Source organism: Hyperoodon ampullatus (genome assembly GCF_949752795.1).
Source record: "Hyperoodon ampullatus genome assembly, chromosome: X".
Lineage (NCBI taxonomy): Eukaryota > Metazoa > Chordata > Mammalia > Artiodactyla > Ziphiidae > Hyperoodon > Hyperoodon ampullatus.
Window position 1 is genome coordinate 18,145,740 of NC_136913.1, and position 144,179 is coordinate 18,289,918.

General features: G+C 37.9%; 1 protein-coding gene across 3 annotated transcripts; it reads right to left on the reverse strand.

Moving 5' to 3' along the window:
• Window positions 1-3,282: 3,282 nt before the first annotated feature.
• Window positions 3,283-111,847, reverse strand: RPS6KA3 (ribosomal protein S6 kinase A3; the record flags this gene model as incomplete). 3 transcript variants are annotated; one of them, XM_079728256.1, is made up of 23 exons in its annotated part: window positions 3,283-3,314; window positions 7,199-7,289; window positions 7,940-8,080; window positions 10,899-11,016; window positions 11,560-11,636; window positions 15,439-15,600; window positions 17,875-18,033; window positions 19,983-20,072; window positions 24,073-24,198; window positions 25,810-25,934; window positions 27,851-27,953; window positions 28,029-28,093; window positions 28,290-28,378; window positions 37,327-37,397; window positions 37,604-37,746; window positions 37,982-38,019; window positions 42,246-42,352; window positions 42,937-43,016; window positions 43,774-43,854; window positions 51,187-51,268; window positions 56,883-56,999; window positions 82,683-82,739; window positions 111,779-111,847. In XM_079728256.1, the coding sequence occupies 23 exons, from the start codon at window positions 111,845-111,847 to the stop codon at window positions 3,283-3,285; spliced, it is 2,223 nt and encodes a 740-aa protein (XP_079584382.1). The 3 variants fall into 3 exon arrangements, with proteins under 3 accessions (XP_079584382.1, XP_079584380.1, XP_079584381.1); XM_079728254.1 differs by lacking the exon at window positions 3,283-3,314 and adding an exon at window positions 107,975-108,016 and having other exon boundaries at window positions 6,591-7,289; XM_079728255.1 differs by lacking the exon at window positions 3,283-3,314 and having other exon boundaries at window positions 6,591-7,289.
• Window positions 111,848-144,179: the final 32,332 nt, after the last annotated feature.

Genomic DNA, 144,179 nt, shown 5'->3' on the forward strand with positions numbered 1-144,179 from the left:
TATTTATTTATTTATTTATTTTGCGGTACGTGGGCCTCTCACTGCTGTGGCCTCTCCCGTTGCGGAGCACAGGCTCCGGACGCACAGGCTCAGCGGCCATGACTCACGGGCCCAGCTGCTCTGCGGCATGTGGGATCTTCCTGGACCGGGGCACGAACCCATGTCCCCTGCATCGGCAGGCGGACTCTCAACCACTGCGCCACCAGGGAAGCCTGATAGCTTTATTTTTAAGTAAGCTTATTTTTATCTTTAAGTAAGCTTATTTTAAATAAATCACCTTTCTGAAAACATTAGCATTTCAACATTTTCTCTCTAAGGAGGTGGACATACCTAAGTGACAGAGAAATAAAGTACAATTGTCAAACAAAGTGGTTCTCTACCACGGACATTTGACAGTGTCTGGAGACACTTCTGGTTGTCACATCTGGGGAAGGAAGGCCGTGTTGCTGGCATCTCGTGGGCAGAGGCCAGGGGTGCTGCTAAACATCCTACAGTGCACAGTACAGGCCCGTCACCCCTAAACAAAGCATTATACAGCCCAAAACATTATTAAGAGTTGAGGATGACAGACCCATGACAGATGCACTTCTTAGAGGAAATGGAAAGATCCGGGTTTCTCTTTTCATTTGCAGTATTTTGCAGTTTACACGATTGAGGATGAAAGGATATCTATAAAATTTATTTAAATTTTACTTCCAGGCCAAATAATTGTGAACTTGGGCTTTGGAGTTAGAGAGACCCGGTTCAAATTCAGCTCTGCAGCAACTTATTACTGTATGATCTTGGACAAGTTACTCTTTTTTTTTTTTTTTTTGCGGTACGCGGGCCTCTCACTGTTGTGGCCTCTCCCGTTGCGGAGCACAGGCTCCGGACGCGCAGGCTCAGCGGCCATGGCTCACGGGCCCAGCCGCTCCGCGGCACAGGCGATCTTCCCGGACCGGGGCACGAACCCACGTCCCCTGCATCAGCAGGCGGACTCCTAGCCACTGTGCCACCAGGGAAGCCCTGGACAAGTTACTCTTTACCTATTTATAATGCTCAGTTTTTTTCAGGAATCAAGACTTCAATCAAATTTTCATTTTATTTATTTTGGCTGTGCCACGCAGCTTACAGGGATCTTAGTTCCCTGACCAGGGATCAAAAACGGGTCCCCTGCAGTGGAAGCTTGGAGTCCTAACCACTGGACCTCCAGGGAATTCCCCAAATTTCCATTTTAAAAGTGCTAATAATATTTACTAGCGGAAAGAAAACGAAAAATTCTTCTCTCTCAAAAGCTTGTAGCAAGACGCACTTGGTCTATAGAGATGGCTTATTGTAAAACCTGGAATTTATGAATTTATGAGGCATGGTTGGCTGGAGAATGGGGCTCATCATTTAAATTGTGTAATTAATGAGGTATAAAAAGAGGATGTTGCAAAACCAAATGACTCCCTTTGTTTATACAATGTCTCTGAAAACACTGCCCAGAAGGAAACTGTCCTTTAATTTTGAATTCAAAATGCACCGTAATGAGGGAGAAAAAGGGCATTGTGGAGCTAAGCCTGGTAATGTTGGACTTCTCCAAGAAAAGACTGTTTCACCTGTGCCTAGTGATCGCCCTGTATCCTTTAAATCATTAATCAAATTTGGTATTGGCTAAGATCTATGACTGATATGAGTCTGATTTGACAAACTCTTTGGGTTAACCAAGACTTTGCATAGAAAAATTATTTTGCACTTCTTATTAACTCAGAAACATTCCTGTTTTAAGTTCTATCAATCCAATTTGATAAATGTATACTTTAGATAGAATAATTTGATAATATGAAGGATTAACAGTCATAATTGAAATAATCTCATAAAGGGACATACATGAATTTATTTGAAACTTTATTATATAAATTTTCATTTCTTTTAAAGATTACAAAACCTGTTCTGTGACAGGAATACAAGTAGTATTGTTCCAGGATTATTCATGGATACATCTGAAAGAGCTTTGATTACACATTAATAGTATGATTTGAAAACTTCCCAGATTAGACTCTTAAGTAAAACAATTTAAAGTATTCAGTGATATTTAATCCTTTACAAGCATTTCATAATTATGGCAGCAGGGCCAAGCATCTGATGCGATTTAACCACCAATAAAAGGTACAATACATATGAACTCATGATATGGTGCCTTGGGCTTCTGGCATGCCTTACTAGAGAAACTAGTATAAAGTAAAATCATATATAATAGTAGAAAAATATTTGTGATTTTTTTCTTTTTTAAAAACTGTTTAAGTAGATACCCATCCCTTTCCCACCCATGGCCAAAAATGCAAAATAATTACATCCCTTAGGTGTATACCTTCCCTTTTGCTTAGGGTAAGAGTTAAGATAAACATAATACAGGTATATAATTTTAAGAGTTAAAAACTCATCACCCATAATCATTAAGGATGCTAAGGAATGGCAATACCTTGAAGCTTTTTTTAAAAATTAAAAAACAAAGCCTTAGATGGTAAACTACACTTAGAGAAACGCAAACCAAAACCTTTATCCTTAAGCCCTTGCTTTGTATTTAAGTTCTATTTTAAGTACTTGTTTGAAAAACTCAGTATACAGTTCACTCAGTACTATAGTGATAATAGGAGTAAAGATTTTCACTTCCATTAGATATTGAACTAATCTACTTAGAGAGGACTATTATAGCAACTCTCTTCTCACATACGTTTACATACATTGTACTCAAATGGTATGTGCTCTAAAGAGGTTTTCTTGAGGTTTGCACCTCTGAACTTAGTCTCTAAATTTTCCTTTCCACTAATCTCTATTCAATGTCATATACTTTGCTAGTTGCTCTGGGAGAAGTCATGGACATTTAAACAGCTTATCATGCACTTCAAGGTTATATGGCAAAATAATGAGGAAAGTGCCTTAAGAGGTAGGAAGTAGGCTCTCATCCCAACCCTTGGTATGCCCTGGTATGAACAGTTAAAAGACTGGAATCAAAGTGGTAAATGTGAGACTGATAGTAATACAAGGCTTAAGAAAATTAAGTCGACTTAGTTACTAGAATTCTTTGAAAACATTCAGTCACATTGGAACCAGTTACAAGTCACTCGATCACACAGAATACAGCAGTGTCAAAAATACATAAAGCGCACTGTAGATACAAATTCTTCTTGGCCATCCATATTTAGTTATTATCATTCTGTAGATTCTTCACTAGAAAAAGTGGTTAAGCGTGGCTCTGCAGAATGCCACACTCCCAAGAAAGCGAGTTTCATTCCTTCATTAACTGGTCTCCACCAATGGTCACTTGGGGAGACCAGCAAAATGTAAGCAATCTGGAGGTGAAAAGAGGACTATTTTCATTAATTGAAATAAAAATGCTGAGTTAAGTCAACTTATCTGTGAATTAAATAAGGCTCAAAGTATACATCCAGTTTGTTAGTCACATGGAGTTGGACCTTTCGGAGGGACAGAACTCTAGGACTAGAGTGAAACCTCCTGGTTTAAGCACCAAGGTCAGCTATGGAACCCATCATATTTGTTAGTCACGGAAAGCAGGCCTTTTCTGACCATTTACATTCCTGAGATATCTGTCCTAATGCCTTCATAAATCTCAAATGCTGGATACCACCATAAGAGAGAATTCTCAATAGTAAAGAAGTCTGAAAATTTTTAGCTCATTTATAAAGGTCAGGAAGTAGAGAAAATCAAAGCCATGTTGAAATGTGTATTGCTGACTTTCATGGTGATGCACATCTATACCAAGCCCCCAAATCTTGAACACTTTTCTGCTCTCACCTGAGGCTGGACGTAACCCAGCCTCTTTCTTACCGAACCCATGCTGCCCATTCATGAAACCTTTCCTGGGCTGAGGGTACAGGGCACAGCTAACAGGCTAGCCCCACCTCCCATGATGTCCCCTGGTCCCAACAGCAACCACTTCTTAAAAATAGATGGGAAATGGTTGGCCCAAACCTGCTCTTTGCAGCCCACTGTGTGTGAAATGTAGAATCTCTACTGCATACACACCACACCCTCTCCAGATACTCACTAAGTGACTTTTCCCACATGTCAGTCTCCAGCCTCACAGCATCTTGATTCTGTGCCCTGTCAAAATTATTATATTTTTGGACTTTTGGGGTTGCTTATGAATAAATGAATCCATATCAAATCTGTTAAAGTGAAGGGTCTATTGTACTTAGAAAGAAGACATATCTATAAATTAGGAGCTGAAATGACTTACTTATACGACAGGTTAAAAGGACAAAAAACTTACCTTAATTTAGCATCATCACTTGAAAGGGAAGATACAAAACACATGGTAGTGTAATCCATATTTTCCAGTATGTGCTTGGTAATGTTAAGTCTACCATTCTGGATATTATTTTGGATTATAAGCTAACAGGAGGTTTGTAAAAGTGGCCTGATAGTTTAGTTCCTTCTTTCATATTGAAATATCTTTCAGATTGAAATGAAACCTCTTGGGAGAAGCCCAGGTAACCAGTGGCACTAACTGGGAAAGGGCCTCACTACCACAACTATAGGGGCCAGGAGGAACTGGACTTGGAGAAATTAATGGAAAGGTTATCCCAGCACAAGCATTACATTTAGAGCACATTGTTGGCCAAGTTTGTCTGCTCTGTCAAAGGCAATAGGAACACCAGAATCACAGATGAAATAAATTATACTCATGAACTGCTTTTTAGGCAGAAAGCCTTCAGTTTTGTGAACATATAACTTGCTTTTCTCCAATAAAACTGGCAGCTGTACTAGGCAAAGAAGGCATTCATATACCAGTAGAGGACTGCCCCAAGAAATATATAGTTTTTGAACAGCTCAGTTTGTGGTCGAGTGATAATATGAGGGGAAGGCAGCACGGTGTCATGAGGGAAAAAAACTGAAAGGGAAGTTAAGGATTCTAGTCTTTGCTTTGGGTCTCAGGTTCTTTACCTGCAATATGAGAAAGTTGGACTAGATAATTTAAAAGCATTTACACATTTACTTCTGGTTCTAAAAGACGATGATGGGCAATACACCTAAGCACTTATGGAATAGTGTTAGTGTCAAAAATCTGAAAATGTTATCTTTTTTCTGCCTAGAGTTACATTAACATTTAAAAAGTGACAAGAATTTGGGATGACCATGGTTGGGAACACTTAATAGAGGAGAAAGAAAAACAAAGCTTTCTTTCCAGCCATTGGAAAGCAGCTGTTAATAGTTAGCATCCATATACTCAAGAATATTTAAAAACTTTCTCCATCTAGATCTTCTGAAATCCCTCCTCCTATACATTTTTTATTTAGAAGATAAACTTATATTTGCTTTCTATGCAATAATCATTTTGTGTCACTTGGGCAAAAGGCATGATAGATTTTCTCTTTCCCTTTAATTGCACAGAGGAGAAATTAAGGAATAACAAGTGGCTTCCAAGATATTTAGATAAATCATGCTTTCCTGGCTTTGTACTCTCAGGGGAAGATTTAAAGTTCTGGCAGGAAAAAAGATTTCTGATGTAAATGGCTTAGTACATGACTAGGAAATATATGTTCAGGCACATTCTTGATGAGATAAGTTAAATCACCTTTTCCTTGCTCATATGTTTTTCATATTACATATTGATGTATGCTAGGTAGCTTGGCAAAGATACAGGTAATAATGGATGCAGAAGTTTCTTTAATGATATTGTGGAAACTAACAAATTAGATGTAGATAATGAATACTCTAATCTAAGCAGATCCAGTGACCATTATGAAAACTGATCATTTCTGAAGTTAAAGAAAGCATTATATGAAACTAACACAACACTGCAAATCAACTATACTCCAATAAAAATTTTTTTAAAAAAGAAAAGAAAGCATTATATGGCTATAAATCATCAGGAGGAATTCAGAAAACACTCAATGCTGAACATTCACTTAGCCTACCTCGGCTATGATTGTTTGATCAAGAATGTTTTATTCCCTAGAATAAGAAAGTTTAAGTCCAATTTCATAGAGAGGCCTGTGGCCTTTATTACATTCAAATTAGTGTTTAATATAGAGCATCTTAATGGGACAGAATTCATTATGATTTACCTTTTTTCCCCAAAAAAGCATACTTTTCCTGCAGGTATACAAGAACAGGTATCCTGTTATTCATATGCTAAATTCTGCAATTTGATCTATTTATACATGAAATATTCAATGGGACTTCAATGACCTGTTGCTAAATTTTCCTTCGCCAGTCTCTTCACCATGCCTCTTAAAGGCCTTTGATGTATATTGGGAAAAATCCCAAATTTATGTCAACTACTAAGAATGGATACTATTTAAGATTAAAAGTGCAAGGACTACTTCCTTAATTAAGGAAAAAAGACCCTAAGGAGTTGCAAAGTATATGGACTAACTTCACAGGTGTACTCTTGATGTCATACCACACACATATGATAACTTTCTTTACCATAACAGCTCTCTAGGTTAGCCTGACAGAGCACCTGACTTTAAGAAACAAATGAACGAACCAGTGAAACAGACATGGGGAAAGATATGTACATTTTGGAAGTATTACATTCAACAGCTGTTCTACAATCTGGCCATTTTTAGGGCTGTCCAACAATACCATTAATCCAGGTGAACTATTTAACCAGATTTAATAGTCAATTGATTAATAATAGATTCCAAGTTAAACAAGGCATGTATACATTAAAGAAAGCAGTACAGAAATGTACTGTATATGAACTGTTTACAAAAACATACAAAATGTTGGATGGCACAAGGGATACAGTGCTAATATAAACGGATTGTTTAAGCTAAGTGCTTAACATAAACTGTCCATCCCTATAACTAACAAAGAATATTTAAGGGACATGAAATATCTCCTATAAAAATAATGCTATGTGGTGTAGAGTACTTTATTCAGTGTATTTTTAGGTGGTATTCATATGTTCATTATTATTCTTGTTGATTCAGTGAATATATCTTCATCATGTTTCCATTTTCAATTCATCCGAAGCTCCAGGAAAATCTAACCTGCTAACAATCATTTAAAGCAAGAAGAGACGAAAGCGGGAGAGCAGCAGGAGCAGCAGCATTATGGGTACCAGCTGGGACAGTGTGTGCCTGCAGGTGTCTCTCAGATATGTGCTACCTGTCGCCAGAACTTGTGCTATCAGCTTACACCATGGTACCAAATATCTCACTGAGGTCACTTCACAGGGCTGTAGAGGTGATTTTTTTAATACCTCTCCGCTGAGCAAGAGTAGAGCGGCCTACTGGTTCCAAAACTGGTGACTGATTACGGTTTAAAGCAGAGTATGTAGCTGCCATGGCACCCTGAAAACAGGAAAGAAAGGTCACAAATAATGACAATGGGTAGTCAGTCACCTGTACACAGAATATGAAATGATTTTTTCCCAGATATTTTCTTCATATGCAAATTTATATAGATTTTATTAGGCTCATAATGAAAATAACCACACAGGTCAAATCCTCTGATTTAACTAAAACTGAAGAGGCCAATGTGGGAGGTTGAAATTATCGATGAGAGAGGACAGGGGTGGGCTCATAACAAGCAGTCCTTACTTTTCTCAGGACTATTAAATTTGTTTTTCCTTTGCAACCCTTTACCATGAGAGTCAGCAAGGCATGCTGTTTTAGAATTTGTATTTTGCCACTGCTGACAACCCCCAAGAGTCTGCTTTGGGTTGTGCGTAAGAAAGACAAGTACAAAGAAAAGTTAGGAAATCCATAAAGTTTATCTGATTGATAAATTCAGAAATCATTCCTAAACTGGTTTTATTATGCTATTTTGGCATGCCTTGACTTTTTCTTTTCTAAATCACCCACTGTAAGAGAATCCCACGCAAGAACTGGATGCAGGTTGAGAGACAAAGTGAAAGGGCAAGGTGCTGTGGTACGGAGAGGGCGTCTCATAGTCTCTCCTGGAGGACACGTGGCATGCAGTGCCCAAATGGGCCGCTCACCTTGACTAGATGCGGTGCGTCCTGTCTGTTTAGTTGGTATTGCGGCAGTTGGTCCCAGTGGACGATCCAAGGATGTCTGAGCACAAGGGCAGCAGTCAGTCTCTGATGAGGGTCCACATGAAGCATCTTTGACACCAGGTCCTATAATGGGAAAAAGAATAATAAAATAAACTTAAACCTTTGTTTTTCTCTAGCGCCTGATACTGTTGAGTATTCTTCCTTGGCTTCTATGACACTATTTTTTCCCACTAGCAGACCTTTGGGTGCAAAGCAATTTGGTCAATATGACAATTTGTTTAAAAAAAAGCTAAAACTTAGATCTTTGTTTTCTCCTCCCTGAGTAACAGTAATTTTGGTGTATTACAAAGGGTAAATTTACCACATTTTATGTATCTTTAAGGACTTTGGCTCTTTCTTCCCTCAGATATTCTGAGTTTTCTACATTTTTGTGGGTTTATTTCTAAGTAATTTTCAGCTACTTAAGACTTTTTTGTGCTATTGGTAATGCTGAAAAGCAGTACATAACTGTCCAATAACAGGAATTAACTGGAGGGCTCTAAATGCTCCCCTCAAAGATTACAGAGTTATTTTAATTTTTTTTCTACTTCCCAATTTTGTGGGTATTCACCGTATTACATTATACTTGTAATCACAGGTCTTAACTGGACAAATTAGCAAAAGTTATTAGTAATCACATGGCATTCATAAGATAGACTATGAGTTGGATGCAATTTTTTGTGCTCTATTTGTATCTCATCCTCACCTGCCTTGCACTCAAAAAAGCATAATAAAATGCAAGTGAATGAGAACCAAATCACAAAAATTATAGAGATAACCTTGACTTGCTTTAACTTATTAAAAAAAGCAGGCAGTATGTAAACTCTGATACTTTCTACGGTAACATTACTTGATATGCTTAACAACCGATCGTGACAAAGTTTGTGGTGGACTCCAATGGATAAGAACTACTACTTCACAGAGTGACCTTGAAAAAGGAAAATCTGATCACGACAATGCTTAGTATTTTTCAACAGTTCCCCAATACTTAGAGTAAACCCCAAATCTTGAGCATGATCGACAAAGTCTTCCATAATTGGGGTTCATCAGCTACCCTCTCACGTGTACCTGGTACTAGTCATACCAAACTCCTTGCACTGCCCTGGAGGCATTCTGCCATTCCCATTCCATCAGGACCACGCATGGGCTGATCCCTCAGCCTGGGATGGACTACATCCTTCTGCTTCCCAAAGCTGCCTGGCGAATCCCTTCATTGCTTCTGGAAAGCTTTCCCTGAAATCTTCCTGATCAAGCATCATCTGTGAACTTCTTTAGCATACAAAACACAGCATTGTAACAGGACATGTGACACTGTACTGTATATTTTTGGCTATCTCCCAACTAGACTGTGAGCTCTCTGAGATCAGGAATTCCATCTGAGTCACATCTTTTATCCCTGGAGCCTTCACTTATTAAGCACATTGTAGGTGCTCAATACATGAATTAAAAAGTAAACAAGGGGCTTCCCTGGTGGCGCAGTGGTTAAGAGTCCACCTGCCGATGCAGGGGACACGGGTTCGTGCCCCAGTCCGGGAAGATCCCACATGCTGCGGAGCAGCTGGGCTCGTGAGCCATGGCCGCTGAGCCTGCGCGTCCAGAGCCTGTGCTCCGCAACGGGAGAGGCCACAACAGTGAGAGGCCCGCGTACCGCAAAAAAAAAAAAAAAAAAAAAAGTAGTAAACAAGTACCCAGAAAAATGAATTATCTGGTTTAAAAAATTTTACTGTTGGGCTTCCCTGGTGGTGCAGTGGTTGAGAGTCCACCTGCAGATGAAGGGGACACAGGTTCGTGCCCCGGTCTGGGAGGATCCCACATGCCGCGGAGCAGCTGGGCCCGTGAGCCATGGCCGCTGAGCCTGCGCGTCCGGAGCCTGTGCTCCGCAAGGGGAGAGGCCACAACAGTGAGAGGCCCGCGTACCGCAAAAAAAAAAAAAAAAATTTTACTGTTAAACAAGGGGAAAGGCTAACATATCATTTTAAATATAGTTACAAAACTAAATATTATCTACACAGACATTAAGCTGGTCAACTGAGGCTTCATCTCTATGCCAAAAGTATCTATAAAAATTTCTGACATACCTTATTTACTAATGCAATCACATCAACTCAAGCATCCACCTCTAAGAAAAATAAGCACTTTTTACCAATATGTATCTTCCTCATCTCCTCTATGTTTTCCTTATTTTGAAATGAAAAACTTTGCTCTTCTTTTTAAAAAAGAATTTTCTCTAAATAAAGTGAAACTAAAAAAAAAAAGTGAAACTAGAGCAGGGTTAGAAAGCAAATCAGCATTATTCAGGGGATGGCAGGTCTTCCAGCGAGAAAGGCTTTCCAAATAGATTTCAAGCAGACATATAAAACTAAATTACTGTCTACTGTGAAAAAGATTGACCCCTTTCTTCATAATATGGACCAAAAATAGAAAATGGTGTAGTTATTCTAGGGAACAAGGGCTTTGGAATCAGCTATTTATTTTGGAGCATCCACATGTGCCTGGTGTATAACTGAGGATAAGTTCACACTAAAATTCTGGGCCTTGGTTTCCTACTGTGAAATGGTGATACTACCACCTATTTTACAGGGTTGTTAAGAGGATTAAATGGGATAATTTATGTAAAGTGCAGTGTGAGGCACAGAGGAGACACACAAATCATGAAGACCACCACCATTATTATTCATCATGTTCATCAGTAAGAAGTAGCTTGAGATATATAGATAATAGAGCCAAACCAATATATTCTGGGAAAGAAACAAAATTAGTGGTCAATTTTTGAGTTCGAGTTATTTGGTAACATCATTTCAATACAACTTTATAAACAAGTTTCTAACTGATATTATTTTTTCTCACTAGGGATTATGAAAAATTATTTTCTCAAAAGCTTTTAATAGGAAGCCATACTTACCTTTGCTGTGTCTGAAACAGAATTCCAGTAGCCACCACTGAGTGAGAATTTTCCACTTCCTATCCGTGCCAGTATTTCCTCCGGTGTATCATCAGGGCCATTTGCAAATGGAGTGTAACTAATTTATAATAGAATTAAAATGCTAATGAATAAAACTTCTTTTTTAGTTGGTAATTTTATATTTATTTGCAGTATCCAAAAGTACTCCAAGTAGTTCATTTAATGTAATACTTTATTAAAACCTACTAAAGTAAAAAAATAACAACATGAAGCTTCATAAAGTACCAGGTCAAGATATAAGTTATGAAATATTAATTTAAATTTAATATACAATAATATAAATAAGATATGACACATTATAGAATAAAATATTTAAAACAGTATATGTTATGGCATAACTAGACTACAAAAAAGATATGGAAAAAAATCAACTTATGACCTCAAGACATTAATAACAGTACACCATAGAAAACAGTAATGATACAGCTATAAATGTGAGAGAGAGACAGAGAGACAGAGAGAGAGAGAGGATTGTATTATTAAACAAGATGAGAAAATATGGAAGGAAAGATATTACAACATAGAGATTAAAAAAATAAACCTAGATAATTTAAACAAATTATTGATAAATAAATGCTTACAACATATGGTACATACTCACCCAGTGAGCATTGTATAGAGGAGGACACCAAGACTCCATATATCACAAGCCGCATCATAGCCTTGTCGTTTTAAAACCTAGAAAAAGTAAAAATTAGTATTAACACACTGCTGTTTATTATATAGATTTGGATAGGCTGTGAACTGAATTATATCTCCTAAATCAATGCATACAAGAAAAACATAACATGATTAACAAGGCAATATAGTAATCCTATTCTAGAACCTTCTACTACTAATAATTCATATATACATAAATTTAAAATTTTTTTGGCATTTTAAATCTTTTTATAATATTTATTTTATTTTATTTTATTTATTTTATTTTTGGCTGCATTGGGTCTTCGTTGCTGCAAGCGGGCTTTTCTCTGGTTGCGGCGAGTGGGGGCTACTCTTTGTTGTGGTGTGCAGGCTTCTCATTGTGGTGGTTTCTCTTGTTGGGAGCACAGGCTCTAGGCACACGGGCTTCAGTAGTTGTGGCACACAGGCTCTAGAGTGCAGGCTCAGTAGTTGTGGCGCACAAGCTTAGTTGCTCCACGGCATGTGGGATCTTCCCGGACCAGGGCTTGAACCCGTGTCCCCTGCATTGGCAGGCGAATTCCTAACCACTGTACCACCAGGGAAGCCCCCAGCATTTTAAAGCTTATAACTTTATTTCTTTCTTGGTGAACTAACAACTGCTTGGTACTCTGGCCATGGACCTATGTCAGACACGTTCATAGGTGAGAATTGTATAAATTTAAATTTTGATATTCAAATTAATTTACTGAATGCTGCTGTGGGACACAGTGGACTATAAAAATAAACTGAAGGTAAATTTCTTATTTAAATGTATTTATATTTTGTATGGGGCTGCAGAAACGATTAACATATAAGAAAACATATAACTAAGTATAAATGGTATAGGGCAAAACTGTTCTTTTATATATATATAATTTGACTTACTCAAGCATTTAATAATCACCAACTATTATCAGGCATAAACTGTGACAAATACATTGTGACCACCTAGAGGGGGGGACAGGGAGGGTGAGAGGGAGACGCAAGAGGGAGGAGATATGGGGATATATGTACACGTATAGCTGATTCACTTTGTTATAAAGCAGAAACTAACATACCATGGTAAAGCAATTATACTCCAATAAGGAAAAAAAAAACTGTGACAAATACAAAACAACTGTTTTCCTTAAGAAAATCAGAATCTGGCAAAGGAAATAAACATATACATAGTTAACAATTCAACATGATAAGTATTCTAACAAAACTATATGTCTAAAGGATATGAGTACAAAGATGAGGAAGCAATTCATTCTTGATATGGGGAGAGAGGGAAAGCTAGGAGCAGCCTACTTGTATTGGGCCTATAAGTAAGAATTCAGGAGGCAAAGTGAAGAGGTGGAGGAGGGCAGAGGACACTCAAAGGGCAGAGGCAAGAGAGCAGAGCCTGCTTAGTGCCAGGCAAGTTCAGTGTGGCCAGATTTCCAGACAGGAGATACTAGAGAGACTGAAGGGCTTTTAAAAAGGCTTTTAAAATTATTTATTTATTTGGCCATGCCACACAGCTTGCGGGATCTTAGTTCCTCGAATAGGGATCAAACCTGGGCCCCAGTAGTGAAAGTGCTGAGTCCTAACCACTGGACCGCTAGGGAGTTCACTGAAGAGCTTTTTATAAAAAACTTGTTAAGTAATCTAGATTTTTTTCCCTGCAGGCAATCAGATGTTATTGAAGCATTAAAGAGGAAAATAAAATAAGTGGATGTGTATACCAGAAAGATAACTCAAGGCATAGCAGAAATGCTGGCAAGAAGAGAGAATGGAGACAGGCCACCTCATAGGAGGCAATTTGTAAGGCAGGACATGAAGGGGAAAAGACATAAAGATAAAATGGGAAGGACTTAGTAAAGATTGGATGTATAGGGCTTCCCTGGTGGCGCAGTGGTTAAGAATCCGCCTGCCAATGCAGGGGACACGGGTTCGAGCCCTGGTCCAGGAAGATCCCACATGCCACGGAGCAACTAAGCCCATGTGCCACAACTACCGAGCCTGTGTTCTAGAGCCCATGAGCCACAACTACTGAGCCCACGTGCCACAACTACTAAGCCTGCACTCTAGAGCCCATGCTCCGCAACAAGAGGAGCCACTGCAATGAGAAGCTCGAGCACCGCAATGAAGAGTAGCCCCCACTCTCCGCAACTAGAGAAAGCCCGCGCACAGCAACAAAGGCCCAATGCAGCCAAAAATAAGTAAATAAAATAAATTTTTTAAAAAAGAAAAGCATTAAAAAATATATATTAGTGTATGTTATATGGCAAAATAAAATTTTAAAAAAAAGATTGGATGTATGGGGTAAGGGAAAAGGGGTCTACAATATTTAGGAATCAGAACGGAAAGGATTTGGCAAGAGACTAAATGTGGAGAAATAACAGAGAAGGAAGATTTCAGGAGGACTTTAAAGTTTTAACCCAGATGACTAAACAGTAAAGAGGAGACAAAGAGTTGAGGTCAGTCTAAGGACAGTTTGATCACTGAAGATTTCCTGAAGGAGAATTTAGAGGCAGGGTCTAAAGCAAAAAACATTCCAAAAAAAAAAAACATTCCAGTGTGCCAAGGCATAAAAACTACATGGTGATTTCAAGAAGCAGACTGCTTATATGAAGCAGGAAACAATCATGAGAAAAAATTAGATGGCTGGATTAGGGGGCCATGCTTGGACACCAATGTGTCAGAGGCTGTGGATATGTGGACAAAGAAGAAAAAATCTGTCCCTCATCAGTTCTAGTATCTCTGGGAGAACAGACTCAAATAATCTTTAAAAAATATTTTTCTACCTAAAAAGTAACAAAATTACAAAAAGTTTGGAAAACAGAGGGGGGAATCCAACTATCTTAACATTATCAACTATTACAATTTTTGTGAAATATCTAGCACATGGTAAAAGCATAGACTTTGCAGCCAGGTTGCTTGGGCTCAGATCTAGATCTGACCGCAGGCAAATGACATCACCCCCTCACTGCGCACCTGGTTTCCTATAAAATGCAAATAAAAGTACTCACCTAAGTTATAATGAGAATGAATTATTATATATAAATTATATCTCTGAGGATGAAATCCGTTAATATATGTGCCTGGCACATAAGCCCTATATTAGGATTAACTATTATAGTTACAATTTTTTACACAGTGATAATCAAAAGGCAAGATATTTTGAGGGCAAAGCAGTGGATTTTAGAGTTGCTACAGTGGGGAACTGCAATTTCTTAGGAAAAGAAGCAACCTGATCAAAGCAGTGCTTGAAGAAGACTTCAGCAGCTTTGTAGCTTCTTTGTGGACTGATCACAGAATGACAAAAGGAAGCAACACGCACCTAGGCTGCGGCAGTCATCTGGGGGTGTGGTGAGGGAAGCAGGGGCTAGGATGGCAGTTCTGTGAACAGAAGAGCCCTGAACCGGTTGCAGGGGATAAAAGAGATGGTAACTGGTTATACAGCTAAAGACAAGAAGAGCCCATGATGTTTTAGCCTTAGAAATACAAGGAAAATGATGACAAAACCAGGAAGTTTGAAGGGTGTTAGGAAAGGGGAAGAATAAGCTAGTTTCCATTTAACTCCATGCACTGACAAGCACGAAAGTGTCAGTGATAGTAGTTAGCTACAGATGTGTGATTATGCAGAAAGACAGAAGTCAGAGCAGGAAAAGCGTTACAGGTAGTACTGGATTGATGACAGGATGAACTACCAACAGAAGAAAAAGGGCTGATATTTTATTCTAATTATTTGCTCAGTAACTCTTCAATTAAACAACTATTAACTATTCTATATTAAACACAGTAAATGAGTTTTTAAATATACTGAAATATTGCAAGCAAACCCTTTCGCAATTACCTCTGGTGCAACAAAATTTGCAGTATAACAAGGAGTCATGAGAAGACCATTTTCTGCTCTTAGCTGTTTGGCAAAGCCAAAATCACAAATTCGAATAGATTCTGGATTGCCAGATTCATCCACATAAAGAATGTTGCTAGGTTTCAAGTCTCTGTGAACCACCTAATTGAAATACAAATTAAAGAGGTGCATTAACAATACATTTCCATTATGGAAAATTATTTATGCACAAACTGTCAAGCAATGCACTTAACAAGATGATGGGTACCAACCTTTACATTATCCCAACATTATAAAATGCTGACAGTGTAATATAACTGCAACACAGAACTGGGGCAAGGAGAGGAGGAAGAAAGAACAGTACTTACCTTCCCCCTCTTTGTCCAATTAAGTAAGCGGATTAAGGAAAAATGCAAATAGCAGTAATATCTGTCTCCAGGTTATTCATCGTTCAACAAATATTTATGGAATGTGTATCATGTACCAGGGTATTATACAAGGAGCTGCAGATACTTTGGTGAACAAGACCTGTAAGATCCTTGCCTTTATATGCTAGGAACTTAGTAGTAAGGGAGGCAGAGAATAAATAGGTGAGAGATGGGGCATAACTCGGGCGGGTCAGGAAGGGTCTCTAGAGGAGGTAACAACTGATCCAACATCTGAAGAACAGAATGAACAAGCCAGAAGAGTGGGGGTAGTCATTCTAAGTAGAGGGAATGGCGTGTACAATGGATGAACACAACAAACATGTACAGACAGGCTCAATGGAACAGGCATGGGTTTTAGGAGTAAAAAGGAAAAAAAACTCCCAGATTTACATAAGTACTGCCTACTTGCTATCCAAGTAACAATGTCACAAACACAAAAAGATACCATTCCTTTAAAGTTTGTATTACTTTCCCCCTTTAATCACCTACTTGAATACTTCTTTTATCCTAAGCCTCTCTGACACTCCTTATCAGACTTATGTGTTTCCTCCATCACCAAATTCTGAGTCTATGTTCTAATCAATAACCTCAGTTTTAGGTCCTAACATCCGGAACACTACTTCTCCAGACCATTTTAATAACTAATTACTGCTGAGGCACTGAGAAAAGAACATAACAGAGTTAGATGACTGCAAACTCACAAATTCTTCAGTGAAAACTGAGTTCTACCAATTTCCAGTCCCAGTACTAGGCAAATCTTGAGCAGCTACAAGTCAAGAAGCTCTAGAATTAAATTAACACATTTCATTTGTTAGCTTCTAGGGGCAAAGAAAACGAGAATAACGTATTGAAAATAAACTCCTTAAGAAGAGATCTCTTATTCTTTTCTTGCTTCCCATTCCTCTTCACTCCTCTGCTGTTCTCCTTTCCTTCCTCCCCTCATCTCTCCTTTCTTCCCCTTCCCTCCCAGACTTCTCTTCTTTTAAAAATATGATTTTTTTTTGCCACTTACTAAAAATCTATATGCAGGAAAAAGGATGAGAGCATCCACCATCCAGAAACCAGGTGGTTATTTGGCCTCATCTGTTTGAAGGATTTCCTTTTATAAGTGAATACAACCCATGACTCTCTGGTTCACTTCTAAACTTGAAATGGGCCCAGTTCTCAAAAGTACACAGTGGCCTAGCAAAAACGGTGCTACGGGGCTTCCCTGGTGGCGCAGTGGTTGAGAGTCCGCCTGCCGATGCAGGGGACACGGGTTCGTGCCCCGGACCGGGAGGATCCCACATGCCGCGGAGCGGCTGGGCCCGTGAGCCATGGCAGCTGAGCCTGCGCGTCCGGAGCCTGTGCTCCGCAGCGGGAGAGGCCACAACAGTGAGAGGCCCACGTACCGCAAAAAAAAAAAAAAAAAAAAAAACGGTGCTACGTCTTCCAGGTCACAAAATCTCACTCACTTCTTGGGAAGCATAAAAATTTAATGTTTATAAACAAGCTAAAATTTCAAAGTAGAACTTCAAGCTCATAACATGTACACACTGCTATATTTAAAATGGATAACCAACAAGGACCTACTATATAACACAGGGAACTCTGCTCAATATTATGTAACAACCTAAATGGGAAAAAAATTTGAAAAAGAACAGATACATTTATATGTATAACTGAATCACTTTGCTGTACACCTGAAACTCTCACAACATTGTTAATCAACTATACTCCAATATAAAATAAAAGTTAAAAAATTAAATTAAATTAAATTAAAAAAAGAAAGAAACAAAAAAGAATTTCAAGCTCAATGGGAGAAGTCTACATAGAGGAAGAACAGGATAATTAAGCTAATATATTTTTCATTACAGGCATAAACTAACTTCTACCTTTGTAATTTCAGCTCAAACATTAAGAAAGAAAAGGTAAGAAAAAGGGTATTTGGTATTTTATACCAAATTTTATAAGATATTATATATATATGTGTGTGTGTGTGTATATGTAAAACGTTAAAAAGACTTACCCCTTGTGCGTGAAGATATTCAACAGTTTTGGTTATAGTAAACAGGACAGCACTGGCCTCTCGTTCAGAGAAAAATTTCTGTCTAAGAATTTTATCCAGCAATTCACCTCCTTTCATAAGTTCTGTCACTACATACACATATTTTCCATCATCATATACCTGTAACATTTAACAGCAAAATGTAAAAAATTATGTGAAGCTTTACATGTGCTCAGCACACAGTTTGGCATAGTAAAGAGAAATTAAAACTCACTTTATATACAAGGAAAATTTTACTTATCACAACCAACGAAGGATATAAAATTTGCAAACAATTTTATACACATAAAGATATTAAAATAGGAACTGATGAGACTGAATGTCAGAAAAATAACCTTTAATTTCCTTCCGTGAACCTTAACTCATGGCAATCAAAATAAGTATGGGTATGGTATCCAAAGGGGCACTGAACTTCTGTTCTTAGGGTGTGTTCCTCTTGATCTTTCTACCTACTAATGATGAGAGGGACTGGTAGAAAGACATGCTGCTGTGATTTTCCTGGCACTTCTGCAACTGCAGAACTTCTGTATTTATACATACAGTACAAAGAATTATTCTGGTTTTGATTAAATTGAAAGACAAGCTGTGGCAAGAATTAAGTAGGAAGATTAAGTAGCAAAGAGAAATTCCATTCAACCACACAGAAGCATACCAATTTACTCCTCATGTAGAAAAAGAAAGCTCACTGTAATTTTGGATATGTACTCTAAGCAATCCCGAACTGAAATAACCCCCTCCTTAAACTTCAGGCCCTTTTATTCCCCTCTTCTCATAGAGTTACTGCACACCTCTGCGTAGCTCCCTAACAGGTACCATGTATTAGGGCCCCAAATATGGAGAAAACAAGGTACCTGCCCTCAAAGTTTTTATTCTAGTAGGGAGAAACAACATAGAAATAAGAGTTTAAAAAAATGTTGGAGATGCTGTAACAAAAGTGGGGATAATTTTAGAGACTTTGGAATTTGAAATGAAGGAAGGAGCAAAGATGTAAAAAATAGCAACAGCTTAGGGAGTTCCCCACGCAAGGCTGAGAGAAAGTGTTTTCTACATTTCCTTTTTAATTTACTTGGTTGGATTCTTGGAGGTTATATTAATTAAAGAGTCACTTAAGTGAAACATTTAATGGGACTAAGTTAACATTCTCCTCTAACAATGAACAGTGATAAATTATTCTGAGGAAATTAGAGTTTCGGTTAGGAAGGAGAAGGGAGGATAAACGTTGGAATTCATAGAACCTCAGAGGTGAAAGGTATCTTAGGAGTCCTCTGGCTTAGCTGGCTACATGACACTTCTGGTCTACAATACCCAGACACGGCCTTTGAGCCTAAGTGAGCACCATGAGCAAGAGAGGGCTTAATGCTGCCTGAGGAGTTCGCACCCTTTGCCAACACCTCTGTTATGATGAAAGCTATAAGTAGCAGGGAAAGGAAACTTCACTTGTCTGGGGGGTGGTGATGGGCAGGGCAGGATTCCTGAAGGAAGTAATGCCTTAGCTAAGTCTTAGATGTGTGGTAGTTAGCCAGGCAAAAAAGGGAAATGGCATTCTCAATTGAGTGAATCATAAATTCAAAGACAGAGCAGCAGAAGAAAACGAGGCATGTTAAGAAAAATTTGTACATACTTGAGCATGGCTGGAGCATAGGGTGTGTGAGGAAGTGTCAAAACTACTACAGACAGAGGAATGCAGGGACCAGAGGTGTTGGGGAACATGAACTGTAGGCAGGGAAGTAATATGGTTAGATACAAGGGACAGCTCCCTCTGGCAGTACTGTGGAAGACAGTTTGGGGAGGCTATGGAGCCTGAGACTTGTCAATCCTGAACATAATTAATACCCAAGTGTTCCAGTAAATACTGATATTAAAAGCAATAATGTAATACTTTTCTTCTTAAAGGCAGAAAAATTAACTAAACATTTTTCTCTATAACTGGAATTATGCTATATATGTTGGCCTCTTATTTTTTTTTACTCACTATATCGAATTCTTTGTCTACCACATGATATTTGAAAACATTCCAAATATGAGTTAGACAACTGAGTCAAATGATCTACGTTAAAGAACCTACTTACATCCTTTAGAGTAATAATGTTTGGATGTTGTCCATAACGAAGAAGAATTTCAATTTCTTCTGTAGGGTCTCTCTTGCTTTTATCAATAATCTAAAAGGCAAATATTTATCATAAAATCTCATGAACTATACAGTATAAACGTTAAGTATTTACAGCTACAGGCTTAGGTGTTATTTTGTGTAAACACTGTATTTATAAGCCATTTATCAACCATTTTTATTCAAGTACCTGGCCAGACTGTCTAATCAAAATTTGAAAGCCAGTCTTGATATAGATGGCAAGACTGTAAAGTAAACTCTATGCCATGAGTCACATTCAAACCAGGTCTGTCTAGTTTAAATTTTTAGCAAGTTTAGGATTTAATAAAAACTCAAAAGCCTCAAGAAAAGGTACCAAGAACACAGTTAACTCATCTTTCTTCCAGCCTTCAATGTCTTACACCTTTGGGAACTCAGTTAACTTAAAAACAAAAAAAAAACAAAAAAAATTTATTTATTTTTGGCTGCGTTGGGTCTTCGTTGCTGTGCGTGGGCTTTCTCTAGGTGCGGCGAGCGGGGGCTACTCTTCGTTGTGGTGCGCAGGCTTCTCATTGCGGTGGCCTCTCTTGTTGCGGAGCACGGGCTTCAGTAGTTGTGGCACGTGGGCTTCAGTAGTTGTGGCTAACAGGATCTAGAGCGCAAGCTCAGTAGTTGTGGTGCACGGGCTTAGTTGCTCTGCAGCACGTGGGATCTTCCTGGACCAGGGCTCAAACCTGTGTCCCCTGCATTGGCAGGCGGATTCTTTTTTGTGTGTGTGTGTGTGTTACGCGGCCTCTCACTGTTGTGGCCTCTCCCGTTGTGGAGCACGGGCTCCGGACGCGCAGGCTCAGCGGCCATGGCCCACGGGCCCAGCCGCTTCGCGGCACGTGGGATCCTCCCGGACCGGGGCACGAACCCGTGTCCCCTGCATCGGCAGGCGGACTCTCAACCACCGCGCAACCAGGGAAGCCCCGGCAGGCGGATTCTTAACCACTGCACCACCAGGGAAGCCCTCAGTTAACTTCTAACCCCTATCAATACAGATAATTAAGGGCAAGATGTATTTATAATACCACCATTAGCATTTGTTTACTGAATTTACTTTCTTAATAAAATGCTTCAATGGAATATCCCATCAGTTGTAAGCTACTTATAAACAATTAATAGTTAAGTGGAACAAACTTTATTTTTGAAGCTAGGTAGAAAGCTAAGCAGAATACCATACCTAGAATTCTACTTGGTTAGAATGAAGTTTAATTATTACCATAAAGCCCTTTAAAATACTAATTTAGCTTTCCAACTGTTTTATGTCACCTGCTTCTTAAAAATACTTCTCTTTGGCTTCCCTGGTGGCGCAGTGGTTGAGAGTCCGCCTGCCGATGCAGGGGACACGGGTTCGTGCCCCGGTCCGGGAAGATCCCACATGCCACGGAATGGCTGGACCCGTGAGCTATGGCCGCTGAGCCTTCGCGTCCGGAGCCTGTGCTCCGCAACGGGAGAGGCCGCAACGGTGAGAGGCCCGCGTATGGCAAAAAAAAAAAAAAAAAAAAAAAATACTTCTCTTAACGTTTTAATCTGTTAAAGTAACATTATATTTTTATTTTTATTTATTTATTTATTTATTTTGCGGTACGCGGGCCTCTCACTGTTGTGGCCTCTCCCGTTGCGGAGCACAGGCTCTGGATGCGCAGGCTCAGCGGCCAAGGCTCACGGGCCCAGCTGCTCCGCGGCATATGGGATCCTCCCAGACCGGGGCACGAACCCGTATCCCCTGCATCGGCAGGCGGACTCTCAACCACTGCGCCACCAGGGAGGCCCGTAACATTATATTTTTAAAAAGGCAACAAGGACTTCCCTGGTGGCACAGTGGTTAAGAATCCGCCTGCCAGTGCAGGGGACACGGGTTCGATCCCTGGTCCGGGAAGATCCCACAAGCCGCAGAGCAACTAAGCCCGTGTGCTACAACTACTGAGACTGCACTCTAGAGCCTGCAAGCCACAACTACTGAAGCCCGCGTGCTCTAGGGCCCATGTGCCGCAACTGCTGAAGCCCGCACGCCTAGAGTCCATGCTCCACAACAAGAGAAGCCACCGCACTGAGAAGCCCACACACCGCAATGAAGAGTAGCCCCCGCTCGCTGCAACTAGAGAAAGCCTGTGCAGCAACGAAGACCCAATGCAGCCCAAAAAAAGCTGGAAAAAAAAAAAAAGAAAGAAAAGGCAACAAGTTTTGCTTTCATTTCATCCAAAAGGTAGTCTGAAATAAATTTTGTGACCTTCATACTTTCAGTTTTAAAACAGCTTAGTAATTATGTATGCAACAAATACCCAAACGCTTCAGCATCCTAGGAAAGAGCTTGCAACTCTCAATATGAGCCAAATCTGTTATCTGAAATGGATTTAGTTGTGAAAACAGTTCTTTATTTGGAGAACAGGGAAGTCAAACATACAGGCGTCCGCTGTGATCAACTGCAAATGATAGTGTAGAATCAGGTAAGTGGATGATTAAGAGGAAAGGTACATGGAATAGACATGCTGACTCAAGGGAGATGATTTGGGGTTAGTCTTTTGAAAACCAGAACACATTGGGAGGTTTTATTTTATTTTTTAAATTTATTATTTACTTATTTTTTGGCCGCACCACATGGCTTGTGGGATCTTAGTTCCTGGACCAGGGATTGAACCCGTGCTCCCTGCAGTGGAAGCGTGGAGTCCTAACCACTGGACCACCAGAGAATTGGGGAGGTTTTATTTTTGGCAACATTCTCTCTGATCGGCTAATCGTGAGCCCAGCTTACATTATATCCATAACTCTGCTTGTGAATCTTAGATATGTAGTAATTTCAGTAGAATCAAGTGCTGGGATTGGTTTTAGGGATCTAATTTAAGTCACAAGAATCCACATATAGCTGGAAGATGTTCTCAAGGTTTTGGTATACTGCTCCTGGTTTCTATAATTTGAAGGGGGCCTCAGGACATTTCTGCTTTTTTCTGATGTGTTTATGGAGGCAAGATACATTCTTAAATTGCCTACCAAGTACATTATTCACATTCTCTCCTTTCATGTGTGCAATTTGGAAATTTCTATGTACCCCACATTTCACTGAGTAGAAGAGCAAATTAAAATGTATTTCTATGGTTCATCCTTATAACTGACAGAATGCCTTACAGACACTGATGGCTTTTTAAAACAACTACATCCAAGTTTAAAATAGCAGCAACAATTTTTGGGTGTGTCCTCCCAGATATTTGCTATGCATAAATAAAGCACATTTATTTTTATTTTTACACAGTAAAATCATACTAGATCTAGATAAATGGATAGATTGGTGGAAGGATAGAAGTAATAATAATTAATGCCACTTTCCCCACTAACTAAACACAAGCTACCCATAGTTATAGACTAGTTCTAAGGCTCAAGTTAAGTTGAAAGCTTTAGACATTACTTGAATTGTTTGTGATGGGAGAGCAGAGGCATCCAACTCAAGAAGTGAAAAGGCAGAAACTTGAATATAGTATTTGTTCACTTATAACTAAAGGTTTGGACTCGAACTTTATCATAGAGGTATGTGCCTTGGTTTTTGGTTTAGAAAATCCTTACTGTCTTAGGATGCTTGACGAACTTAAAACAGCTAATGATAATATATTTTATGACAGTGGTTCTTATTCTTTTATTGGTTCACAGATCCTTCTAAATGTGAAAGATGGTATGAACATTTCTGCCATAAAAATGTAAACATACAAAATTTGGCATATAATTCCGAGGAACTCCCTGACATCTTGACCATAAACGGGGGACTTCTGAGAGTACACGGGGTGCTACTAAAAACCAGGTCAGGTGTAAAGTGGTACTGCCCTCCGCAAACTGGATGTATGCTGCCTTACCTTTTGAGCTCATAGGAGGATCTATGGTTCCAGATTAAGATCCCCGAAGATCACTAGCCAGACATTTAAATTACCTTATCTTTTTATAACAAAAGGCACACTTACCAAAGAAGAGTGTAATTTTTAACTGATACTAGCATGCATGAATAAGAACTGTTAGAGGTGCATTTGAAATCTAAAAACACTTACCTTCACTGCAAACTCCATGTTTGTGGCTTTATGTATACATCTCTTGCAAACGGAGTAGGAGCCAACCCCAATATCTTCTTTTACTTCATATCCATCAGTAAACTGAATACTGTTCCTGTGTAACTGCTACAAACACAATTATAAATTGATGAAGAGCCCTGTAATGACTTTGGTACATTACATAATAGGGAAACATGTTACTCAGCATGCACTGTTGGCCTTAACTATAAATATAAATGAATTTAGTAAAAATAAAAATGAATCTTTCTGCATATATTCTTCTATAACTGTGCATTTCTGAAGTGTGTACAATACAATGCACAGCAAGAAATATGCCTTTAAAAAAAGCTTATGTTGAAAAGAAAAAACTGAATATGTACAATAAGAAACACAGAGCTACGTGATAAGGGGCTGACAGCCTTGCCAGTGGTTATGTCCCAATCTACTCCCCAAACGGCTACAGGTCTTTGAAATACCTTTGCAAATGGGGAGACATTTGAAACCTCTGGCATAGGAGAAAAGATTTAGGAGGATTCAGAATTAGAACATCTGGATTCTTCTCTCCGATGCACCACATAGAAATCATAAACATACATTCTACAGAATTCATCACATGCTTGTCATAGTAAAAGGGACAGACTATTTCAACATGAACTTTGTTCAAAAAACAGTGCTTAAATTGGTTTTCTAGAAAGTGGAAAGCAAGATAACTGACTTGTGAAAAAAACTTTAGCGCAAAAGCAACTTAATCATCAAGCAAATTCAAGCACTAAGTATACCCTAAAAACAATTCAATGCTTCAAAAGATATATCTAGTTCCCTCTATGATAAAGAAGATGAATTAAATTTATCTTTCCATGATACTACGATGGGAAGAAATAAATCTAATGGTTTGTACTATTTGTGTTCCTCTAATAACATTTAATTTAGCAGTGCAGTCGCCTGCTACAAACACACACACTCAGAAACCTGCTTCTGTAGCTCCTTTTTCTCCCACTGATCAACAGATGGGATAAGGAGGGAGTTACCCTAAGGCAGTACCCATAACCATTTCTTCCTAATGACAATGGGGCTCCAAAAGAACAAGGACACAAAACTTGGAAAACTTAAAATTTAAGTTTATTTTTATTTCTTATATATTTCTATGACAGAGGTTGGCAAACTATGGCCTGTGGGCCAAATCTGGTTCACTACCGGTTTTTTCTAAATAAAGTTTTATTGGCACACAGCCATGTTCATTCATTTACATACAATCTATGACTGCTTTTGTGCTACAACGGCAGAGTTGAGTAGTTGCAACAGAGATCCATACACCCTAAGAAGCCTCAAATATTTATTATCTGGTCCTTAAAGAAAAAGTCTGCTGACCCCTGTTCTAAAGTATCAGTGAACTAGGAGACCTCAGCTCACCATAGCTGATCTAACAGAGACAGAGGATGAAACAAATTAGGCCCAATAAACATTCTGAGGCACAGGAGACAAGAGACAACAAGATGGTGATACTTATCTCAACTCTCTTAGAATTCTACTTTCAAGTCAGATAGGTATCCAGGATTCTGGCGCATGCAACCTTTTCAAAGGTATATGAAAGGAGTTTCTAAGAGTAATGTCAATGATATAAAATGTATTTTAAGCTGCTCACTTAAGGTCAGCAGATATAATCTAACATAATTATCCACACAATGAACTGTATCTTACAATATTTCAAATTTAAAATTACTTAAGACATTCACTCACCTGAACAATTGAATGCACACCAACTGTCTGCATAGCTTGGCTTTCATCATCTGAGGTAATAGCAACAAAACTAAACCCCCGAAAAAGCTGATGTGCATTAGCACTAGGTGGAATGCCAGGTGAATCTGAAAAGAATAATAAATTACTAAGAAAGTAATTGCTTTGAAAGGTAATTAAGGGAAGAATTGTCAACATTATGACCGTTCTCACTTATTCTGCAATTCTACTCTCAGGTATCCAGTGTTTCCAGGATAACTAAGTAAGGCACTGTAGCAGATCTGTCCTAATGGCTTATTGCCATGAAAACTCTAACATCCTAGTCCCTCAGAGCACAGAAAATTGCTAATTCATTTGCAGAATATACTAAATTAATGAATTACTGGGTTAATATTATTCTAAATTAGCACTGTCCCAAAGAATTTCCTGCAGTGATGGAAATTTTCTTTATCTGTGCTGCCCAATACAGTAGCCCCTAGCCACATGTAGCTACTGAGAATTCGAGATGTGGTTAGTGTGACTAAGAAACAAAATTTTTAATTTTAATTAATTTAAATTTAAATAGCCACATATGGCTATTGGCTACCACACTGGACAGTGCAGCCCTAAATAATAACCTAACAATGCTATGGCTCCTGGTTAGGGGGAGATACAAGGTTGATCTGCAGATAATTTAGGAGAAAGGAATTTAGTCCAGTGGTCTCAATATATAATGTCAGAATCTAGAAATCTAAACTGAAGATAAAATTATTATACACATAAAAGATCAAATATATATATATATAAATTATTATATATATATATACTAGGACAATCACAGTACATAGTCCTTAAAATGTTTTATGACATGACATGTATTGTTATTCAAATTATTTATGTGGAATCTACTGGCATTAACAAAAACAGAAAAATACTTTCACAATATAGTTAATGCTCACTATAAAAAGAAATAATAAAAGTATAATAAATGTGTTATTCATAAATATAAACACACAATTAGGCATACTAATATTTATAAACATACTATAAAGGCTAAAGGCAAGCAAAAAACAGGTAAATCTACTTAAACATCAACTCCACATAAAGTTCTCTCTTAATATCATACTGAAGACTTCTGCTAAGAGAACCTATCTGGGCAGAATATAATACAGAACTGCTCTATTCTAAGATTTTTTTCCTCTATCAGGACAAATTGTATTGAGAAAGCAAAGTAAAACATTACCATATATCATCAGTTCTATGCATATCACTGTCTATACATATGATAAAATTCTGTTCATGTGTTAATCCAAATTTCTAAGGCTGCCTTATAAAAATAAACACCCATCAATGCTTAATATACATTGTTAGACTTTTGGCTGTAAAGCTTTATAGCAAGGTTTGAATGATACACTCTATGGGAGATACACGCAAGTCCATTTTCTATTTATTTGCTTGTCAATGATAAACCTGGGATCTGATACACCTAAATGAGAGAATATTAGAGTGCAAAACACCATTATGTATAATACACACACTTATGAATGAAATACAACTTACCATTTCAAAGATCACTTCTCTATAATAGTCACTGTGCAATTTTAGGATAAAGTTTGTACAATTTTGGGATAAAGCCTGATACAGGATATGAATCATTTTGAAGTTATCACACCTCACATAAAGTTTAAGTTATGTTTGGGATTTGAACTTTGTTAAGTACTTCCAGAATACCATATAATATTAGAATTTTAAAGGGCACTATTTATGCTGTAGTATTTCATGTGAACATAGCTACAGGTAAATAAACGCACAACCAAATAATTTTTTCACACAAATTGTATCAAAGTTTAAGGTACAACATAATTTGCTAAAAGATTTAACAAGGACCTTAACTTCTATAAAATGCTATAAAGGATTTACTAATGATCTAGTTATTGCAGCAGGGGTAGTGTATGAAGGGAAGAAATGAGGACAGTATATAGAGTTATACTAGATAAGATTTTCTGATTGAACAAGAAAAATATATATATTGTCTTATATTTGGGTTTTCACGTTTTCTCCTTACCTTTGGGAGTTTTCGCAGTAAACTCAGGATCAAAATAGAAAGTATCTTCAGGCCTGCCAGTTGCAGGTTTAAAAGGTGGATGAATTTCTCTTCTATACAGTTTCTGGAGGAAAAAAAGAGACTTAGACATGTGTTAATTATAAAAAAAATTTCAAGCAAGTTTTCATTCTATACTTACATTCCAGTCTATTGTTGAGAAAAATGAATGTCTTTTAATTTCTTCAACTCCATCTGGTCCTGCGCCTATCAAAAATTGACTAGTTTTGATTAAATGGTAATTTTATTTCAAGGATAAATATATATATTGTTTATTCAGTCTTCACTTTTAACATTTGTCCTACTATTTCATAATCCCACAACAAACACAAATATCCATCTCCCCCCTAGAAAACAAACACCAACAAACACACAAAAGAAACAAATTAATTAAAAATTTTACCTAATCTGTTTGCAGGATTTCGTTTGAAAAGCATTCGTAAAAGACTCTGGGCTTCAGGACTCAAAAACTGTGGCATCCCAAGTTTGGCTCTAAATAATAAATCCATATAATATTTTATGTTTTGGAGGTATCTGTATTTTATTTTTAAAATAAACTTAATTTTAAGATAATTATGGATTCAAAATCAGAAATAATACAAAGAGAGCCTACGTACCCTTTACCCAGTTTCCCCCAGTGGTAACATCTTACAAAACTATAGTGTGATATCACAACCAGGATACTGACATTGACACAATCCACTGATCTCATTCAGATATCTCCAATTTTCATTGCACTTATTTGTGTGTGTGTTTAGTTCTATGCCATCTTTTAAATTGAAGTATAGTTGATTTACAGTATTACATTAGTTTCAGGTATACAGCATAGTGAGTGATTCAGTATTTTTGCAGATTATATTCCATTTTAGGTTATTATAAGATAACGGCCATAATTCCCTGTGTTATATTGTATATCCTGTTGCTTATTGATTTTATACAGTGGTTTGTATCTGTTAATCCCACGCCCCTAATTTGTCCCTACCCGCCTTCCATCTCCCCTTCAGTAACCATACGTTTGTCCTCTATATCTGTGAATGTTTCTGTTTTGCATATACATTCATTTGTATTATTTTTTGACTCCACATGTAAATGATATCATACAGTATTTGTCTCTCTCTGTCTTAGTTATCTCACTTAGCATAATGCCCTCAAGGTCCATCCACATTGCTGAAAATGGAAGAATTTCATTCTGTTTTATGGCTGAGTAACATTCCATTGTGTGTGTGTGTGTGTATGTGTGTGTGTGTATGCCAAATCTCCTTAATCCAATCATCTGTTAATGGGCACCTGGGGTGCTTCCATGTCTTGGCTATTGTAAATTGTGCTGCTATGAACACTGGGGTGCATGTATCTTTCTGAATTAGTGTTTTCCCACCAACAGTATACAAGGGTTCCCCTTTCTCCACATACTCTCCAACGTGTGCTTTTTTTTTTTGGCCACACCACGCACCTTGCGGGATCTTAGTTCCCCTACCAGGGATTGAACCCAGGCCCTCGCAGTGAAAGCACGGAGCCCTAACCACTGGACCGCCAGGGAATTCCCATCCAACATGTGTTATTTGTAGACTTTTTTTTTTAAACATCTTTATTGGAGCATAATTGCCTTACAATGTTGTGTTAGTTTCTGCTGTATAACAAAGTAAAAATATGGAATGCTTCACGAATTTGCATGTCATCCTTGCCCAGGAGCCATGCTAATCTTCTCTGTATCATTCCAATTTTAGTATATGCACTGCCAAAGCGACCACTATTTGTAGACTTTTTGATGACAGCCATCCTGACAGCTGTGAGGTGAAGTTCTATGCCTTTTTATTACATTTCTAAGTTCCTGTATCCACCACCACAGTAAAGGTACTGAACAGTTCAACACCACCAGAATCCCTCAAGTGGCTCCTTTATAACCACACCCACCTCCCTCCCTCCCCAATTCCTAACCTCTGGAGACCACTAATCTATTCTCCATTTCTATAATTTTGTCATTTTAAGAATGCCATGTAAATGGAACCATACAGTATGTAACTTTTTTCATGCAGCATAATTCCCTTGAGATTCATCCAAGTTGTTGTATTAATAGTTCATTCCATTTATTTATTTATCTATCTATCTATTATATTATTTATTTGGTTGCACCGGGTCTTAATTGCAGCACGTGGGCTCTTTAGTTGCTGCTCCAGGGCTCCTTAGTTGCGGCTCACAGGCTCCTTAGTTGTGGCTCGCCGGCTGCTTAGTTGCAGCACACGAACTCTTAGTTGCGGCATGCTTGTGAGACCTAGTTCCCTGACCAGGGACTGAACCCAGGCCCCCTGCATTGGGAGCGTGGAGTCCTATCCACTGCACCACCAGGGAAGTCCCAATAGTTCATTCATGTTTATTGCTAAGTAGTATTCCATGACAAGGATATTCCACAGATTATCCATTTATCTGTTGAGGGACATTTGGATTGTGTCCAGTTTGGGGCTATTACGAAAAACTGCTATGAACATTTGGGTCTAGGTTTTTGTGTGAACACAGAATGTTAGCCCCAAATCTTCTAATGAACTTTTTCATCTTTCAGAATTTTGTAAAAAGCACTACTGTAAAAGTAAGATCATCTGAGTCTTAGTTCTGGGTCTGTTACTAAGAACTTTGTGACCTTGGGAAAGCCAATCCCCCTGAGCCTGTTACCAGTTCTTCATGAGCAAGGGGATTGGATGTTAGATTAATGGCTGCCAAACTGTAGACTTGGAACCCTTTCTCAACAGGAATTTAAGAAATCCAACATTTAAAACATTTAAAAGAACATGTGCTTCATACACCTATTTTTTCCCTCCCATTCCCTTTAATAGCCCTCCCGGGAAGAGGAGCTGGTGGGAAAGGGGTCTGTGGAACATCTAAGATGTCTGTGGCACACAGTCTGAAAACCACTGGCCTGGATGAGCTTGAAGGTCTGTTTCAGTTCTAATATATAATTTTACTCTTTTTCTCAACCTACAAATTAAGGAAACCAATGATCCTGTAAGTATGAAAATAATAACAGAGCTGGAGAAAATGGCTAGCAGAGAAAATTCTATTTCAGAAATAGATCCATTTATTATTCAGTGAGTTGTTATTGAAGCTACTATGTGCTAGACACTGCTTAGGATACGGAGATAAAGACAGCCCCCCCAAAATCAGTGGGGAAGACAGATATAGATAACACTAGTACATTAAGAGACAAATTCAGAAGGACACATGTAAAGAGTGCTAAGGGAACAGTAGGGGATATCTATTTTAACATGGGAGATTGTAAAAGGCCTTAAATGCAATTTAAAGGTTGAGAATCTATTCGTTTGGCCAGTGTCCCCCAATATTTTATTAAATACTATTAATTTCTCTAGACACTTAGCAACAACAAAAAAATATTTCATGATCCAGTGAGTTTGTGGAATGCTATCTATTATACCCCTTGTTAGAGACATAAAATAAAATACGTTGCATATAAAAGGCCGATAAATTTAGAGTAATGAAATCAGTATTTTTCTAAACATTTGTTTTTAGCACCTCTTCTTCAGAGAATACCTATTAACATCTTGTAGAATTAGCGTTCTGTTAAACAACAGAAACGAGGGGAAACACTGCCGTATTTGGTAACAGGAATATAGCAGAGGTCTTTAAACAGTGGACTAACGGACTAGATTTATTTTCAAGAAGGGAACTCCAAGGGAAGTATAGAATGATCTGGAGTGGGAAGCGGTGGTAGGCAGTGGGCAATCTACTTAGAAGCTTGGCCCTATAGGGTGGGTAGGAGATCACCATGGGTAGGAGATCTGAGAACTGTAAGCAGTGCAATGCAGAGGAAAGGTTGGGACAGTGAAATATTTTTGAGAGTGAATTTGGTGAATACCTTTGTATGCAAGAGAGGAAGAAATCAAGAATGATTTCTAGGTTTCTGGCTTAGGAGATAGGGTACATGGAAATGCTGCTAATTGGGAATACAAGAAGAGGAACAGAACAGCGAACAAAGATAAATTTCGTTTAAAAATGTTAAGTCATGCATGTCATATGTTTTGTGAGAAACATGCAGGTGAGTAAATGGAAACAAAGGTCTGGTGCCTGGTAAATTAAGGTAAGAAAGAGTGATTTGGGAGTAATTAAAATGTTCAATAGTTATTGGAAAGACTGATGTCAATCAGGAAAGTGAGTCCAGGCGGGGAGAAAAGCATATCAGAGATGGAACACTGGGTAATGCGAACATTTAAAAGGTGGTCAGAAAAAGAACAATTTGGGCATTAAAAATAATGAGTGCAATTGGTTGAATCACACTGATTATTAAATCCCATGACTTCGTTATAGTGAAAAAGGAAAAGGAAATGTCAAAACTAACATAAAAACCCAACTCATTGGACATCACCCCCACTGGGGCTCATCTTGTTTGAGCCTTATTTCAAGGTAACTAAATAGCCCTAGTTGATGAGGAAAAGCTCATTGTTTTGGAAAATACCAGCTAATAAGTGAAGGAATAACAGTAATAGAAAATACACAATTTAAAATCCCTAATAAAATAACTGTTTCAAGTAGTGATTATCAGTGGATGAAACTATTAGATGAAAGCCTGACAGGGAACTTTACAATGGAGGGATCAGCTGTAACCATGGGAATTCATCACTTAAAGTGGGGCAACATGGTGCTGTAGCCTCCTGATGTGATGCAATACAGTGCAAAAGCACGAGCTATGAAATAATGTTGCCAAAAAAGTTTAACCAAAAACAGGATAAAGTAACAAGTGAAAAAATATCACAAGGAGAATAAAAAAACTTCACACTCCTGGGAAAAGACTAATTATTATGTAACCATGGTAACAAGAGAGGCGCCAGAACCATTCAGTTGATCAAAGACAACTTGCCTAGGTGAACAGAGTTTTTGTTTTTTTGTTTTTGCAAACCAACGAATCAGTAACTGCTCTTCATCTGTGAAAATTAGCCAAATAAGAATGAACTGACGCCAATAACCACACCTGAGTGCCAAGAGTCCCACCCAAGTAACCACACTTACAGATAATGTCAATTCATTTTAGGCCCTGAAAAGCTGCCAATTCTTGAACTCCACCCTTCCCCAAAACCCTATATAAGAACAGTGGTCTACTCTGCTTGGAGAGATTCTACTGGACCAGCACCGCTTTCCCTACTATAGTAAGCAATACAATCACCTTTATGCTTTTTGTTTCAGATATTAAGAAGTGGTCTCATCTTTTAACAAGATAAATTCAGAAAGTGAAATTCTCTAAAAGTGACATGGTTTCTACAAGTAAATGGCAGGGGAACAACAGGGGTACACTGTTCTAGATGAACAGAAGCTGAAGAAATACAACCAAAAGATATGTGCAGACTTGATTTGGGATACAGTTTTGGAGAAAACCTGAAAAATCTGGTTAAGGATTGGGATTAGATGACTATTACCAGTTTACATAAGAAAATATCCATACATTTTAGCAATGCAAACTGCAGTAGGTGAGAAATGACATGTCTGGAATGCTTAAACTATTTCAGTAAAGAAGAAAAAAAGAAAGGAGGAATAGACAAAGCAAATGTGGCAAAATCTTTATGACTGTTGAATGTGGGTGATTGGTATACGTATGTTCACTGTATTACTCTATTTTTGCGAATTTACCCTTGACATTTTTCATAATTAAAAAGAGAAAAGCAGGCAGAGAAGGAATGGTCGAGCAAAAGAGACCAAAAGAGGAATGGTTAGAGAGGTGGGAGAAGCAGATGAAAGTAGGAAAAATGAAGGGGGGAGGGGGTGGCCAGCAGTGTCAAATACTCCTCAGAGACCTTCCTTAAATGTCTCATCTAACATGATTCCTGCCCCGGCCCCTTCCCTCACACTTCAAGAGTACCCTGGTTTATTATCCCCACTGCTCCTATTACTATGGGAAATTATTATATTTATTTGTTTAAATATTAATTCCTTGTCTCCCCCACTAGAATGCAAGCTCAGTGAGACCACAGAAGATCTTGTCAGTCTTGTTCACATTGCATCCTAAGTACATATAGAAAGACCTCAATCATCTGTTGAATGAACTGCGTGAACAAATCATACAAAGAGTCACCTTTCTGACAATCTGCCACTAGTTTAAGCAACCAGGAAATTACTGATGACCATAGTGAGAGAAGTTTCAATGGAGCGGTAGAAATGAACGACAAACAGGCTATGGGATAAAAGCAGCCAAAAAAAAGTAACAGAAAGCACAGACCACTCTTTAAAGAGGCTTTGTGTTGAAAGAATGCAGGAAGATGCTGCAGAAACTTGAAAGATAGGCCAAGTCAAAGAAATGGTTTGTTTTTCTCAACACTAAAGTGTGTGTATTAGCTGAAAGGAAGGGGCCAGAGTAGATGGAGTGATGAAGGTTCACTGAGCATTCATTTGTATAGCAAATATTTTTCAATGTTTTTTATTGTGAAGAATAACATAAAGTGCAAAAAACAAAACCAAACCTCCCAAACCCAAAACCAAAGTACACAGCTCCATGATTGACCACAAAGTGAACAGTCATCTGGCCAAGAAATATAACATTGCCAGAACCCCTCATCCAATATAACTACTTTCCTTAATTTGCCGCAGGCTTCTGCCATCTAAATAGGGACCCTAAAAACTATGCTTTAGTTTGTCTGCTTTTAAAACTTTATAAATAGGATCACCTATGTAGTATTCATTCTTTTGTGTCTGAATTACTTTTGCTCAACATTCTTGTGAGATTTACCCAAGTCATTGTATATAACTGTGGTTTGTTCATTTTCTTTGCTGTATAGCACACTACACCCATGGGCAAAAGGCTTCAGCCTATTTTTCTATGGCTTTTGAGCTACAAATGGTTTTTACATTTTAAAAGTGTTAGAAGCAAATAATAAACAATACAAATATGTGACAGAGACTGTGTGTGGCTTACAAAATCTAAAATATTTATAGTCAACCCCTGCTATATTCCATTGTATGAATATACCACAATTTATTAGTCCATTCTTCTGTTAACAATCTAGTTTCTACCTTTTGGCTATTATAAATAATGCTGCTATAAATATCTGGGTACTTGTTTCTTGATATGCAAGTACCTTGATGCATAAAAACTGGGTGCATGCCTAGGAACAGGATTACTGGATGAGGTTATACATGTATTTGACTTTAGAAGAAATGCCAAAAACTGCTTTCCAAAGAGGTTATATGAGTATTTACATTCCTTCCAGCTATGTATGAAAGCTGCCACTGCTCCACAGCCCGTTAGCACTTGGTATTGTCAGTCTTTGTACCCTTAGCTACTCTGGTGGGTATGTAGTTGTAGCTTGCTGTGGGTTTTTTTTTTTTTTTTTTTTTTTTTTGCGGTATGCGGGCCTCTCACCATTGTGGCCTCTCCCGTTGCGGAGCACACGCTCCGGACGCGCAGGCTCAGCGACCATGGCCCACGGGCCCAGCTGCTCCGCAGCATGTGGGATCCTCCCGGACTGGGGCACGAACCCATGTCCCCTGCATTGGCAGGCAGATTCCCAACCACTGCACCACCAGGGAAGCCCTCGCTGTGGTTTTAATTTGCATTTTCTGATTAATGAGGGCAAGCATCTTTTAATAAGCTTATTGGCCATAGGATATCCTCTTTTGTGAAGTCCCTACGTCTCCTCATGTTTCTACTGGGCTGTCTTTTTCTTATTGATTGACTGGAGTCCTTGACATTCTGGAAACAAGTCCTTTGTTGGTTATATGTTATAAATTTCTTCTATTTTTTTCAATGGAATATTTTGATGAGAAGTTATTAATTTTAATGTAGTAATAATTTATCAATCTTTTCCTTTATGGCTCATGCTTTTTGTGTTGAAAGGCTACTTTTTCTACACCAAGGTCATGAAGATTCCTCCTATATTCTCTTCTAGAATCTTTCTCCCCTTTTCCCATATATATGTAAAAAAAATACATATATATATATTTGTAATATACTTGGAAATGATTTGTGTATGGTGTGAGGTAGTTGTTTTATTTTTTTCTGTATGAATACCATTTTTTTCCAGCATGATTTACTAAAAAAGAGTGCTATTTCCCTACTGCTCTGCAATTTCCAATGGTTGTAAATTAAGTGTCCATATATGTATAGGTCTGCTACTGGCCTCTCTAGTCCATTGCACAAGTCTATTTTCTATACTTGTTTTAATGCCATACTGTCCTAATTATAGTTATAGCAAGGCTTGATACTTGGTAAAGCAAGTCCTCCTATCTTGATATTCTTCAGGAGTGTTTTAGCTATTCTTGGTCCTTTGTATTATCATATAAGAATCAATTTATTAAGTTCCACACAAAAAAATTGTTAGGATTTAAATATGATTTGCATTGAAACTACAGTTATGCTGTCCAATATGGTAGCCACTAGTCACATACAGCCACTGAGCACTTGAAATGTGGATAGCTCAAACTGTAAGTGTAAAACCTGCAGTGAGTTTCAAATAAAAAAAAATAATGTATCATATCTCGATCATTTTTTAATGCTGATCACATGTTGAAATGATAATATCTTGGATATACTGGGTTAAATAAAATATATTACAATTAATTTTAGTTGTTTCTTTTTACTTTTTTAATGTTGCTACTAGAAAATTTTAAATTATGTATGGGGTTCACATTACATTTTTTTATTGGATAACACACATCCTTTATAACACTTGGGTCTGTCATAATGTGAATATGGTACAACCTTCCAAGTTACTTTGGTCTTTTAAAATTTCCTAACATTTTCTAAGTTCTCTGCATAGAGTTCTTGATTAACTTCTGCTAGATTTATCCCTAGGTTTGATTTTTGTTTTACTATTGTAAACAGTATCTTTTTTAAAAAAAATTCCATTTTCTGTTGCTAGTATACAGACATGAAATAGATTTTATTTACTGACCCTTTATCCAGCAACTTTGCCAAGCTCTCATTAATTCCAAGGATTTATATGAAGATTTGGATCTTCTACGGACACAATCATGTTAACTAAATAATGACAATTTTTTTTGGCCGCACCATGGGGCTTGCGGGATCTTAGTTCCCTGACCAAGGATCAAACCCAGGCCCCTGGCAGTGGAAGCGTGGAGTCCTAACCACTGGACCACCAGGGAATTCCCAATAATGACAATTTTATTTCTTCTTTTTAAGCCTTAAACTGCACTTCTTTTGGATGTCTTACTGTACTTGCTAGTACCTCCAGGACAATGTAAACAGAAGTAGAATAATGGGCATCTTTTTCATATTCCAAATCTCAAAGGTAAAGCTTTCAATAGTAACATGAAGATAATTATGAGTATTCTAGATCTATGGGGTTTGCTCATATTTAAACCACATAATATTGATGTCATAATATCAATGAATTTCTTAGTTATTTCTTATACTATAGCTAACACTCTAAAAATCTCTGAAGCATTTATTTTTAAATCTCATCAAAACACATCCACTAGGGAGTACTTACTTAAGAATCATAGTCATTGTTTCTTTTCGATCTTTTCCTTGGAAAGGTAGTGTACCAGTGAGCATCTCAAACTATAAAAAGGCAAAATAATCAGAGGTATTAGTCAGTAGGTATAAAATCTCAAGGTTAGAAGATAAAAAAGCATCATCTTAATTACAACATCTTCTAAAATTGCTACATAATAAAACAAGTGATTTATATTTCTATTATATTCACTAGTGAACTTCAAAAAAACAAAAAAACAAAAAAAGAAAAAGAAAAACACCCCAAACCTTACCATTAACACACCGAAAGACCACCAGTCCGCACTCTGAGTATGACCTCGACGATTAACTACTTCTGGAGCCATGTATTCCACAGTTCCACAAAAAGAATATGCTTTCTTTTCATGGTCAATAGACTCTTTACTTAGGCCAAAATCTGTCAAAATAAATATCAAGTTCATAAATATCCTACAATAATTTGCACACGTAAAGTTTAAACTTTGAGTTCCAAAGTTTACATTAATAGTTCCAATATTTACATTAATTATTTAAAAATTCTAATTCAAGTTTTTAACACAATGTGTTACTTAATATTTATACCATGATCAACCTTAAAGGAAATTAATTATATAGAGTAGGAGAGACTATTTTAACAAAATGAGGATTTTTACCTGTTAACTTGATGTGACCTTCTTCATCAAGAAGTATGCTGAAAGAAAACAAAGTTAGAAAATCTTTTCAAACCATTAAAGAGAGATTTTTTCAAAGGTAAAACTGAAATTACTTTGTTAAGTATCAGATCATCACATTCATTCCAAAATATTGCTTTAGACTCTGAATAAAAAGGCGAAGGTAAAGGCGGAGAAAAATTATTTTTTTGGACACACATATATAACGAATCCCAAAGGCAAAGCCTTATAACTTGTATTAATGAGCCAGGGACACTTGAGAACTATGAGGAAAGGAACCAAAACCTATATTCTAAGTTGCTCTTAGTGCCTTTCTGCAGAGGTGGCCTAACTAAACTCCCTAGTGCTTGCACAATAGACGGAGGTCTGGATAGTTAAGTCAGAAGTGTCAGAGCTGTCATTTTAAAGGCATCTGACTCAATCATTCTTTACTAGCTTCTTTTCTTTTTCTTTTTTTTTTTGGCTGTGCTGCACAGTTTGCGGGATCTTAGTTCCCCAACCAGGGACTGAACCCAGGCCCCAGCAGTGAAAGCGACGAGTTCTAACCACTGGACCGCCAGGGAATTCCCTCCTAGCTTTTTTTCTGACACAACTTATACAATCCTCTTCTCAACACACCTTCCTCATACTCCTTGTTCTTCTTTGACCCATCACTACATTGTATATATTATCCAGTGTTTTCTCTCTTTTTCAGTAAACTGAGAGCTCCTTGAGACTTTGACCTTATTCATCTTGTAGCTCACTGTTTGGCAGAGCACAGATAAATAAGAAATGTATATTGCATGAATGGGGCCAGTCTACAAAGGGCTGATAGAGCATTCCAAAGAGTCTGGATTTCTTCTTAAGGGCAATGAAGATCATAAAAGGTTTACATGCATGGAAGGTAAAGATAATCAGATCTGCAATTTTAGAAAACAATTTAGAAGGAAAAATAAAGAATATTTAGTGTGCTCTTAGGTATGACTTATGATAAAGAACAACAACTGTAGAAGACACTCAAGTTTCTGGCTTTAGCAGATACTTGAGTGGAGAGTAAGGTCGTTAATTAAGGAGCTATAGAAAGGAGTAAGTACTAAGCTGTTAAGCCAGTTACTGCATTTCTGGATGGGTATTTTAGTATACTGACTTGAAAGGTCAAGTAATAAGGTCAACTATTTCACTCATATTCAAAACTATTCCATAATATAGGCATTTCCTTACTTTTAATACATTTAATTACTTTTAATTCCTTACTTTATTTCCTTACTTTTAATTCTTTTAATTAACTAAAAAAATGTGCAAGCCAAATTTTGTTATAATAAAATTTTACTATGTCAAAAATACTACCAACCTTCCTATATCATCGGTTCAACTATGATTACAATAATGTTTACCAGTGAGGGTAATTCAGTAGGGACACAGTGTTCAAGTCTCTTTCACTACAAGGGACTTGTTATGAAAAAAATACTGATCTTGATTATGCTTGACTAGAAAGCAGACCAACACATTTAGGGAATATAAAGGGACTTATTAGGTATGGTGGGAATCATCCTCCCTTCTGTCTAATCAATACCTGGAAGACAGTTCTAAAAACAAAACAAAACAAACCTCAAATCATTCTTGGCAATTTTGAAAAAATTAAAAAAGAAAATATGGCTCAAAGGGCATTACTTATACTTCCTATAGCGAGTGCATTCTAAGATAACCATGCCCGTCCTTTATCTTTGAAAGAAAAAGTCAACTGTATTACTCTCAATAAGCAAAGTTCCCTTTCAATTATTAATAATTATTTTTAGCCATATTTATTGTAACAGAGTTCTAGTTTAAAAGGATCTGGAAAACCCCTTATAGTGCATAAAACAATTGGTCTAAAACTTTAAATTTCTCCTAAGCTCTACATGATGATATCACTTAGATCATTTAATAATTAAATGTTATTTCAGTTTAATAGTGTAGTCTAGACATTTAAGAAAAATCTCACTATAAGCAATCTTGCCCACATTAGATCTTATTTGATCTTTGAGACAGGATCCATGCTTTATATATAATTTTATAACCAACATTAATACAATGGTCTACAATAAATACATTCAATTAAATGATATAAAACACGAACACATTTTTATTATGAATGTTTAATCTTATGTTCACAGTAATTTTTTTCTTCTAAGGACTATATGCTTGAATATTCATTCTCACTAGGAATTATATTTTATGTTGTGATAGTTAGAAATTGGGAAAATGATGAGAAAAACTCAGTCATTATCTGGGGAATAAAATCAGAACCATATGAAACTTATCCGAAAACAAAATACCTGAAAAACAAACGTAAAATATGAAAGTATAACAATTTCTAAATGATCACTTAACAGGATTCCAAAGGAGTATTTCCTTTGTTTCCTACTGTAATATATAATTTAAATTTTGCATATAACATTTAAATGTAAGTAATATCCAAATTCTTGATAAAGATGATAGTTACACAACTCTGTGAATATACTAAAACCCATCAACTTGTATACTTTATTTTTAATAGCTGGATATTTAATATATCATATAGGTCCAAAGATCAGGACACAAAGATTTATGTACAGTATTTATTTAATAAAGTTTAAAACAAATGAAACCTATATTGTTTAAGAATGCATACTTAGGTGGTAGAACTATTTTTTTTAATTAAAAAAAAATTTTTAGTATAATTAAAGGTTACTTTCCATTTATAGTTCTTCCCAAATATTGGCTATATTCCCTGTGTTGTACAATACATCCTTGAGCTTATCTTATACCCAATACTTTGTACCTTACCGCTTCCCCACCTCTATATTCCTGCCCCACCCCCCAGCAGCTACTAATTTTGTTTTTTTATGGCTGAGAAATATTCCATTGTATATTTATAACACATCTTTATCCATTCATCTGTTGGTGGACAGCTGGGTTGCTTCCATATCTTGGCAATTGTAAATAATGCTGCTATGAACATTGGGGTATGTGGACTATATCTCAAAAAAGCTATTTTAAAAAATTCTTGACAGAACAAGGCTCTTGTTTATATCCTTAAAAAAAAGAAAAGAAAACCTTTCTTTCTCAAAGTGGTAGATAGTAAACACCAACAAATTAAAACACAGAAGTGTGTACAATTTAAATAATATTAGTTTTTTGATAACCACTACTATAAAAGTAAAGGGAAATTTGCTTAACTCTCGTTAAAAATTTGAAATCATGTGGAGAAGAAAATTTTCAATAAATGGTATTTGGAGGAAACAATTAGCTCCATGCCATCCCTCACACCAAAAAGTTTCTAGATGGAGTTACAAGTAAAAAAAAAGAAACCATAAAATTAGAAGAAAAAAATCTTATCATGAGAATTGGAAAAGCCCTTTGAAGAATAAAAGTCACAGAAAAAATCACAAAAGAAAAGACTGGTAGATCTGAGAGAAAAATAATTGTGTAGGTTAAAATAACACAGAATTAAAAGATAGGGACTTCCCTGGTGGCGCAGTGGTTAAGAATCCGCCTGCCAATGCAGGGGACATGGGTTCGATCCCTGGTACAGGAAGATCCCACATGCCGCGAAGCAACTAAGTCCATGTGCCACAACTACTGAGCCTGCACTGTAGAGCCTGTGAGCCACAACTACTGAGCCTGAGTGCCACAACTACTGAAGCCCACACACCTAGAGCCTGTGCTCCACAACAAAGACAAGCCACTGCGATGAGAAGCCCGCACACCGCAACGAAGAGTAGCTCCCATTTGCCACAACTAGGGAAAGCCTGCGTGCAGCAACAAAGACCCAACACGGCCTATTACATACACACATACATACATAAATAATAAAATAAAAAGATAAAAGATAAAGTTAAAAGATAAACTAGAAAAGTGTATTTGCAACATATGTCAAACGGTTAAATTCTTAATTTGTATAGAAAGGTCTCTTACAAATCAATGGGAAAAAAACAACACTCCAAAAGAAAAATGAGCAAAGGCCATGAACAGAAAAATCACACAAAAATACAACTGCCAATAAACCTATGAACATAGATTTCCACTTCATTAAAAATCAAAGAATGCAAATAAAAACAAGGTAATGTTAACAGATACTTTGATTAACAGATATTTCAAAGTATGAGAACATAAAGGGTTAGCAGAAATATGAAGCATAGGCATTCTAATCCAATGTTTGTGGTAGTTCTATGAAATAATATTATTTTGTATTACCCCCTAAATAATTATATTACATTGTATTCAACTTAGCAGCATGATTCCTTACTTTTCTGGTTTTAAGTCTCTATAGATTATTCCCAGGCTATGTAGATGGTCTAAAGCAAGCGCAAGTTCAGCCAAGTAGAATTTGACATCTTCTTCTGTGAACATGACCTAAAATAAAATAATAATTTTTCTGTCTTTATTTTCTTTTTGCATTTACTATTTTTTTAAAGTTCCATCCTATAGTTTAAATATCAAAAAATTATAAATATGCTAATTACACAATTCACTTATGAAAGAAATTTGCAAAAATGACTGAATCAGTCAACTAATGACTTACTAAATGCTAAATATGCACTGTGGGGAAAATAATTTTACATTTTGTTAAGTAACAACTATATTCAGATTGTGCCATTGTTGCTCCATCACAGTAACGTCTTAGAAATGAAAAATGATCTTTACAATGCAGGATGAATTTCCACTACTGATTGTTTAAGGATATCTTGCTGTTATATTATTGCTTCTGAAAAAACTATAACTAAAAGAAGCAGGGCAAAAGACAGTTTATCAATTTAAAATCTACTTTCTGAATAAATTCAGAAGTTAGGAAAATAACTCTTTTTGGCTCTGATTCGTCAATGTAAGAATCTTGTGCCGCTTGACAAAATACGACAAGCATAATATTGAAATATAACAAAGCTTTAGTTGAAAAAGGATGCGTATAAACAGATTTAAAACAGAGATTAATTATATACCTCTTTGGATAAGCGTGTAAACAAATCTCCTCCCCTGAGAAAGTCCAATATAAGATACAACTTCCCTTCAGTTTGAAAAGCTGAATGAAGAAACGAAAATTTCCATTTAATTCATAGTTTAATTTGGGGGGGCTTACATTAGGTCAACTCATTCGCAAATGAATTCTATTTTAGCAAATTAATGACTACATCATAGATCTAAACTGATTTTTATTTAGAAGTTAACCAATGATTCCTCTTAGTTTCCACGTAGAAATATTAAATGCAGTGTTTCTTATTATGGAACCATTAAAACATTTGTTAGATTTTATTCAGGCAACAGTCTCTCAGGAATACAATAGTTCTAGAACATGCGGTCAATAAGAAAAACTCCCAACAGAAAAGACTTACTTAACCATGAAACAAAATACAAAATACCATGTCACTTAACTACAAAAAAAGGTGGATTGGTTAGCTTTAATTACACAGAATAAGAACATCAGGATGTCGATATTAGGGATCTTTCTTGCTTGTAAGTTAGGCTAACACATATAGACTATAAAATACTGGTACGTTATTATTAATTATTATAATTTAAAAATGATTATTATTACCTGTTCCTATGGCTATCACTCAGAAACTATAATGTTTAAAAGAAACACGAAGCTAAATGCAATAAAAGCTTCTAAAATTTATCTAAGAAGTAATGGTTTAATTTCCATGACTTTACTATATATATCTACTAGACACATACAAATATACACAAATAAATATTTATATACATTAGTATATCTGAATGCACTCAGGGAGTAGGAGAATGAGGTAAAGGGATGAGATGGGAGGTTGTTTATAACTTACCATAATGCAACTTGACAATAAAAGGATGGTTAACTTCTACCAAGATATCACGCTCCATTTTTGTCCGAACACGGTCTCGAACTATAAAATATTACACATATGGCTATATTGTAATAGCTTCCAGAGACAATTTTTAAAAGAAAATCTCTTTGGTGACTATTTTAAATAAAATTTTGCTTATATGTATAAAAGTGTGAATTCACATATAAATAAAATTACTTATATGTATAAATAAAACTATTCATTACTCTTGAATTTTCAAAATTAATAACTATTTTTTACTAAATTATGTTACCAGAAGAAATTGTATATATTTATAAAATCTGTGCTTTACATTAAAAAAATACAGAGAACATATTAGATGTTGGCTTTAACATCAGATTTCCAAGTATTTTGATCAAAGTTATGAAAAATAGCCAAAAAGGAGCAACTTTTTAAAAACAAGGCATTCCAATGAAATGTTAAAACACACACAAAAAATGAAATAGATTTTAACACTTCTCCCTACCAACCTTATCAACTCAATTCAACAAACATTCATTAAGCATCTAAAATATGGGGCAGACATGGCGAAGGACCGATATACCCCAAAAGGTGTATTTTGAGGGAGGCAGGAGAGGAGAGATACTGAGAGGAAGTACTGTGGTGCAGCTGAAAGAGCAAAGGCTTTTTGGAGTTAGAAAAATCTGGATTCGGATCTGTGTCATCTTGAGCAAGTTACTTATTTAAACTCTCTGTGCCTCTATTACACCTCTCATCTATAAAATGGGGATAACACCACTGTATCTTTGGGGGCTATGTGACCATTTGAGATAAGGTTTGTACATCGAGAGCCTCACATATAAGAGGTATTCAATTAAATAGTAGTTATAGCACCATGAATATGATAAAGGGATAAAATGATGTATTACCACCAATAAGCAGTACAAGAATTCAGAAAAGGGAAAGATCAGTTTTACTTGTATAGGAAGGCTAGAGCAAGGAGGTGAGGTTAGGGACTTTTAGAGTGGAATTTATATGGGCAAGAAGGATTGGATGGAGAGAAGAAAAGTCCAGGTATCGAGTACCAGTGCAAGCAAGGACATGAAGGCATGCATGATGAGCAAGAAGGAACCTAATCAGTGTGGAAACTGGGGGGGTGGGGGTGGGACTGGGGGGTGGGAGGGGTGGTGAAGTAGGGAGGATCCAGATTCATGACAATTTGGAATGCTAGGATGAATTTACATTTGACCCAGTAGGCAAAGATCTCTTTTACCAACCAAATATTTCCTGAGCAAACTCTACATGCCAGGCACTGTGAGATACAAATAAAATAATCTTTAAGAAGCTAATAATCTGGTGGGAATGACAGACAAGTAAACTGATGATTAATCATCTGATAAGTACTCTGTTGGTAGCTCAATGGATTTAAGAGGTGAGAATGATCATTCATTAAAGTTTTTTTTTCTGTTGCATAATAAGGATAAATCACACATAACTTCTATTTTTCAGGCCAGAAAGACTGAATGGTTCTGCCAAAGATTAAACAGAAAGAATGGAAAGAGCGTCTTTTTTGGAGGGGTGGGGGGGGCGGGAGCAGACAGAATGATGAGTTTTCTTGTCAATTTAAGGTGACCACTGATATCTAAAACTCAGAACTAAGCCCTCTGGGAAAAATAAACAAATAAACTTAAAAAAATCCTACGTTTCCCATTCTACCAGTTTTCCACTCCAACTGGGAGATTTTGGTGCCAGTGACTGAAAATAGGCAAAACAGGAAAAGGAATCAATTGCTCTTGATATCAACGCAGCTCTATCTTTTTATTCACTTGTTTTGTGGATGTATCAAATTCAGGATCAATCTCTGATTTTGTGATCTTGTCCTATCACTACAACTCTGGTGCCTTATGTCCAACAGGCCCTTTCTATTATTTGTGTGAATGAGGTTGATCACCTAGGCCTGCTGACAATTTTAGTCTAGTCTAGCCCAAAACTGCCCTTTTTTCCATCGCTACCCATACAATCTTGGATTATGTTCCTATTACCTTAAAGCTAGATTCCAAATTTCTACCTCTTTAAATACTTATACAAAGCTTATTTAATAAGCAGCAAAAATATCCATCAGTATATTTACTGTATATCCCTCTTCTATTATTGTACCACTATGAAAAGAACAATTACTTGGGAGTCAAGAGCTATAGTTTAGTGGCCATGCTAATAACTAGATGAGTTACCTTGGTCAAATCCTTTCATTGCTCAGGGGCTTCCTGCTTCCTTCTCTATAAAATGAGAGGCTAGAACCAGATGCTTTTCTTTCTATTATGGTTACCTTGTGAGATAGTTTCCTTATATGCAACACTGATGAGACCTTGTTTAGTTCAAAACGAACAGTAAGATTCACTCACTAAAGAATTCGTTCCTTCTGTCTGAGATAGAACTGTGTAATAGTTCTAATCTGGTTTCTTTTGTTTGTTTGTTTGTTTGTTGCGGTACGCGGGCCTCTCACTGTTGTGGCCTCTCCCGTTGCGGAGCACAGGCTCCGGATGCACAGGCTCAGCGGCCATGGCTCACGGGTCCAGCTGCTCCGCAGCGTGTGGGATCTTCCCGGACCGGGGCATGAACCCATGTCCCCTGCATCGGCAGGCAGGCTCTCAACCACGGTGCCACCAGGGAAGCCCTAATCTGGTTTCTTTTATGTATATAAAGACCTAGTGACAAATATAAATCATCCTACAATCAGGAATTTTGATTAGGATATTAGTGGTTCAGAAGAAGGCATGTTTTACATTGGTTAAACTCTAAACCCCTGAAATAGAATTTGTTAATACTGACTCATGTTGGCAAAGCAACTACATTCCGCTGAAATAATTTTTATTACATACTAGTTATTACATTTTAAATTCTACTTGACTTGAACATGAGAGTGAATAAGAAGAAATGCTGTTTATGTTTCTAGAATTATGTATTAAGAAAATGCTTTAAGCAATAGTTTACAAAACCTTTTAGGCCCACAGACTACTTTATTAGGACAAAAGTCCCCAAAAACTCAACCTAACACTTTTGACTTCTTTTTGACCCCATTTGTTATATTAATAGAAACTTTAAAATGGAAAGAGACTTCTGGTTAAACATGGATGTTTTACTTTCTACTTTCTTCTAAAACCCTATTGAAATTACAATAATGGAAAAATTATGCATAAACTCACAAGGACAAAAAAGAGAAGCAGTAGCAGAAGGTGACTAAGTGGTAACTCACACAGCAGATCAGAGAAAGCTAAAATCTAAGCTGAAAGAAAGGAGGTCAATGAGAAATAAGCAAATTCTTGCCATAGAACCCCTTCTAATCAGCTTTTTGGTACCTCACTTTTTTTTTCTTTAAAAAAAAATTTATTTTATTGAAGTATAGTTGATTTACAATGTTGTGTTAATTTCTGATGTACAGCAAAGTGATTCACTTATATATATACATATACATATATATATATATGGATATAGGTACCTCACTCTTAAATGAGGAAAAGATAGCAAAGAATTCCCAGGAATTTAAGGAAAGACTCTAAACATGAAAAATAGCTATCAAAATAAGTAGAAAAATATAGACCTTATATAGATCCTGATTCAAACAAATTACAAAAAGAAAAATGAATTATAACAATAGGGACAACTGGAAACTTGAGCACTGATCAGATATCTGTATATTAATTTTTCAGGTATAATCATAGAATTATATTATTTCAAGAGTCTTTATCTTTTAGAGATACATACTAAACTATGTATGGAAGAAATTATACAATGTCTGGGATTTGCTTCAAAATATCAAAAGGGGAAGGGAGAGAACACAGATAAAAAAAAGATTGATTACGAGTTGATAAATGTTGAAGGAAAAAGAGGAGTATATAGGGCTTCTCTATATTTTCTGTTTCTTTCTGTAGATGTTTGACACTTTCTATAATAAAAAGTTTTAAAAAATGGAATATTCCGAGAACAAGGAGAATCTTGGAAATTAAAAATAATGGTAGAAACAAGAATAGAAGGGTTGGAAGGCAGATGATAAAATTTCCTAGGAAACGGGAAAAAAAGGACAAAAATGGAAAATAGGATGGAAAAAAAATAAAAATTAAGCAACGACCCAGGAGGTTCAAAATATCCAAAGAGTAGCAGTTATAAAATGGAGAAGAAATGACAAAATACTTTCCCAGAACTGAAGAAATGAGTTTCTAGATTGAAAGAGACCACCCCATATCTGGTATGATGAATTTAAAAAATCCACACTAAAGAAATACCATTATACAAATTTCAGAACACCAGGGATAAAGAGTAGCTTGATTCTAAAGACTTCTAAGGAGGAAAAGCAGCTTATACACAAAGGACTGGGAACCATAACGGTAATAAATTTCATAATTGCAACACAGGAAACTGGAAGACAATGGAAACAATGCCTTCAAATATCTGAGGGAAAATTATTTCTGATCTAGAATTTTACATCCAGTCAAATTATAAATTAAGTGAGGGGAAGAATAAAGGCATTTTCAGACATGTAGTTACAAAAAATTTACCATCCATTCAGCCCTTCTAAAGTAGCTACTAGAAGATGTGTTTCACCAAAACTAGAAACTAAACTGAGAAAAAGGTAGGTACAGAATTTAGGAAAAGAGATTTAATACAGCAAAGATGTGAAGGATATGTGACTTCAGTACAGGAACAATTTGTATAAAGCATTATGAAAACATTACTAGGAAGACATGAAAAGGGAAACTGTGTGTAAGAGAACTAAATCCTAATCTTCCATGGTAGGAAGTCAAAAGATTATGTCTCCAAATGAAACCAATCAAAGAATTACAATATAAGAATATTGAATGTGGAGGTAAAAGGCAGAAGCAGCAGCTAAAGAGATGGAAGTCATTGTCTCTGGGGGTCAAGAACTGGGATAGGGAGAAGGGTAGGAAAAGCACTGCTATTTTATAAGGCTCTATACACATTATTACTTTGATAAAAATAAAAATAAAATTTAAGAACACACCAGCAGTCTATAATTCCAATACGTCAAGTAGCTTCACTCTTCTATGGTCTCTTATATCGCTAACATCTATATAATTTTACATACTTGTGGTAGCCAAATTCGTTATAATGTCCACTTACAAATTTTTATTACATTCATTTTTGTGATTATATTTGAAATATTTCATTTAAATAATATTCTATTAAGTGGTATACCATACTTTTCTAAACATTCAATATTTATAAGATTTCTAAATTCTCGATATTGTAAATAATGTTGCAATGAAAATTTTCAAGTACACAAAATCCTTTTTTGAGATTATTTGCTTAGGTTACTTTAGCAGCAATAATGGCTCGTTGTACTTATTGCAAAACCCCTTTCTAACTTATGTTGCCATTATATGAAATAACTCATTATTTTATATGCAGTTATCAGAAAACTGGGACATTTCCCCAAATGTTATTTATTTTATCCCCTTGCATAAAATGTATTCTAAAACCCTTTAGGTGGAGGTTGTAAAGTTATTTTTTAGGAACTCCTAACTCAATCATTCCTTTTACATTTATTAGTTGGAATTCCATTGTAAGAAAGAGGTTTCCCTTGTTCTCCATTAATTTATGGATTAACTCATGGATTCTTTATTCAGTGGGTTGTAATCGATCACTGTCATTAATTATTGCAATGTTTAAACTGTCCTAGATTTGGCCAGTAGGAGCCTTTTAATAAATTCCTTATATATTAATATTTTGTAATATTTGAGGCAAATAATTTCCAGATTTCCTATTTATACTATTTTTCATTGTATAAAAGGTCAAAATTTTTTGTACTGTCAATTTGTTTGTAATTTGTGCTTTGCTCAATATCTCTTCACAAGTTTCCTAGGATGTGTTAAGTTGTAAAATTCAGTTAGATTGTTTATTATGGTATATGGTTTAAGAGAAGACTCTAGTTTTTTTGCAACTTGTTCATGAGTATTTCAAACAAAATTTAAAAAATCAGTATTCAATTTCCCATTGTTCTGGACACCTGCTTTGTCATACAGCACAGCACTTAATATTTTTGTAATAAATACATGAAACTTTAATATATAATACTTTTGTACTGTTTTGTTCCACTGGTTTATATGCCTGTATTATTTTCCCCCAAAACACAATGAATTATTACTGCTTTTAATAAGCCTTAAACCTAATAAAACTTCTTCCTTTCGCATTCTTCTTTTTTAGAATACTCTTTGAGGCGTATGTTTTCAAGTGAAATTTTCAATATTTCCAGGAAAATGCAACAGGAATCTTGAGGATATGGAGCTAACTGGATGACTAGAGGAATACGAAGAGTCTTAACAGCCTTCTCTAAAAGGAACTGGGCATGTATTTCCTTTCCCAGTATCTTTTAGGTTTCTCAGAGTTCATAGTTTCCTTTACATATACTATGCACAATACAAATCCTGTTATATACATGAAAAAAACTACTTTTGTTGCTTTTGTAAATGAACTCTCTTAAATAAGTTCCATCTATGCAGCTTTATAACATGGAATTCATGAGTATAAACTTATAAAAGTAGTGATGTAGAGTAGGGCACTGAGGATATAATTTAATTTCCTGGCCCTAGCAAGAATCAAGTAAGTAGTATGCCAGGGGGTGGAGACTGGATAGGAAAGAAAATACATTCAGGAAGGGAGCAAGAGAACAGAAGCAAAGGATGGTGTTTATAGAGGAAGGTGAAATTTCTTGAAACGATGATAATATCCAGTGCGAGTTACTAATTGGGAAAAATAACATCAGAAATAATAAGTGATCATCACAGATATTCCTTCCATAATATTTTAAAACCTTTAGAAAATACAGGTACGTTGAAGAGGAAAAAAAAGACATGTCAGGAATCAACACACAAAATAATTAGAGGTTATGTGGTAAAATAACTGATACTACTTTAAAAAAGGAAGATCTAAGTATTTAAAAATCTATGTACAATTTTTTCTAAGTGACTGTTTACCTATAAGAGCCAAATCTGACATTAGATTTTTCAAAATCAGAGGCTTAGAATAAAAACTTATTTGGAGACCAGAAGTCAATATGATAAAGTCCTTAGAATAAAAGCTATTTTGCATCATAAATCAGTAAGTTTTCAAAACATTAAAATAATAATATGAACTGGAAGATGCATCAAACCTAGTTTTAAAATTCTAAACTTCTACTTGCCTAAAGCCCAAGAAGAATTTATAATACTTCTTTTAAAGCATGGCAACTCCCATTCTCACTAGTCATATGATTCCTAGCCTCGTAGGAAAAATCCACTAAAAGAAAGTCTAAATTTAAAGACAGTAACGGGAACAGATTCTGAATTTAAGTAACTGGCCTAGGAGTCACATGAGACCTATTCAGATTTTTCAGTTTGTTCATACTACGCGAACACTACAAATAGCAGTAGCACTCACCTTTCAATGTGGCCTTCTTCAATACTTTCATGGCATAAAGCTGTCTAGCATCAGAGCCTGAGATTTTTTTGACTAAGAAAACCTGTATTTAAGTAAGAGAAAATAAGTCTTACAAAGTATCATAAACTATACTGTTGCTAAAATAAGACCCCCTACTGTAATACAGCTTGTTATTAGAAAGATTCTGATACATTAACTATTTTCCTTAAAATATTACCAATTATAAATACAGTGAGTTGTAAACACTGGTTATAACTTTGTGTGTCAATTTAAGTAAATACATTTTTTGTTGCTGTTTACCAATTCCCAAAGACCATGTAACATGTAAGACAGAAACAAAAATCTTTAAACCATGAAGCAATTAGAGAAAAGTCTAACATGTTTAAAGTATAACACAGGTGGTGATTGCTCTGCTTCTAACAAAACAAAAATTCTGATTCCATAAAAATTGTTATACAGAAGTTCCCCTTGACCACAATTTTCTGTTGATTCAATTCTGTTGACGAATAGTCTTCTTTATGTATGAAAACTCCACAATTTCCCATTGCTGGGCAGAACAATTTATTTTTATTTTTTAATTGAAGTATATAGATGATTTACAATGCTGTGTTAGTTTCTGGTGTACAGCAAAGTGGTTCAGTTATATATATAAATATATATATATTCTTTTTCATTATGGTTTATTACAGGATACTGAATATAGTTCCCTATACAGTAGGACCTTGTTGTTTATCTATTTTATATACAGCAGTTTGTATCTGCTAATCCCAAACTCCTAATCTATCCCTCCTTCATCCTCTTTCCCCTTTCGTAACCACAAGTCTGTTCTCCATATCTGAGTCTGTTTCTGTTTCGTAGATATGTTGATTTGTGTCATATTTTAGATTCCACATACAAGTGATATCATAAGGTATTTGTCTTTCTGACTTCACTCAGTGTGACAATCTCTAGGTCCATCCATGTTGCTGCAAATGGCATTATTTTATTCTTTTTTATGGCTGAGTAGTATTCCATTGTATATATGCACCATACCTTCTTTATCCATTCATCTCTTAATGGACATTTCGGTTGCTTCCATGTCTTGGCTATTGTAAATAGTGTTATGAACACTGGGGTGCATGCATCTTTTTGAATTAGAGTTTTCTCCAGATATATGCCCAGGAGTGAGATTGCTGGATCATATGGCAACTCTATTTTTAGTTTTTTAAGGAACCTCCATACTGTTTTCCATAGTGGCTACACCAAATTACATTCCCACCAATAGTGTAGGAGGGTTCCCTTTTCTCCACACCCTCTCCAGCATCTGTTATTTGTAGGCTATTTAATGATGGTCATTCTGACTGGTGAGAGGTGATACCTCATTGTAGTTTTGATTTGGGCAAAGCAATTTAAAACACTTATACTGAAGAAATTTACTCACAACTATTTAATGTAAATTAAGTCAGAACCCTGCCTCCTCATCTTTTAAAAATCAAATATACACATATACCTAAATATTAAGAATACAATTCCCAGGGGAATTCCCTGGCGGTCCAGTGGTGGGACGCTACTGCACTTCCACTGCAGGAGGGGTGCGGGTTCGATCCCTGGTTGGGGAACTAAGACCCTGCAGGCAGTGCGGTGTGGCAAAACAAACAAACAAACAAACAAAAAACCAAGCAATCCCCAGGTATGTTACTGAGTATCTTGATTTTCCAAATATTTTTGGCTATTTTCAAAATATAGTGTGGGATTTATGCAAAATGAATAAAGTCTGCTCTAAATAACTCACGGTCATGCTATAACTTGTCTAATACAATACAAAACTATCAATAAATCCCCTCTACTCATTTTGACCATTAGTTTCATGATCTCTTCCAGCAAACCTTTACACAGACTTGCTAAATGGACCTGAATTTCAACTTTTTTTCTCCTACCCATTCTTTCCTAGCAGTGCTACTGAGCTGCCACAGATGGTAAGAAGAGACTCAATTACAATCAAGAATTAACTCTAGGGTCAGCTCTCTATTACCTGCATTAGCACACTAGGCTATTCGCACAAAATAAAAAAATGATTCATTCAACTGATTCTAGGGCAAGGCAGAGTTCCTCACTTCGAGAAACTGTGCCAAAGACAATGGTCAGTGACCTCAAGTCCAGTGAAAACTGCCACAATGTGCACAGAAACCCTGATGCAGGGTGTGTTTCTCTCCCCAAATTACACCCATTGTCCCCCTTCACCGTGGCCCATAGTGAAACTTCCTTTTAGCCAGTTAGCAGTGAGCCAACCTAGGGAGCGAAAAGTGTATTCTCAATCAGGGTTGTTCCTAAGATGGAATGATGTTTAAAAATTAAAGGCAATCAGAGATTATGAATATTTTTGAACTGAAATAAATTCTAACTAGGTGGGGATAATTAGGATTTATCTGATATTTATTATTCATTCTTAAGATTCCCTAATCAAGCTTCTTCGTACTATTCTACAAGAAAAATTCTCCTCATGGGTTCAAACTTTCTTCGCCCTACTTTGAAAGTACCCTCTTGATACTTTTCAGCACATCTTAGTTTTTGCAAAGGACCTTCACAAGCATTTATAATGCACCATCATGATAATTTTGGGAGGCAGTCCTACTAAGCAATGCCTATTTTATAGCTAGGGCTTTGAGGTGTCACAGTGGAGGTACTGGGATAAGAATCGGGCCAGCCACCCAGTTCTGTGCTTCTGCTCAGGGCACTCAATCTGTTGCCTCTGGCTGGTCACCAGTCAAGCGCAGCAGGAGCAGCAGCAGTCCCAGATGCCATCAGATCTTCCCCCACCAGCATTTCTGACTTTTTGAATCCCTCATGAAGCTATTCTAGGCTGTGACAGGTCATCCCTGTTTCCTTGGCTGAGACTGGCTTTTGAGGATGAGTAAGAAAGGAGACGCCCTATTTTTAATGTTTGCTATTTATAGTAAGGTATTTAAGTTACTTTTAAAGAAATAAAGGGAGAAGCATGCTAACTCCTGGAAACTTCAATATTATGTTCCCTGAAAATATAATGTGTAGAAATAAATCCAACTATTTTGGTTTATCCATAATAAATTGCATGATAATACAATCTCATAGCAGATATTATGTGCTTGGCCTTATATCATTTAATTCTTACTACTACCCTATGAGGGCAGGACTATTATTTACTCATTACTTCTTTCCAGAACATATATTAGGTACCATGCTACTGGTTCCATACTGAGACATGGTTCAAGGCATTCATGGCCCCTGCACTCATGGAACATATAGTCTAGTGGGGGAGACAGCCAATAAACAAATAATTACACAAACAAAAAACTGCAGTTGTGGTTAGTGCTGTGAAGATGAGGTATGTAATGTTCTGAGAGGGTAAAAATAGACGAATACGACCTAGGTCAGGATGGCTGGGAAGACTTCTTTGAGATCCTAAGCTTGAGAGGAGCCAACCAGAGGAGGAAGGGATGGGGGTGGAGCAGTGTTTTTCAGGCAGAGGGAACAGCATGTGCAAAAGGCTTCTGCTTATGGATTAAAAAAGAAGGCCAATGTGGCCAGAACACAGGCAGTGAAAAGTATATAAAGTGATGTTGATGAAGTAGCTAGGGGGCAGACTGAGGGGCTCCTCAGCCATCTTAAGAATTTGTCTTTCTCCTAAAAGCAAAGGGAGGCCTCTAAAGGGTTAAGTGGATGGAGTATAAGACTAGCTCTTGTTGGCTGTCATGTATTGATAAACAATGGCTTGAGGCAAAAATAAATTTGGGAAGCCCAAGGTAGGAGCCTCCTTCAATAGGCCAGGGAGAAATGGTGGTGGCACAGACTGGAGAAGTGGCAGGGAGAAGGAGAGAACAGGCATGATTTGAGAAATCTTCACTAAATCAGCAGAACTTGTGAACGGATCAGATTGGTGGGGGTCGGGGGAGAGGGAAGGGCGGGGACTAGGAGGATATGTCAAGAATGCCTCTCAAGTTTCTGGCTTGCTTAACCAGAAGTCATTCATAGTGATAGAGAAAAATGAAATAGAGGTTTGGGGGTTAGGGGAAAATCATGAGTTTGGTCTTAGATATGTTGAGTTTAAACTGACTTTGGGGCATGCAAAGAGAAAAAAATAAGTAGCTGTGCATACAGTTCAGAGCTTAGAGTCACAATCTAGATTGGAGATATAAATCTGTTACATCAGCTGTATGTGGGTTTTATTAAGATAGTGGGCATAAAGAAATTAATTAGTAGGGAGTATAGAGTGAGAAGGGAGCCTAGAATGGAACCTTGAGAACTTCAGTACCTAATGACTGCCTAGAAGAGGAAAATGGGGCTCCAAGAGGTTAAGTAACTTGCTCAAGTGCACACAGCAAGTAAGTAGAAAAAACAAAACAAAACTAGAATCCACGTCTGGCTGACCTAGAGCTCAAACTTGCAACCATTATCTTCTTTTGGCTACTTAATCTATATCTGGATTAAAAATATCACTTTGGGCTTGAAAGAGGTTAACAGCTGTAACAGATTACCTATATTAGCCAAGAATTGCTAAATAGTCCCGTTAAAATACACAAGAGAGCAAAACGGGTGTTGTTTTGAAGCTTGCAAAGCATATCTTCAAATGCTTCCTCACAGAGAGGTGGCAAGGAAGCACTGCACTGTGAAAGCTGAATGCAATCTCAGAACGTTCCTCTTGCTGAGAAATGGACTAGATAGATCAAGTAGTAGTGATTATAATGCTGTACTTCTCAAAATGGAGTACAGGAAGCGCTCCTGAGGTATGCAGCAGGGGGACAAGGAATACTTGAAAAATGATAAAGATGTTGCAATTTTAGTTGGTGGATTTGGGAAATAGTTGAGAAATATTTTTGGATATTAAAAACAGACACAGAGGGGCTTCCCTGGTGGCGCAGTAGTTGAGAATCTGTCTGCCAATGCAGGGGACATGGGTTCGAGCCCTGGTCTGGGAGGATCCCACATGCTAGGGAGCAACTGGGCCCGTGAGCCACAACTACTGAGCCTGTGCGTCTGGAGCCTGTGCTCCGCAACAAGAGAGGCTGCGACAGTGAGAGGCCCGCGCACCATGATGAAGAGTGGCCCCTGCTCGCCACAACTAGAGAAAGTCCTCGCACAGAAACGAAGACCCAACACAGCCATAAATAAATTAATTAATTAATTAAAAAACAAAAACAAAAACCAGACACAGATATCATTGAATAGAATGCAGCCTGTGAGTTCATTTTAAAGACAAGCTATAAGTCCCCCAAATTTCGTATGTGTAGTGGTAACCCCCCACCCTATTTCCTTGGGAGTACCTATTTGCTTTCTGTTGGTATTAGGGGTACTCTGGAGGAAAGATTGAGATGCACTGTTATAATGTATTGTAAGATCACTTTCCGATTCTACATGAAGACTCAAAAAGAGGCCAGTGTGTCATGGGAACATTTTGTGATTTTTTTAATCATTCAAGAAGTGCAATTAGAAAGGTCATATAGTCTTGAAGATAAAATGAATATGAAGTGAACACTGCCAAGTTATGAAAGTTCCCATTGTACTTCTGAATGACTTTATTCACTTTGTCACACTTATTGATAATGAGAATTGTAAAAACACAGAAAATACTGCATTGTAGGGAGATCAGTAGTATTTCATAAAATATTTCTGTTCCCCATTTGTATGAAATATACATGAATTCCAAAAAGCAACTTTTTAAAAAGCACATATTCATGACTTACCTTTCCAAATGATCCCTGCCCTAGTACTTTTAAAAGTTCAAATTGGGAAGGATCTGCCTTTTCATGTCCTTCCTTTACATGATGTGTGATTGCAATTTCTTTGATACTGCCTTCTTCCTGTTGATGCAAATATAAGGGGATAAAACAGAGTTAGAGCTACTTCCTCTGGCTATAAATCAAGCAATGTAAATTTATTGTATCATATTAGAAATCCTCAAATTAACATACACAAACCACCTTTACTGACTCACCAAGTAAAAAGAGAACACATGCCAAGCAAATATACTTTCAAGTTAAATGTCAGAGGAAGAATAATACCAGCCAACCACATAGGCCAGTTTAACCTCTACATAACATTAGTTCTGAATATTTTCAAGTCTTCACTCTTCCTATTGGAGATAATCAGAAGGATTAGTTTCATGGGGTGAGGGCAGAGTGTGTAAAGAAGGCTGAAAACAGATCAGAGTAATCTGCTGTGCTCTGATATGTGATTGTATTACGTAAAACCAACACTATACACAACAAAACCTGATTATTGGGGAGAGGGGTTGAAAAATATTCCGGGGTCAACGTGGAGATTTCTACCCTCAGCAAGGCTGTTTGAATTAGCCTGCTGAAGTTTACTGTGTTTGAAATACCTAAGTTACTTTCTGTTTCTAGGACTACCTGAGATCTGAGATGGGAGAAAGGGATAACTCTAAAACACAAAATCAAGAAAGATTTAACATTTGGATGGAGGATTAGACAGAAAAAAAATGTTCAGCATAATGGAACAGTAGAAGGTCTTAGAGTTAAGAGAAGGATACTTAAAGAAGGTGGATGCTTTACTATACCTGAGAGAAGGTGTCAGAAGAGAAAGGTTGAAAATACATGTAAGTATACATAGAATTTCAATTACTTAATTACCCTGAGATCAGCAGATTAAGTACACCTTATTTATTCAATAATCAAGACATGTACTTTATCAGGCCAAAACTACAATAAAACAAAACCCAACAAAACAAGAAACATAAGCCTGTCAAAGACTATCTTTTCTTTTTTTTGCCTATAATGTTTTTTCTAGTGCATACGTACTATTAGTAGAATCTAAATGTGTTATACAAACATAAATAATTCATTATTTTTATTACCATTTATTCCATATAAATGCTCGAACTCTAGTAACATTCTCTGAGACACTCACAGAAGGCTGGCGATATAAGGAATTACAAAGATTTCTCAAAAAGATATACCAAGGATATCCTAATGTGGTAGCTTTTGAAAATGAGTAGTAAAAGGAAAAAAAGCTCCTATAAGAGGACAAAAAAGAAATCCAGGCCCACCAATTTACTCTGTAAGACAGAAGCTGTAGTTTGTAGAATGTTCTACTACTAAGGCAGCTTAATCATTTTGGACTTTCTTGGAACTTTGGCAACAATAATAATACAATCCCCTAATATGGTTTAGTCTTTTATTTTGTAATTCCATATGTATTATCTCATTTAATTCTCACAACGATCCTGTGCAATAGGCATTAGGGTAGAATCAAACATTAGCTGACTCCTTCCTAGGCACCCCTTCTCTCCAAATGAGACCAATGTGTACAAGGGCTTGAGAGTGACAGCTGTTCCTAGGCGCATTAGGAAAGAAAGGAAGCAAATTACCAAATTCTTTAAAAAAAAAAAAACTTTCAAAGAACAATGTATATGTGGGATTGATTAAGTAAGAAAGATTTAGATTAAAATCCAGGAAATATTTATTAAACACCTAACATGTATCAAGCCCGGGTTGGGTGTTTTTTCACCTTTTCTATTTATGCTTCATGCAAATCTTTGACTACATATCAGCATTAGAGAGGGCTGATGATAACACAGAGTATACCCCAAAGCAAGCAAAAACATTTCAGAACTCTCTACAGACTCCCCCATTCACCATTAGAAATTTTAAAGGTAAAATGGTCTGAATATTCTACAGTCTGAAGTTTAAAGAGATCAAGTAAAGATCACAAGCTAGTAACTGGCAGACTTAGGGCCCAATTCCAGGCTTTCTGACTTCTAACAACTTCTAAAACAAGGATCTTAGCATTACACCACATTGAGACTGTCAGAGGCTCTTGGTGGTTCCCCATCCAAGATCAATGTCAGGAACATACAGACTTATTCCCCTGGTCTTTGTAACTGGTCTGTATCTCTTAGGTCAGTTAGCTAAACTGATTAGTGAAGTGGTCTCTGAACTTTTGGTAGTGCACCATTATTAATTTAAAAAAATAGCATATACCCAATATTTGTATACTTATTGGCTTATATATACTTTTTGTATTACTAAATTATATATATACTTATAAATTATATACTTTTTGTATTACTAAATTATATACATTATACATGGAAATGAAACTATAAAGAAGTTCTCCTCTTTCTTTTTTGTACTCTAAAGTGCTGTCACATCAAACTTTGAAGACTAATGGATAACAGATTTGAACTCATGAGGCTAAGTTCATGGGTCGGATTCCAGCATGTGCCAGTGTGCCTCCTGTGGGAAAAACGAACTGTTCCAAGAGCCTAACTGAAATCTAACGGCTATTTATGCCCTTGTATCATGATGCTGTGAAGAACTATACCCTGTAATGTTCTATATATTTTACGACTTTTCTTTCTTGGGTTAAGTGGGATGTAATTTATTAGGCTGCAACATTATTTCATCTTATATTTCATAGCAGATACCTACTACAATTGTCTGTCACAAATAAAGATGCAACACAGGCAAGGAAGGACTACTGAACTATAACCGTTTTGCATTTTGTCACAGGCATACAGCATCAAGCCTTACTCTCACAGTGTGAGCTACCATCAGGCCATGGATCTCAAAATAAACAGCAGTTACTATTCAAGAAAGATTTCATCTTTGATGACTATCCTTCCTTTCATGTCAAAAAATTACTAAAAAGGGGGCTTCCCTGGTGGCGTAGTGGTTGAGAGTCCGCCTGTCGATGCAGGGGACGCGGGTTCGTGACCCGGTCTGGGAAGATCCCACATGCCGCGGAGCGGCTGGGCCTGTGAGCCATGGCCGCTGGGCCTGCGCGTCCGGAGCCTGTGCTCCGCAGTGCGAGAGGCCACAGCAGTGAGAGGCCCGCGTACCGCAAAAAAAAAAAAAATTACTAAAAAATGTAGTCTCCCTTTGATCCCTTCATTCAATAAACACACTTAAGCACCTATTCTGTATCAAGCATGGTTCTGGGAATAGCTTTCATTCTATTTCCAGTAACATCGTCCTGCTGTAATCCTTCATTACCTTTCCTGTAGGAAACTGAAACTAGCTTGGTCACTCCTAATGCCCCTTTCTGCCACTGCCACTCCAATCCATCCTCCTGACAAATTCATTTTCTGAAAGTAGACAGCTCCAGTTACATGACCAGACTGCTCAAAAACTCCTCCAAGTTTTTCTAAATTAAATGCACTGCTTTACGTTGGCATTGGAGGCCTTCTACAATATGGTCTCAACCTGCTTTTCTGGTATTATTTCCCAACATTCCCTTACACATAGCCTTCTGTCAACTTGGGTTATTTCCTGTTCCCTAAATTTTTTGTTTTTAAAATCAAAGTAATACATGCACATGGGTAACAAATCAAACAGTGGTAGAATAGCTTATAGTGAAAAGCAAGTCTCTTCTCACCCCCATACCTAAGCTTTAAAAAAATTTTAATTCTTTCTGCACTTACTTTGATCATTTCTTAGTTTATTAACTTTAAGACAATACCTATTGATTTAAAAATAAGAAAGATGAGGGACTTACTTATATTATGCCCCTTCCATCCATCACCTTCCTCCCCACTGTTTGATAATTATATTAATTTCACACAAACCTCTTGTTTTTTCTGTAAGTTTTAGACAGAATCCTAACTCTTCACTTTGTAAAAGGAGGGTAATAGTGCCCATACATTCGTTCCCTCAAACTTCCCCCCACCTGCTAATAGCTTATTTTTATTAATATTTAAGGATATTAAGAAAACTAACATTCTCTCCTGTAACCACAACCAAATCCTTCATGCTCTCCCTACAGCTTGATTCTAAAAGCTGAAAGCCTATATAAGCAGCAGCATTTTCATGACAATATATTGCTCAAACGCAGGCTAGGAAGTATATTAAATTTCCTTTCATATGGGCCCCTAACAGTGACTTCTGGGATAATCCAAGGGGACTTTAAATCTTAGATTTTTACCATACTTTCCATTCTTCTGAGAGCCCTCTCTTACCCTCCCATCAGGATGGGTTGTTCTCTAGGCCTTGCTGCGTAGATACTATCTCGGGATATATCTTCAGTGCTTTCCTGGTTGAATCCACTATTTTCAGTTTCCCACGTCTCTCTCTTTCTTAGACTACTCCCTTGTAACTTCCTAAGAAAGGTGATGTGGAAGAAAACTTTCTGGATCTTCCACATCTGAAAATGTCTCTATTTTGTCTTCACATTTGTATAATTTGGCTTGCTACCAAATTCTAGAATAAAAATAATCTTGCTCAAGAATGTTGGCGCCATTCGTCCACTGTCTTCTAGCAGTCAGCACTGCTGATTAGCTGGATGATGCTAGCCTGATATACACTTTTTGGTACGTGACCTGGTTTTTCTTTCTGGAAGCTTCAAGAATTTTCTGTCCTTGTATTTCTGAAATTCCACACTAAGTGAGATAAATATGGTCTCCTTTCCTTCAAAATGCTAGAGGTTTGGTGAACCTTTATAATCTAAAGACGTGAATTCTTTACCTCTGGGGAAATTCTGACATTTCTTTGATAATTTCCTTCCATCCACTCTTCAGGGTTTCTCTTTTTGCAACAACTCTATTAGCTGGATACTGTACGTCTGGAATTTAATTTTCATCCTTTTTTCTCCTATTTTCTGTTTCTTCTCTGAGAGACGTCCTTGACTTTATTTTCCCACCCCCATACTGAATTTTTTATCCTGGCAAACCTTATTTTAAAATAAATCTTCAAGTGTTTCTTTTCTCAATATTTCGTTCTTTTTTTAAATAGCACCTTCCTCCACTCCCTACCTCTTCCTCCCCAAAATGGATGCAATCATTCCAAACCTCCTTGAGGATAGTAACTAGACTTTTAAAAATCTTTTTTCTAAATTGGGATGCAGAGGATACAAAAAATGTTCTTGGGGGTGGAGAGAAAAGATCAATGCTTATGGCCCAAGTTGCAAAAACTATCCCCAACACATTTTTCTGCTCCTTCCCAGTTGAAATTTTTACTAATCATATCAGCAAACCATTTTCTATCTACTTTTATGTATATGTGAAGTCACAGTAGCACAATAGGCACAATATCCTTGGTTGCTATCTTGATCCCCAAATTGTGCTTTATGTCACCAGTCTTTCCAAGTTATGGGACCATGAATATTTTAGAAATGAATTTGAGGTTCAATTAGGACATAATACTAATGCTTGGGCAATCTTGGACAACAGATAGGAAAGCAACAATGTGCTCTTCTAGCTCATACCTGGAATCCAATGAGATGGATGCAGAGAGGGATATCGAATTTCTGAAGACATTGATAACCAAGGACAGATTGATATTTGCATGCGACAAACCTACCTTAGGTCACTAAATCACCTGTTACTGAAATAAATCTGTCACATGACAACACAGAACTACAGTTTGATAGTTTGTAAAGTTGTGTTTTTGCCTGTAAGTATACAGTGAAGCAACTGTAATTTTATGGAAAAAGAATTTTATCAATGAAGTAGAGCAGAGATGTAAGTTATATCCATTATAATTACTCTGTGAGGCTCACATTTTTACATTTTCTGGCACAACTGTACTTTAACTGATACATGGATACCTGCCCAGTCATTACCACAAAAACTTACTTTGTGTATTTTTAAAAGTTATAAAAAATTCCATATTTTTATTTTTACAAAGTCTACGTTTATTTGCTAGATAAAGGTCTACCTGTAGGCAAAATTGTGAGGCTGCCAGCTGGTCTACATCACAACTCTGTATCCTTCATCTACACTCCTAGCACTTTCAGACATTTGGTACTCACAGTTGCCAAACTCAGAGGTGTTCAATACTCTCAAGCTATGAATGGGAATTCATTCGTTCATCTATTTAAACATTTATTTATTGAACACCTAATACATGCCAGGCACTCTTCTAGCTGTCTGAGATATACAATAAATGAAACAGACCAAAATCTTTGCTGTTTTGGGGAGAGACCTAATAATAATAATAATAATAATAATAATAATAATAATAAGGCTCTTGTACTTTTGCTTCTTCCTGACTACCTGGTCCTGATGGAAGTGTTTCTGATCTATGACATATTCTCTTAGGCTCTTTCCTTTTTGTTAGAAGGCAATTCAGATTCTGGGCCAGGTACTGCACTAGGTATTAGCAAAACTACGATACAGAAGAGTATCTGCTCTCTAGGAATTTACCTAGGGCTTCAAAGATGTACTATTGGGCAAATACTTGTTGAGATATGACCCTGATAGATAAAGCAAAGTCAGTTCAGTTAAAAAAATATCTATGGGACTTCCCTGGTGGTGCAGTGATTAAGAATCCGCCTGCCAATGCAGGGGACACGGGTTCGATCCCTGCTCTGGGAAGATCCCACATGCCGCGGAGCAACTAAGCCCATGCACCACAACTACTGAGCCTGCGCTCTAGAGCCCGCGAGCCACAACTACTGAGCCCATGTGCCACAACTACTGAAGCCCGCGCACCTAGAGCCCATGCTCCGCAACAAAAGAAGCCACCGCAATGAGAAGCCTGTGCACCGCAACGAAGAGTAGCCCCTGCTCGTCGCAACTACAGAAAGCCCGCGTGCAGCAACGAAGACCCAACATAGCCAAAAATTAAGAAACAAAAAAACAACTATAATTTAAGGAATTTGTAAAGAGTATCATTTTAGACATCACAGAAAAATGGCAGAAGAAAATTCATGGACAGGTGGATCTTTCGTTGTTCCTCCAGTCACAAAGAAAGCCACCTCATTTGTTTCCCAGGACCAACAAAAGGTCGATAGGTTCCATCTTAAATGGTCTTTGAGGTTCACCCCTTACTGGGAAAAAATTAACTCAATGTTTCCTTTTCAAGTTGAAAGGGAAAAAAAAAATTTTGTTCTTAAAATGTTTGTAAAAAGGATTAAAGAAAAGGAACTGAAACAGATACTGCTTACCTGAGTTATATAAAACCTAATACTATAACATGCAAATATCAAGAAAACAAACTGGGTGACATTAATTGATTTTAAAGAATGATTCAACATTTGGCATTATGCCCTGCCTTGTATACATAATTTCCTTTTTCCTCCCCTCCCTTGAGTCAGGAAGTGTGTTCTTAAGGCATTTGTATTTTTTAAATTGTTTTTAATGTCAGAAAATATTGTTGAAGCTCGAAATAAAATATTTAAATATTCCTTAGTAAAAGCCAATAAATAAGTATTTTCTACTCATGGATATGTAACCATTTTTTGGCCTATCATAAAAAAAAAAGACCTGACAAATGAAATTATAAGATTTATTTACCTCTTAAATATAATCCAAAAGTAAAGTAAATAAAGCATCGCTTTCTATATAGATAATTATAGTTCAATAATATACTTTTTTTTAATTTGAAAAAGATATGTTAATTTTTTTGATGATCAAGATACATAAAAATTATTTGGCTGTGACACATAATTAGTCTTGTTATTCAAGCTGCGGTGAGAAACCACATTTTAATTTATTCTAGATTACAATTGGACCAAATCCAATTTACTTGATTTGCTAATGAATAACATGTTCAGAATTTTTCATTTAGCCAAATTCTTTAAGAGAGTATTCTAGGCCAGCTTCTTGAATCTATGTTTGAGAAAACAGCATTGCTGGTTCTCCAGACTAATATTTTCAATAACTGCTGGAAAGAGCACTGAGTTTTCTCCCAATTGGGAATCCCGATCAACAAATTTAATTCTCTTTAAAGAGCAGCAGGATAGCACGATTCTCATGGCAAAATATCAAGTTGATTTCGGCAGGATTTTAGATTAAATACAATGCAAATTATCATTCACTAAACACATTTTAACAAAGTTACGCTTTGAAAACTGTGCCTACTGTAAGATAAAATTACTTGCTTAAAGCTAAATATAATTGATTAAAAACTTCAAATTTTTAAAAGAACCAATTTCAACAAAAATCTGTTTTTAAGTTCTTGACTGTTTAAAATAACACATTCCCCTACTCATCAAAATGTTGCTTACATTATTATTACACAGTAATCTCCTAAATATTAGTAGGTTCACAATTTTGTTCATGCCTAGTTCAATACTGAGAGTTACAGTCATCTGTTTTATTATATAAAATTACAAACACTAACAAGATTAAAAATTACTTTAGCACTAAAAAGGCAATGTAAAATAAGTTTACAAAATTCACAGAGTTGAAATATATAATATAAATAGCTGGCTTACTTTTAGTAAATAGAAATATTATTCTTTAAATGTTCTATAAGAACTGGTTTTGAATTTTGAAAAGCTTCTTAAAAGAACATACAAAGTGAAATAATTGTTTAATTAGTATAATTATACTTAGCTCTAACCGAAACATTTTAGTCTTTAAAGAAGCTGAACAAAGCTTACCTGTATAGAGCGAACACGAAAAGACAGAAATTTAAACATGGCTATGAAACCATGATGGTGATAAAGAATTTCTAACGGTAAAACTTAAGTTAGAAAGGGAAGGCCAAGCCCCTGCAAAGTTTTCCCCTACCAGCTGTTCCGGCAATTAGAAAATTTCCTGTCAGGCGGGTCCTGAAATGCTAGAGAAAGAGGCCTGACAATTTTCCTGTGGTAAAAGAAAGGAGAAACGTAATGGCGAGGGCACTAATGTAGCTGATAGGTAGAGAGGCCAGAACAGGAAACCAAAACAGATTTGCTGATAGCAAAATCCTGCTGAAATGTTCGTACTCCTGGTTCCCAGAAATCCAGACAATTTTCACAACCCATGAAACGAACATTATTTTATTTCAGAATCCTGAGATATGCTGGTATTTCTTAACTATATGACACTTTAAAAGCAACTGAAACTAGTCAGCACAATTAAAATAACAAGTCATCAATTCTCATGTGAAATTTTACCCTTCGTAATGTTTATACACACACTCCAAAGGACAGTTTCAAGACTATTTTAAGGTTATATATAGACATGTCATGGGTGTTCCCTGTCAATGAGGAAGAGTTTCCGAACTATGGGAAGAAAATGACCACATGCAAGAAGCTTTTTGATTGTGATGTAAGGACAAACTCTTCCTGTCTTCAATGAAAGTGAATTACATTTAAATTCACATTGGTTATAAACATCAATTATCAACCAGGTTAAAGACGTCAAGGCCCACAGTTAAAACTCACATTCCTAGCTGATAAAATCTAAATTAAAAAAAAAGTCCACTCCCTGGGCTATTAGTGAGCAAAAGGAACATTTACTGAAGAAGTCAACCTGGAAAAGAAGGAGGGGTCAAGCTACCAGACAATCCCTTACTCCATTTCATCCTCTAATAGCTTCCAGAAGTTATTCTAAGGTATTTTTGCTTTGGGAAATGTTTTTGAAAGTATGCCAGTATTCAGAACATGATCACTGAGATAGCGGCATTTAAACAAAACCAAAGGACTGAAGCATCGAGAGCTGTGGGAAAATACTTTATTTAATGTACACAATCTATGTGGAACCAATAAAAACCTCAAATGTTAATCTACATAACCTATACGAATTTAATAAAATCACTGAATTTTCAAAACCTGAAGAGCCTCTAAAAATCACCAAGCTTGCTCCAAGCTTGAAGGAACTATGATCAAGGCAGGCACATATTTGATGACAGAGCTATCTATCATGGGAGCTCAGTGCTGCTGTCCTGTATTGAGCAAACATTAGAGGGTCCATTAGGTGCTACAGGTACCATTTGAAAGGCCAGGGCTCTTCCTGCTAGATCAAATTTTTATGGCAATGTTCTATAAATGACCTAATGCAAGTTGAAGAATAAAAAAAAAACCTGCTTGGGACTTCCCTGGTGGTGCAGTGGTTAAGAATCCGCCTGCCAATGCAGGGGACACGGGTTCGAGCCCTGGGCCGGGAAGATCCCACATGCCGTGGAGCAACTAAGCCCGTGCGCCACAACTACTGAGCCTGCACTCTAGAGCCCGTGAGCCACAAATGCTGAGCCGACGTGCCACAACTACGGAAGCCCGTGCGCCTACAGCCCGTGCTCCGCAACAAGAGAAGCCACCGTAATGAGAAGCCCACACACCGCAAGGAAGAGTAGCCCCGGCTCGCCGCAACTAGTGAAAGCCTGCACACAGCTATGAAGACCCAATGCAGCCAATAAATAAATAAATAAACAAACAAACAAATTTATTAAAAAAAAAGACTGTCAAGAAGAGGCAAACATCATGGTTACTATAGAACCAATTAAGGGGTACAAAATAAAACAGGTGTGTCTCTGTACAGAGAAGTCATCAATTTTACTCAAGTAATACTTAAGAACAGAAGCAACCAAATAACCTTTTCTGAATTTGAAGGATTAGCCTAAATTGGCTTTAATGACTAGTGATGCTTAGGTTAACAATTCACATTTTACTGTGAGTTATGCTTTTTAATACTACCCCTAAAAAATGAAGCAATGTTTCAGATATCAAAATCTGAACTAAGTCTCCCTCAGTTGAAATGATACCTTAATTAAAACAGCATGGTACTGCTGTATAAAAGCAGAGTGACAGAAAAGAATGTGCCACTTTACATCTGAGGAAGATGTTAGGATATTTGGCTACCTGTTTAGAAAATGCAAGCCATAAAGGAAAACATTGATACAGATTTGATTATAAAATTCAGAAACTCCTCTACGTCAAAAAGCACCATAAAGTTAAAAGACTAGCTCACACGATTAGAATCCCTTATATACAAGATATCACTGAGCAACTGCTTTACTTGGGTATTAGCTATCTCCGAACCAGAACGAACCCATATCTCATTATAAGCAGTTGAAACACTGAAAAATGCCTCAGTGTTCCTTTTGTGTGTGCTCAAATATCCATACCATGTCTAAGTATCAGAGGTATCCCAGGAGTCTTGTCAGGCTTAGAAATATTTTGGCAGTAAACCCGTGTCTATGAGAAATGTTTGGATATTTTGTCAATTTTGTATGAGTACAGAAGGGACACTGCTTATGGCATTTATTAGTATTTAAGCACAACCCATTGTCCCTATCAGATTAAGCTTCAGAACAGGCAAACAGCACATAGGAGGAACTCAAATAATGGCTGCCCAATTAAGTATCATATACTGAAATCTGAAATGGACACTACTTGTGTGGTTGTGCACATGAAACCAGATATTATTGTTGATATTTTCCTGCCTCTAACCTTTTTCCTGCCTCTAACTTTTAACTATCTTTAAATTTCTCTTATTAAATTTTCAGCTAGTTTTTCATTTTTGTGTCTTATTGGTTTTATCATTTGCCTTACTATTTGAAAAGTAATTTTATTATAAAAACTATGCATGTCCAGTATAGAAAACTTAAATAATAAAAAGGAGAAAAACAAAAGAGGGAAAAAATCCACTATGTTGGTGCTTTCTAGTCTTTTTCTGTATATACGCACATATACACATGGACCATAGTACACATATTATCACTTTTTTTTCTGTAGAGGGCCAGAAAGTAAATGTTTTTGACTTTGCAGGCCATATTGGTCTCTGTCAACACTGCCACTGCAGCGTGAAGAGGAATGGGTGAGGTTGTGTTCCAATAAAACTTCATTTACAAAAATAGGGGGCAGGTCTCAGGTATAGTTTGCTGACCCCTATTTTCTATTATTAAATCATCCTCAATGCATTATTAATGACTGCAGAGCATTCTACTATATAAATCCCCTATTGTTGGGTATTTGATCTTCTATATCACTGGGATGTCCCCATCTTTTGTGCACATTCACAATTTATTAGAAATAATTTCTGGAAGTGGCACTGTATTTCTAGAGGTAGAGTATGCAGCATTTTAAAGTTTCTTGATCCTAATGTATTTGCCAAGTTGTCCTCTGGGAAGAACCTAAAAAATAATGAGAGAACCACACCAAGACCTCAGGCAGGGGTAAACTACAACCAGGCAGGGGTAAACTACAACCAGGCAGGGCCAGTCAAGGGCTAAATCTGGTCATGCCCATGTCTATTTACATAAGAGCTCCTGCTGTTTTTTTCCCTACATAATGGCTACAGCTGACTTGAGTAGTTGCCACAGAGCCTAAAATATTTACTACCCAGCCCTTTATAAACAAAGTTTGCTGACTCATGGTCTTGAGTCCTCCAACAGAATGAGCAGCAAATGCAAAAGCCCTGAGATTAGGAATCGGCTTAATGAATTCAAAGCACAAAGGAAAGACCTTGGTGGCTAGAATGTGGTGAACACCAAGGAAAGAGAAGGAAATGGGGAAGTAGGTTCGGGCCACATTAAGCAGGGCCTTACAGACTACCAAGAAGTTTGGATTTGCATTTGATTTCAAGTGTAATGGGAAGCTAACCTTATTCATTTTAGGCAGCGGCATCAATACCAATCTCCCAAACCTGTTAAGTCCTTTTGGGCTTTTTCCTTTCTAATCTAACTTCCTTCCCTTCATATTTAATCCATCAATAAATTCTACTGATTTTATCTCTGAAATAAATCTCAAATCTGTCTATTTCTATTTTCTCTGACACTGTCAGTACAAACCATTATCATCTAGTGCCATCTAACTGGTTTTCCTCCTTCCAAATTTTTCCTGTGCAATCCTTTCTCTTCACAGCAGCCAGAATAATTTTAAAACAGAAATCAGGCTTGGTCATACCCCTACCTCACATTCTTCAATGGCTTCCCATCCCAGAATAAAACTCAAATTTCTCATAGTCTATGGAACATAAAGCAAACACTAATAAATGCTACCTTGATTCTGACTTGGGAATATATTCAGTAAATCATTCAAATATGATATCAATATTTGGTTTTAGACATATTTTACTCATGTTAATATCAGACTGTTTCCTCTTTACTAAAAGAAGAATGAATATTCAATTTTTAAAATGTCTTTTTATTATCTATTAATATAAACTTAGTTTCTCTCCTCTGACCTACTGATTTGATAACTTATATCAACAGATGTCCTAATATGCTTGTACTCCTAGGAAAATTCCATTGTTTTAATATAAGTCTGTATTTGATTTGTAAATTTTTAAAAGGATTTTTCTATCTGTATTCATTAAGTGGCAGAGTTTCCTTTTCTGTGTTAACTTTCATTTTCAGGGCTATGCTAACTTTATAAAACGGACTAGAAGGCGATACAATTTTTTCCTACGCTTTAGAACAATCTATTTCTTGAAAGTTTCCAAGATTTCTCCTACTGGAGCCTGGGGCCTGGCACTGTAGCGGTGGGATGTGTGTGGCGGTACGTGTTCTTTAATAACTTAAATTTCTCCCTTGCTATTGGTAAAGTCATAGTTTTTCTATTCCTTCCTAAATATCGTTTAGATTTTCTTAGAAAACCACATATTTCAGCAAGACTTCCATATCAGTATAGAGATATATTTAGTATACTATTATGTTTTTTAAATCAAATTTAAGGAAAATTTCAAGCGTATCTAAAAGTAGACTGAATAGTATAACAAACCCTCATGAACTATAACAATTATCAACTCATGGCCAATCTTGCTTCATATACTCACTTCCCCCCACTCTCATAATTATTTTGAAGCAAATCCTAGACATTATATCATTTCACCTGTAAATATTTCAGTTATTATGATGTTTTAATGTCCTTCCTATCTGTGGTTATATACTGTTTTGCTTTCCTAATGTTGTGCATTTGCTTTTGTTATTTTTCTTGTTTTCTAATTCACTGATTTTGGAATTTAAATTTAAATCCTTTCTCTTGCTTTTTATGGATTTACTTTATAGCTCTTTTTCTAGCTTCTTTCACTGAATCTTTAGTTCCTTTATTTGAATTCTCATTTATTAATAATTTTTTCTTTCAAGTATAGTTCTGACAATATCATATAAGGTACTACTATATGCTAAGAACCATGCTTTACATAAAATTACTTCAGTTAATTCTCACCACAATGAGATAAGTAAATACTATTATCCACACTACAGATGAAGAAACTAATGCTTAGAGAGAAGTTAAGGAACCTGCTGCCCAAGTTCCCACAGTTTGGAAGTGGGAATGGCTGTGATGTTGGTGGGAGCATAGACAGGCAATTCTATCTGGGGAAGGAGCATGTATATGTATGGCCAGTGGCTGACTTAGGTCAGAAGCCAGGAGGTGCTAAACCTTTTGATAAGACCCTGAAGGAAGACAGCTCGATAGAGGGTCCATAGCAGAGTTTCTGAACACTTTTTCTACACCATACGTTATATTTGTCTGGCGAAACCCAAACCTTGGTCAAACCCAATTATCAACCATCTTCATGACTCCATGATGGCTGAACCCTGCTGGAGAAAAATAAACTGCTATAATAAGAACTTAAAATTAACATGTTCTTAACCAATTCCTTCAGATACAGTTTTGTTGTATGAATCAATTTTTCAGACACTAAAGGGTTTAATATCTAAGGATTTCCATTTAAGTATAGGAGAATTATTCTGTAGCACACATCCATCAGTAGATAATGTTATAAAGTGCTATGGTTCTAAGGTTTTAAATCAGAGATGGGAGATAAGTTTTTTGATCATCAACCTGAACCAAATGGTAGTAGCTTCCTAGAGCGCTGAGAGGGGTTGCTTCTAAGGCCCTGTGTCAATGGAAAGCATGCTATATTCCACTCACAATATCTCCCCTGAGCATGATGAGAGGGCGAGGGGGCAGCACCACCGATGTCCCAGCTGGAATCTTGCAGTAAGCAGCAATACAGCCTAGGTGGTATTGCTTGTCACCCTATTCACGCATTTTTTTTTCCTGCTTAGCCTGGACTTCTTTTTTTTTTAATAAATTCTTTTCTCTATATTTATTTATTTATTTTTGGCTGTGTTGGGTCTTCGTTGCTGCACGCAGGCTTTCTCTAGTTGCAGCGAGCAGGGGCTACTCTTCGTTGCAGTGAGCGGGCTTCTCGTTGCGGTGGCTTCTCTTGTTGTGGAGCACAGGCTCTAGGTGCGCGGGCTTCAGTAGTTGGAGCACACAGGCTCAGTAGTTGCGGCACACAGGCCCTAGAGCATGCGGGCTTCAGGAGTTGCAGCATGTGGGCTCAGTAGTTGCAGCACGTGGGCTCTAGAGCGCAGGCTCAGTAGTTGTGGCGCACGGGCTTAGTTGCTCCACAGCATGTGGGATCTTCCAAGACCAGGGATCAAACCCGTGTCCCCTGCATTGGCAGGCGGATTCTTAACCAGTGTGCTACCAGGGAAGTCCAGGGCTTCTCTTTCTGTAGTTTATTTTGTGTTTAACCCATGATGACTGCAAGAGTTATGCAAGTGTGTGCTGGACTCACAGCTATGAGTGCCATTTTGCATGTTCAAATGCAAGTTTTAAGGGAGCTTGAGGGAACCTTCAAAGAAATGGAGGAAACCAGCAGAGAACAAGGAACTGGTGAAATTCCCTGGATATTGTGAAGGCCGTCATACAAATCACTGCTGCCTTAGGGTTACTATATGAATAGCAGCTACGGCATGCGTAGAAGTTGGAAGAAACTACTTCTAAAGGCCCACGAGGAGATCTGAAAAGAATGGGGCACTGCTGGTGTACTCCTGCCTGTGACCTTTATAGGGGTGCTGCTCTTTTTTTTTTTGTTTTGTTTTGTTTTTGTTTTTTTAGTGGTACACGGGCCTCTCACTGTTGTGGCCTCTCCCGTTGCAGAGCACAGGCTCCGGACGTGCAGGCTCAGCAGCCATGGCTCACGGGCCCAGCCGCTCTGCGGCATGTGGGCTCTTCCCGGACCGGGGCACGAACCCGTGTCCCCTGCATCGGCAGGCAGACTCTCAACCACTGCGCCACCAGGGAAGCCCAGGGGGATGCTGCTGTTTAACTTGGCATCCAAAGTCATCTACGAGCTATCTCCATTTTATCTTTTTAAACCATTTTTACCGCTACTACTTTTAACAAGCATTCTCCAATTCTTTTTTTTTAATTAATTAATTTATTGTTTATTTTTTGGCCACGTTGGGTCTTTGTTGCTGCGTGCGGCCCTCTCTAGTTGCAGCGAGCAGGGGCTACTCTTCATTGTGGTGTGCGGGCTTCTCATTGTGGTGTCTTCTCTTGTTGCGGAGCTCAGGCTCTAGGCACGTGGGCTTCAGTAGTTGTGGCTCACGGGCTCTAGGGCACAGGCTCAGTAGTTGTGGTGCACGGGCTTAGTTGCTCCACGGCATGTGGGATCTTCCCAGACCAGGGCTTGAACCCGTGTCCCCTGCATTGGCAGGTGGATTCTTAACCACTGTGCCATCAGGGAAGCCCAAGTTTTCTCCAATTCTTGACAATCATGCATGTGACTCTGATACAAGAGCTACAAAGACTGCATTGATAAATATAGTGTTTAGGACTGTAGTAATAAAATATTCACAAAGTTAATGTTATGAGTGATTAATGTATGCATGGTCATTAGAAATAAACAATAAGGGGAACAGAAGGGTCAAAGGACCAAATTAAGAGAAAGTCAGTTCACAGTTTTCTCTGAGGCCAGGCCTACTGTCAGCCAGAAAATTACTGGATACCACCCTAGTTCCTAAGAGGAACTAGGTGAATAGTCTGAGAGAGCAAGATCAGCAAGGGAGGAAGAGGACAGGAAAATTAACACTTACTGGGCTCTTCCTTGGTGCTAGGTACTTATTTATCTCCTTTAATTCTCAAGCCTCAGAAGAACCTTTGCCTGCTACTGTAAGAACCATTAAGAGAATTATTTCCCCACTAAGCAAGAAACTGCTTTAATGATTCTTGGATGATTATGGAGACCTAAACAGCCCAGACTCCCTATTTCCTCTTCATGGATCATCAGAGCACGGAGTCCTCTGGCCAGCTGAGAAAGGATAGAAAATTCTGGAGTCCAGGAAGGTATCTTGGCTTGAGGGGCTATACAGCACCCTACCTTCTGCTATGAAGGCAGTCTCTCTCCCAGCCCTACCGGAATAACGGATAAAAATAATCAAGTCTCTCCAGCAGGGAAGGGAGAAAACAAAATACACTGGCTGGAGCAAGTTAACTGGTGAGAAATTCAACTAATTATACATAAATATGAATTAACACACAACCATTCCTGGGGAGGGAGATGGTGGAAGGTGATGACTACCTGTTATATTCTGGTATGGATCAATTTAATTAGATAAATTTTGTATACTTCATGAGTGGAAGAAATAAAAATTTTACTTCACGTGCATAAAGACAAGAAAGGATTGAGCCTTCAGAAAGCCAGAAGAAAGGAAAACAGCATTAAATTCTAGAAGATGAAAGAAAAGTAGATCTACGATATAGGAAGGAGGCAGATCGGAGGGCAAAGAACAAAGGGAAGAGAGGAAGACATGAGGTGTGAAGAAGGGAGAAAAATCCAGACAGAATGAAATGGCTCTACCACAAATAGAAACCAGGAGACATGTTCAAGAGAAATCACAGGGGCAGCTACATATGTCAAGAAGGTCTGACTGAAGATTAAAGGGTCAAGTAATGACGCAAGGCTTATATAACAAAAAAGTAGCAGTACCCAGTGTTCTCGATACCCTTTCAGCTCTATTCATTGTTCCCTCTGGTATTTATATGATAGCTAATAACCTTATACTATTTTCTCCTGACTCAACAATTTCAGATATTACCTTTAGACATCCTATTATAGCTGACTTGACACTCATATCACACATTTTGGTTAAATCAATATTGAGTCTTTACAAATATTATGACTATGTAAACACTGTTCACTGCTTGAAGTAATATACTCTAGTTACATTTCTTGTGTATGTTTCTATTTTTGTTAAATTTATAGTTGCTTTGTTTTAAAACTTGCTTTCTTTTCTTTGCACCTATCTCAAATTGTTCTCACTTTGCCTCTCAAGTGGATTTTCAATACTCAAACCTACTGGACAATTCATAACTTCTTTTTTTTCCCCTGAAGACAGCCCTCCTGGACTCATGTCTGCTTCAATCTGGACTGAGTACTCTCTAAGCCTACTAAATGAACTAGTCTTCTGAAGCATCCTTTATTCATCATAACGGGAAGGAACTTTCTTCACTGTGCTTGTACATGTTGGGTCTTTTGTTGCCTGAATCTCATGTCTTTCCTTTAGTTAATAACCTTCTACTGTTGGCAGAAGAAGGTATTCTTCTTCCAAAGAATAGGTACATGTCTGAAAATACCTTCGTTGAAAATCATTTTCACTAAGCATTTCAAAGGCACTGCTCCTTGACTTTTAACTTTCAATGTTGAAATGTCGTGTATTATTCTTATACCCAGGCCTTTATTTTATACATTTCTTTATTTTTAATTTTTGGCTGCGTTGGGTTTTCGTTGCTGTGCTTGGACTCCCTAGTTGCAGTGAGCGGGGGCTACTCTTTGTTGCGGTGCGCGGGCTTCTCATTGCGGTGGCTTCTCTTGTTGCGGAGCATGGGCTCTAGGCACGCAGGCTTCAGTAGTTGTTGCACAAGGGCTCAGCAGTTGCAGCGTGCGGGCTCTAGAGCGCAGGCTCGGTAGTTGGGGCGCACGGGCTTAGTTGCTCCGTGACATGTGGTGTCTTCCCGGACCAGGGATCGAACCTGTGTGTCCTGCATTGGCAGGCGGATTCTTAACCACTGTGCCACCAGGGAAGTCCCCCAGGCCTTTATATATGGTATTAAAAAAATTTCTAAAAGCTTGTCTTAGTCTGTTTGGGCCGCTATAACAGAATACCATAGACTGAGTTGCTTACAACAAACAGAAATTTATTTCTCACAATTCTATAGCCTGGGAAGTGCAAGTCCAAGTTGCCAGCAGATTCGGTGTCTGGCGAGGATCTGTTTCCTTGTTCATAGGTAGCCATCTTCTTGCCGTGTCTTCACAGGGCACAAGGGGTGAGGGAGCTCTCTGGGGTCCATTTTATAAGGGCACTAATTCCATTTATGAGGGCTCTGCCCTTCTGACCTAACCACCTCCCAAAGGCCCTACTTTTAAACTTCATCACGTTGGGGGTTGGGCTTCAACATACAAATTTTGAGGGAACACATCCAGCCCACAGCAAAACTTTTAGGATCTTCTCTTTATCCCTGGTGTTTTGATATTTCATAATAACAATCCTTCTTGAGTAGGGTGGTTCTTCTTCTTTTTATTTTATTTTTTTGGTTATTATTAACAGGCTTTCAGTAGGCTGTTTTAATCCGGAGACTTGGGGTCCTCATGTTGGGGGAAAAAAATTTTTTTTTTGGTATTTTAGTATTCTACCTAATCTAAGAGCACGATTAGCACTGTACCATTAAGAAAGAGAAAGTGCTGCCAATTAAACTGTGTCACACCTTCAATTATAACAAACATTTTGATTTCAGAGATATTAAGATGTGGCGGGGGAAACATGTATCTTATGCTATTTCTTTCCTAATTTCTTCCCCTCCATTTCCCCACTGTCTCTTTCTGGAATTCCTATTATGTAAATGTTAAATTGCTTCTCTTTCTTTTTCTCTCCTACTTTCTATTTGTCTTGTTCTATTTTGGGGGAAGTTTCCTCAATTTTAGCTTCTAAATATTCTACTAAAATATAAAATATTACTATCACATTTTTAATTTCTAAGAGTTTCTTCTTTTTCTGTTTTTAAAAAAATAGCATTCTGGGCTTCCCCAGTGGCACAGAGGTTAAGAATCCGCCTCCAATTCAGGGGATATGGGTTCGGGCCCTGTTCCGGGAAGATCCCATATGCCGCGGAGCAACTAAGCCCATGCGCCACAACTACTGAGCCTGCGCTCTAGAACCCATGAGCCACAACTACTGAGCCCGCGTGCCACAACTACTGAAGCCTGCAGCCTAGGGCCTTTGCTCTGCAACAAGAGAAGCCACCGCAATGAGAAGCCCGTGCACTGCAACAAGGAGTAGCCCCTGCTTGTCGCAACTAGAGAAAGCCCGCGTGCATCAATGAAGACCCAATGCAGCCAAAAATAAATAAATAAATAAAAGTAGATTTAAAAAATAGCATTCTAGGGCTTCCCTGGTGGCGCAGTGGTTGAGAGTCCGCCTGCCGATGCAGGGGACACGGGTTCGTGCCCCGGTCTGGGAAGATCCCACATGCCGCAGAGCGGCTGGGCCCGTGAGCCATGGCCACTGAGCCTGTGCTCCGGAGCCTGTGCTCCGCAAGGGGAGAGGCCACAACAGTGAGAGGCCCGCCTACCGCAAAAAAAAAAAAATAGCATTCTACTCGTTTTAGGAAATCAATTTCACCTCTTAGCACTCAAAGGATATTAATTTATTTTTTCTTTTGCCTTTTTCCTGCATTGTCCGTTTCCCCCAAGATCTTATTCTTTCATGTTGGAATCCTTTCTCAAGTGTCTGGTGATATTTGGTTTTTAACTCATTTTTAAAAGTGAGGCACTACGAAGTGGACCAGATGTTCTGGAGCTTGTCAACTGCTAGGCTTTCTTGTAGGTTAAATGGCCAAGTAGCCAGCCTTTACATTGAAGATCTCCCAAATGTCAGTATCTGAAGGTCTTTTATCAGGGATCATTCAGTTTCTTCAGGAAAGACGACTCCACTCTCCTGTCTGGAGGATATGGTCCTGGTTGGTGAAATGGGGAGGGGAAGGGGATCATAACACCACTGAGGAGTAGGCTTTCACTTGATCTCCCTGTTTCCAGCTCAGTGTCTCACCCCACTTCCTACTACGCCTGGGGTTCCCCATGTATGGAGCCTCTCTGGTTCATTTTTCTCTATAAAATACTTTCTGTCTCTTCCAGGGGTAGGAGAGGGGTCAGAGTAAAGGCTTTTTATATCGACATTCAACCAATCTCTATTTTCAGGCTGTGCCATACCTCCACTTTCCACAATACTTAGTGACCTCATTCTTGAGCTCTTCTGGGGCTTTGGGGCCCTGAAAAAGGCTTGCTTGATGATATACTCCTCACCAGCACTTAGGTCCTATAACTTCATCTTGTTATGACTCTTTTATCTGCTTTTCATATTTATATATTGTGGTTCAAATAACAGAAGTCTTCTAACTTCAAAGACCATGTTTCCGTTTCTTATTGTCCTTGTTGTTTTGGGTGAAAATTTCCCAGAGGAGAAGAGGACAAAAACAGCTTTATTCTGCCATTTTAAAACTGCAAGTTTCCCTTATGTGTTTCTGTGTCTCTAACAAGTTAGCAGAGTTCTTGGCACCAAATAGACATTCATTAACTACTTTGTTAATGAATGATTAGATGTAGTCAGAGTACAGACTAAGCTGCTCTAACAAAAAGACCCCAAAATGCAAAGTCTCGAGCAAGGTAAATGCCTATTTTTCTCTCTTGGAGCAGTCCATAGGCACGAGGTTAGGTTAGAGTGAAGAGGTGTTGCTAGATCCTTAGGTCACTAAGGATCCAGGTTTCTTCTCTCGTTATTCTCTATCTGCCCTATAGTCTTGTTGAGGCCAAAAATGGCTAATCATCACACTCTGCATTCTAGCCCATAGAAAAGGGGTCAATCAACCTACAAGAAAGCCTACCAGTCGACGACCTCCATACATACAGTTAGCATCTCACAATTCCTATGGGCCAGGAATCTGGGCCAACAAACATGTGAGCTTGGAAGCAGATCCTTCTCCAGTCAAGGTTCAGATGAGACTCTAGCCCTGGCAAACTCCTTGACTGTAGTCTGTGAGAGACCCTGAACCAAAGAAAGCCGTGCCCAGATTCCTGGCCCACAGAACCTGTGAGATAATAAATGTATGTTGTTTTAAGCTACTAAGCTTGGGGTAATTTGTTATGCATAAAATAACTACTGTGACATCTCAACTTTCACTATTTAAATGATCAGTAATTGACAAAAACTTTTAACTGTACATTAGAGGCAAATACAATTTAAAAGTATAAGGCTAATACATATTTGACAATCTTTTGGATTTAACACCATTAAAGAAATATTAAATATTAGGTTTTTATCTTATATTCAATTCCTATAATGTGGAATGATCTCAACAACTTTACCCACATTGCTGGTAGTATCTTAGTCCTGCACCTTTTCAACCTACCTCTAGAATGCAGTTCACTTCCAGATGTAAATGTTGCTAATGCTGTGAGTACTCAGAGGGAAAGTATGAGCCATGTATGTAGAACACCACAATGGAAAATTATTTGATTTTAGACTTCAGAGAATAAAAAATTTAGAGGTTTTCCTTCCAAAGGAATTGTTGCATAAAGAAAAAAGGTGGCTGATGGCAAAAAAATCAATATTAATACTTACTGATTGTTTTTACATTTGCTTAAATGCTAATAAATATATACTAGAGACCAATGAAGTAAAATGACCCAAATGGTTTGGGAGATGCAGAAATCTAGACCAAATCTGAAGGCAGCCTCGGGCACTAGGCCCCATGCTAGCCAAGACTTAATTCACATGTTCCTTTAATTAACAAGCACTGATGGAATACCTACTGGGTACTGGGAGCCAGATACATGGATGTAAAACAAGGAGTAAGTCAGGCATGGTCACCGCCTCATGTAGCTCACAGTTTAGTAGGAAATACAGACAAGTAAATAAGCAATGGAATCTAGTGTGGTGTTGTCATGTAGCATACACATAGGTTGCTAGGGCAGCACAAAGGAAAAATACTCAATTCAAGGTGGAAGTGAAAGTGGTAGCTGTGTCAGGAAGACACCTCATTTGAAGTGATAGCAAAACTTGGACCTAAAGGATGATCAGGACTTCACTGGAGGGGAGTGGTAATGGAAGAGAATTCTGGGAGAGGGACTATCACCTATGAAGGCTCAGGAGTAAAAGAGAACCTGAAACATATGTGTGATTGGACTTTCAGTAGAGGGTAGAAGTGTGCAAAGGTTTTATTATGCAGGGTTTGTCACATTGCAGAGTTTGGACTTTATTTAAAGGAAGCATAGGGCTTCCCTGGTGGTGCAGTTGTTGGGAGTCCGCCTGCCGATGCAGGGGACACGGGTTCGTGCCCCAGTCGGGGAAGATCCCACATGCTGCGGAGCGGCTGGGCCCGTGAGCCATGGCCGCTGAGCCTGCGCGTCTGGAGCCTGTGCTCCGCAGCGGGAGAGGCCACAACAGTGAGAGGCCCGCATACCGCAAAAAAAAAAAAAAAAAAAAGCACATAGAAACAACTAATTTTTTTTACATACTAGCAATAACTAGATGGAAGACACAGCAGAAAAGAATTCCCACTTACAATAGAACAAAAACTATAAAATGTCTATGAATTATCTTAATAAGAAATGTACAAAACCATATTAAGAAATCATAAAATTTTGATAAAGGATATAAAAGAATATCAGAATAAATGAATGTTCTTGGAAGTGAAGACCCAATATTTATTAAAATAATTTTCCTCATGTTAATTTATAAATTTAATGTTATTTGCATAAAAGTCTCAATAAAATTTTCAGGAGTGTTTGATAAACTGATTCTAAAGTTCATCTAGTAGATGTATAAGACTACAATTTTGAAAGGTAAAAAAGATAGGAAGGCTTGCCTTGCCACATATAAAAAACATATAATAAAAGTACAGTAATTGAAAAGGTATGTAAAGTCAAAACATTCAGGGATGTTGTGGGTTGAATTGTGTCCTCCAAAAAGGTATGTTCAAGTTCTAATCCCTGGTACCCGTGAATGTGAGCTTATTTGAAAATAGGGTCTTTGCAGGTGTGATAAGGTTAAGATGAAGCCATACTGGAATAAGGTGGGCCCTAATCCAATGACTGGTGTCCTTATAAGAAGAGGGAAATTTGGACACAGACCCACAGGGAGAATGCCATGTGACAATGGAGGTAGAGATTGGAGTGATGTGTCTACAAGCCAAGGAATGCCAAGGACTGCCAGCAGACAACAGAAGCTGGAACAGGCAAGGAAGGATCCTCCCCCAGAACTTTCAGAGAGAACATGGATCTGTCGACACCTTGATTTCAAACTTCTAGTCTTACAAACTGAGAGAATAAATTTCTGTTATTTAAGCCACCCAGTTGTGGTACTTCGTTAGGGCAGTTCTAGGAAACTAATACTAGGAGTATATGGCTATTTTACATCTGGTAAAAGAGGGATCTCAAATGAGTGGGAATGAATGGGTTTTATTTATTCAATAAGTAGAGATTAGGACAACAGGCTATCCATTTGGAAAGAAAAGTTATATTTCTGCATCATAACAGGTACTAAAATTCCAAGTAGACCACAAATCTAAATGCAAAAAACAAAACCATAAAAGTGGTAGATGAAAATGTGAGAGGATATTTTTATAAACTTGATTCAGGGAAGGATTTTCTAACTAAAATATGAAACCCAGAAGCCAGAGCTGACCATTTAAAAATGAAAACTTCTGTACACATACAATGAAAGACAACATAATCACTGTTAAAAAACGTAGGGGGAAAATATTTGCAAGATATATTATAGACATGGAGTTAACATCCAGAATGTATACAGAGATCGTACGGACCATAATGAGACAGTAAGTAACCCAAAAGAAAATTGGGCAAATACAAAAATACAAAGGCCAATAATGCATGGACACTTCACTAATAATCAAATGAGATGCAAACTGAAAAGAGAAAGTATGATTTATTTAGTGTGGCTCAAATTAAAAATAATTTCTGATAATATCTAGTGTTGAATAGGGTATGGTCAAACAAACACTCACATATAGTGAAGTTTTTACAACTTTTTGGTTTGGAGGGCAATCTGGCAATGCTTATTGAGATTTAAATGTTCATATCCTTTGTTCCAGCACATCCTTTTCTAAGACTATGTCCTACTGAAACACAAGTTCACAAAAATAAATGGGGGAAAATTATATTAAGTACAGGACATGCACAAAACAGAATACTATGCAACCATTTAAAATGAGGCAGATCTACATGTATTGTCATAAAAAGATGTTCAAGACATATTAAGTGAAAAAAGCAAGTGGCAGAGTATATATATTTTGTAAATATCAGTAATAATTGTCTTATACACAGAACAAAATGATGATAATAACTGAGCTGCTAACAATGGTTTTCTTGTAAGAGGAAACAATTTATTAATTCATTTATTTAATATTTAATGAGTGCTTATTACGTGCCAGGCACTGGTCTAAGTGCTGGGGATTCAGGACTGAACCAAAAACACAAGATGAGGAAATGGTGAACAATCATTTTCAACGTTAAATATCTCCAAAAAATAATGACCTTCATATTTATTTCACTAATAAATCTATGGTGGGCTTCCCTGGTGGCGCAGTGGTTGAGAGTCCGCCTGCCGATGCAGGGGACACGGGTTCGTGCCCCGGTGTGGGAAGATCCCACATGCCGCGGAGCGGCTGGGCCCGTGAGCCATGGCCGCTGGGCCTGTGCGTCCGGAGCCTGTGCTCCGCAACGGGAGAGGCCACAACAGTGAGAGGCCCACATAACGCAAAAAAAAAAAAAAAAAAAAAAATAAATCTATGGTTAGTTTGCTTTTTTTTAAAGTTTTTTTTTAATGAAAAACCTTCAACAATGTAAAGTAGTTTGTCTTGTCCTTCTCTTAAAATCAGTCTCATCAAACAGTTTTTAAAAATGTCACTGGCATATTCAAGAATATATTTTGGTAAAATTAATGTGAAAGCATCAACAAGTTTCTAACGCTGTAAAATCATTACTTTGTTCAGTTTAAAAATAAGAATACTTAAATTTTATGGTATCTGATTTATCTATATCCCTTATGATACAATATTTTACTTACAGTTTGTGGATTAATCTCCTCCTCTCCCATAGGTTCATCCATAATTTGCTGTCCATTCTGTGAAAAGTATAGCAAGTAGAAAGTTACCAAAACAGATCTCACATCAGTTTAAGTCAAATGAAGACAGATAAAACAAAACCGTATAGGAATATTTTCACCCCTAAAGGGTTCTAATGAAGTACAGAACCACCATTTAAGTATGCAGTTGCCAATTTGCAACAGGTTGTGCTTCAAAAGTTAATGTGTAAATTGATCATTTAGAACTATAAAAATATTTTTTCCATGGAAATGATATAATAAATGATGGTTACCTTTCCAGGTAAGCCCTTGAGTTTAATAGTTAAATGCACTACAGTGGTCTTATTTAAACCTCACCAAACATTGTTTACAATACATTCTGTGTCAAAACACATTCTAAATTCCAACTCCATTGAAAATCAGGGCAAATGATTAATTATTTGGGGGAAAATTAAGCTAGGTCTCTACATCAAAGAGATTCCTGATGGATTAAACATTTAAATGTCAAAAAGTAAAATTATACAAGTATTAGAAGAAAATACAGGTGAGTACTACTTATGAGCTAAGGAGGCAGAAATCATAAAGGAAAAAAAATGACATTTGAATCCATAAAAGTTTAAAACGTCTTCTGCCGGACATTAAAAAGATAAAGACAAATTGATTACAAAAAAATAAAAGCAACATATGACAAAGGGTTGGTATCCTCAATACATAAAGAACTTCATTTTACAAACCTGTAAGAAAAAACAATGAACCTCAACAGAAATGAGCAATAAGGGAAAAAAAGAGTTCAGCCTTAATGCTAATCAAAGAAATGCATTTAACCAAAAGATAGCTTTGCCTTTCAAATTGCTAACAATTTACAGAAAAAAATAACACCCAGTGCTAATACGGATATGGGGAAAAGAGCACTCTGGATATACTGCTGGAGAAAGTGTAAATCAGCACAACCCTTCAAGAAGGCAATCTAAGTCTGTATTTAAAAAACAAAAAGAGACACATAAAACTTTGAAATGTCCCATCATTTCAACTTTAAAAAAAAACAAGGACAAGTGTGCAAAGATGTACATATAAGAATGCTCACCATAACTTTTTCCAAAAAGAACTCCAAATTGTAAACCTAAATTCCTAACAATAGAGAACTAGTTAAATATATCATGGTACATCCATATAATGGAATACTATGCAGTCACTAAAAATGATGATAAAGATGTAAATTTATTGACATGGAAAGACAGTCACATGTAATAAGTGAAAAAAGCAGTTTACAAAACAATATGAATTGTAATGATCCCATTTTAAATAAATATATACATGTTTTAATGTATATATTTGTATGGGAAAAACTCTGGAAGGATATACACCAAAATGTTAACAGTGGCTATCTCTGAGTGGTAGAATTTTAGACAATTTAAATTGTTTGTTTTGCTTATTTGGATTTTCTAATGTGTCTACAATGTCTATGATGAATATGTATTATTTGTGTAGTTAAAAACAAAACCAAACCAAAAGTCAGCTATACGTAATGTCTTCTCTAGTTCCCTCACTGGGAAAAGGAGTAAATGCCCCTGACCACTTGTTAATTCAACAAATGTACAAGGATCTAAGCTAACCATCTTTGGAGAATTATCAACTGGGAAATAAAAGGTAGCCCACCCATTACCCCACATTGCACATGAGACAGCTGCTCTGAATTTGAACTCCTCTCTCTACTCTCCCTATCGCTATTTATTCACCCAACCATTCATCCATCCATTTCATTTCATTCATGCTATGTTCTAGGCACCAAGCTGGAGATGAAAGGTTAATGAAACATGCCCCTATCCTAAAGATCCATCTTACAGGATCTCACAGGTCTACTGACCCTTAAAAAGGGCAACTTTCATTTTCAAACACTCAGAGTATGTTCCTAGGTTAGGGAATGCCCACACAATATTACAAAGCACAGAAATGGTGCCAAAATGCAGAAAAGGGGGAGGCAGGTATAAAATCTTTATTTTCCAAAGACACTTTCAGAGGCTATGTATTGCCAACTTCTTTAGTAAGGACTCAAATAACTCCAGGATACATCCTCTTAAAAGCCACAACCATTTATTCAACTGAACACTGATCACTTTTATCTAAACATTCCAGGCAAACCTTAAACTAGCTCTTAAGAACATTGGTTTTGGAGTCAGACACCTAGATTCAAATTTCTGCTCTTACACTAATTATGAAGCCTTGAACAAGTTATTTAAACGATCTAAGCTCTACTTTCTTCATATGGAAAGTGGAGATTGAAAAGTCTTATCTTCAGAGAGTTGTGAAGACTAAATGAGATAATGACATAAGACCTGTCACATAGTAAACGATCAAAGTTAGCTATTTTAATTATAGCCAAAATTCAATCACTCCCTCTGTGGCCCACCAATCTGCTACTTCTCCTGCATTTGCTCTTAGTAAATGGTATCATCATTAATCTAGTAGCCCAAAGTAGATTTTCTCATTAATTATACACAGTGTTCTCTTCCGATCGACACAGATCTACTCAATGGCTCCCCATTATTTGGCTTTTAGAACCCTTGGTTTAACTTGAGCTACATTTACATTTCCCATGGGAATATAATTTGAGAATCATCTGCTCCTTGTAATTTTCAATGCAAAGTAAGAATCACAGCTTATAACTTACTTTTTGGTGTGGTAGAAACAGCACTAAAATCAGAATTGGTAGACCAGGGGTAGAGTCCTAGGTCTGCCACTTAAAAGCTTTATGATTTGGGGCAATTCAGACTTTCTCCTACCCTATTACTTGATCTGTTCAGAATGGGGATACTTGCCCTGTCTACTCAAAGGGTTGTTGTTAAGCTCAAAACTGAGATAACTCATAAGAAAATACATTATAAACTGTAAGAAGCTGTGCCAACGCAAATTACTATTATTAAGGTAAGGTAGCTTCATGAGGATAAAATAATACTGCATAAAGACCTTTTGATCTTAGAATCAAAAATAGTTTAGAATTGGTACGGGATCTTGAAAGTTTTCTGTTCCAAATATACAAATATACTCATATCATATGCTTAAGTTCTTTCTATCCCATTCTCACCTGTATTTGAACACTATCAGGACAAGAAAGAAGTATCTCACCAGGCAGCTTACTATACTATCTCAGAAAAAGCACTGGCTGCTCGATAATGCTCTTCTTCATATAGTAACTTTCCTCAAATGTAAATTCCCTTTAGGAGGATTACTAATACATGATGACTAACTTGCCTGTACTCTATCTACAAAGTTACAGAAGTAAATCTACAGCTATGACTATAAACTACCCCAAGTCTGTTCTTTTCTAGATAACTCGAGGTCCTTCAAACACTCCTTTTAGAAGATGAGACCACTTTCTTTTCTGAGCACACATCCAATTCATCTGAAAGGGTAGTAAAGAGAATTGTGTGCAATTAACATTGCAACCTTGATATGACCAATGCAGAGTAAAGTAAAGGGCATATCACCTCCCTTGTCCTACATAATAAACTTATATTAATGCAGTCCACATATGCATTATTTTTGGAATGTCCACAACACATTGCTCGGTCATACTACTTTTTTTTTTCCTGTTTTCTGTCTGTTACATCCTTGTTTTCTTCACTTACACTGCAACTAAGCCCTCTGTCCTCTATTCTGTACTTAGTCTCATGAATAAAGCCTTACTTTAAATTTTTGATTCATCTTTTTCCAGTTCTGATTCATTGCTACAACCTCTATAGATTAGATTCCAAATCTGCCAATCAGCTACTTCACTATTTTCAGCTTCATGTAATCCATAAATTGTACAACGTATTTTCTTTTTTGAACTTTTCACCCAGCTAATCAATAGTGATATACTAACAAAACAATCTAAGAAAAAAATTAAGTGAAACATGATCTAAAGGTATTTTATGCTCTTTTTGCAAAAACATCTACTTCCTTTCTGAGTTTACCAAAGATTTAAAATTTTGAACAATTTAATTTTTAAAGCAGGAAAATATAAAAGCTAATGTTATCCTACATACCAGTGAAGCTTTACCAAAACCGACCCAAAAAAGCACCTTTATTTCAACAAACCTTTTGTATCACTTTGCCAAAACAGGGATTCAAATGCTATCTAATAGAAATGAGTATAAAGTTACCTATGCAGCTAAGAATTTTCACTTTTGAAAAAGGACTCTCGACTTCACTAGAGATTAGGTTACATGGACCACCAGTCTGACTCAATATTGTAATACTTATAGTTCCAAAAGTTCAAGGAATAATACCAATTAAACAAGAAAATTTATTTCTCTAATTTTAAGAAACAAATAGAAAAAAACATGTGGTCTGAATCTGGCTAGTACCAGGTTTAAACCCCAGTTCTATCACTTACTACTGTAGTTACCTGACCTTGGGTAAGTTACTTAACATTTTGAGGCTCAGTTTCTTCATTTGTAAGATGCATATAATATCTACTTCACAGGGATGCTGTAATTAAAAGGACCCACCAAGGGACAGTAGATGCTCAGTAAATGCTACATCCTGTCCCCTCTTTGGCCTCAATTGACTGTGTAATATTTACATTTCTACAGTTAGCTTCCAAAGTGTAATGCAATAAAGAAGTACAAGAGAGTGTTGAGATACCTGTTTCACCACTTACTACAGCCAATTTCCTGCCAAGCAGGGTAGAAGAGATCATTCATACGTGTGATATATTTTTATACACTGTGGCTATAGAGTGAGTACAAATGCAAAAGAATAGTTTAAACGTGAGGCAAATGTATTTATCCTCTCTCATCCCACCATAATGCCTTCCAGCCAAAAAAATCGCAGATCTTGGCAGACTGTACATATGCAAATATTATGTGAAATACTAGAAAAGGTTAGGAAATGCTAATCAAGCTTTACTCTGGTAGTCTGAAATGTGTAAAAGTCAAAAATTAGAATAACGTACAATATGGGCCTCATCAGAACAAATCAGAAAAAGGAGACTGTTAGCTTGAGTTTCAGCAGGTATTGTTTTCAACATTAACTTCTAATGTTGTGGTATAAAATTATCACTTAAGATAATTTTCCTGCTCTTAAGGCGATAAACAATTCAAGTCAGTAATTCTGAACGAAGGTTTCAGGACTTCTAGAATATCCCAAAGTATTTTAAGGAAAATTTTGAAATGTTAAAAATAAGAGTATTTTTCTAATTAAAAAAATTTTTATTTTAAGCAACCCTATTAAACAGATTGTTTTGTCATAATGGCATGTTACAACCACACACATTTCCAGGCTGTTTGGCTGTTTGATACCTCTGAAAAAATGCACTGAGTCCAGCAGGAGATCATCTTGTGTAAGTACACTAGGACTAAAAAAATGATCTGTGATTCAAAAATGCTACCTTGAACTTAGTAGGACATACCATCTACTGACATCCTACTACCTGGAAATGAAATGTATATATAAACACTGGGAGAAAAGAATTCCTCACAGAGAACAGCCTAAAGTAACAGGAAGGGAGGAGGAAAAGAATGGGGCCAGAGCCCTAGTGTACTAATTTGGAGACCCAGGTTGTAGATATGAGCAAGAATCATGCCTTTTTCTTTTTTTCTTTACTGTCCTCAAGTTTCCACAAGTGTATCTGCCTTCCGAACTCCCTGATATCAGTAGTTTTCCTGTCTAAAGCGTATGCCATAGGACTTCCGTGAAGATGCTGAGGATGAGGCATGAGAAACCTCTCTAAAACTTCAGTTAAGATACCATCAAATTGTTCAGAATCCAAAGAATCTTCTATGCAATCACATTGAAACAATAAGAAACAAGCATTTTATATTCTTAATAAGGAATGTATATAATCCTTACCAATGTGACAGGATTAAGAATCAGCTCCTCATTTATCCTAAGGAAATATCAGAGATGTGCATAAAGACTTATGTACAGTGATATTCATCATACTCATTATACTGAAAAATAGAAAACAATCTAAATGACCAACAGGGGACTGGTTAAATAAATCAAAATACATCTATTCATATGTAGGAATACTATGCAATGATTAAAATCAGGGCCTCAAAGAAAAATCAATGATGCAAAAATATGATTGCAATATATTAAGTTAAAAAGGATACAAAACTAAATAGTATGATCCCAATTTTGCATACCCCCCTCCCAACATGTGTGCATGTAACTGGCAAAACATATATAAAATCTTATCAGTAGTTACCTGGGTCATAGGATTTTCTTCTTTGTACTGTATTTTCAAAATTATATGCATTTATTATATATTATTTTATAAAGAGAAAAACAATCAATGTAACTAGAAAAATCCATTTATTTCTAGTTAAGGTGCCCTTACATGTGCTTTGCTATTCCTCTAGCAACTAAAGGTCTGCTAGTACTCAGGACTATTCTATTTTCTAGACTAGGGTAGGAATGACCACTGGTTATATTTACATTATTAAGTTTTAGAGGAAACTTTCAGAAGCTTTTTTTTTTTCCTCTCTGATGGTTTCCTGTGGTTGTGGCCTCAGAAAATAGATACGTTTTTAGGCCTGAGTCCATCTCATTTTTTTGGAGTGTACCCCTAAGGGGAATTCTGCTTATGAAACAAGAGTATGTTGAGATAAGAATAAAGAAACGAAAACACGGTAGCCAAAATTAAATCTGCATTGTGAATAGCAAGTATTGGAACTGACACTGCAGAAAACAGAATCCATGCCAAGGAGGACAAACTTGAGTAAATGAAAAAAAATGAAAGAAAAGATTAAAAAACGATGGAGGACAGACGTAGAAATAATCTATGAATAACAGATGCTCCTAAAGAAAAAACCCCAGCAGTTTAATCAATCAAAAGTATAAGAAAACTTTCCAGTTCCGGAAAAAAATACCTGAGACTGGAGACTGAGAAGGTTCAACAGAGATCATCAACACCAAGACATGTCCTGGCAAATGTTTTTAAATTTCAAGGATAAAGATATAATCCTACAAGCATACAAGCAGAAAAAAATAGGTTATTTTCAAAGAAACTAAAATCAGATTGACCTCAGATTTCTCCTCTGCAACAATAAAATGCCAGAAGACAATGAAGTAATGACTTACAGAGAGTTAAAAGGGAAAAGTTATGATCTAAGGATTTTATACCTTGTCCTACTTTTTCATGTACAAAGATCACAGGAAATTCTTCTTAGTTCTGCAAAGTCTTATAAAATTTCACCATCCTGGTAGTACCTTTTTTCATAAACTGTTCAAAGGTATGTCTTAGACCATTGAAAGAGAATCAAAATAAGAACTCAAGAATACTGAGGTAGGAAAAAATTGGTGAAGTATATTGATACCAACTTAATATCTAGAAATAACTGAATAAAATAATTAACCCCAATAAAGGAGAAAGGGTCAATAATGAAGAATAAATAACTGATATAAGTATATAAACAATATAAACCTTTAGAAAGTTAAAGGTAAGATTTGTAACCTCAGGATAAATTAATGTGGACTCAAATTAAAAGAGGCAGTGGAAGAAGGGAGAAACTAAGATTCTAAATTCTCTGTCTTTCCTAAAAAGATATCTTAAAACCACTACTTTTAGTAACTACCTAATAAATATAAATTTTGGAATGCTTTGAAAAAGCATACAACAACCGAGAATTATACTTATTTATTGCAGTCCAAATCAGTGGAGAATATAATAACTGGCAAAGACTGTGAATAGTACTTTATGCAGGCATCACATTCAACCCTAAGCACGGAGGTAGGTATAATTACCCCTATTTTACAGATGAGGAAACCAAGGCTCAGCAAAGTTAATTTGTGAATGGCAGAAGCAAGATTCAAAGCCAAGTCTTTCCAGCTCCATAATTCTTTCTTCAATATTTCATAACCTCTTCAAACAAACAAATCCATAAGGCAGAAGAAAAAAAAACCATAAGGAAAAGAATAAAAAACTTAAAATAGGATGACAAATAATTCCAAAAGTAATAATGTAAGAAATGTAAAGTATCTAATTAAAACAAAGTGTCTTACTGGATATCGGATGCTATTACAGAATTATTGATGTTTTTATGAGTGATGATGGTATGTTCGATGTTTATAAAAGTCTTTATCTTTTAAGCAATATAAACATAAATATTTATGTCTGAATTGATGTATCTAGGAGTAGCTTCAAAATAATCCACTGGAGCCAGGGAGGGGAAGAGAGAAAGTAGTGTGTGTGATGGGGAGTACAGATGAAACAAGACTGGCCATGAGTTGATAATCTTTGAGGCTGGTCTATGGAAATATGGTGGTTCATTATACTATTCTCTCTACTCTGGTATGTGTTTGAAATGCTTGATAATAAAAATTTTAATAGTCTTAGGTTATATTTTTAAGAAGCTTAAAAAATCCACACCAGTATTTACTGCTTTAAAGAGAAAGCCAAGCAAAAACAGATAAGCATAGAAAAGCATAAAGAAAAAGAAGAAAGCAAGTGTATGTATTATTAAGGACAAAAATAAAATGTGAAGCAAAAACCTTAAGCTGATTAAATAAAAAGGTGATTCGATTTGGACTAAAAATATAATTAGTACTTAATACATACAGTAATAATAATTGCTATCATTTACTGAGCAATTACTGCACACCAGGCAAGTACATCTTTGATGCTTCTAAGAACTCTGTGAGGCATTATCACTAATTTACAAATGAGGACATTAAGCCAAGATGGGTATGTCAATCTTTTAAAGCACTGTATCCTCAGCCCCTAGCAAAATGCCTGGCTGGCATACAGTAAGTGCTCAATAAATATTTGTTGAATAAATGAAAAAGTCTAATATCCTGCCTAAAGCAAATAAGTAGAGCTTAAATTCAAACCTAACTCTGATTCTAAAACCCCTACTCTTAATCACATTTAAATCTTTTCATAATGTTTCATAGTAAGAGGGAAGATGTTTATTTCCTTTTGTGTATGTTTCTGTTTGTCAGATTTTCTACAATCAGCCTGAGTAACTTTTTTCAAATAAGTCATTAAAAATAATAAATGCAAAATAGTACTGAACACTTAATCACCGACTAACCTAACCACAAAACACAAAAGGAGATTTCTGGGGACTGTAACATGAAATAAAGGGACACAAGTGGAAGGGGAAATTTTAGCACACTAACATCAACTAGCATAATGAATAAAACAGGACAAAGCATTTGATGTGACTTACATTAGAATAGGTAGATACTGAATTTTATAATGTAAAAAGAATATGGGTTCAAGTTATCTATGAAAAGTTATAAAAGACTGACCATGCTCTAGGCCATGAAGTAAATCCAAAATTCTTAAAAGCAGGAACTGTACAGATATTTTCTGATTATGATAAAAAACTGAATAAGGAAATAAAGCACTCATTCAGAAATCAATATTATTCTAAATAACTACTGGCTCAAGGAAATAAATAATAACAGCTATCATTTATGCAATGCTTATTTTGTTCAAAGTACAGTCAGTGTTGGCTATGTTGCATATATTCTCTCATTTAATCCCAATTAATCATTAATAAACCATGAGGGATGTTATTATATAGAGAAGAAAAAACTTAGGTTGAGAATTAGTAACTTGTCCAAGATCACAGAGGTATTAAGTTTGCGGATAAGACAACTGAACCCAAGTCTGAATCCAAAGCTCACACTACGACACAGAAATGATGTCATATTACTGTTAGAATTCAAGTATAGGCATCTAGCTGTGCTCATTTTTCTCTATTTATAAAATAAAATTTTGTAATAAAAAGTGGAGAAAACTACAACTCTTCCTTAACGCATGTTCTGAAAATGTCCGTTTGTTAAATACACTACACTAAGAAGGTAATGGTTCATTTTTCTAACGTATCATTGATCCGACATAATATTGCAAATTGCATAATCTCCTAAAAGAGACTCCTTTGAACATATTCATATTCTCAAGAGGGCAATTAAAAAGGAAGAAACCACAAAATCAGATAAAGTAGGGAATATAAGGTAAACATGATCGCCACTAAATTTATTTCTAAAAAGTCACTATTTTCTGGTACTTATCTTCAATCCATAAGAGTTCAATGGAATATTAGCCAGCACGGATTTGAATCCACCACTAACTGTGGGCAAGCCCTTAAAGCCTCTCTGATTTGTGGTTTCTTCATGCATAAAATATGTGGATATCTAAGGGCTCTTCCAGCTTAAAAATGTTATAATCCTGTGACTTTAAGGATTAAAAGTATTTAAAATTTTGTGGGGTTTTTACACCTGAGGAAATTACTAATTCTGTATTTAAAGCTGTTTTGTACGTTATTTCTAACTCAAATTCCTTCTTTCTTTTCTGCACTTGGATACAAAAGTGGTACCTTTGAATCCAAGTGTAAACAAGGATAATACCAAAGAATGGATTGTAACAAATGCTGTCACCTGAAAGAGAAGTACTAACAGAGAAAATAAATGAAACATTGTTTTTCTGTGCAGATTAAGGAACCTAAAGCAATTTTATAATTTCCACAATCCAATCTTACTAGTCTTATTTTACTAGTAGAGTGTCAACTTATTCTTTAAGCTCCTCTGTGTACTCCCAGTGCTATTTCTGCCTTCCTAACACCTTCAAACCCCACCTCTTAGTACCACATGGAGTTGGCAGTGTTTCCCAAACCTGTGTGATGATCAGAATCACCTAAGATTCCTGTTAATAATACACTACCTGGCCTTACCTCAAACTGAAACTGAATCAGAAGCTCCAGAAGCCCCGTGGCTCGGTATTTCATTTTTTAAACAGGCACCTTAGATGACTCCTCTGATTAGGTAAGTCTGGGAAATCACAGTGTAGAGAAAAGATCATGGGCTTTGGAGCCTGACATACCAAGTTTCAGAACCTGGCTTTGCCCTTTATTATAGGTGTGACTTTGGGCAAGCTACTTAACGTGAGTCTCAGTTTTCTAATCTACAAGATTTGAATACCAGTTATGCCGGAGGTTGTAATAAAGTTTAGTACGCTTAGCCATGCTGGGTGCCCAGTAAGTGTTAGCTTCTCTTTCCTCCTGCTCATCTTGCCAGAGGAATTGACAAATGCAAATACTTGAGAGTATTCTGATGAGTCCCTTACCCTAATGGGTCCACTTCCATTTCTAGGGCTAAAAATCTGAGTACTAGATAATTCATTAATACATTACTTGGTTTGGCTAATTTAAGTCTTAGGAAAAAGTCTAATAATTTCTTCTGGTTTCCAGAGGCTTAGTGAAGTCCTTCTATCTAAAACAGATACACCATGATGCTGAGCTTCAAAGCCCAAGCTTTATTTGCTATGTGACTGTGGCAAAATTACCTGAACCTCTGTTTCCCCATCGGCAAAACAAGTGGTGCTTAAATGTTTGATGAACTGAACCCAACATGTGTTACTGATAACATAACTGTTAACTAAAAGTCACTTTAATTAAACATACACACAGTCTTACAAACATTCTTAAGAACAAAACGACAGCGATAATAGCTTGCCAGTAAGTGAAATGAGACAGAATAGGACTTGCTCAAATACACAATAAAAAAGAGCTTAACAGCCAAGCAATATCAACTGTACCTTAACACAAAGTGTACTAGACAAGTTTGGAACTGAACTTACTTAGGAAAAAACAATCCAAACTACTCACTCATTAAATATATATACATATATATATTTAAAAGTACCATAGGCATAAACACAACCAGGCAGCAAGGTTTATTTTTGGAAAAATGAGAAATATAGTTTATAATTACAGCTCCATAATGAATTCTAGCTGTATATATATATATATATTTTTTTTTTTTTTTTTTTTTTTTGCGGTAGGCGGGCCTCTCACTGTTGTGGCCTCTCCCCTTGCGGAGCACAGGCTCCGGAGCACAGGCTCAGCGGCCACGGCTCACGGGCCCAGCCGCTCCGCGGCATGTGGGATCCTCCCAGACCGGGGCACGAACCCGCGTCCCCTGCATCGGCAGGCGGACTCTCAACCACTGCGCCACCAGGGAAGCCCTAGCTGTATATATATTAAGCATAAACACTATTAATAAGAGCACTCTACTAAAAATTGTTAGTATTAACCGTCCAGATAAGCTACAAAATAAAAGAAACCTAAAGAAATTAGAAAAAAAACTAAAAATCTGGGAACACCCATTCAAGACAGAGGAAAAGTTACCCTCAATTTTAAAAAAATAAACAAGATAATAACAAACCTCAAATCCTACTGAAAGTAATTTAAAGAACCATAGCTTTTCTCTCAACTTATTTATTCTTTAATACAACTATTTTCTTTCATTTAGTTCCTGCCCTTTGCTTATGTTTATTTCCAGACATTTAATATTTTTACTGCTATTTTGAAAGAGATCTTTTTCCCATTATCATTTCTAACAAGGAAAACTATGTATTAATTTTTAAATATATATTCTGTTTAATACCACCTTATTAGACCATCATTAGTTTTCACAAACCTTTTTAGTGGTTTCCTTAGATTACCTAAGTAGATGATTATATCATCTATGAATAGTTTTCTTTTATCCTTCTTTTGAATACTTTTTGATTTTCTTGTCTAACTTCATTAGCAAACTCTTCTAGAATGTAAAATAGAGGTGAAAACAGCAGGCACAATTTTAATGATTGCCCATAATATGTCTCCATCAAGCATGATGGTGGCTACTGGTCTGACACTATTTTTTAATAATGTTAAGGACACACCCTTTTATTCCTATTTTACTGTTTTTAATTGAGAATAGACACTGAATTTTATCTAATGCTTTCTCAACTTTTTTCCTAACTTTTAAATTAGAAATGATTGTATATTCACAGGAAGTTGCAAAAATAATAGAGAGGTCCCATATACCTTTAACCCAGTGGTTACATCTTACACAACTTCCTGCCAAGACCAGGAAATTTATACTGGTACAATGCCCAGACCTTACTCAGATATCACTGGTTTTACAGGTTCTCGCGTGTGTGTGCGCGTGCGTGCTCATTGTTACACATTTTATCACATGTATAGGCTCCTGTATCTACCACCAGAGTAAAGATACCAGTTCTTCGCCATCAGGATCCTGCTTGTTGCCCCTTTACATACACCTCTCTCCCACCCTTCTTCCTACCCCTGGCAACCACTAATCTAGTCTCCAATTTTGTCATTTCAAGAATGTTATATAAATGGAATCATATGGTATGTAACTTTTTTCCACTCAGCACGAATTCCCTGAAGATTCGTCCAAGTTGTTGTGTGTATCAATAATTCATTCCTTTTAGTTTAGTAGTATTCCAGTATCCCATGGTGTGAACATACCACAGCTTGTTTAACTCTTCACCCGTTGAAGGACATTTGGTGTCTAACTTTTGGATATTACAAATAAAGCTGCTATGAACATTTGTGAACAGACTTCTATGTGGACATACATTTTCATTTCTCTGGGATAAATGCCCAGGAGTGCAACTGCTGGGTTATATAATAAGTGTATGTTTAGTTTTTAAAGAGATGACCAAACTATTTTCCAGAAAGGCTGTATCATTTCACTTTCCCATCAGCTATGTATGAAAGATCCAGTTTGTCCACATCCTCACCAACACTGGGTACTGTCACTATTTTTCATTTTGGGTATCCTAAAAGGCATGTAGAGATATCTCATTGTGGTTTTAATTTTCATTTCTCTGATAGCTAACCATGTTGACGTCTTCTCACACGCTTATTTGCTATCCATATATCCCCTTTGATGAAATGTCTGCTTATCTCTTTTGTCCAGTTTCTAACTGGACTATTTGCCTTTGTTACTGTTAAGTTTTGAGAGTTCTTTATATATATTCTAGATACAAGTCCTGTCTCAGATATAGGTGTGCAAATACTTTCACCCAATCTGTGGCTTGTCTTTTCATCCCCTTAACAGGATCTTTTTCATAGAGCGAATATTTTGAATTTTGATCAAGTCCAATTTATTATTTTTTTCTTTTATGGATTGTGCTTTTGGTGTCTGGTCTATGAACCCTTCACTTAGCCCACAGTCCTGAAGATTTTCTCTTATATCTAAGTTCTAAATGTTTTAGAGTTTCCACAATCCATTTTGGATTAATTTTTGTATAAGGTGTGAGGTTTAGGTTGAGGTTCACTGTTTTACCTATGGGTGTGTAATTGCTCCAAGCACCATTGTTGAAAAGGCTATCTATTTTTCCTTCATTGAATTGCATTTGCACCTTTGAAAAAAATCAGTTGGCCGTACTTGTTTGGGTCTATTTCTGGGTTCTCCATTCTGTTCCCCTGATCTATGTATTTATCCCTTCACCAATACCACAGAATTTTGATTACTGAAACTACTTAGTAAGTCTAAAAGTTGGGTAAAGTGATTCCTCCCACTTTATTTTTATCCTGTTTTGGATATTTTCGTTCCTTTACCTTTGCATATAACTTTTAGAATACGGTTGTGTTAAACTTATAGAAGAATTTGGGGAGAACTGACATCTTTACTATGTTGTGTCTTCTAATGTATGAACATGGTAGACCTCTCCATTTATTTAGAACTTTGATTTCATTTAACAACATTTTTGAGTTTTCAGCACACAAGCCATATACATGTTTTGTTAGATTTATACCTAAGAATTTTTTTCAGCAATTACAAATGGAACTATGTTTTTCATTTTGGTTTCCACACAGTCATTGCTAGTATATAGAAACACTATTTTTGTGTGCTGATCTTGTATCTTACAACTTTGCTGAACTCATCAGTTCTAGATTTACGTAGATCCCTTGGGATTTTCATTGGCGAGCTCATGTCACTTGCAAATAGAGACATTTTTATTTCTTCCTTTCCAATCTGTATGTCTTTAATCATGTGTTTTGCACATTATTAATATTTTTCTTCAACTTTAATATGGTAGACTACATCAATTGATTTTTTGAATACTGAACCAGTCTTACACCCCTGGAATACAACCCACTTGGTCATACTGTATACTTCTTTTTATATGTTGCTGGATTTGTTTTGCTAATATTTTGTTGAGGATTCTGTGTCTATATTCTTAAGGGATACTGATGTGGAGTTTTCTTTTCTGTACTGTCTTTAGGTTTTGGTATCAGGGTGATACTGGCCTCAAAAAATGAGTAGTGATATGCTTCCTCTTCTATTTTCTGGAAGAGAATGTGTAGAATTCATGTTATTCTTGATGTTCCAGATCCTTCTTTTATCATTTCTTTTCTGCTTGAAGAACTACCTGTAGTCATTCCTTCACAGTCTGCTACAGACACATTCTCTTAGCTTCTCTTCACCAGAGACTGCTTTGATTGCACCTTCATGCTAGAAGGATATTTTCACTGGGTACAGAATGCTGGGTTGCCAGATCTTTTCTTTCAGAACTTAAAAAACAGTGTGCCATTTCCTTCTGGCTTCCATGGTTTTTAATGTGGGATCTACTGTCATTTGAATTATTATTCCCCTATAGGTAATAGTTCAGTTCTAACTGCTTTTAAGATTCTTTGTCTTTTAGTTTGATTTAGAAACAAATTTTAACTGTGGTAAAATACATCTAACACGAAATTTACTGTCTTAACTATTTTTTAGTATACAGTTCAGTATGTTAAGTATATTCACATTGTTGTGCGACCAATCTCCAGAATTTTTCATCTTGCAAAATTAAAATTCTATACCCATTAAACAATTTCACATTTCCGAAGGTTTATGTGCCTAGGTGTGGATTACTTTAGTTTACCTTATTTGGAGTTCAATCAGCTTCTTGAATCTGTAGGTTTACATCTTTTGCCAAACTGGGGAAATTTCAGGCATTATTTCTTCAAGTCCACCTTTTTTCTCTGCTTCTGAAACTGTGGTGACATGAATATTAAATCTTCTGTTAATGTTCCCAGGCCCCTGAGACACTCTTCATTTATTTTTACTCTGCTATTCAGACTGAGTAATTTCTATTGCTCTATCTTCAATTTTATTGATTCTTTCCAGTCACCTCCATTTTTTTTTTTTTTTGGCTGCACCACATGTGGGATCTTAGTTCCCTGACCAGGGATCGAACCTGCACCCCCTGCAGTGGAAGCACACAGTCTTAACCACTGGACTGCCAGGGAAGTCCCTCCATTCTTCTATTGAGCCCATGTAGTAAGTTTATTTCAGTTATTGCATTTTTCGGTTCTAAAGTGTCCATTTTCTGCTTTATTTCTTTTCTGAGACTAATTTTTCATTTGTTTCAAATGTGTTTGTGGTTGCTCACTAAAGTATTTTTATGATGGCTGTTTTAAAACCCTTGTCAGACAATTCTAATACCTGAAGCATCTCCGTGCTGGTATCTGGTGCCTTTTTTCTCATTCATGATGCAATTTTCTTGGTTCTTAGTATAAGTGAACTTCAGCTGTATAATGGACATTCTGGAGATTTTAAGACTCTGGATCCTATTTAATCTTTTTTAGCAGGCAGTCTACCAGTTGAGGTGCAGTGTGAGGGCAGGGTGAGTGTGTATGTTCAGCTTCCTGCTGGACTCCGCCAACACCACCCTGGCAAAAGTGGAGCAATGACTCACACTGCTTTTTTGCAGATGGGTGGGATGGAAGTTCAGCTTCACTCTTGCTCCCAGTGAAAGTGGGGCACCAACCCATACCACCTCATTGCCTCTGAGTAGGGGTGCAAGCTCAGCTCCCTGACAGACCCCACTGACAATAGGGAGAGGGGAAGTGGAGGGCTGACTCACACTGCTTCATTGCTGCAGGGTAGCGTGGAGTTCAGCAGAGTTCAGCGGAGTTCAAGGTAGACTTCAGCTCCCTGAAAGGCCCAGCTGACAATAGGAGAGGGAAGAGGGAGAAGTGGGGTGCCAATCAGCCCTGCCATCCACCACTCTGTTCCACCTTGTAGATGCCAGATGGGGGTGGCATCTGGGCCCTACTGCATCAGCGGAGGGGGGAAGCAGCGTTGACCAGGCCACCTCCAACCATCTTGTTCTGCCTTGTTGATGCTGGGTGAGGGTGGACCTCACTGACACAGGGCAGGGGGAGGCTGAGTGGGGACTAGTCCTGCCTCATACCACCTTGTTATGTCTCATTGCTTCCAGGTTGGAGTGGAGGCTCAATTGGCTGCTGGACCCCACTGACACTACCCTAGTGAGAACACCACCTCCTTCTGTAGGGAGTGGGACAGGGGTGGTGGTGAGGGAATATCAGGTCCCTGCACAACATGCCAAAGCCACCGAGCAGGGGGAATCAAAGTGCTATTTGTTTTTGCTAGGCAGTGAAGGGGAGAAGGGGCGATTAGGTCCCTGATCTGCCCAGCCAACACCACTGGGTAGAGGAATCCAAGCACTGCCACTTGCTTCTTAGAAGTAGGGTGGGGTTTTTCTGTTGGTGTTTGGCTACAGTAGGGTGGGTATTGACAAAAAGGTTTACTGTTGTTAGCCCACCCTTTCTTTAGTCATCTGGCTAAAGAGAACAGGCTTTTCTTGGAACCTTTTTTTTTTTTTTTTGCGGTACACGGGCCTCTCACTGTTGTGGCCTCTCCCGTTGCAGAGCACAGGCTCCGGATGCGCAGGCTCAGCGGCCATGGCTCACGGGCCTAGCCGCTCCGCGGCATATGGGATCTTCCCGGACCAGGGCACGAACCCGTGTCCCCTGCATCGGCAGGCGGACTCTCAACCACTGCGCCACCAGGGAAGCCCTGGAACCCTTTTTTGTCTGCACCTGTTGGTGGTTCCAGGTTGGAGGCTTTTATAACACCCTGTCCAGGATATATGGGAGGCAATAAGAACACCCAGGGAACTCACATTTGCGTCATTCCTTTAATCCCAAAGTCTGTAGGCAGTCTGCTTTCTAATTTCCACCTTTCATTGTGTTCCTGTACTTGTTTGTTGTGATGTCTTAGGTGTTTTAGTTGTAAAGGAAGACCTAGGAGGAAAAGGACTCCTCCATCTTGGCAGAACCAGAAGTCTCTGCCAAGTGATTAATTTTTATGTTGAAAATAACATTTTGTGTGTGTGTGTGTGTGTCTGTGTGTGTGTTAAAAGAAACTTTATTGGGTGTTTGGGGTAATGACATTTATTTTCTAGGTTTCCACATTATGGTTAAAAATGCACTATGGAAAACTGCTATAACATCATAGATCAGAACTTTCCCCTAAAGTTCCGATTATGTTTATATCATTCCTGGCTAATTTAGCTTGCTTCATGTTATTCAACTGTCTGTCCACCTCAGTACTTTCACACTATAATATTCCAAAGGAAAGAATTCTATCTCATTCATTATCACCTAGTACTATACCACATAAATTCAGAACAGCCAGGGAGAAAAGATCACTTTAAAACTCATTTTGAGCTCCTCTTTTTAATAATCCAAGGCAAATCTTACTTTTGACTTGTCTGTGACATTTCTCTCTTTAAGTAACCCCCCTTACTGCTATCAACATCCATTGTGATAGTTATTCTTCTTGAATTACACCAAGAGCCAGCAGGAACTTGAAGGAAAGAAGGCCAACAGGGGTTTTGCTTTGCATTTCACTACTTTAAATGAAACATCTGTATATCTCACTTTAAGAGATGGATCCTTGAAAATTCATTTATTTGTTGACTTATATTTAATTTCAGAGATTCTAGACTTTTTGTTTTGACTGACCTTCAATTAATTCCTGTACTCTTGCTTTAAATAAGAAACTATAAAATAGTATAACAAGACTGAGGAGACTGTAAGGAAAAATATCACTGCCTCAATTTTTGCTTTCTTTGTATAATTTTTTTAATAATTAATCTTTTAACTCTTTGTTGTGTTCATCTAGAAACTCTGCTCTGGCTGGGAGAAGGTGTGGCCCAGGTGAAATAGGGCTCTATTCACCCAACTGGAAAGCCATTGTTCTAGAAAAAGCTTTTTACTTATCACATCTAAAAATAAAGGAAATCTTTTAAAAGTACAAACTGAAACTAAGTTTTCTGAGAACTATGTATATAACACGACACCGATAAGGATCTTATATATCAGCATTAGAGCGAAACTCCGTTTAAGTCCCTAAATCAGCAGCAAAATAAGCACAAGAACTATGGATACGAGTAGACAACAAGCACATGAAAACATCCTTCACATTCCCAGTCATTAGAGAAATGTAAATCAAAACCACAATGAGATACCACTTTCAAACACACTAGGGTGGTTATAATGAAAAAAACAATAACAAGTGTTGGTGAGGATGTGGAGAAACTGAAACCCTCATGCATTGCTGGTGCGAATGTAAAATGATACAAACAAGTTGGAAAACAATTTGGCAGTTCTTCAAAATATTAAATATAGACTTACCATATGACGCAGCAATTCCACTCCTAGGCAAACACCCAAGGGAACTGAAAACATGTTCACATAAAAACTTGTATACAAATGTTCACAGCAGCATTATTTATAATACCCCCAAAATGGAAACAATCCAAATGTCCACCAACAGATAAATCGATAAACAAAACTGCTATAACCACACATTACTCAGCCATAAAAATGAAGCACTGACACATGCTACAACATTGATGAACCCTGAAAACATTATGTTAAGTGAATGATGTCGACACAAAGGCCACATATCATATGATTCCATTAACATGAAATGTCCAGAATAGGCTAATCTACAGAGACAGAAATTAGATTATTAGTTGCCAGGGGCTGGGGGAAGGAGGGAATAGGGAGTGACTGCTAATGAGTATGGGATTTGGGGGGGTCATGAAAATGTTCTGGCATTAGATAGTGGTGATGGTTGCACAACTTTGTGAATATACGAAAGACCACTGAATTGTATACTTTACAAGGGTACAATTTTGTGGTATATAAATCATATCTCAATTTTTAAAAAGATTAACTAGGGCTATTTAACCTAAGAATTAAAAAACCCAAGGGGGGAAAATAGTCACCAATGATCAACGTTTCTTTAAATTTCCTTTTCTTTTACTGTAGCAAGATAATTGGCAACTTTTTCAGGTTGTGCCAGATCCTGTTTTCTGGCACTCTGAGGGAAGGTCAAATAGATTTTTCTGAAAAGAAGATGCAAATATAAAGAGGTAATGATTTAATAAGCTGCAATTAAAAAACAGAGCACAGTTACTCAAGCACACACCTAGGGGTTTCTGTATGGAGAGGTGTTAAGTTACATCTGGGCAAACCCCCTTTTTCAAGTACAGTAGTTTTGTTTCAAATTCTCACTTGTAAGATAGTTGTTTAGAAATCTCAAAAAAATTTCCCATACGATGTCACATATGATGCTGTTTCTCAGGCCAGCTCACAAAAGCTTATTTTACCCATGCTGTATTTGGAGAGTAATATCAATTTTGCTTTTCTAAGTCTCCCTATACGTTCCCATGAAAACATCTGCTCCATACTAACCACCTGGACCCTTTCGCCCTTAGGAGGAGATGTCATCTAGACCGAGTCACTCACCTCTATGCTGTTTTCAACCAAAGCAGGGCAGTCTAGTGGAAAATCAGTGGGATTGCAATCTGCGAGACTTGGTGTTTGAATCCTGCCTCCTCCACTTAATAGCCGTGCAACCATGAACAAGTTACTTAACCTCTCTAGGCTTCAGTTTCCCCACCTGTAAGTTGAGGTTAATTACATCTACCTCATTCAATTTGATATACACAAAGAGTCTAGTTAGAGAGGGCATTCAGTATATGTTAATCTCCAAGATGAACCAATCTACTTTCCCAGTATTAATTAGCACAGTATAGTGAACAAAATGCACCAATTCTGATAGCTAAATTTCCCCAATGCTTCGATGTTATCACTTGAATGAGAAATGTCACTGTAAAGTTAGTAAAGTTGTAGAAAGTGCAGAATGGTTATCTGAGGGGCATGTACCACTTAGGAGGACTTATCAAAATCTTCAGGGTAGAAGAGAGACAAGACGAAGCTGATTAAACATAATTTGAAAAAGCATATTAAATATATTTTTAATTTAGAAAAAGCTTTAGCCTATTAATTTCAAACTACAAGTAAGAAAAGGTAGAGTTGAAAAACACTGGTGTAGAAAAAAAGGGTTCAGTTTGTGCTAATTCTATAATCTAGAACTGTGCTGTTCAATGTGGTAGCCAATAGCCACAGATGACTATTAAAATTTAAATTAATTAAAGTTAATTTAAAAATTCAGTTTCTCAGCCATACTGGCTACATTTCAAGTGCTCAGTAGCCACACATGTGGCTGGCTAGTGGCTACTGAATGGTACCCGTCTAGAAGCTGGTTTTTTTTTTAAGTGAATCTTTCCTATTATTTTATATTCTTTTCAGGTAGACTCCTCTGCTCCTAAATGTGAAGAAGTGAAATAACATCCTGGGTAACTGAGGTTTTTAGTAGAGATTCTACAAGATTTCTGGAGTGAAGATTTCTCCCAAAACATTGCACTTGAGGTGCACTTCAATCTATTAATGTCAAAATGAACTTTTGTTTCAGGCTATCATTTGCCATCTGCTTCTAACACATATCAAATGACTGAACCAAGTTTCCTATAACAAGTTTTGTGGGCCAAAGGATTAGAGGCAAGCTCACAGAAATCTAGATGACCAGGTCAGACATGAAGATGAAATCATCATCATATGTAACATTATAAAAATCAATTAACATGGTGGATAAAACAATTAATTTTTAAGGTATGTAAGAAACCATGGATAGAGTATTAGTTAAGATGGGCAAATCTGATTTAAGTTATGCTACTGCTGTAATTCTATTTATACTAATAGAGGGGAAGACTGATAGGAAGTATAAAAGCGCTTTTGGATTTACACATAAATGTAGGGTTATCTAATATTCAGGAAACTAGCATTATTTCATGAAAAAACAAAACAAAACACAAAAATACCCTCCAAAAGACAATGTGGAGAGCTGACTCCAGGTGGGGCAGTAGGCTAGCTTCCTGATCTTTAGTTCATTCACATTCCTTTCTAGCTGACACCTTCAAGACAAGAAGGTAAATATTCAGAGTAGGTAATGCTAGTAATTGAGCTATTCCGTTATGGTATGCTGAAGCATAAAATCACTGTTTGTTAGTAGGTAATACGCCCCTCGAATACCCCTGACTCCAGAGGTATGTGTATATGATGGGCAGAGATCAGAAAAAGGGTGAGGAAGTCATTTTACATTATTGGTAAGCTGTAAGTGTAAATTTTTTTTTAAAGATGAAGTAACAACGTTCCCAAGTTAAAAACAGCTGCATCAAAATGTCATTAACCCTAGCTGTTTTCTAGTAACTTCAAGTTTGAAGCAATTAATTAAAAAAGAATGGGAGAAGTAGACAGATTGACAGCAGCATAAAATAGCAAATGATAAGAGTTTTTTAAAACTATGAATATTAAAAATAAATTACAGAGTAAGTCCATGAGGGAGCCATTTAGTAGGGGCAATTAGCTTGATATTAAGGTAGAATATGACCATTACCTTTCAAAACACTGAATTTTAAAAGTTTAAATTATTTAAAACTTTTATTTAAACTACTGCATTTAAATTTTTAGTCCACTATTAAGATGGAAAATTGTTACACAAATTAATTTAGAAAGACTCCAATTCAAAATGAAACAAAAACTCTTGTTTGACAGTTACAGAAAAAAAGATTTGATACAGTCAATTAAACATTAACAGCTTGTTTCCAGGCAATACTGGATCATGTTACTGTAGTTATCAGACTTTCCAAAACTGTGTTCTGCAAAGCACTTGTGTCCTTTGAGACTTCAATAGATGGTTCATGAAAAAGGGGTGCTGACATCAAGTCTCAAATGCTGTGAGCTATTTCCTTTTTGCAGATTCAGCATGTATATCATCATCTTAAAAGTTCTAAGATGTTATGCAGTAAAGACACTGGTCAGATCTCATTTAATTCCACAATCCCCAAATTTATTTGATTATGTCAGGCTCCTTTGGTTTTTTTGGAGGGAGAAGATGGTTGTTGGGGCACAGACACACTTTGAAAATTTTCAGAGACTTCTCAGTTGAAAATACCATGTGTACTATTGAAAGTTCCTTAAGTACCAGTATCACATAACAGAACAAAATCCAAAGGATTGTATTTCTAGACAGGAAAAGCCAGTCACTCATGGCATATTCAAATAACCAAAATAAATGTGTTTATAGTAATGGGGAGGGAAGTGTGCCATATTAATTTCTGTCCCTAAAAAATGAAATTAACAGAACTGATCCTAAAATATAAAAAGGTGTGCACATTTTGTTTTGATACTTTTTAGAAAGTAAGTTAAAATTCTACCTATTGATGCTATATATTGACTTTATTTCTTCAGAGACACACTTCCTTCAAGAGGTTGACATATAGGGTATATCATATTTCAACAATTATAAGACACCATCATGTGTGAGATATACTAGTATCTTATATATCACTAAGGGAAAAAAGCCACTGCTGATTAAACAACGACATGCCGTGGACTGTGAGAGGGCTTCCAATTTGAGCAACGTTGAAATATGAACATACTTTCTTTTCTTCCTTCTTCCACACATATTCTTCAAAATGTTTTTTATGTGTTTCCCCCCTCTAAAGACAATACTGTAGAGGGGAACAATATAAAAAAGGATAAGATTCAAGAGATTTCTGTTCACCTTACCCTTACAGTTATATTCAGATATTATAAAGGTTCTCTTTAAACAGATCAATCAAACCATCTTGTTTGTTTGTTTGTTTTTTGCGGTACGCAGGCATCTCACTGCTGTGGCCTCTCCCGTTGCGGAGCACAGGCTCCGGTCGCGCAGGCCCAGCAGCCATGGCTCACGGGCCCAGCCGCTCCGCGGCACGTGGGATCCTCCCGGACCGGGGCACGAACCCGTGTCCCCTGCATCAGCAGGCGGACTCTCAACCACTGCGCCACCAGGGAAGCCCCAAACAAACCATTTTTAATTGTTCTGTTTGATTCTGGAAAAATTACCCCAGAGGAAAAACACAGAACTTCCTAAGACAGTGCTGTTTGAGAGATGATTCATTATAACTATTATTTATTAAACACAAACCATGTACTGAACCAAGTGCTTTACGTATATTATCATTCAATTCTCACCACAACCCCATGAGGTAGATATTATTTTCATGCCTATTTTACAGATTAGGACGTTGAAGCATAGAGACATTAAATAAGTTGCATAAGATTACAAAGATATTAAGTGGCAGAGACAGGGCTCAAACCCAGGTCTTCATGGCTCCAAAGTTTATGTTCTTTAACACTTTGCCATACATCCAAATTATCCCACAAAGTAGAATAAGTAAAACTGAAATATTTAATTGCTAGTAACTAATGTATTTGCTTAAAATAGCCAAATGTATTAAATGATAGTTATGTTCTATACAGATACATTTTATCCTGTTTTATACAACGAATATAGTATATTTGTGTTTGTTTTGTTAACTTGACACATTTTACTTAACAATTAAAATTTACAGTTGTTTTATCTTTGCTTCTATGCTATTTGGTATTAAATTGAAAAACCAGAGTATCTGAGATTTGATAACTGTTCCAGATTAACGAAAGACACAGGAAACTGTATCAACTCCTAAAGATGGGGGGGGGAGGGTGCGATAAATCTAATGCCAAGTATTAAAATGCAACTGCTTGTTTTTCCTTTCTATTACGTGAAATGGGGAACGGGGATGTGTAAAATATACATTTGCTCGATTGCATTCCAATGCTTTAAAACTTGTCATCCACCAAAACACATAAACAACTGAGCACTATCACACTCATGCATTACCAAGAGACCACCAAGATGTCACTGTTGTACACTGTAATCTGAACCACTGGGTCTAAAGCATCCAGTCTGCACTGGACAAACTGGGCCACTTGACGTCATCCATCATTCACAGCCTGGAAGATCACATGTCCCTGAACATGGAACTCTAGAGCAAATCTTGTCAATGATCACAATGGTATAAATTTTTTAGTGGATGATAAATTTTTAAAAAATCTTTAGAATAACTCTTCTGCAATTCAGACTTCTGATAAATGATCTGCTATATTTTTTATCATTCTATAATTTACTGAATGTCATGTCCTTGGTCAAGAGTGCACATCCCAATTATGCCACTCTTCTTATATAAAAATAAGATATACTCATTGTGATTTCCAGAAACATACTAATGAAAAGGCAAAGTCTGCCTATACTTGTTTCTTTAATTGGATAAGTTTCTCTCTTTATCTTAAAATTTAAATGTATCAAAGAAGTTTCTCATTTTGGATTAACCCCATCAGTACAGGATCAAGCTGCCAAAATAATGCAAACCTTCCTAAATTCTAGTTTAACAAAAACTGATATTATAATCACTGAAAACAACAAAGTGTTCAATAATGTGTCACAGTTACTCGACAGTTGACATGTAACAATACCTGTCCTCTCCTCAGATCTTCACTTGGGGGAAAGAAAAAAACCTGAAAGGTGGTAAAAATGAAACAGGAAAAGGAAAAGAAACTTAATAAAACATTATTTTTTTCAAAATCAAAGATCACACTTTAACAGAATGTTTTTCCCTACAGATGAAACATAAGAAACCTAAATACAGTGGAAATATTACAGAATCCAATAAAATCTTTGAGGTTAAAAATGGTTGCACACCCACTGAAGATGGTTTCCAAAACAAGGGCCTCATTTTTTATAAAAAAAATATTTATATAGTTAATATTTTTCAATGCACTATGGAACTTGTCATTTAAAGGAATTCGAGATAGCTATTTTTACATAACACATTTCTATAAAGCAAAAAGAACCTCCTTAATTTTATTATTTTTGAAAACTGTTCATATTTACGTTTACTATAATTTATCTTTACTAAAAATCAGAAAAAGGTGTCACTTTAGGTCAGGTTTATGATCCAGTAAATGTCCCTAACAGCAGTGGCAAGAGTTGTAGAAAAGAATAGCCACAATCCCTTTATATCCATCTCCTAAACAGTCAAATATTCAAAAACACATTAGCGTCTTTAACTCATTAAAGAGTTCTGAATTCACCTGGACTATTTAGGAAGCTATTTTGTTTTTAATCTTGTACCAACCTTGACTTTGCTTACATAGTACTTCCTTTATTATTCTAAATTTGCTTCTTTAAACATTTGGCATAGTTCTAGCCTATCATGTTCTGACCCATGTTTCAGTTCAACCACAAGGGTTTTTTTGTTTTGAGCACCATGAGACCCATGTGAGGTCAAGAAGACATGTACAGGAATGAAGAAACTGCCTGTTCTTTTAGTGAGGTTCTCAGTTCTTTTAAGATTGCTCATATTTCAATGTAAGATTAAAATGATAAGAACAGAGATAAACTGATAATTACCCTATTCCTGACCTTCATAATTAATTCATCGGTCATCTAGGGGGCCTATACTATGTATGCGCCAGGCACTGTGTCAAGAGCTGAGGATACAGAGAACAAAAAGAAGTCTCAGCTTTGAAGAATTCACTGTCTCCTAGGGAAGAGACCATAAATGTAAATTTCTATAGAGATCAACCCTGAAATCTTTTAGCCTGAAGAGAAACAATCTGGTGTTTTTACTCAAATGACTATTTTTTAAAAATAGTAAAATACAACTATTCACTGATAAGAACTTACTGGGGAGGAGAGAGCATAATGCTAAGCATAATATTAAGTCCAATATCAGACTTCCAAATGAAAATTTTCAACCTTTTCCTTACTGGTTTCAGTATTTCCAAATTTGCATCAGAAGTAATTTACTTGAAACAGCTGAACAACCAAAGGCAATAAATATCTAAAGGCAATTTGTTAAAATCTAATTTTAATAAATCTAGGCAACACTGGCTCTGACTGACATACCTTATGCCAGAATATCAAGAAAATTACTTGAAAATGGCAAATTGTGGGAACCTATCTGCCAGGTTCTGGAAGCCATGACAGTAACTGAAATAACCAGGCTTTAACAAATGAGACATCTTATAATACCATAATTGTTTTTGAAAATACTTGACCTCTAACTACCGGTTTACTTATTTATACTCTGATTTTTTTCCACAAAAGATTTGAAACAGCTACCCTAGCATAAAGCAAAGCACATGAATTATATGCATCTGGCTCTGAATTATGGCTCTGCCATTTACTATTTATAATCTTTGTGCCCTTAACTTTTGAGATCAGTTTCTTAATCTGTAACAATGGGGACCATAATCCTACTCTGTTGGGTCATAGGAAGGATAAAATGAAATAGCATGAGCACAGTAAGCACAGTATCTGGCATATAGTAAGTGCTAAATAAACATTAGCTTTGTGCTTTCTTTATCCAATTGTATGCTATATAGAAAAAGGATCAGGTGGAATTTTAAATGACTTTTTTTTTTTACACACTGATGCGTGCCAAGCAGAACTGTGGACTGATTACGAGTTGCAAATGTTAACGTTTGCATCTAAAAATTGGGCTCAAAGCAAATTCAATTTCTTTCCACAAGGTCGGCACTCTGAGAACACATTTTAGCTATATTACTTAATATAACCTTTTACCTATATTACTTAATGCAAAAATTTTTCTGAAGGAAAAAATTGAATGAAAAGAGCCCCGGGAGCACTACGTTTCATACTATCCAATTCCAAAGATGATTAAACATTCTAAATTTGATTTTCTTACAAAAAATTCACAGTATTAGACTGGCTAACAATTTTAAATGAAATTCTCGTAGATTTCCTTAAAAAATTTTTTTTCAGAAAACATCTATTAATGTGTTTTCTATTGAAGAGCAGCGTTTCGTTTAGGTTTTAAAAATATGATCCAAGTCGCAAAATACTAAGCACCAACCGTAAGCACTATTACAATTCTGCTTGCGATAAAGAGAGAGCACGTAAACATTTTATACAGCAGCGGAGGTGACTAGGGAAAAAGTGCAAAGTGATTTGAACTGATCCCCGTCCGCCTCCCCCTCCATTCTACCCGAGAATGCAAGTGTCCCGCATCTCAGATCAAACTGAGCCTCGGTCTTACTGACGTAACCAGTAACCCTATCCACCTCTCACACTGCGGAGGCCGGCAGGGCAGCGGCTGCCGCCAAGTACACCACTCATCGGAGCCTGCCCCATTCCACCCCCGCGCTTCAGTCATGCTTTCCAGAAATGGGGTCACTCGCCCAGTAACTATTACACACACGCAGCCTATCATCCTGTAATCCCCCAAAGTCCGCTGTGGGGAATAGAAGACAGCAAAAAGTCAAGAAGGAAGAATCACAGACGCGCCACCATCAGGAATTGATTTTCCGCTCCGGAGAGGAGCGCTGATGCCCTGGAATGGGTCTTGTCTGGATTATTTTCGCAGACCCCGAGTTGGTTCTGGGACAGGGGCGGCTGCGAAGAGTCGGGTGAATTTTGTTTTGCCCTGTTTAGGTATAGTGTTTGGGTCACTCGGGTGGGTATCTCAGGGACGGTCACCAGATCGCGGACAAGGAAAACCAGAAACCCCTTTACTGCGGCCGATGATCTCCTAGAATACCACCCTCTCACCTCCATGGACAGGAAACTCAAGTTAAACTCGCAGGGACGGGGTCCTCGAGCTCAGGGACCTCAGAAACGGGGCGGGGGGGGGATGGAGGACCTCAGGCTTCCACTCTCTCCCTTACAGCAGCAGAAACCGCTGCGGCAGATGGGGGGGGGGGGCAAAAACCCTTGGCTGTCCCGCACCCCTTACCCGAAACCCTCACAGGTCGCCACCCCTGCCCTGGGCCGTTCCTGACCCCGCGCGCCCGGCTCCCCGGGACAACCCTCTCCCCCGGCCGGACTCGAGAGTCCCCTCTCCCCAGTGAACCCAATCCACACCCCTCCCGCATCCCCCAAAGTCACCAGGGTCCAGGGAAGCCCCCGACCAGGCAGGGCCAAACTTCCCAACTCCTTGCCAGCCCCCGCTCCGCCTCCCGCTCCCCCCACGCAAAGTTGATGAAAATCGGCTTCTTGCAGAGCCCCGGCGCCCACTCCAAACCCCACGCGCCACCACACCACAGCCCCCCGAGCGAGGGAAGGGAGGGGAGAGTGCGGGTGGGAGGAACAGAAAGGCAAACAGATCAACCCCAACTATCCAAACCGGAATCCCGAACCGAGGGGAGACGCGAGCGGCAGAGGAAGGGGCCGAGTGGTCGGCTCCCGGGTGGGGAGTGAACTGGCGGGGGCGCGGGGAGGGGGCGCGCCGGCCCCGGCCGCCCGGCTGCACTCACCTCAGCGCTGTCGGACGGGCTCTCCACAGCCATCTTCTGCCACGGGTCCGCCAGCTGCGCCAGCGGCATCTTCCCCCCCGGCCCGCCGCCTTCACCGCCTCCTCCCTCCCCGCCCGCCCCGCGGCCGGCCCCGCTCCGTCGCCGCCCGAGCCACACGGCAGCAGTGGCGGCAGCAGCTGCAGCAGTAGCGGCGGCTGCCCGGGAGAGGGCTCGGCGCCGACACCGACCCTCGAACGCCGCGCGCCCGGCTGGAGACGCCCGCGCGCCGAGCGAGAGCCTCGCGCCGCTGCCGGGCACCGGGTCTCGCCCCTTTCTTCCTCTCCTCCTTCCGCCGCCGGGACTACAGCTCCGCCCCCCCGCCGGTTCCCGCGCCCGCTCCCAGCAGAACAGCAGCCCCCGCGCGCTCCGCTACTTCCGCTCACAACATGGCGCCTAAGCGATACCTGTCTCTCAGAGCGAGGCTCGGCCGCCGCCGCCACCGCCGCGCGCACCCGGGGGCGGGGCCTGGGAAGACACGCCCCTGGCCGCGGCGCTCCGCTAGTCCCTCCTTCCTCACCCCAGCCTCTGCTTCTGGGCCTCGCCTTCTTTCTGGAAGGGCGAGCTGGAGAGATCTGGGGGCGTCGGCGGGAGGTGGGGGAAAGAGGGAAAAGGGAGGAGGTGCGAAAGGCTGGGAGTTTCTAAGTGCCGCGAGTCCGAGCAGGTTGAAGGCTCCTCGGGGATGCAGAGGAGTGGTCCCCGCCCAGCGGGGGAGAGAGATGGGCGAGGCGCAGGGGTCGCAGTACAGTGCCGAGGACCCGGGGAGGGGGCGTCGGGTGTCTTTTCGGCGCGATTCTTCCATGGGTGCACGTGGGCGCGCCGAGTCTATGGGCACATCCCGTAGTGGCCCAGGACCCGCCCTCTCCCAGGGTCACACGATGGGCATTCACCTGCCCCTCCACCCCCCACGACGGGGACACGGAAGGGTATGTGTCCCGGAGCCGCCTGGGGGTTCGGCTCTCGGTTTGAGTCAAGGCTCTCCAAATTGACGCTCTTGTGTTATATTTTTAATATTTGGAATTAGTTTGTCTTGCATGAGTCGATCCCCCGCCCCAAGTCCGCAGAGCCCTGGGGCTTCAGGCCCGACCCTCCAAGCGCGCCCCCTCCCCGGCTCTCCGCTGCCTAAATCCCTCACGAAGGAGAAAACAAGGAGGTTCTTTAAGGCTGCCCCTCTCGGCAGAGGTTGGGGAATTATTTATAAATATCTTGTTGGCAGGAGCCCGGGGTTCCTGCTCTTCTGTTGACTTTAAATAAAAGATTAGATTAAAAATCAGGCTGGCGGTGGGTGGAGGAGGGGGGAGAGGGAGGGCTTCTAACTCCTCCCGCCCGAGATAGGGAAGCCCTAGGTTAAGGAAACCCAACCCCCAGAAGGCAACGGAGGGCCGAGGACGGGGAGAACTTGAGGAGAGAAGCCTGGGCGTCTGGAGTGGGTTGGGGGGAGGGGGCGGAGGGTTCGACCCCCTGTTCCCCGCGCCAGGTGCCGCGGCGAGCTCAGTGCGTCCGGGAAGAATTGTGTAAAAGTCCCCAGGCTGAGTGGAAAGCTACCGCAGCGATCGGCTAACCGCCCTACAAGGAGAAGGAAAAAAGTAAAGGGAAATCTCTAGGCCGGCCAGTGCCTCTATCCCCTCAGGCCTCGGCCCAGGCGTCCCGGCCCTCCCACGCCGGGCGACCACAGCGCGACCCCCGCTGCGCTCCCGGTGCACGCCTTTTAACAGCTTCCTTTCATCCTCGGGGACCCGCACACCTGGAGAGCCCTGGCCTCCCTCCCTAACGCAGGTGTGAGGATGAGATTAGAGCCCCACACCTAGCCGGCCAGGTCTGCGCGGGCGGTGCAAGGTTTCTCTCTGGGCCGAGAGAGGCAGGTGTTAGGCTCTTTCTGCTGCCTTCGCCTGCGCGCCCCTGGGCACAGGCTCGAGGCCCCGGAGCCTCGCGGCCACCTGAAGAGGCTCCATCTGTTCAGGGAGCCTGAGGAGGCGGCCGGAAATACTCGCTGCGCGCCCTCTCCCGCAGCCTTGGACTCAGGGGGACAGCTCAGGGTTGAGCAACATCTGGGCAGGCTCAGCGTGGTCTGTTGGGTGGGGGTGGGGAGGACTGAGCTCGTGATTTTGTCACCTCCCCCAACATGCTGATTCAAGTGCTGCAAATCCAATCTGGACCCAAAACTCAGCTACTTTGGCAGCCACCGTCTCTGTAACTCCTGACGGTAAAACCAGCTTGCAGAAGTTTGAAGATAAGGAGTTGTGTATTGTTTTTCATTTATGTACAAAGTGCCTAATTTATCTTTCATTTATATTGCAAAGCCACGTTACCATTCCTTACAGCGAAAAGAAGTTGGTCAACTTGGTTACTTTAAGGTAAATTAGCCCCCCAACGGTGATCAATTATTCCAATTAACATTCTTTCTTTAGTAAAAACATACATAGTTGAAAAGTTACTGTGTCTAACACTGTCCAGCGCTAAATACGCCGCTCAAAGGGTGAACTAACCTTTTTAAAATAAATCAAACTGTATACTGAAAAGTTGATTTCGGTATCAATTTTTATTCATTTCCTTTTACCTTGAGAACTAGAGGAATAACTTTTAAAACAGCGAATTGATCTGTAAAAGTAGTGTGAACAGTGGTCACACTGCAGGAGTTAAGCATTAAATGAATTTAATAATGGGCTAAAGTACCACTAGCACAGCTGTCTCGCACATAGGATCAACTTGTTAAGTATGTGAATTGATTTGGGAAAACACTATTCTCTTTCCTTTTGCCCAAAAAGAAAAGAAAGCAAATTTTTTTCCTTTTGGTTAACAATAAACTTTTTTCGTTTTTTCATTTATTAAATCCAAGAGTGGTGCAACCACTCACTCTGGCTGGGAGAATTTGGGAAAATCAAATGAGGCTGGGGGATTTTTCTTGCAGGTGGCAACAAAAAGATTTATTTGAACATAGAAGGTGATATTGCCCTGAACAGGATTACCTTTTTTCCCCCCCGTGTTTAAGAAAGGAAAACTCTTAGGTATTCAAAGAATAGCTGCCTCTAGAGAGCACCTGTGCAGGGTAATATGGGAGCCACTAGCCACATCGTGGCTCTTGAGCACTTAAAATAGGTTGGCTGGTCGCTACCGAGATGTGCTATAAGTGTAAAGTTCACACCAGATTTCAAAGACTTAGTACCAAAAAAAGAATGTAAAGTATCTCATTAATAATTTTATAATGACTATGAGTTGAAATGGTATCTTCAATATATTGAGTTAAATAAAATATTTTGTTAAAATTAATTTCCTGTTTCTTTTCACTTTTTTTTTAATGTGGCTACTATAAAATGTATGCTTCCATACGTGGCTTACTTGTCAAGATTGGCATTATAGTTCTACAGGACAGTGCTGCGTTAGAACTTTCCTTTAACATTGAGCCTTTTATATATTCCTACAAGTCCTGTAATGTTAAGTGATATCCTCACATTCCACTGTCTTTTTGGGCTCCTCTGTGCAAAATCAGCAGAACGGGTGGATTCAGTTACCTACTGATTCTATACCCCTCCCCCCAACACACACACACATAAATCTCTCAGTCAGAACCAAAATATTGGAAAGTTATTACTTGAAACTACAGCAAAGGGAAAGAGCAAACCTCAGTCGAAAATCTGGACTAGATTTCCAAGAAATGATTCCTGCTGTATGACAGGACAACCAGATTTAACCTCCTCTGTCCCCAACAATTTCCTGCTATAATTATAACCTTTGTATACAAGTTTAAATGGGCATTTACTTAACAAAATAACATTTGTTCAAAAAATGGAGTTACATCAGTCTGGAAAAGTTACAAGATGACTAAACTATGGCTCATGGCACAATCTCTACCTCATATACATCCAATACTCACAGCTATAGGTTTGTCCCTATAGAAAACGAAGTGTAATCATCAGTGCCCCTCTGAAACAAGTGTTTTCCCTCTACATTATCTGAGCATTTTTACTTTTCATACAAAAAATAAAAAGTAATCACTAGAGACTATTTAACTATTTCTTTCCAGTGAGAAAGAAAGATAAAACTTAGGCTCAAATTTTATCTTGCATAAGACAATAATTAAACAAAATATGTGGTGACATATTTTTTCGTGTGTATGAATTTCATGTTTTCTTTGAAATTTCCCAAGTAAAAATTATTAAGAATATCTTCCTGAATGACACACATCTTAAGAGACAACAAATACTTCTACACCTATTCGAACATGTTTTTTGCGAGAATTCAAATTTTGGAAAATGTAAGATCTTCTCTAGATTCTCCTGCAAATACAAAGTTCAATGATTCTGGAGTTGCATGTGATGAAAGATGCTAATAAAATCTGTAAGGAACTAAGGGGAAGACAATCTATGATACAAATACTTGAAACGTTTAACATTCTTCCGGGTAAGGTGGTATGGGATCATGATAAGAGCAGAGCTAGGCCTATGTCCAAACTCCAGTTTCCTTTATGTCTCTAAGCTTCAACTTAAAGGCCTAAAACAGGGTCTGGTACATAATAGTTGCTCAGTAGATACTGGCAAAATAAGCTTTGTTTTCCTCATCTGAAAATAGGATAGGGACTTCCCTGGTGGTGCAGTGGTTAAGAATCCGCCTTCCAATGCAGGGAACACGGGTTCGAGCTCTGGTCCGGGAAGATCCCACATGCCTTGGAGCAACTAAGCCTGTGCGCCACAACTACTGAGCCTGCGCTCTAGAGCCCACGAGCCACAACCACTGAGCCCGTGTGCCACAACTACTGAAGCCAGGACACCTAGAGCCCGTGCTCCGCAACAAGAGAAGCCACCACAACGAGAAGCCCGTGCACCCCAACGAAGAGTAGGCCCCATTTGCCGTAACTAGGGAAAGCCCACGCACAGCAACGAAGACCCAATGCAGCCAAAAAATAATAAATAAAATTTAAAAATAAATTTAAAAAAGAAAATATGATAATAACACCCACCTTGTAGAACTTTGAGGAAGATTAAATGGAAATAATGTCTGGGAAGCATAAAGCACAGTGCCTGCCACATAGAAAGAGCACTCAATAAATGGAGCTATTGGTATGAGCTTCAGAAAGGAAGTATTCCTGCATATATAATGCAGTTCAAACACTTCACTCCTAAAAGTTACTTCTTTCCATTTGTTGTGTGAGCATTTCATTATGGTATAATCTATTTCTTTAGGGCACTCTTGTATCACACACACACAAAAATGACACTGTGAGTAACTTCCTGTGGAATTCAAATAAAAGAGCATGTAGGGTAACATCCTGTTCTGTTTTTCAAGCCACATATGTTGAAATGCAAATGATTACAGGTCAGTTGCCTCATAGGCTATGATCAAAACTTTGTTTACGTAATGCTCAAAGGAAACTAACTAATGTATGATTCAAAGTGAACATTACCTGACTCATACTTATGTAGGGAGGACTGGAGGAACAGGGAAGTATGGAGGAAAGGTCTGTGTCAGACATGCTTTAATGTTTTCTTTTATTGGTTTCCAAAATGTTTAATCCTTAGAGGTGTCAGTTTGTTTCAGAGTCGTTAGAAGGGAAAGAATTATGGGGCTTTGAGACTTGACAAGGAACTAAGAAGCCATTCTTGGAGCTTTAATAAGCTACTGTTTTCCTTCAGCTTTCATTCTACTAGAACAGAAAAGACCCACTAAATGTTCTTGTTTATAAACACTAATTCATAAGAGGGAGATAATACATTAAAATTTCATTTTCAAACTGATATTAAAAACGACTGCTTTTAACATTAACCAAAAATCGCAGTATAAAGTACTCCTTCAGAGGATAAACATTCCCATTTTATAACTATCAATTTAGTCTGGTTGGTTAGAGCAGTGGTTCTCAAATTTTTTTTCAGTCCACAAACCATTTTGAAACAAAAACTCAAGAACCACCAGTTCCTACTCACCACTATGGAAAAAACCCAAAAAACAAAAAACAAAAACCCAAACTTTATGGAACTGTTGCTTTAGAACGTAGCTGTTATTGTGGTTACGTTTCTTATTTTTAAAGTTTATATTTGTGCTTTTGAATGTAGATTTGCGTCTGCAGCTAGAAAAGATTCTTTAAAAAATATGCTAACTTTTGGGCTTCCCTGGTGGCGCAGTGGTTGAGAGTCCGCCTGCTGATGCAGGGGACACGGGTTCGTGCCCCGGTCTGGGAGGATCCCACATGCCGCGGAGCGGATTGGCCCATGAGCCATGGCCGTTGAGCCTGCGTGTCCGGAGCCTGTGCTCCGCAACGGGAGAGGCCACAACAGTGAGAGGCCCACATACCGCAAAAAAAAAAAAAAAAAAAAAAAAAAAAAATATGCTAACTTTTGTAGTGACTTGCATTTAAGATCAGTCTATGACCAGACCTCAACTGGGGAAGTGACTTTGGGGAAAGCTATGGCATCAAATGGAACTTGATTCCTTGACCACCGAATGAACCTCAGATCTCTATGTTTGGGAAATCTGAAGCTTTAATCACAAAGATGTGTGAAAAATTATGTGAATGGGGCAGTGTCAAATCAGGTCTGGTGCTGGAAGAACGGGTTGTGGATAATAATGCCATCTTTGTAAATGAAGTACATTTTCATCAAACAACACTTCACGTATGATTTCAGTAGCTTGTTTTCAAGTCATGTTCCTGGTGACTAGTAAATAAAATAAATACTTTGGGGAGGTATAAATATTAAGGAATTCCTTTATTTTAAAAAATCAAATTTAAATAACTTACAATTGCCTACTAAATAAGGAATGAATTCTATAGATTACACAAAATTTAAAGAAACCCCACCGAATGAAACTATATGCAAATGTTGAGTGTATGTGTAAGCCAATTAATAAACCAATCAGAAGTTGCATTGGCAGTTTTGGACACTTTACCATCTTATCTAATGATGGTGATGTTGACAATAATAGATAGACATTTATTTCGTACATACTATGTGTCAGGCACTATTATAAGTGTTTAATGTATATTAATTTTTTTTTTTTGGCCGTGCCGTGTGGCACGTGGTATCTTAGTTCCCAGACCAGGGATTGAACCCGTGCCCCCTGCATTGGAAGCACGGAGTTTTAACCACTGGACCGCCAGGGAAGTCCTATATTAACCTCTTTAATCATCATTGCAATCCTAAAAATACTAAATACATATTAATAGTAGCTAACAGCTATTGAGTACTTAAAAACTGTTAAATGGTTTGCATACATTATCTTGTTTCTTTCTAACAATAGGTATTCGTTAGCAAAAGTGTTTTATTGTGATAAAGAATGAATGTTTTTCACTATAATTAATTCCTTCAAAAAATTCAGGAAAATGCTTGGGGAAAATGTACCATAAGATATAGTCAAATAAGTACTTAAAGCATCCTTATTAAATATATCTGCATGTCATGTTGCTTTCTTATTCTTTATTTCACCTTGGTGGAGACAGCAAGATTCTGTGAATATCATTTTGAAAAAAGAAAATAAGTTTTAGTTTCTCCAAAGAGCAATGTAAGGCTTTTGAAAGGATGCTAAAGGAGATAATTTTCAAATGAAAACTTTCCCTTCCATAGTTCATCATGAGTCTTTAGACCACTGTTTCAGGATGAATTCTGTCCACCCTACACCCCACTCCCACAATGATATGTTGAAGTCCTAACACCCAGTACCTCAGAGAGTGACCTTATTTGGAAACGAGGTCATTGCAGATATAATCAGTTAAGATAAGGTCATACTTGAGTAGAGTGTGCCCCTAATCCAATGTGACTGTTCAACTTATAAGAAGAAGGCCATGTAAAGGCAGAGGATTGGAATAATGCATCAATCCACTTTTATATGCAAACAAATAATGCAAACAAATCTACTTCTATTTTGGACTCCTAGCCCCTAGAATTGTGAGCAATAACTTTCTGTTGTTTTAAGCCACCCAGTTTGTCGTACTTCATATGGCAGTCCTAGCAAACTGATACAACACAGAGAAGATTTTCGCTTACACACCTGCATAGCATTTTTACTTCTGAAAACACTACATCTTCTACTAAGGAATTTCTAAAATAGTAGGTGCATCTCTGTAAGTAATAGGGCAAAAAATAATGATAGAGAAGAATTTGAAATATGTTTTAAAATGGACTAGGAAGAGAATTTAGAATTTAATTTCTTCAGGTTAAACACTTACTGCTAACAAAAATAATCCCTGATTCTTATTTATAGATCTCTGGAATCCAGACGATTCTATATGAGCAATCCCCCCCCTCCCCGACAAGTATAGTATGCACTCACTGTTATTTACTAAACTGAAGTGGAAAAAAAATGCTGTAGCATCCTAAATCTGTCCTTCTGTCTGGGAGGTCTGATTTGAGTCATATAGTTTTTCATTTAGAAAGTAACTTGCCTCTACTTCTCTTCCTGTATTTCTCAAGGTAGTTTTTGGCATTATCATCTACTTAGTTCACCAGATTAGAAATCAAGGGTTCATCCTGTCATCCTCCCACACTTCCTCTCGCCTCCATCCCCTACGTTATTTGACGGCTAGATTTTGTTGATTCTCCTTTCTAATCTATCTGGATTCTGTCAAACTCTCCTATTCCACCACCCCAGAGTTTGCCATATACGGCCTGTATTATGACAGCTCCCTTTAGAACCTTCCAGACTTTCACCAGTTCTCCACACTACGGCCGACAGTTGCTTCCTAAAATGAAAATCCCATCTTATTTATCCCCTGCTTAATACCCACAGTGGCTTTTCTTACCTCAGGATAAAATCCCAGCACCTTTGCATAGATGCAAGCCACCTGCCTTTTTCCCCAGTCATTAATGACAATTAAAGAGAAATAATTAAGGATTTATCATGCCTTTTCTTGTATAAACAGTATTTCAGGCCAACCATGTAATATTAGTTGATGAAAGTTCTTTACAGAATTACATTGACTGAATTATAGACTTAGAAAGGTGCCATTTTGAAAACCATAATGAAGGAGCTGATTCAGGCAAAAATTGTAAATGAATGAAGCCATTAGATGAAAGGTGGATGGAGAACTTGAAATTGGAAGGATCAGGCTATCACCACCTGAACACAATGACCAATCTTAGCATCAAAAAAGATGGCACAACCAAGCACTGTAAGCCTCCTCTGTCATGCAACAGGAAGCATATAAGACCACCTATGAAGTATTCTTTCCAAAAACCTGAAATGGAATTCAATTAAGCCTCTAGAGCTGTGCTGTCCAATATGGTAGCCACTTGTCACATGTGGCCATTTAAATTTAAATTAAATATGATAAAATTTTAAAATTCAGTTTTTAAGTCCCACTAATCACATTTCAAGTGTCAATTTTCACATGTGGTTAGTGGCTATGGTATCGGTACACATTATAGAACATTTCCGCTGTGGCAGAGAGTTCTATTGAACAGTAGTGCTCCAGAGCTAACTTCTGCCTTTGAGAAAAAGGGGGTTAGAGAAATTAAACGACATCAGAAGCAAACAAGTAGACAAATATAAAGAATGTGATATATTCTGCAGGTTTAGTTGATTCGGTTTCTACAATAAATCAATGGAATGAATAAAAAGGGGGAGGGAGTGATGCTTTATACTGAAAGAGACAACCAAATGTAATGTGTGGACCTTGTCTGGATCCCGATTTGAACAAACCAACTGTAAATATATTTTTGAGATAATCATCAAAATGGGATTATGGAGGGCTTCCCTGGTGGCGCAGTGGTTGAGAGTCCGCCTGCCGATGCAGGGGACGCGGGTTCGTGCCCCGGTCTGGGAGGATCCGACGTGCCGCGGAGCGGCTAGGCCCGTGAGCCATGGCCGCTGAGCCTGTGCATCCGGAGCCTGTGCTCCGCAATGGGAGAGGCCACAACAGTGAGAGGCCCGCATATCGCAAAAAAAAAAAAAAACAAAAACAAATGGGATTATGGATGGAATTTGGTGGTTTTAAAATTTTACTGAACTTTGGTATCCCATTCAGCTCTTGAAATGCCCATTTCCCTGACTTTAACATCTTCAGCAGCTTTAAGTGAGAAGAAGGACTCCAGGTCTGGCCACAAGACATCCTGAGTGTAATGAGTGAGGAAGCGGGGTGCAAGGCAGAAGCAGGCAAATGTGAACATCTGGAATGGCAGAAGGGTTGTCTCTTCTCTGACAGCCCACAGCAAACAAATCCCTGAGTGCAACAGAACGTTAGAACTACTCTAAGTTTGGAGCACTCTCCTAGAGATGTCTGCTCTCTGAGAGCCAGGCAGGGCGGTGGTTCTGAGAAGGATTGGAGGCAGATTGTGTTATTAATGGGGAATAATCAATTTGATGTGAAACCAAGAGACCGGAATTGAGGTCCAGGATCAGGAGATAGGGCTGGTATGAATGAGAAAAGAAGGTGAGAGTGGGGTTGGAATTTCCACCATGCTATTCTAAGCCGGGATAATTGGAAAAATCATGCGAACTCCAGAATCCTGGAGACAAGAGGGTCAGATGAGCAGACTGGTCTCCTCTTTCCTCCACTGAGGAAAGGCTAAATTCTAAAACGCTTTATCTGACAGTGGTCCTTATAAACAGAAGAGTAGAGAACCATTTTCAAACCCCACTTGCTAGATTGGTTTCCGTTAGTTCTGGACTGGGCAAAATTGGTTTTCTTTGGTTCTCTTTTTCCTTCTCTCCCCAAAATATGGGTTGTGTCCGAGGTCCTATCTTCTACAAAATATTTTAATTGTGATAACAAACAAATAAAATGTACTATCTTATCCATTTTACAGTGTATAGTTCAGTAGTGTTATGTATATTCACATTATTATGCAACCAACCGATCTCCAGAGCTTTTTCATCTTGCAAAACTGAAACTCTGTACCTGTTAAACAACTACTCCCAATCCACCCTCTCCTCTATGGCCACTGCCATTCTACTTTCTGCTTCTGGGAATTTCACTACTTTAGATCCTCATGTAAGTGGAATCATATAGTATGCCTTTTTTTGTGACTGGCTTATTTCACTTAGCATAATGTCCTCAAGGTTCATCCATATGTAGCATGTGTAAATTTCCTTCTTTTTAAGGCCAAATAATATTCCACTGCATGTATATACAACAATTTGTTTATCCATTCTTCTGTCAACGGACACTTAGGGCTGTTTCCACTTCTTGGCTATTGTGAATAATGCTACTATGCACATGGGTGTGCAAATCCAAAGTTCTTTGATGACGTGGTAGATTGCAAAATGGCCATAAATTTTTCCCTTTTTTTTGTATCCATGCCCCTTTGTGATGTGACTTTGCAGTTTCTCCCATCAAAGTGCAGAGTTTATTTCCCTATTACTTGAATCTGGAACAGCCTGATGACTAGCTTTGGCCAATAGCATGAGATGGAAGCAATGTGGTACTGGTTCCAAGTCTGAGCCTTAAGAGGTCTTACACACATCTGTTTGCTCTCTTGGAACCCATGTGAACAAGCCTGGGTTAGACTATTAGAGAATGAGAGAGCATATGGAGCAGAGATGAGCCATCTCACATGAGGCCTGAAACACGTACATTCTATATAATGCATATGTAGCAATTATGGAGTGATACAGTTTGAATGGTGAGTTTTATCAAAATCCATTTCGACATAATTCCAACAACTGTCAGCAAAGTTGACTTGGCAGCTGTACTGGCAGATACTGAGTGAGCCCACAAGAGACCAATATAAATGTCCAGCTGAACCCAGACCAAATTGCTAGCCTGCAGAACTATGAGCTAGATAAACGGTTGTTGTCTTAAGCATTTTTGATTGGCTATGCAGCAATAGATAACTAATAAATATTACTTCTCTTTCAACTATATTCATTCTTCCTTGGAGATCCAATCCAATTTTATAGGGACTTCAGTGATCACTTCCGTATTGAATGACTCCAACTCACTCTGCCCAGCTTTGACTCTGATCTTTTGTACAGCTCTACCTTGAATTTGGAACTCCATATTGGATACTCCATCTGGATATCAAGTTAACACTCCAAACTGAATATTTTGAAACCTGGGTTTGTCATCCAATATTCAAGCCTTATATCCTCTATTGATGTTTCTACTTCTGTTGGTGGTACTACCATTCTTTCAGTCAACCATACTTGAAACCTCAGGGCCATCTCTGATTCCTCTCACTTCTTCCCTTAGTCAGATGAGAGTTTTTAGTTATTTTTTGCCATATTTCCTCACTTTATATCTGTAGAACCATGCACTCATCAAAACTTCCTCACTGTTCTCACATCTCTGGCCTCTGCACCCTCCAATTAATCTCATACAGTGATTTTAGATTCATTCTTCTAAGATACAGAGTGATGAGTTCACTTCTCAGGTTTATTCATTACCAGCATATTTTCCTTACCAGCATATTTTCCTTATGTCTACTGATTTTAACATCTGGGTCATCTCCACTGCTTCTCTCCACTGATCGTTTTTCTTTTTTCTCTTGAGTATGGGTCATGTGTTCCTATTTCTTCCTATATCTAATAATTTGGGATTGTATCCTGGATACTGTAAATGACAGGTTTTAGAGATTCTGGATTCTGTTCTGTTTTCCAAAGGATCTTCTGGTTTGTTTTTGCAGGCAGTTAACTTGGCTGAGCTCAAATTCCAAACTGTCTCTCCCATGGTGGGCAGCAGCTGAAATCAAAGTTCAGTTTTGTTTTTTGTTTTTTTTAAACCTTACCTGGGCTTCTTGGAGTCTGCCCTGTACTTGTGTACTTCCAAGATCACCCAGAGATTTAGGCAAAGTTTAAATACAGAACTTATATTACTCCCTTTCTGTCTTTCTCCATTCACAGATTCCTCCCCCCACCCCTCCCCACTCCAAACTGTCCTCTGGTTCTTCAATCCAATAAGAATACAGGTTTAGCTGCCCTCCTTGGTGAAGACTGGGACTTGCCTTCACGCAAAAAGCTGTAAAATGAGTATGGGAAACTCACAAATAGTTGATGTTGTCCTTCAAGTGTTGACCCCTACCCCCCAATACCTTCCTGCTTGTTTGCTTTCCAGTGTCTTCAGGTAAGATTAAAAAAAAAATCTTGTCCAGCATTTAGAGTTGTTATCTAGAGAAGGGTGGTCACAAAGGAGCTACTCTCACATTATCAGGAGCAGAATCATTCCACAGATTTAAAGCCTTCCATGATTCTCCACTGAAATCTGTGGACCAAATCTAGGACTTGGTATCTATTATAGGTTCTCCTTAAATGGATCACCCGTGCTTCCCCACTCCTGCTAAGCACTTTCCTGTCTCTGAGCTTTTGTTCACTTTGTTCCTTCCTGTTAAATGCCCTTCTCATCTCTGCCTATCAAAATGTTATCCATCTTTAAAGTGCCCCAGGACTTGGTCCTAGGTCTCTGTTCTACTGGATCAACACTTTCTCCCTATTGATCTTATCTAGGTCCGTGGCTTTAAATACCATCTATATGCTAATGATTCACAAATCCGTAGCCTCAGCCCTTATGCCCCCACTGAGCTCCAGATTTGTGTAACTGTCTACTCGATATTTCCACTTGAATGTCCAACGGGCATCTCAGACTTAACATGGTCAAATTAGAATTCTTGTTTATCTTCCCCCTCAGCCCCATTCCCTCTGCAGGCCTTCTCAATAAATGTCAACACTATTCATAAGCCAAAAGTCTAGGAATCATCTCTAATTCCTCTAGTCCCCTTACACTCCACGTGCAATCCATCAGGAAATCTTTTGGCTCTATCTTCACAGTAGATCTTGAATCTATCCACTTCTCTCCAGCCCTCTGGCTACCATTGAAATTTAAGACAACATGATCTCTCACCTGGACTCTTCCAGTTGCCTCCTGAGAGGTGTTCCTGCTCCTACTCATATCTCCTTACAATCTCTTTTCCACCTTACAGCCACAGTGAACTTTTACAAATGCAAACCAGATCATGTTACCCTCTTGCTCAACCATTTAATGCCTTCCGAAAGCACTTAAAGTCCAAAATCCTTCCTATGGCCTACATGGTCTTACACAATTTGAACCCTATCTACCCCTTTGACTTCATCCCCTATCACTCTCCCCGTCTCTCATTACACTCTGCCTCCATTGGCCCTATTCCTATATCTTGATTTCACCACTCTCAAATCTTTATTTACTCATTGTCTGTCTTCCCTGTTGGACTGTACCTTCTATGAGGGCTGGGACTTTTCCAATAAAATTTTTTTGGAAGAAGGAATGAATTCAGCATCAATGCACTTTCTCCACAAAGCCTTTCCTGTACCTCTTTGATGGCAATATACCCTCACTCTCCTTGAATTTTTTTTTTTTTTTTTTTTTTTTTTTGCGGTAGGCGGGCCTCTCACTGTTGTGGCCTCTCCCCCTGCGGAGCACAGGCTCCGGACGCGCAGGCCCAGCGGCCCTGGCTCACGGGCCCAGCCACTCCGCGGCATGTGGGATCCTCCCAGACCGGGGCACGAACCCGTGTCCCCTGCATCGGCAGGCGGACTCTCAACCACTGCGCCACCAGGGAAGCCCTCTCCTTGAATTTTATGTCCACATCTCTTTTCGCATGTACCACTTCCTGTCTCATGTTGTAGTCATTTGTGTATGTGTTCTATTGTCCCAAATTAACTGTGATACCAGAACGGGCAGAATCCCTGCCTGATTCATCTGAATATTCCCCACATGGCCTACTCTAAGGCTTTGCACAGAGCAATGCTGATAAATGTTGAGCAAAATGAATAAATAACCATGTCATTATTTATTTCTATTGAAGGGAGTATCATTAACACTAAAAACAGTGCCAACAGCTGTCTTTGGTTAGGCTACTGCTAAATTCCTTTGGAATTAACAAAACATTTCACTAACATCTATTTTATGAAATGTTTTAAGTGGTTTGTAATGTTTTAGCGCTTAATTAGAAATGGTGGAAACTACTGAAGTATTCTGACTGAGATACATTTGAACAAAACTGCCTGAAATGTTCATGCAACCAATATATCTAAATGTTCTAAAAACATACCAATGAGTCATGACTAATTCAGCCAGCAGAATTTCGTGGGTACCTTCTATATAATGGATAGGTAGCAATTCTGGAGTCATGCTCATAAAGTTTGAATAGTGAGTTTTATCAAAATCCATTTCAACATAATTCCAGTCCCTGAAATGGAAAAGTTTTCACTTTAATTATACAAATCTCAGACCTGAACCTTAAATAGACTGCTTTTTATGATCTCATCTTTCTCCTTGGCTCCATTTTACCTATTCTTTCTAGTTTCCCAGCCCTTGCTGCTGAACTATGCTTTTCCCTGGTACTATTTCAAGCTTCTACTCAGTATCTAAACTCACTCACAAAGCTCATTAATGTCATAACAGCTTCACCTCAGAGAGAAATACTTTTTAATGTATTTTTTCATCTCATAGAATGATTCACAAGTTTTACTGCTATTGTTTGCTCATCATTTTTAGCTCTTTTTACTTGCTTTATTAACTTTTTGTACAGTAAGACCAATGTTTTCGATTGTGGATTATTTATTTGGGGGGGTGACTGTTTCCTTATTTCCATTTTCTCTACTTTTGTATTCTGCATGTATTCTGTTGTATTTTGCTCAGGTTCAACAAAGAAGAGTTTTAATAAATTGAAAAGAGAAATTGAAGCAAAGCCAACATGGAAAAATATATGACTGAAAACTATGTGACCAAATGTAAATGAAATGCAAAGTTAAGATGCTGCTAATCTTGAACCACAAAAGACATTGCTCATAAATGACACTGTGGAACAAAGTATTAAATAATTCAAGACCATTGATGTCATTGTTATCCACATAAAAACACTGTGCAGATGATGAATAATCTTTTCTCTTTTCATGTTATTTCGTGTAAGAGATTTTCCGTATTCTACTCATTTTTTATCCCAGTGGTTAAGCTTTTAGAGTAATGCACAAAAGTCTAGGTAACATGCAGTGAAGCCAAAGTATTGCTCTTTTGTATTTATACCAGGGGAGGCTTATCAGTTAGGATGTTTTTTACTGCAAAGAGCTGAAGACCTAACTAAAAGAAGCCTAAGGAATAAGGAAATTTGTTATTTTATATAAGGAGAGAACTAAGGGTAGAGTGACGGCAAGGTTAATTAATTCAGTGACTGACAATGTTATTAAAAGCCCAGGCTCTTTCCATATTTTTGCTCTGCCATTCTTAGAGAATTGGTTTGCTCCTCAGGCTTGTCCCATCGTGGCTGCAAGACGTCCACAACAGTTCCTGCTGTCATACGGAGACAACAGAAATTTATGTTCTCATAGTTCTGTTGGCTAGAAGTCCAAAATCAGTTGTTGGCAGGGTTGGTTCCTTCTGAAGGTTCTGAGAGAGAATCTATTTCATGCTTTTCTCCTAGCTTTTGCTGGTTGCCAGCAATCCTTGGCGTTCCTTGGCTTACAGATGCATCCCTCCAATATATGCTTCTGTCTTAACATGGAGTTCTCACTTGTGTGTCTATGTGTCCTCAAATGGCCTTCTTTTTTTTTTTTTTTTTTTGCATTACGTGGGCTTCTCACTGCTGTGGCCTCTCCCGTTGCGGAGCACAGGCTCTGGACGCGCAGGCCCAGTAGCCATGGCTCACGGGCCTAGCCGCTCCGCGGCATGTGGGATCCTCCCAGACCGGGGCACGAACCCGCGTCCCCTGCATCGGCAGGCGGACTCTCAACCACTGCGCCACCAGGGAAGCCCTCAAATGGCCTTCTTATACGGATACCAGTTATTGGATTTATGGCCTTCCTAATCCAGTATGACCTCATCTTAACTAATTACGTCTGCAAAGACCCTATTTCCAAGTAAAGTCACATTCTGAGGGTCTGGATGGACATGAATTTTGGGACACCATTCAATCCAGTACAGTGGTTAAATGCTTTCTAGACCCATATGACCCTTGACAACTTAATGGGAAAGAAAGAATTTTTCTAAGGGAAAGTAAGTAGCCTGTCTGAAGGCAAGTGATATGAAGAACATTATAATGAACTTCTTTCATTATTAAAAAATTACACTTCCATACATAAGTGTTTAACACATTCCTGTACATACAACTCTGTTAAACCTGCTATTTTATTTTTGAAGGGCTCCTTTTCTATTCTCTGAATACTTTATAGGTATCGAGCAACTCTCTGTATAATGTCCATCCATATACATGTGTACATGTGTGAGACTACATGAATACTGTAGGTAGCAGACAGCTTGCTTTGCAGTGAATGATTAATGACAAATATATATTTGATGAGGTTTCAAAGAAATTATATTAAAACAAAGAAAAACAGAAACAGAAAATCAGCAAACCCTGATTTGATAATATTTAACAATACAATATAATTTCCCCAAGTATGTCCAATCAGTTGTAAAGTTCTTGATGCAATCTTCCCCAAGTTTTCTTCCCTCCATAAATATAAACTCAAGGAAATCCATTCTTAAATATCTCTGGTACTGTTATTGCTATGCCCTTAGATATTAAGATGAACACAGATTTTAACATGCTGGACTCTCACGGTAAAAACTCGCCAGTAATTTATTATGGTTCCGTGGAAAATTGGTGAACTCAGACCACTTCCCAGCATTGCTAGAAGGGGCAGGAAAGAAGACAGGTGAGTAAGGAACTAGTTAATGTCATAGAAAACTCCATTTTGGTCTTTGTGACAAATATGGATAATATCATGTTCTTCCCCTGTCCAGAGAGTCTTAGAGGAGTGGGTGGATAAATTGCCACAAATATAAAAGCACCCTATTCTCTTATGCAACAGTCATCACACTTATAATTATATATTTATGATCCTCCCCATTCTAATGTAAAGCCCATGAGACCAGGGACTAAGCCTGTCTTACTTATTTTTGTGTCCCCAGAGCCTGGCACAGAGGCTGGCAAAGAGAAACAATGAAATATTTGTTGAAGTGAATTGAAATAGAAAACGTCTTAACTCCTTATAGGTATGGATAATTTTACTACTAAATATTGAATGAGATTTCCTGGTACCTGCTGACTGTTTAGATGATGTATGGGGCTGACACTGCAAGGTATTCCCAAGTAACCATTCTTCCCATCTTTAGTTGGAAACATGGCCATCCAAAATGAAGACTATACTTGCTGGTTTCCCTTGTAACTCGGTGTGGCCAAAGGGATATTAGCAGAAATGATGTGTGGCAGTTTCCAAGCATCTTCCTTAAAAGATGGCCAGTGTGTGATCTTTGCTTCTTATCTTATATTCCCTTTCTTCATCTTGCTGCCTAAAGCACAGGTATGGAGCTCTAGCCACTATTTTAGACCATGGGGATGAGGGTCACATCCCAGAGTTATATGGAGCTTGGGTTCTTGAGGACTTTGTGAAGCAGGGTTGCTGTAGCAGCCCTAGATTGATTACTTCTTCTTTTTTTAAAAAAATTATTTATTTATTTATATTTTTGGCTGCATTGGGTCTTTGTTGCTGTGCGCGGGTTTTTCTCTAGTTGTGGCGAGCGGGGGCTACTCTTCGTTGCGGTGCACGGGTTTCTCATTAGGTGGCTTCTCTTGTTGCAGAGCACGGGTTCTAGGCATGTGGGCTTCAGTAGTTGTGGCACTTGGGCTCAGCAGTTGTGGCTCGCGGGCTCTAGTGCGCAGGCTCAGTCGTTGTGGCGCATAGGCTTAGCTGCTCCACGGCATGTGGGATCTTCCCGGACCAGGGCTCAAACCCATGTCCCCTGCATTGGCAGGCGGATTCTTAACCACTGCGCCACCAGGGAAGCCCTTGGATTGATTACTTCTTAATTTTTATGTGAGAGAGAAAAAAATTTTAACCTTGTTTAAACCACAGGTATTTTGAGTCTTTGTTATTTGCTAGATAATATAAGGTAATCCTTCACAACTGGTGTACTCATATACAATATGATCTACCCTAACTTGAAAATCTTTAGACATAATTTTAGGATGATACAGAAAAAATAACCTACTTATTTTATCAAGTCCGTATGCCACATTTATCAATAAGACATACTTTTTTGTGGACAGTATTATAAAAGCTGAACAAGGAGGTCATGATGAGGTTTCCAGAAATTATTACCTTACAAACAAGCTCAGGTTTTATGAGAAATTATTAACTATAAAATATATAAAGAGTAATCAAGAACAGGCATGGACTTCTCTAGCTGAGTTCTGGTTACCTGTCTGAAATAGTTCATGCCTCATTTCTTACTAGTATAAATCTTTTGACTGTCATTGTCAGGCATTAATCAAATATCACACACATAACGATAATTCTTCTTTAACCAAAGACATGATTGGTGCCTCCAATTACAGTAAACTTAATAATAATATATAACTAGAAAAACAGTCAAACATCGCCAAGAGATTGACTATGAAATCTGTCTGTCTGGCATGATAAAGTTGTTTGATTCTAATAGTTTAGAATTTGTGGGAATTTCATTGTATTTACCTTGTACAATCCTTAAGAAAGTTTAAGTAATAATGTAGTATAGAAATATTGAGGGGAGCACATATATCTTTATCTGCCCTGCTGTGGGAGAATGCTAAAGGACATAAGTTGCACTAGGGTAGTAGTTCATCAACATTTTGAGGTCAGGATCCCTTGCAAATTTGATGAAATTTATGGATCTATCCCAAGAAAATACCTATATTCAGGGTGGCAGATATATATTGGAATTATCTCCTTAGCACCTTTCTTCTGGAAATTGCCTTTCCATCTACTTGGTTATCATAGGAGCCCCAATGCTGGTACAACATAAGCTCATCCCTGGCTGCATCTTATTGGTCAATGGATGATCATGTGATGCAAATCAAGCCAATCAGAGTCTGAGCCCAGGACTTTTTAGAACAGGAAAGGAGAAAGAGGGCCAGTCTCTCTTCAGATACTCGAAAAAGTAAAATGTAAAGCTCTGAAGTAGTTATTAGCCATGTTTTCTAACACATAGAGAAAGTCAGTTTGCAGCAAAGGAGAAGAATAAAGCCAATGAGCAGAGAGAAGTATGACAGAATTCATCAAATGTATATTTTATTTTAGTAATTTCTAAGGCACAGCCAATCACATTGCTGACTTTGAAGTCTGTGAGAAATCTTTATCCTAACTTCCTCTTTCTGCTTGAACAACTTTAGTTTGAGTATTTTTAACCTGCAATAGAGAGAGTACTATCTAGGACACACAGGTACATGTGAAACTGTTCCTTCAATATCAGGGCATTAACCAGGGCTTAAGGACTCCGCGTATTAGTGTAATTACTCGCGATCAAATGGATTTTGCTAATTAGAAATGAATCAGCTATTAAATGAAGTAAATTCAACATGTCTCATATTTACAATAGTCTGATAGCAGGTTATGTTATCGTATATATGTATGAAACAAAACTTTGTTTCATTAGCAGTATCCTACAATTCACCTTTCCCCTATTTCATACTTCTCCATCCATATTTATCAAGATTTTTAAAATGTTTTAAGTGCTTTTAACATTAGCGTATTGATTTTCCTTTTGAATATAAAATGAGAGAGAAAAGAAACAGTGCCATGCCACTTTATTTCCTCCTGCTCTAGGAAGCAATCAGGTCCCAGCAAACTATAAAATAAAATTTATAGGAGTCCGTTTTGTGAACCAGAATGAAAATTTTATTAATTTAGAGAGAGGTGTAGACTTTTCTAGTGACTTGAACCACAGAGTCTTTTCTCCAAGGTACTCCCTTCCTGGTATAGCTAGAAATTATCTTATTTATCAGCAGGCCATACTGATGAGGATGGAATTATAGAGAAGAAATCAAATGATGATAAGAGATAGACTATCCAGGCTGTGCTATATCCTAATGAACTACTCTTCTCAAAAACAGAATAGTAGGCTATGGGAAAGTTCTAGATATCCTTCTCATTGCATTGAAAAGTTTTTTTCTTGTCATCTATTCTGCTGGATGGATCCCGGCTATCTTCTTGAATTTTATTAATTTTCATCAAAGACATTGCCTTCTCTCTGATTTCTGACTGATTCACTGTTCATGTAGTTCCTGGATTCACCTTTACCTTCTGGGTCTGGAACTCTTTATTACTCGCCAGGTCCAGCAGGTTTGACCAGGAGAAGGTTCACAGAAAGCTGAATATTGAACGCAACTCCAATTCCCATAATAAGAATTTAATGAAACTAAAAGAAAAATATGGAATGACTTATGCAAATTCTAGGGTCACAGCCTGAGAATAAACTTGTAAACTAATTCTGAAAGGAGAGACTAAGCTCTTGGAGGATGGAATAATTCTCTCCAGCCAAGTCTGTTCCCATTTCATTTACACGAGGCCTCCCCTTTTATAAATAGGTAGATGTGAGAGAGTTTCCACGCTAGGAGATACTGCCTTTTATTATGTTTGCAATAGAGTAGGAGCTACACATAGTAGTTCATCAAAGAGATTCTGTCAAAATCTGGAGGCCCCCATATTTTCTGCTTTAAAATATTCATGCTTCCTTTCTTACTATCCTCTTGCTTGCATAAATGCTATTGTGTTTCCAAAAGAGAGCATTTATAGGCTTTAGAAATGTACATGGGTTGTGACATTTGTAGCCAGGGTCTGACATTTAGATGGGTTCATATTCAAAACATGTCATTCAAAATTAGCATAGGAGCCAAGGAAATATAGTCAGAGAAAAGTGATGATACACACACTTCAGGGTTTTACTTCAGACATTAAGTAGGAATTGAATTGACTGAAATGTCTGCAATAGGGCTCTTGTGAGTAAACCATCTTAGAAGTAGATCTTTCAGCCCCACTCAAGCCTTCGGATGACTGCAGCCCTGGCTGATATCTTGAATGCAATCTCAAGAGAAACCAGGAGCTAGAACCTCCCAGCTAAATGACTGACAAATCCCTGGCCAACAGAGACTGATACAATAAATGTTTATTGTTGCTTTAAATTGCTAATTTTGAGGTAATTTGTTATGTAGCAACAGAAATTGATACAGCCTATAAGGTACATAATCTTGCCCAAGCCTACTTCTCTGACTGCATCTTGTACCACTGTTCCCATTGCCCACTGCCTCTAGCCATGGTGATCTTTTTAGTATTTATTGACTCATTAAGCATGTCCCCTCCTCGGAGTCTGTACTCTTACTGTTTCTTCTACCTGGAGTGCTATTTCCCAAGCTTTCTACATAATTCACTGCTTCAATTCACTCATGTACAAATAGGAAGATATATTTTTAAAATCAATAGTTTTTCCTCTTTTCTAGCAATAAGTACCTAGAACAGGAAATTGAAAAAATCTATTCCATTCATAATATTGAAAAAAACCCACATGAGATTCATAACAGAAAGCTAATAAGAAAGGTTCAGAACTACCAAGAAAGGGCTAATAAGTTCAAATTGAAGGTCATAAAACAAGATCTGACCAAACGGAAAGACACTTTAAATCTTGTAGGAGACAAGATAAAAAACTCGATTTTCTCCAATTAATATATTAGTTCAATTAATTCTAGTTAGAATGCCAGTAGGTGAATTTTTGTAAGTTTTTTTAAACTGAATAAAATATCCTTTTTCTCTTAGGTGGAAGAATAAATGTCTGAATGTCTGAGAAGAGTCAAGGCATTTTTTTTGAAATATCACAACATAAAGGGCAACATTTTGCCAGATGAGTGAACATATTATAAGGCCCAATCAATATGGTAATTGAATAAGAATAAACAAATATTTCAATGGAAAAAAACAGTCCATAAAAAATTCCAACACACGTAAGGATTTAGTAATGACAAGTAATTGTGGGAGAGAATGGAGAGTTGTGGGAGACAACAGAGAATTGTATGAGAAACATGGAATTATGTGAGAGGGAATTTTGAGGACTGAGAATTATGAGAGATGGAATTGTGGGAGAGACAAAGAACTGTGGGAGAACTGTGAGAGTGAGAAAAACTGTGACAGACGTAAGGAATTTTGGAAGAGACAAAGAATTGTGGGAGAAACCAAAGAATCACGGGAGAAAATGGAAAAATGTGGGAAAGACAGGGATTTGTAGTAGAGAATGGGGAATTATAGGACAGAATGGGGAAATGTGGAAGAGATAGAATTCTGGAAGTAAATGGAAAAATGTGGGAGGAATAGGGAATTGTGGGAGAGGATGGAGAATTGTGGGAGATATAAGGAATTGTGGGAGAATTGTGGAGAGACAAAGAATTGTAGGAGACAAAAGGAATTGTGGGCGAAACCAGAGAATCCCAGGGGAAGATGGAGAAACATGGAAGAGACAGGAAATTGTGGGAGAGAGTGAAGAATATTGGGAGATACAAGGAATTGTGGGAGAGGCAAGAAATTGTGGGAGAAATCAGAGAATTTAGGGAGAAACTAAAGAATTTGGGGAGAGACAGGAAATGTGGGAGAGAATGGAGAATTTTAAGAAGAGAAGGGTGACGTGTGGGAGAAGTATGGACTACTTAATACATGGGGTAGGCATAACTGGCCTGTGCATCTAGAAGAAAATAAAGCGAGACCTTATACACTGTACACACAAATTAATTTAAGATGTATTAAACACTTAAGTGATAAAAATAATATAATAAACATCTTGTTAGAAAGTCTAGGAAACTACACATAGCAAGTGGTTTTCTTAACCAAAAATGAGCTCAGGTATATGTGACTTTATAAAACTGTAAAAATGTCCTTAACTTTAATGGACTAACAGTATATTTGGAAAAACATTAGCAACATCAGACAGACATAATAATAAATTTAATAAAAAGAACTTTTAAATTCAATGTAAGAATGGGTAAAAGATTTAAAGAGGCAATTATTACAAAACATTCTTGAAAATAATTGACCTAAGTTCTTGAAGGAACACATATTTTTTATTGAACGACTGAAGAACGTTTAAAAAGTCTAGGGACTTCCCTGGTGGTGCAGTGGCTAAGAATCCACCTGCCAATGCAGGGGACACGGGTTCGATCCCTGGTCCGGGAAGATCCCACATGCCACGGAGCAGCTAAGCCCATGTGCCACACAACTACTGAGCCTGCGCTCTAGATCCCACGAGCCACAACTACTGAGCCCGCATGCCATAACTACTGAAGCCCAAGTGCCTAGAGCCCTTGCTCCACAGTGAAGAGTAGCCCACTCTCACCGCAGCTAGAGGAAGCCTGCATGCAGCAACGAATACCCAACGCAGCTAAAAATAAATAAATTAATTTAAAAAATAAACAGAAAGTCTAGATCAGCTAACACTTTAGATGCTTCAACAAGGTTTTTTTTTTTTTTGTAGAATAGCCAATTTGAAGATAAGTATCCAAAACACTTGCAGTTATAGGTCCTAAGCTTTCTGCATTTCTATTTTATACATATAATTCTCTGCCTATAGAAAAAGAGGCCAAAGTGCAGATCCACATGGTCAACATCAGATGAAAAGATACTCTTAGCAAAGGGAAATGCAAGTTAAGGTAACAATGAGACATTGCCCAAGGAACAGGTACAAAATTTTAAACTATCTATAACTCTTATTGCTGGTTGGATCAGGGGAAAGGGCACTCTCATTCACTGCTGGATGAAATTTGACCTGCTACAGCTTTTTGCAAGATAATCTGGTAGCATCTATCAGGACTAAAAATATCCAAGCCATTTGATCCAGTCATCCCTTTTCAGGGTATCCAGCTCTTAGGAATTAAGAGCAATAATTGTGAATACACACACACACACACACACACACACACACACACACTGCTTGTACTAGTAGAAGATTATCAAAGAAAATGCCCATCAATAGGGAATGGTTGAATAAATTGTGGTATACTCACCCAATGGAATATTGTGCAATCAGTCATTTTAAAAATGAATGAGAGGTATACCATTTTACTTGGAAATTTCCAAATGGTGTTTTTGAATGAGAAAAGCAAGATGCAGAAAAGCAGTATAATATAAATCCTTCTTTCTAAAACAACGACCAAAAAAACCCCTTAAATGTTGTATGTACAGGTGTGTGTGTGTGTGTGTGTGTGTGTGTGTAAAATATGAACTCGGAGAAAATATGTATGGATAGAGACTAAGTTGCTATCACGGATTACTTGAAAGGGGGATATAGGCTGGGGAGGCAGGCGAGAAATGGGGAGAGGGAAGCCAAGTTGAATGGGAAAAGAAGAAGAAAAGACTGCACCAAAAATCCAAATGTGTATGATATGATCGGATTTATGCATTTTTAAAAAATTATATTTGTGAGTAGAAACATAAAAAAGCAAATTTTTTCAATGTGAATACTGGATTTAAAAAGAAAAAGTAAATGTTCTGAGCTCAGGGCATTATTTGAAAACATTTTTATAAGGTGAATTCTTGCCGTGAAATTCTTTTCATTTTTGTCCTTTCCTTTTCCTCTTTCACTAAAAGCTGAAGGCCAGAAAAAAGTGGTAATGCAAAAGTTCTAATTGAGTTCTGGTTCTCATAAATTTTCTCTAAGGAAAGAGCATTATATTTGTCAGTGTGTCCTGAAATTTTCCACAGAGATGCCCTTTAGCAGAGGACAATAAATTCATACTTTGCATATTGCTCTTTAATATTTGCATGCTTGTGATAATATAAAAATATTGAAATTACTTAGTCAAATTATTTAATGTCCTGTTTGATATCAGTTAGGGTCTTGCCTGGAAACAGATGGCAAATTCAAACTGGGTAACTGAAGAGGGTGTGACAGAGGGACTATTTACAAAAGCATTGGCGGGGAAACCAGGAAGGGATAGTGCATCACCCTGCAAGTAGTAATATTGAGAAGCTGTTACTACCTCTGGGTCTGGAGAAGCAAGGGGAGAGAGTGGCTGTGGGGACTCAGCTGTACGAAGTGGGCTGTCTGACAGTAGCCAGCCTTCAGCAGAGGGATGGAGCCGACCTGTGGAGATCCTGTGGAGACAGAGCTGAGGGAATCGATACCCTCTAATCTTCTGTTGATGCTCCCCATTCTTCAAGCTCAATCAGAAACCAAAAGACAAAAGAGCCCATTGATGCAGTCTATACAGGTCAGCCTCTAGCAGCACAGAATTGGGTAGAGAGGGATAGAGAGTGTATGTGAAGGGGCAAAGATTTCATCACTCTTTTCCACAACCAATTTCTTCAGATAATTTGATGGTTGGTAAAGACGAATCATAATATTTAATCTATGGCTTCAATTATCCCATGAACTTGGCCTTATACTTATGGGTATCCATCAGTATAATTGAACAGCTTAGCGTGAAGCCATATGATACTGTCATGTGACTTAGATGCCACTCAACACACAGAAGAGAAGCTCCTGAGTTTAAGACTCAAGACAAGTAAGCTCTGGTAAGAGTTGGGAAGGAGGAAAGGGAAAGAAAAATTTAAGTTTTCTCAAGGAGGAAGGAAAAGCTTGGGGCACAGGGCATGAGGTTCAGAAGATGTATCTCACTAATATAACTATTTTGCCTAAAGTTGGTTATGTTCAGATGTATGTATGTAGACCAAAGATTATAAGTCTAGGAGTTAGAATACCTGGGTTCTGGATCCCTGCTACTCCCTATTTCTGGCATTTTGGGTAAATCATTTATTCTCTCTGAGCCTGCTTCATTCTCCATATAAGTAGAGGGTAGGACTAAAGACTGAAGCTTCCATTCGGTTCCACAATGTGTGATACTATTATTTCACCCAAACAGACACCTTAAGATGACTTGATAAAAACCTTAAAGCTGAGTTGGAAAAAAAGTTCAGAACGTTCAGAACAAGAGTCTAATTAAAATTATGATTTCAAGCAACTTCTAATTTTCCCCTTAGGATACCTCACCATAGAATTCAGCAGGCCGCTAAGATACAATAAGCCTCCCTATTCAATGAACACTAAGTTCAAAGCATTATATCCTTAGGGAACACTTTCATTAGGTAATGACAATAGAGTCCTTTAGGAAGAGGCATTCAAAAGCAGGGGAAAAGGTGGTTTTACTGTATTATAGCTGAAAACCTTTGAATAATCCCCATCCTACTTCTTGTAGTATCACATAGAAATCTTAAAAGAAAAATACTAGTAAGAATGAAAAAAATACAAAGATGGAACCATGTACACGATGGCCAATTGCACCCCTTCCTATTTAGCAGAGGGAGTGACTATCTCAAGGTCACCCCTAAGTTACATGAATGGGTATAAAAACCGTAATAATATTGCAGTGGTATGCTGAGACAGTGGCAATGGAACTCGCAGTTTGACTTTTTCTTTCTTTCTTATTTTCTTATGCATTAAATGTTCTTGGAGTATTTTTATAAATCCATTCTCTCTCTCTCATAACTGGAGGAAAAAACCAGTATCTACAAAGATTTTTTGGTGATGGTACTTGCTGCCCAGAGTGTCTCTTAATTTTAGAGCAACATTGATTTAGGTCTACTAGATCAATTCATACCAACAATAAAAAGGGAGAGAGTCCCCCCCAAATAGGGGAAAAGTAGAAGCAACTTATACTTTATGAAGATATGAACATGAATAACTTTATTTTAGAGATACAAAGCCCTGAGAGTAGGCAATAATATCTAGAATCCTAGAAAGCCAATATTCTATGACAGTTATTCAATGCTCCATGGAGGAAGATGTGTTGTGATAGAATATGGCATAGCCTGTTAGTCAATGTTATATGGGGGATTAAGAAAGGTTAGGACCTGTGATTTGGTCCATCTGCTGGGGGCAGAGAAATCGAGAAAAGAGAAATTGTTGGGAAAAGAGAAATCGAGTTTAGCAGATAAAGTACAACATCCAAAGGGAGTGGTAAAATCATGTTGTAATTTCAGGCAAGCAACCAGCACTAGGAGTTTGAGGAGAGATACATGGGAGTTCTAATGAATAGGCTGAATGCATTTAGAAGGAACCTGGGGAGGAGAGAAATGGATGAATCCAGGTAGACAGGCAGTTAAGGTAAACAGGTAGCAGGGCCACCTGCTAGAGTTTAGGAACAAGATTGTATTGGTTTGCCATGGCTACCATAACAAAGCACCACAGACTGGGTAGCTTAAACAACAGAAACTTATTGTCTCACAGCTCTGGAGTCTAGAAGTCCACAGTCAAGGTGTTGGCAGAGTTCCTTCTGAGGGCTACGGGGGAAAGGGTATGTTCCAGGCCTCTGTCCCGGGCTTGTAGATGGATGTCATCTCCCTGTGTTTCTTGACATTATTTTCCCTGTATGCACGTCTCTGTGTCCAAATTTCTCCTTTTCATAAGGACACCAGTCATATTGGATTAGGGCCTTCCCCAATGACCTCATTTTAATCTGATTATCTCTGTAAAGACCCTATGTCCCAAATAAGGTCACATTCTGAGGTACCAAGGGTCAGGAACTCAAAATGATTTTGATGGGGGGAGGGGACACAATTTAACCCATAACAAAGACCGAAGACCATAAGATGAAGCCCTAGTGCTAGCAGGGATGGGCGATTACCAAGATAGCCATTCAGACACAGTCCAAGACAGAACTTGGATGTTAAAGCGGGGGCACATGTTAGGCAGAGTCTTGGAAATGAGACAATTGTCAGAACTGGAGTCTGGGGCCAAGCCTGATGGATTCTCAGGTACCTGAATTGAGGTACAAGAACTACTGAAGGACGGGATAGGATTGGCTGTCCAAGCCTGCATGCAGTCAAGAGGAGGTCTCAACTTCTGGGAGAGGGAGGCCAGCAAAAATTGAGGTTCCATGGGGCTCCATGAAGAACTGGGAAATTCCATGGGATATGGAAAATCAAAGTGGAAGGCATTGACTTTTTATACTCCCTAGTGAAGCCTGTGTAGAGACGTTTTGCCAAGACTACTTGTTCCCCCTCCTTGCCCCAGTGGGTGTAGTCAGAACCTGATTATCTCTGCTCCTGATTTCCTCAAAACTGGAGTGCGCTAACCCTAGGTTCTCAAAGGCATTTTATGGACAGGTACTTGAAGCCACAGGATAAATAGGGTTCATATTCCTAGAGCATCACTTTAACTTGGAGATTATAATGGAATCAGATGCAAAGTTAGTGTGAATTTTTATAATAAATTATGAGATGAGAGAAATTTCATGCTTGCAGAGTACAGCTGACTATTTGGGTCACACCCATGTCTCCTTGACACTCATCATTCCTGTACAAGCCAACTGGTGTCTTATGTTACTATAAACACCTGTGACTCTGCCGGGGGCGGGGGTGGGGGTGCTTTCTCTTGGTCAGAGCAGCAGTTAACAAACCTGGGATCCATCCTAAGCCAATGATGAATGGGAATTGAAATTTCAATAACTCTGCTTCCTTGACTTTGGGTGGGGGGTGGGAAGGGAAACTTTGATTTATGTTCTGTACTGTTTCCCAAAGGTCCCCTGTGGGACTGAGCCCTCGGCCCACAGAGGTAACCTGCTCATTAGTGTACCCTGGATTGGCTTCCTTCCCTTTGTAGCGCACTTCCCCCACTCTCCCATTGGTGCTTCTTGGGTTTACTTCCCAAACAACCACTCAAATCCTCGTCTCCAGGTCTGCTTCTGCGGCCACCTGCCCAAGATGCTGAATCTGGTTTGAACCAAGTCCCCAGACTGTAGGGTGGGTAGGGTGATGGTGAAGTTTTAAGAGTTTATATCCATCTGCCTTTAAAGGAACTTTGCTGGTAAATTAAGAAATACTGGCTTAAGAGACAATCGTATTGCACTTGAAAATGTTAAACCAGTGAGTGGTCCTCAACCTTTTTTCTTCTCCTAATTCATCTTTGAGGCTCCACATATTATCTTCAACAACTCAGATGAACTCTGACAAAAACACTTTAGGTTATTCTCCTTTCTTTACCCTCCAAACACAGAAATGGAAAAGTAGCAAGAACCCCAAAGCAACACACCAGCCCACATCGAACCCCAGTGCCCTAGGAACTCACCACGGATCATCGAGGACTTACCACCATGATTCCCCCAGAACTAGCTTTGTTCCCCCGGGTGTGATTTACCTTTTATTTGAAAGATATGTATATAAAAAGTGCTAGTGGTTTTCTGTGTTGCTAGAAATGGTTCTTTTTTTTTTTTGGCTCTTATTTAAAAACTAGAATTACAAAAGAATCTCCCAGGACTCTTTATTGCTGCTTAATAAAACACACTTTGTAGCAGAGATGTCCCTTGACTTGAGCTCAAACAGTACAAACTGGTAAGTGGGAATTATTCCATTATCCTTCACCCTGCTCATGCTTTATTACTTAATAACACTGCTTTACACGGCTGTAAGTGAGATTACAGTATCAGGCTAAAGAGGTGGCACATTCAGTTGCTGCTACTGCTTCTAAGAATATCGCTCCATGATCTATGCGCTTTTTATTTCAATCTCCCTTCACTATTCCTATAAACAAATTTTGGTAGCATATAAAGGAATACAATAAATAAGTGAAACAATAAACAACCTGCTCTTGGAGTAAACTGAATGCTAGTAGAGGCATGTTTCTATCGATAACTTAAAATGTTTATAGTTTACATCATTCTTTATTAAAAAGTGCAGTGATATTAAACTGTACCAATTTAGTCTTCCTGCCTCTCAAAGGAGTCCTTAAGATAAACAAGCAGGTATGTTTGAAAAACATTTTAAATAACAGTAGTAGAATTGCTAAGAAAGACATATCCAAAGTGAACCTACTGGGATGCTGGAATGGTTCCTATTTAATTTTCTATGTTTTTACTCATATTTCTACACAAGAATGTTGAATAATAATTAAGGTACTCCTAAGGAAATGAACATAATTATTGATTTGCAATGTTACTTATTGATTTGCAATGTTACTTACAGCCGTGTAAAGCAGTTACTTATGGAGAAGCCACTAGCAAAATTCATTTATATCTAGGGTTTACTTTTGTCATGTTTATAAAGTAACCTCATGAAATTAGTGCTATCATAAGTGGATTATTCACCTCACTTGTTTACTGAAACAGTGATTTTTTTTTTTGGATGAACCTGAACTTGAAGGGAATGGTAGGGCCCTTTCCTCATTTTTCATTAGGTTTAGAGAGCAATCCAGCTTTAAAGATATTTCTCCCCCTCCTCCTGCAAGAATTGAGTCTCCGGGCTCTAAGCTTTCACTTTTGGCCTTGGAAAAGGAATATGTATATATTATGAGGTAATTTTAGTAATACATTTATTATTTATATTCTTTAAACTGTAGTTGTCTTTTCATGAGGCTTTATAGTGATTTTCTCTTGGAACTTGATCCAGACTCTGGGATCATGCAAAAAAGCTCTCTGTATTTTGGGATTTAAAAAAAAGGCTGGTAAGACATTTGTAATAAGTAGGACGCATGTGACCTTAAAACTACAGGATTCTAATTGTCCTACTGTGACCACTTTGATTTGTTTAGGACATTTATTAAAGGTCAGAGAGATGCCTACTTCTAGGTGTCAATGGAACCAGTGCTGATTTGAAATTCAAAAGAAATTTGAATGTTGTAATGACATCATACCCTCTCTTCAGAAAATTGGCTTTCTCTCCCTCCTCCCTACCCTATCCTCACTTTTGATTGTAAAAACAGTATTATAACACCTAAGAGCATTAAGAAACAAAATTCCTAATACTACTATTATCATCTCTATTTGTTGCCTTCTACTCTTTGCCCATACACATTTATATTTTTAAACATAGTAGCAATCACAGTATATATACAGAATATCGTATTCTGCTTTTTTATCGCCAATTCTTTTTTGAAAAGAGAGCTGGAATTTCTATAAAGAGATTATAAAATAGGACTAAGGAAGCTACATCACCCTAGCAGGAAAAAAAAAAGGGAACATGTGTTGATTGCGTGAATTTCAAGCTTTTCAAAAGTGATGTAACATTTACCTTAGATTCGTTAACCATAGATTTGAACCCAACCATCTTGGGTTGGAAAAGGGTATGGAATGTAATTAAACTAAAATTTGTGAATGAAAGTAGAGCAGCATTTGCTTTCTGACAGATTGCTAATTAAATGCCACGGAAGACTTGCATATTTAATTTTAGCCATGTAAAGAATGTGCAATAGTTCGTAGGCAAGAGTTTGGGCCAGGAAAGAAACAACTATATTTTTAGATCATTTCGCTATCTTTGTTAATTTATTATCCTCTGATGTAGCTGAAGTGTAGAAATGGAAAAGTTCCTTGACTTGATCCAGAGTTAGGGTTTTGCCAGGCAAAAGGGCAAGATACTTGAGGATAATGGCAAAAGAATGGTTGAAGTGATGTGCCATGAGTTCTAGACAGAAGAAGGAAGGAGATGGAGACAGGGGAAGGCTGAGAGATGAAAACAAAGTAGAAGATGTCAAGGGGCTGGAGGTCTCTGTAATAAGAATAGACATAATGGTAAAAATAGAGCAAGAGAGCTGGAAGAATGGAGGGTTGTGTTCAGCAGGTTTATTAAAACTGAAATAAATCTGAAATGCAAGTGAGTTGGCCTATTTAAAAGTTGTTTTGGTTCTGTTTTGGTTTTTGTGTTGTAAAATATCAGTGCTTGAATAGAGAATAAGGCATGGGAATTGAAATCC